The sequence below is a fragment of the Oncorhynchus clarkii genome, chromosome 7 (genome assembly GCF_045791955.1).
Source record: "Oncorhynchus clarkii lewisi isolate Uvic-CL-2024 chromosome 7, UVic_Ocla_1.0, whole genome shotgun sequence".
Classification (NCBI taxonomy): Eukaryota; Metazoa; Chordata; class Actinopteri; order Salmoniformes; family Salmonidae; genus Oncorhynchus; species Oncorhynchus clarkii.
Genome location: NC_092153.1, coordinates 970,281 through 1,077,780, shown reverse-complemented (window position 1 = coordinate 1,077,780; position 107,500 = coordinate 970,281). Strand labels below are relative to the sequence as shown.

The 107,500-nt window shown below is 46.6% G+C and overlaps 1 protein-coding gene across 5 annotated transcripts; it reads left to right on the top strand.

The window, feature by feature from the left end:
• Positions 1-26,835: 26,835 nt before the first annotated feature.
• Positions 26,836-77,011, top strand: LOC139412709 (tudor domain-containing protein 3-like). 5 transcript variants are annotated; one of them, XM_071159372.1, is made up of 15 exons: positions 26,836-27,069; positions 28,642-28,726; positions 30,358-30,423; positions 37,178-37,338; positions 48,069-48,210; positions 51,580-51,651; positions 52,397-52,546; positions 52,838-53,059; positions 56,226-56,397; positions 57,726-57,872; positions 67,995-68,796; positions 69,787-70,312; positions 71,302-71,427; positions 72,422-72,551; positions 76,544-77,011. In XM_071159372.1, the coding sequence occupies exons 1-14, from the start codon at positions 27,032-27,034 to the stop codon at positions 72,530-72,532; spliced, it is 2,820 nt and encodes a 939-aa protein (XP_071015473.1). In that variant the 5' UTR covers positions 26,836-27,031; the 3' UTR covers positions 72,533-72,551; positions 76,544-77,011. The 5 variants fall into 5 exon arrangements, with proteins under 5 accessions (XP_071015473.1, XP_071015472.1, XP_071015469.1 ...); XM_071159371.1 differs by having other exon boundaries at positions 72,422-72,557; XM_071159368.1 differs by having other exon boundaries at positions 57,723-57,872; positions 72,422-72,557.
• Positions 77,012-107,500: the final 30,489 nt, after the last annotated feature.

Genomic DNA, 107,500 nt, shown 5'->3' with positions numbered 1-107,500 from the left:
AATATGTAGAATATGTAGAATTTGTAGAATATGTAGAATATGTAGGTTATGAGAATATGTAGAATATGTAGAATATGTAGAATATGTAGAATATGTAGAATATGTAGGTTATGAGAATATGTAGAATATGTAGAATATGTAGAATATGTAGGCTATGAGAATATGTAGAATATGTAGAATATGTAGAATATGTAGAATATGTAGAATATGTAGAATATGTAGGATATGTAGAATATGTAGAATATGTAGAATATGTAGAATATGTAGAATATGTAGAATATGTAGGCTATGAGAATATGTAGAATATGTAGGCTATGAGAATATGTAGAATATGTAGAATATGTAGGATATGTAGAATATGTAGAATATGTAGAATATGTAGAATATGTAGAATATGTAGAATATGTAGAATATGTAGGTTATGAGAATATGTAGAATATGTAGAATATGTAGAATATGTAGAATATGTAGAATATGTAGAATATGTAGAATATGAGAATATGTAGGCTATGAGAATATGTAGAATATGTAGAATATGTAGAATATGTAGAATATGTAGGCTATGAGAATATGTAGAATATGTAGAATATGTAGAATATGTCAAATATGTAGAATATGTAGAATATGTAGGCTATGAGAATATGTAGAATATGTAGAATATGTAGAATATGTAGAATATGTAGAATATGTAGGATATGTAGAATATGTAGAATTTGTAGAATATGTAGAATATGTAGGCTATGAGAATATGTAGAATATGTATAATATGTAGAATATGTAGAATATGTAGAATATGTAGAATATGTAGGCTATGTAGAATATGTAGGCTATGAGAATATGTAGAATATGTAGAATATGTAGAATATGTAGAATATGTAGAATATGTAGAATATGTAGGCTATGAGAATATGTAGAATATGTAGAATATGTAGAATATGTAGAATATGTAGAATATGTAGAATATGTAGGCTATGAGAATATGTAGAATATGTAGAATATGTAGAATATGTAGAATATGTAGGCTATGAGAATATGTAGAATATGTAGAATATGAGAATATGTAGGTTATGAGAATATGTAGAATATGTAGAATATGTAGAATATGTAGAATATGTAGAATATGTAGGCTATGAGAATATGTAGAATATGTAGGCTATTAGAATATGTAGGCTATAAGAATATGTAGAATATGTAGAATATGTAGAATATGTAGAATATGTAGAATATGTAGAATATGTAGAATATGTAGGCTATGAGAATATGTAGAATATGTAGAATATGTAGAATATGTAGAATATGTAGGCTATGAGAATATGTAGAATATGTAGAATATGTAGAATATGAGAATATGTAGGTTATGTAGAATATGTAGAATATGAGAATATGTAGGTTATTAGAATATGTAGAATATGTAGAATATGTAGAATATGTAGAATATGTAGAATATGTAGAATATGTAGAATATGTAGAATATGTAGGCTATAAGAATATGTAGAATATGAGAATATGCCTTAGGCTGTATTGGATACAGATGACTGAACGGATCACTTGTATGCCTGTGTCTGCAGGTATACAGACGAGGTATGTCCACAAAGTCGAGCCCCTGGTATAATTAGTAAATACTATTTTTTATTGTTGGATTCACAGACTTTACCCTCCCTACACCTCTGATGAATGTAACAGGAAACCCGTTCCGTCACCATGCTCGGGCAAAATCATTCTGGTTATGGACACGGAGAAGACGAACGCTCTAACATCAACAAGCCAGAGGATTTATCGAATGGACTTGGGGCTCTGCTGGGAGACATAAACATTGACAACTAAAATGTTGTGTAATTGTTATTTATATTATTATTAATAAAATAACAGGGGGGGGGGGGTAGTTAAAAAATGAACCCCAAAAGGTCAAAGGTCCTTCGAGGATCCATTAAAACGGGTTCTTTGAATAACTACTTGTATTTATTGTATTTATCCTTGATTTAAACTAGGCAAGTCAGTTTAAGAACAAAATCTTATTTACAATAAATGTCGGCCTACTTTTAAAGGGTCCTTCGAAGAATTTATAGAGGTTCCCTCATAGTTTCAGTTTGAAGGACCCCTAAAGGATACTCCAGGAACCGTTTATTTTCAGAGCGTATATATTGTATCTGTTCACTATCTGTTCACTGCTCTGTTCACTAGCTGGTGATGGCCGGTGCTCTGTTCACTAGCTGGTGATGGTCGGTGCTCTGTATACTAGCTGGTGATGGCCGGTGCTCTGTTCACTAGCTGGTGATGGCCGGTGCTCTGTTCACTAGCTGGTGATGGACGGTCCTCTGTTTGCTAGCTGGTCATGGCCGATGCTCTGTATACTAGCTGGTGATGGCCGATGCTCTGTTCACTAGCTGGTGATGGCCGGTGCTCTGTTCACTAGCTGGTGATGGCCGGTGCTCTGTTCACTAGCTGGTGATGGTCGATGCTCCGTTCACTAGCTGGTGATGGCCGGTGCTCTGTTCACTAGCTGGTGATGGCCGGTCCTCTGTTCGCTAGCTGGTCATGGCCGATGCTCTGTATACTAGCTGGTGATGGCCGATGCTCTGTTCACTAGCTGGTGATGGCCGGTGCTCTGTTCACTAGCTGGTGATGGCCGGTGCTCTGTTCACTAGCTGGTGATGGCCGGTGCTCTGTTCACTAGCTGGTGATTGCCGATGCTCTGTTCACTAGCTGGTGATGGCCGATGCTCTGTTCACTAGCTGGTGATGGCCGATGCTCCGTTCACTAGCTGGTGATGGCCGATGCTCCGTTCACTAGCTGGTGATGGCCGATGCTCCGTTCACTAGCTGGTGATGGCCGATGCTCTGTTCACTAGCTGGTGATGGCTGGTGCTCCGTTCACTAGCTGGTGATGGCCGGTGCTCTGTTCACTAGCTGGTGATGGCCGGTGCTCTGTTCACCAGCTGGTGATGGCCGGTGCTCTGTTCACTAGCTGGTGATGGCCGATGCTCTGTTCACTAGCTGGTGATGGCCGATGCTCTGTTCACCAGCTGGTGATGGCCGGTGCTCTGTTCACTAGCTGGTGATGGCCGGTGCTCTGTTCACTAGCTGGTGATGGCCGGTGCTCTGTATACTAGCTGGTGATGGCCGGTGGTCTGTTCACTAGCTGGTGATGGCCGATGCTCTGTTCACTAGCTGGTGATGGCCGGTGCTCTGTATACTAGCTGGTGATGGCCGATTCTCTGTTCATCAGCTGGTGACGGCCGGTGCTCTGTTCACTAGCTGGTGATGGCCGGTGCTCTGTTCACTAGCTGGTGATGGCCGGTGCTCTGTTCACTAGCTGGTGATGGCCGGTGCTCTGTTCACTAGCTGGTGATGGCCGGTGCTCTGTTCACTAGCTGGTGATGGCCGGTGCTCTGTTCACTAGCTGGTGATGGCCGATGCTCTGTTCACTAGCTGGTGATGGCCGGTGCTCTGTTCACTAGCTGGTGATGGCCGGTGCTCTGTATACTAGCTGGTGATGGCCGGTGCTCTGTTCACTAGCTGGTGATGGCCGGTGCTCTGTTCACTAGCTGGTGATGGCCGGTGCTCTGTTCACTAGCTGGTGATGGCCGGTGCTCTGTTCACTAGTTGGTGATGGCCGGTGCTCTGTTCACTAGCTGGTGATGGCCGGTGCTCTGTTCACTAGCTGGTGATGGCCGGTGCTCTGTTCACTAGCTGGTGATGGCCGGTGCTCTGTTCACTAGCTGGTGATGGCCGATGCTCTGTTCACTAGCTGGTGATGGCCGGTGCTCTGTTCACTAGCTGGTGATGGCCGGTGCTCTGTATACTAGCTGGTGATGGCCGGTGCTCTGTTCACTAGCTGGTGATGGCCGATGCTCCGTTCACTAGCTGGTGATGGCCGGTGCTCCGTTCACTAGCTGGTGATGGCCGGTGCTCTGTTCACTAGCTGGTGATGGCCGGTGCTCTGTTCACTAGCTGGTGATGGCCGGTGCTCTGTATACTAGCTGGTGATGGCCGCTGCTCTGTTCACTAGCTGGTGATGGCCGATGCTCTGTTCACTAGCTGGTGATTGCCGGTGCTCTGTTCACTAGCTGGTGATGGCCGGTGCTTTGTTCACTAGCTGGTGATGGCCGGTGCTCTGTTCACTAGCTGGTGATGGCCGGTGCTCTGTATACTAGCTGGTGATGGCCGGTGCTCTGTTCACTAGCTGGTGATGGCCGATGCTCCGTTCACTAGCTGGTGATGGCCGGTGCTCTGTTCACTAGCTGGTGATGGCCGGTGCTCTGTTCACTAGCTGGTGATGGCCGGTGCGCTGTTCACTAGCTGGTGATGTCCGGTGCTCTGTTCACTAGCTGGTGATGGCCGGTGCTCTGTTCACTAGCTGGTGATGGCCGGTGCTCTGTTCACTAGCTGGTGATGGCCGGTGCTCTGTATACTAGCTGGTGATGGCCGGTGCTCTGTTCACTAGCTGGTGATGGCCGGTGCTCTGTTCACTAGCTGGTGATGGCCGGTGCTCTGTTCACTAGCTGGTGATGGCCGATGCTCTGTTCACCAGCTGGTGATGGCCGGTGCTCTGTTCACTAGCTGGTGATGGCCGGTGCTCTGTTCACTAGCTGGTGATGGCCGGTGCTCTGTATACTAGCTGGTGATGGCCGATGCTCTGTTCACTAGCTGGTGATGGCCGGTGCTCTGTTCACTAGCTGGTGATGGCCGGTGCTCTGTTCACTAGCTGGTGATGGCCGGTGCTCTGTTCACTAGCTGGTGATGGCCGGTGCTCTGTTCACTAGCTGGTGATGGCCGTTGCTCTGTTCACTAGCTGGTGATGGCCGGTGCTCTGTTCACTAGCTGGTGATGGCCGATGCTCTGTTCACTAGCTGGTGATGGCCGGTGCTCTGTTCACTAGCTGGTGATGGCCGGTGCTCTGTTCACTAGCTGGTGATGGCCGGTGCTCTGTTCACTAGCTGGTGATGGCCGGTGCTCTGTTCACTAGCTGGTGATGGCCGGTGCTCTGTTCACTAGCTGGTGATGGCCGGTGCTCTGTATACTAGCTGGTGATGGCCGGTGCTCTGTTCACTAGCTGGTGATGGCCGGTGCTCTGTTCACTAGCTGGTGATGGCCGGTGCTCTGTATACTAGCTGGTGATGGCCGATGCTCCGTTCACTAGCTGCTGATGGCCGATGCTCCGTTCACTAGCTGGTGATGGCCGATGCTCCGTTCACTAGCTGGTGATGGCCGATGATCTGTTCACTAGCTGGTGATGGCCGGTGCTCTGTTCACTAGCTGGTGATGGCCGGTGCTCTGTTCACTAGCTGGTGATGGCCGATGCTCTGTTCACTAGCTGGTGATGGCCGGTGCTCTGTATACTAGCTGGTGATGGCCGGTGCTCTGTTCACTAGCTGGTGATGGCCGATGCTCCGTTCACTAGCTGGTGATGGCCGGTGCTCTGTTCACTAGCTGGTGATGGCCGGTGCTCTGTTCACTAGCTGGTGATGGCCGGTGCGCTGTTCACTAGCTGGTGATGTCCGGTGCTCTGTTCACTAGCTGGTGATGGCCGGTGCTCTGTTCACTAGCTGGTGATGGCCGGTGCTCTGTTCACTAGCTGGTGATGGCCGGTGCTCTGTATACTAGCTGGTGATGGCCGGTGCTCTGTTCTCTAGCTGGTGATGGCCGGTGCTCTGTTCACTAGCTGGTGATGGCCGGTGCTCTGTTCACTAGCTGGTGATGGCCGATGCTGTGTTCACCAGCTGGTGATGGCCGGTGCTCTGTTCACTAGCTGGTGATGGCCGGTGCTCTGTTCACTAGCTGGTGATGGCCGGTGCTCTGTATACTAGCTGGTGATGGCCGATGCTCTGTTCACTAGCTGGTGATGGCCGGTGCTCTGTTCACTAGCTGGTGATGGCCGGTGCTCTGTTCACTAGCTGGTGATGGCCGGTGCTCTGTTCACTAGCTGGTGATGGCCGGTGCTCTGTTCACTAGCTGGTGATGGCCGTTGCTCTGTTCACGAGCTGGTGATGGCCGGTGCTCTGTTCACTAGCTGGTGATGGCCGATGCTCTGTTCACTAGCTGGTGATGGCCGGTGCTCTGTATACTAGCTGGTGATGGCCGGTGCTCTGTTCACTAGCTGGTGATGGCCGATGCTCCGTTCACTAGCTGGTGATGGCCGGTGCTCTGTTCACTAGCTGGTGATGGCCGGTGCTCTGTTCACTAGCTGGTGATGGCCGGTGCGCTGTTCACTAGCTGGTGATGTCCGGTGCTCTGTTCACTAGCTGGTGATGGCCGGTGCTCTGTTCACTAGCTGGTGATGGCCGGTGCTCTGTTCACTAGCTGGTGATGGCCGGTGCTCTGTATACTAGCTGGTGATGGCCGGTGCTCTGTTCACTAGCTGGTGATGGCCGGTGCTCTGTTCACTAGCTGGTGATGGCCGGTGCTCTGTTCACTAGCTGGTGATGGCCGATGCTCTGTTCACCAGCTGGTGATGGCCGGTGCTCTGTTCACTAGCTGGTGATGGCCGGTGCTCTGTTCACTAGCTGGTGATGGCCGGTGCTCTGTATACTAGCTGGTGATGGCCGATGCTCTGTTCACTAGCTGGTGATGGCCGGTGCTCTGTTCACTAGCTGGTGATGGCCGGTGCTCTGTTCACTAGCTGGTGATGGCCGGTGCTCTGTTCACTAGCTGGTGATGGCCGGTGCTCTGTTCACTAGCTGGTGATGGCCGTTGCTCTGTTCACTAGCTGGTGATGGCCGGTGCTCTGTTCACTAGCTGGTGATGGCCGATGCTCTGTTCACTAGCTGGTGATGGCCGGTGCTCTGTTCACTAGCTGGTGATGGCCGGTGCTCTGTTCACTAGCTGGTGATGGCCGGTGCTCTGTTCACTAGCTGGTGATGGCCGGTGCTCTGTTCACTAGCTGGTGATGGCCGGTGCTCTGTTCACTAGCTGGTGATGGCCGGTGCTCTGTATACTAGCTGGTGATGGCCGGTGCCCTGTTCACTAGCTGGTGATGGCCGGTGCTCTGTTCACTAGCTGGTGATGGCCGGTGCTCTGTTCACTAGCTGGTGATGGCCGGTGCTCTGTTCACTAGCTGGTGATGGCCGGTGCTCTGTATACTAGCTGGTGATGGCCGATGCTCTGTTCACTAGCTGCTGATGGCCGATGCTCCGTTCACTAGCTGGTGATGGCCGATGCTCCGTTCACTAGCTGGTGATGGCCGATGATCTGTTCACTAGCTGGTGATGGCCGGTGCTCTGTTCACTAGCTGGTGATGGCCGGTGCTCTGTTCACTAGCTGGTGATGGCCGATGCTCTGTTCACTAGCTGGTGATGGCCGGTGCTCTGTTCACTAGCTGGTTTTGGCCGGTGCTCTGTTCACTAGCTGGTGATGGCCGGTGCTCTGTTCACTAGCTGGTGATGGCCGGTGCTCTGTATACTAGCTGGTGATGGCCGATGCTCTGTTCATTAGCTGGTGATGGCCGGTGCTCTGTTCACTAGCTGGTGATGGCCGGTGCTCTGTTCACTAGTTGGTGATGGCCGGTGCTCTGTTCACTAGCTGGTGATGGCCGGTGCTCTGTTCACTAGCTGGTGATGGCCGGTGCTCTGTTCACTAGCTGGTGATGGCCGGTGCTCTGTTCACTAGCTGGTGATTGCCGATGCTCTGTTCACTAGCTGGTGATGGCCGATGCTCTGTTCACTAGCTGGTGATGGCCGGTGCTTTGTTCACTAGCTGGTGATGGCCGGTGCTCTGTTCACCAGCTGGTGATGGCCGGTGCTCTGTTCACTAGCTGGTGATGGCCGGTGCTCTGTTCACTAGCTGGTGATGGCCGATGCTCCGTTCACTAGCTGGTGATGGCCGATGCTCCGTTCACTAGCTGGTGATGGCCGATGCTCCGTTCACTAGCTGGTGATGGCCGATGCTCCGTTCACTAGCTGGTGATGGCCGATGCTCTGTTCACTAGCTGGTGATGGCTGGTGCTCCGTTCACTAGCTGGTGATGGCCGGTGCTCTGTTCACTAGCTGGTGATGGCCGGTGCTCTGTTCACAAGCTGGTGATGGCCGGTGCTCTGTTCACTAGCTGGTGATGGCCGATGCTCTGTTCACCAGCTGGTGATGGCCGGTGCTCTGTTCACTAGCTGGTGATGGCCGGTGCTCTGTTCACTAGCTGGTGATGGCCGGTGCTCTGTATACTAGCTGGTGATGGCCGGTGGTCTGTTCACTAGCTGGTGATGGCCGATGCTCTGTTCACTAGCTGGTGATGGCCGGTGCTCTGTAAACTAGCTGGTGATGGCCGATTCTCTGTTCATAAGCTGGTGATGGCCGGTGCTCTGTTCACTAGCTGGTGATGGCCGGTGCTCTGTTCACTAGCTGGTGATGGCCGGTGCTCTGTTCACTAGCTGGTGATGGCCGGTGCTCTGTTCACTAGCTGGTGATGGCCGGTGCTCTGTTCACTAGCTGGTGATGGCCGGTGCTCTGTTCACTAGCTGGTGATGGCCGATGCTCTGTTCACTAGCTGGTGATGGCCGGTGCTCTGTATACTAGCTGGTGATGGCCGGTGGTCTGTTCACTAGCTGGTGATGGCCGATGCTCTGTTCACTAGCTGGTGATGGCCGGTGCTCTGTATACTAGCTGGTGATGGCCGATTCTCTGTTCATCAGCTGGTGATGGCCGGTGCTCTGTTCACTAGCTGGTGATGGCCGGTGCTCTGTTCACTAGCTGGTGATGGCCGGTGCTCTGTTCACTAGCTGGTGATGGCCGGTGCTCTGTTCACTAGCTGGTGATGGCCGGTGCTCTGTTCACTAGCTGGTGATGGCCGATGCTCTGTTCATTAGCTGGTGATGGCCGGTGCTCTGTTCACTAGCTGGTGATGGCCGGTGCTCTGTTCACTAGCTGGTGATTGCCGATGCTCTGTTCACTAGCTGGTGATGGCCGATGCTCTGTTCACTAGCTGGTGATGGCCGGTGCTTTGTTCACTAGCTGGTGATGGCCGGTGCTCTGTTCACCAGCTGGTGATGGCCGGTGCTCTGTTCACTAGCTGGTGATGGCCGGTGCTCTGTTCACTAGCTGGTGATGGCCGATGCTCCGTTCACTAGCTGGTGATGGCCGATGCTCCGTTCACTAGCTGGTGATGGCCGATGCTCCGTTCACTAGCTGGTGATGGCCGATGCTCCGTTCACTAGCTGGTGATGGCCGATGCTCTGTTCACTAGCTGGTGATGGCTGGTGCTCCGTTCACTAGCTGGTGATGGCCGGTGCTCTGTTCACTAGCTGGTGATGGCCGGTGCTCTGTTCACCAGCTGGTGATGGCCGGTGCTCTGTTCACTAGCTGGTGATGGCCGATGCTCTGTTCACTAGCTGGTGATGGCCGGTGCTCTGTTCACTAGCTGGTGATGGCCGGTGCTCTGTTCACTAGCTGGTGATGGCCGGTGCTCTGTATACTAGCTGGTGATGGCCGGTGGTCTGTTCACTAGCTGGTGATGGCCGATGCTCTGTTCACTAGCTGGTGATGGCCGGTGCTCTGTATACTAGCTGGTGATGGCCGATTCTCTGTTCATCAGCTGGTGATGGCCGGTGCTCTGTTCACTAGCTGGTGATGGCCGTTGCTCTGTTCACTAGCTGGTGATGGCCGGTGCTCTGTTCACTAGTTGGTGATGGCCGGTGCTCTGTTCACTAGCTGGTGATGGCCGGTGCTCTGTTCACTAGCTGGTGATGGCCGGTGCTCTGTTCACTAGCTGGTGATGGCCGATGCTCTGTTCACTAGCTGGTGATGGCCGGTGCTCTGTATACTAGCTGGTGATGGCCGGTGGTCTGTTCACTAGCTGGTGATGGCCGATGCTCTGTTCACTAGCTGGTGATGGCCGGTGCTCTGTATACTAGCTGGTGATGGCCGATTCTCTGTTCATCAGCTGGTGATGGCCGGTGCTCTGTTCACTAGCTGGTGATGGCCGGTGCTCTGTTCACTAGCTGGTGATGGCCGGTGCTCTGTTCACTAGCTGGTGATGGCCGGTGCTCTGTTCACTAGCTGGTGATGGCCGGTGCTCTGTTCACTAGCTGGTGATGGCCGATGCTCTGTTCATTAGCTGGTGATGGCCGGTGCTCTGTTCACTAGCTGGTGATGGCCGGTGCTCTGTTCACTAGTTGGTGATGGCCGGTGCTCTGTTCACTAGCTGGTGATGGCCGGTGCTCTGTTCACTAGCTGGTGATGGCCGGTGCTCTGTTCACTAGCTGGTGATGGCCGGTGCTCTGTTCACTAGCTGGTGATGGCCGATGCTCTGTTCACTAGCTGGTGATGGCCGGTGCTCTGTTCACTAGCTGGTGATGGCCGGTGCTCTGTATACTAGCTGGTGATGGCCGGTGCTCTGTTCACTAGCTGGTGATGGCCGATGCTCCGTTCACTAGCTGGTGATGGCCGGTGCTCCGTTCACTAGCTGGTGATGGCCGGTGCTCTGTTCACTAGCTGGTGATGGCCGGTGCTCTGTTCACTAGCTGGTGATGGCCGGTGCTCTGTATACTAGCTGGTGATGGCCGATGCTCTGTTCACTAGCTGGTGATGGCCGATGCTCTGTTCACTAGCTGGTGATTGCCGGTGCTCTGTTCACTAGCTGGTGATGGCCGGTGCTCTGTTCACTAGCTGGTGATGGCCGGTGCTCTGTTCACTAGCTGGTGATGGCCGGTGCTCTGTATACTAGCTGGTGATGGCCGGTGCTCTGTTCACTAGCTGGTGATGGCCGATGCTCCGTTCACTAGCTGGTGATGGCCGGTGCTCTGTTCACTAGCTGGTGATGGCCGGTGCTCTGTTCACTAGCTGGTGATGGCCGGTGCGCTGTTCACTAGCTGGTGATGTCCGGTGCTCTGTTCACTAGCTGGTGATGGCCGGTGCTCTGTTCACTAGCTGGTGATGGCTGGTGCTCTGCTCACTAGCTGGTGATGGCCGGTGCTCTGTATACTAGCTGGTGATGGCCGGTGCTCTGTTCACTAGCTGGTGATGGCCGGTGCTCTGTTCACTAGCTGGTGATGGCCGGTGCTCTGTTCACTAGCTGGTGATGGCCGGTGCTCTGTTCACGAGCTGGTGATGGCCGGTGCTCTGTTCACTAGCTGGTGATGGCCGGTGCTCTGTTCACTAGCTGGTGATGGCCGGTGCTCTGTATACTAGCTGGTGATGGCCGATGCTCTGTTCACTAGCTGGTGATGGCCGGTGCTCTGTTCACTAGCTGGTGATGGCCGGTGCTCTGTTCACTAGCTGGTGATGGCCGGTGCTCTGTTCACTAGCTGGTGATGGCCGGTGCTCTGTTCACTAGCTGGTGATGGCCGTTGCTCTGTTCACTAGCTGGTGATGGCCGGTGCTCTGTTCACTAGCTGGTGATGGCCGATGCTCTGTTCACTAGCTGGTGATGGCCGGTGCTCTGTTCACTAGCTGGTGATGGCCGGTGCTCTGTTCACTAGCTGGTGATGGCCGGTGCTCTGTTCACTAGCTGGTGATGGCCGGTGCTCTGTTCACTAGCTGGTGATGGCCGGTGCTCTGTTCACTAGCTGGTGATGGCCGGTGCTCTGTATACTAGCTGGTGATGGCCGGTGCCCTGTTCACTAGCTGGTGATGGCCGGTGCTCTGTTCACTAGCTGGTGATGGCCGGTGCTCTGTTCACTAGCTGGTGATGGCCGGTGCTCTGTTCACTAGCTGGTGATGGCCGGTGCTCTGTATACTAGCTGGTGATGGCCGATGCTCTGTTCACTAGCTGCTGATGGCCGATGCTCCGTTCACTAGCTGGTGATGGCCGATGCTCCGTTCACTAGCTGGTGATGGCCGATGATCTGTTCACTAGCTGGTGATGGCCGGTGCTCTGTTCACTAGCTGGTGATGGCCGGTGCTCTGTTCACTAGCTGGTGATGGCCGATGCTCTGTTCACTAGCTGGTGATGGCCGGTGCTCTGTTCACTAGCTGGTTTTGGCCGGTGCTCTGTTCACTAGCTGGTGATGGCCGGTGCTCTGTTCACTAGCTGGTGATGGCCGGTGCTCTGTTCACTAGTTGGTGATGGCCGGTGCTCTGTTCACTAGCTGGTGATGGCCGGTGCTCTGTTCACTAGCTGGTGATGGCCGGTGCTCTGTTCACTAGCTGGTGATGGCCGGTGCTCTGTATACTAGCTGGTGATGGCCGGTGCTCTGTTCACTAGCTGGTGATGGCCGGTGCTCTGTATACTAGCTGGTGATGGCCGGTGCTCTGTTCACTAGCTGGTGATGGCCGGTGCTCTGTTCACTAGCTGGTGATGGCCGATGCTCTGTTCACCAGCTGGTGATGGCCGGTGCTCTGTTCACTAGCTGGTGATGGCCGGTGCTCTGTTCACTAGCTGGTGATGGCCGGTGCTCTGTATACTAGCTGGTGATGGCCGATGCTCTGTTCACTAGCTGCTGATGGCCGATGCTCTGTTCACTAGCTGGTGATGGCCGATGCTCCGTTCACTAGCTGGTGATGGCCGATGCTCCGTTCACTAGCTGGTGATTGCCGGTGCTCCGTTCACTAGCTGGTGATGGCCGGTGCTCTGTTCACTAGCTGGTGATGGCCGGTGCTCTGTTCACTAGCTGGTGATGGCCGGTGCTCTGTTCACTAGCTGGTGATGGCCGGTGCTCTGTTCACTAGCTGGTGATAGCCGGTGCTCTGTTCACTAGCTGGTTTTGGCCGGTGCTCTGTTCACTAGCTGGTGATGGCCGGTGCTCTGTTCATTAGCTGGTGATGGCCGGTGCTCTGTATACTAGCTGGTGATGGCCGATGCTCTGTTCATTAGCTGGTGATGGCCGGTGCTCTGTTCACTAGCTGGTGATGGCCGATGCTCTGTTCATTAGCTGGTGATGGCCGGTGCTCTGTTCACTAGCTGGTGATGGCCGGTGCTCTGTTCACTAGCTGGTGATGGCCGGTGCTCTGTTCACTAGCTGGTGATGGCCGGTGCTCTGTTCACTAGCTGGTGATGGCCGATGCTCTGTTCACTAGCTGGTGATGGCCGGTGCTCTGTTCACTAGCTGGTGATGGCCGGTGCTCTGTTCACTAGCTGGTGATGGCCGATGCTCTGTTCACCAGCTGGTGATGGCCGGTGCTCTGTTCACTAGCTGGTGATGGCCGGTGCTCTGTTCACTAGCTGGTGATGGCCGGTGCTCTGTTCACTAGCTGGTGATGGCCGATGCTCTGTTCACTAGCTGGTGATGGCCGATGCTCTGTTCACTAGCTGGTGATGGCCGGTGCTCTGGTGCCAAAAAAAAAACGTTCTCTCTCTTGTTTAACTTTGTAAAATAAAATATTTGGAAGTTGATTAAATGTTTTTGTAGCCTACAGCAGATAGATACCAGTTGTGTCTTTTCAGCAGGAGTTATGTCCTTTCCAACCTGTGTTTTCTGGCGATTATATCTGAAATATTGCAAAAAGCTCTGTTTTGTCTGCATGCTGTTTGTTCGCTGACAGATTTGCTCCTGTGTTCCCGACTGTAAATTGACTGTGAGAAAGTTCTGGACTGTAGGCTATGCTTTGTCATTTGGCTACAGCCACAGCTAGGATATATATATATATATATATATATATATATATATAAAATTAGAAGAAGCCATTGATCTTCTGTGGCTAAATTATAGGCCTTATCTTGGTGTATTAGGCTATTCTGAGTTATTTCTTTCTTTCTGAACAAACAGCAGTAACTCTATAATTTTGGAAAATGTCTTTCAATTTATCAGTGGTGCTGCGGCTCCTCCAGAACCCTGCGCACGGCCATGATTCTATAAATAAACTAAGTATTAAGTGCAACGTTGGAGAGATGAGAGTTGCAGGTTCACGTCTATCAGAGAAGAGAGCGGGAGAGAGATTATGATAAGTGAATACAGGCGTGCTTCTCACACAACCACTGCCAGGTGTTGGTCTCAAACAGGTTCGTTACCATGGTAAGGGAGCAAAAATATTGTTATCAAATTACAGATCCTTTTGAAAAACGAGATGATTACTTCGAGGATTAGGCCTACTTTTAAATTCAGAAAGGATGTTTTCTCGATGACATTCAAATCAGCATTGTAAAAAAAAGCACAAGTTTAAGTTTGTTCCACCTGAGCGAGTCTGACCACCAATGACACACCACTTGAATGACACACCAAATGATAACCACCAATCAGAGACAATCAGAGACACAACCCAACCAGCCGTACTGCTTCTTAGCACAGTGCGCATCCAACCCGGAAGCCAGCCGCACCAATGTGTTGGAGGCTACACCGTGCACCTGGCAGCCTTGGCTAGCGCGCATTGCGCCCGGTCCCTACCGACCAAGCCCTCCCTAACACGGACCACGCTAGGCCAATTGTGCGTCGCCCCACGGACCTCCCGGTCGCGGCCGGTTACGACAGAGCCTGGGCGCGAACCCAGGGACTCTGATGGCACAGCTGGCGCTGCAGTACAGCGCCCTTAACCACTGCGCCCTCAAAATAGAGTTTCAATGGGACCAGGTTCTATGTTCAGATGAGACCAACATAGAGTTTCAATGGGACCGGGTTCTATGGTCAGATGAGACCAAAATGGAGTTTCAATGGGACCAGGTTCTATGGTCAGATGAAACCAACATAGAGTTTCAATGGGACCGGGTTCTATGGTCAGATGAAACCAACATAGAGTTTCAATGGGACCCGGTTCTATGGTCAGATGAGACCAAAATGGAGTTTCAATGGGACTGGGTTCTATGGTCAGATGAGACCAACATAGAGTTTCAATGGGACTGGGTTCTATGGTCAGATGAGACCAACATAGAGTTTCAATGGGACCCGGTTCTATGGTCAGATGAGACCAACATAGAGTTTCAATGGGACCGGGTTCTATGGTCAGATGAGACCAAAATGGAGTTTCAATGGGACCGGGTTCTATGGTCAGATGAAACCAACATAGAGTTTCAATGGGACCGGGTTCTATGGTCAGATGAAACCAACATAGAGTTTCAATGGGACCCGGTTCTATGGTCAGATGAGACCAAAATGGAGTTTCAATGGGACCGGGTTCTATGGTCAGTACAGCGCCCTTAACCACTGCGCCCTCAAAATAGAGTTTCAATGGGACCAGGTTCTATGTTCAGATGAGACCAACATAGAGTTTCAATGGGACCGGGTTCTATGGTCAGATGAGACCAAAATGGAGTTTCAATGGGACCGGGTTCTATGATCAGATGAAACCAACATAGAGTTTCAATGGGACCGGGTTCTATGGTCAGATGAAACCAACATAGAGTTTCAATGGGACCCGGTTCTATGGTCAGATGAGACCAAAATGGAGTTTCAATGGGACTGGGTTCTATGGTCAGATGAGACCAACATAGAGTTTCAATGGGACTGGGTTCTATGGTCAGATGAGACCAACATAGAGTTTCAATGGGACCCGGTTCTATGGTCAGATGAGACCAACATAGAGTTTCAATGGGACCGGGTTCTATGGTCAGATGAGACCAAAATGGAGTTTCAATGGGACCAGGTTCTATGGTCAGATGAAACCAACATAGAGTTTCAATGGGACCGGGTTCTATGGTCAGATGAAACCAACATAGAGTTTCAATGGGACCCGGTTCTATGGTCAGATGAGACCAAAATGGAGTTTCAATGGGACTGGGTTCTATGGTCAGATGAGACCAACATAGAGTTTCAATGGGACTGGGTTCTATGGTCAGATGAGACCAACATAGAGTTTCAATGGGACCCGGTTCTATGGTCAGATGAGACCAACATAGAGTTTCAATGGGACCGGGTTCTATGGTCAGATGAGACCAAAATGGAGTTTCAATGGGACCAGGTTCTATGGTCAGATGAAACCAACATAGAGTTTCAATGGGACCGGGTTCTATGATCAGACGAGACCAATATAGAGTTTCAATGGGACTGGGTTCTATGGTCAGATGAAACCAACATAGAGTTTCAATGGGACCGGGTTCTATGGTCAGATGAGACCAAAATGGAGTTTCAATGGGACCAGGTTCTATGGTCAGATGAAACCAACATAGAGTTTCAATGGGACTGGGTTCTATGGTCAGATGAGACCAACATAGAGTTTCAATGGGACTGGGTTCTATGGTCAGATGAAACCAACATAGAGTTTCAATGGGACCGGGTTCTATGGTCAGATGAGACCAACATAGAGTTTCAATGGGACCGGGTTCTATGGTCAGATGAGACCAAAATGGAGTTTCAATGGGACCAGGTTCTATGGTCAGATGAAACCAACATAGAGTTTCAATGGGACCGGGTTCTATGATCAGACGAGACCAATATAGAGTTTCAATGGGACTGGGTTCTATGGTCAGATGAAACCAACATAGAGTTTCAATGGGACCGGGTTCTATGGTCAGATGAGACCAAAATGGAGTTTAAATGGGACCAGGTACTATGGTCAGATGAAACCAACATAGAGTTTCAATGGGACTGGGTTCTATGGTCAGATGAGACCAACATAGAGTTTCAATGGGACTGGGTTCTATGGTCAGATGAAACCAACATAGAGTTTCAATGGGACCGGGTTCTATGGTCAGATGAGACCAAAATGGAGTTTCAATGGGACCAGGTTCTATGGTCAGATGAAACCAACATAGAGTTTCAATGGGACCGGGTTCTATGGTCAGATGAGACCAAAATGGAGTTTCAATGGGACCAGGTTCTATGGTCAGATGAAACCAACATAGAGTTTCAATGGGACTGGGTTCTATGGTCAGATGAGACCAACATAGAGTTTCAATGGGACTGGGTTCTATGGTCAGATGAAACCAACATAGAGTTTCAATGGGACCGGGTTCTATGGTCAGATGAGACCAACATAGAGTTTCAATGGGACCGGGTTCTATGGTCAGATGAGACCAAAATGGAGTTTCAATGGGACCAGGTTCTATGGTCAGATGAAACCAACATAGAGTTTCAATGGGACCGGGTTCTATGATCAGACGAGACCAATATAGAGTTTCAATGGGACTGGGTTCTATGGTCAGATGAAACCAACATAGAGTTTCAATGGGACCGGGTTCTATGGTCAGATGAGACCAAAATGGAGTTTCAATGGGACCAGGTTCTATGGTCAGATGAAACCAACATAGAGTTTCAATGGGACTGGGTTCTATGGTCAGATGAGACCAACATAGAGTTTCAATGGGACTGGGTTCTATGGTCAGATGAAACCAACATAGAGTTTCAATGGGACCGGGTTCTATGGTCAGATGAGACCAAAATGGAGTTTCAATGGGACCAGGTTCTATGGTCAGATGAAACCAACATAGAGTTTCAATGGGACTGGGTTCTATGGTCAGATGAGACCAACATAGAGTTTCAATGGGACCGGGTTCTATGGTCAGATGAAACCAAAATTGAGCTTTTTGTAAACAAACACCAGAGGTCGGTTTGGCGGAGACAGAAAGAAAGATAGCCTTGTAGAAAAGTACCTCATCCCCACTGTGAAGTATGGGCGGTGGATCTTTGATGTTGTGGGGCTGTTTTTTCTTCCAAAAACCCTGGACAACTTGTTAGGATACATGTCATCGGGGACTATCATCAAGTACCAGCAGATATTACATCAAAACCTGACTGCCTCTGCTAGGAAGCTTAAACTGGGCCGTGGTTGGATCTTCCAGCAGGACAACGATCCAAAACACACCTCTAAATCAACACAAAAATGATTCACTGACCACAGAATCAAGGTGTTACCATGGCCTTCCTAGTCCCCTGACCCAAACCCCATAGAAAACCTATCGGATGAGCTGAAGAGGAGAGTCCACAAGCGTGGACCTGGGAATCTGAAGGATCTGGAGGGATTCTGTATGGAGGAATGGTCTCAGATCCCTTGCCATGTGCTCTCCAACCCCATTACTCATTATAGGAGAAGACTCAGAGCTGTTATCTTGGCAAAGGGAGGTTGCACAAAGTATTGAATGAAGGGGTGCCAATAATTGTGGCACACATACATTTGAGAAAAATATTTGTTTTAGGATAAGGATTAATTTTTTTCTTACAATTATTTTACTTTAATTAAAGGTTAGATTTTTGTAATTATTTGGAATGAAAGACCAAGAGAACAAACAATAAATAACAAACATTTACAGCTCATATTTACCAAGGGTGCCAATATTAATGGAGGGCACTGTACATGTCACTGGGTGCCAATATTAGTGGAGAGCACTGTACATGTCACCGGGTGCCAATATTAGTGCAGAGCACTGTACATGTCACTGGGTGCCAATATTAGTGGAGGGCACTGTACATGTCACTGGGTGCCAATATTAGTGGAGGGCACTGTACATGTCACTGGGTGCCAATATTAGTGGAGGGCACTGTACATGTCACTGGGTGCCAATATTAGTGGAAGGCACTGTACATGTCACTGGGTGCCAATATTAGTAGAGAGCACTGTACATGTCACTGGGTGCCAATATTAGTGGAGGGCACTGTACATGTCACTGGGTGCCAATATTAGTGGAGGGCACTGTTACATGTCACTGGGTGCCAATATTAGTGGAGGGCACTGTACATGTCACTGGGTGCCAATATTAATGGAGGGCACTGTACATGTCACTGGGTGCCAATATTAGTGGAGGGCACTGTTACATGTCACTGGGTGCCAATATTAGTGGAGGGCACTGTTACATGTCACTGGGTGCCAATATTAGTGGAGGGCACTGTACATGTCACTGGGTGCCAATATTAGTGGAGCGCACTGTACATGTCAAATCAAATCAAATTTTATTTGTCACATACACATGGTTAGCAGATGTTAATGCAAGTGTAGCGAAATGCTTGTGCTTCTAGTTCCGACAATGCAGTAATAACCAACAAGTAATCTAACTAACAATTCCAAAGCTACTGTCTTGTACACAGTGTGAGGGGATAAAGAATATGTACATAAGGATATATGAATGAGTGATGGTACAGAGCAGCATAGGCAGATACAGTAGATTGTATCGAGTACAGTATATACATATGAGATGAGTATGTAAACAAAGTGGCATAGTTAAAGTGGCTAGTGATACATGTATTACATAAGGATACAGTCGATGATATAGAGTACAGTATATACGTATGCCTATGAGATGAATAATGTAGGGTAAGTAACATTATATAAGGTAGCATTGTTTAAAGTGGCTAGTGATATATTTACATCATTTCCCATCAATTCCCATTATCACTGGGTGCCAATATTAGTGGAGGGCACTGTACATGTCACTGGGTGCCAATATTAGTAGAGAGCACTGTACATGTCACTGGGTGCCAATATTAGTGGAGGGCACTGTACATGTCACTGGGTGCCAATATTAGTGGAGGGCACTGTACATGTCACTGGGTGCCAATATTAATGGAGGGCACTGTGCATGTCACTGGGTGCCAATATTAGTGGAGGGCACTGTACATGTCACTGGGTGCCAATATTAGTGGAGGGCACTGTACATGTCACTGGGTGCCAATATTAATGGAGGGCACTGTGCATGTCACTGGGTGCCAATATTAATGGAGGGCACTGTACATGTCACTGGGTGCCAATATTAATGGAGGGCACTGTACATGTCACTGGGTGCCAATATTAGTGGAGGGTACTGTACATGTCACTGGGTGCCAATATTAGTGGAGGGTACTGTACATGTCACTGGGTGCCAATATTAGTGGAGGGTACTGTACATGTCACTGGGTGCCAATATTAGTGGAGGGCACTGTACATGTCACTGGGTGCCAATATTAGTGGAGGGCACTGTTACATGTCACTGGGTGCCAATATTAGTGGAGGGTACTGTACATGTCACTGGGTGCCAATATTAGTGGAGGGCACTGTACATGTCACTATTTCTCATGGAATTTATTCAAACAGGGCGCCTTCCCTTTGCCAGGACGAATGGTTTTATTAGTTTGAAAAACGATGGCAAAGTCACACACACACACACACACACACACACACACACACACACACACACACACACACACACACACACTCCAGGTATCCCCAAAGCAATGCTATAGTCCTAGGACTAACATTCTAATTGGCCATATGATGTGTTGCCTGGATACCGAATGGAGTTTATCCTCTTGCTACTGTCGCTGAATGTGAACACATGGAGTTTATCCTCTTGGTACGGTCGCTGAATGTGAACACATGGAGTTTACTCTCTTGGTACTGTCGCTGAATGTGAACACATGGAGTTTATCCTCTTGGTACTGTCGCTGAATGTGAACACATGGAGTTTATCCTCTTGGTACTGTCGCTGAATGTGAACACATGGAGTTTATCCTCTTGGTACTGTCGCTGAATGTGAACACATGGAGTTTATCCTCTTGGTACTGTCGCTGAATGTGAACACATGGAGTTTATCCTCTTGGTACTGTCGCTGAATGTGAACATATGGAGTTTATCCTCTTGGTACGGTCGCTGAATGTGAACACATGGAGTTTATCCTCTTGGTACGGTCGCTGAATGTGAACACATGGAGTTTACTCTCTTGGTACTGTCGCTGAATGTGAACACATGGAGTTTATCCTCTTGGTACTGTCGCTGAATGTGAACACATGGAGTTTATCCTCTTGGTACTGTCGCTGAATGTGAACACATGGAGTTTATCCTCTTGGTACTGTCGCTGAATGTGAACACATGGAGTTTATCCTCTTGGTACTGTCGCTGAATGTGAACACATGGAGTTTATCCTCTTGGTACTGTCGCTGAATGTGAACACATGGAGTTTATCCTCTTGGTACTGTCGCTGAATGTGAACATATGGAGTTTATCCTCTTGGTACGGTCGCTGAATGTGAACACATGGAGTTTATCCTCTTGGTACGGTCGCTGAATGTGAACACATGGAGTTTACTCTCTTGGTACTGTCGCTGAATGTGAACACATGGAGTTTATCCTCTTGGTACTGTCGCTGAATGTGAACACATGGAGTTTATCCTCTTGGTACTGTCGCTGAATGTGAACACATGGAGTTTATCCTCTTGGTACGTTCGCTGAATGTGAACACATGGAGTTTATCCTCTTGGTACTGTCGCTGAATGTGAACACATGGAGTTTATCCTCTTGGTACTTTCGCTGAATGTGAACACATGGAGTTTATCCTCTTGGTACTGTCGCTGAATGGGAAGACATGGAGTTGCATACATCATCTCTGTCAGGCTGCCCTCCAAATGCGCTACGATGTTATATCCCCAATTCCCTGCGTATGCCAACACCTTGCATGTTATAAAGAGTCCACAGCTGGGCCTCTATGTCCAAACGGAAGGCTCATTTACAAATCTGTGTGTAGCGGCATGGTGTTTTCACTTCCATTCACTTCCCACACTTCCTACACTTCCTACACTTCCTACACTTCCTAAACTTCCATACACTTCCTACACTTCCTACACTTCCTAAACTTCCATATACTTCCTACACTTCCTACACTTCCTTCACTTCCATACACTTCCTTCACTTCCAAACACTTCCTTCACTTCCTACTCTTCCCACACTTCCATACACTTCCTACACTTCATATACTTCCTACACTTCCATACACTTCCATACACTTCCTACACTTCCTTCACTTCCTACTCTTCCCACACTTCCATACACTTCCTACACTTCATATACTTCCTACACTTCCATACACTTCCATACACTTCCTACACTTCCTTCACTTCAATACACTTCCTTCACTTCCTACTCTTCCCACACTTCCATACACTTCCATACACTTCCTTCACTTCCTACTCTTCCCACACTTCCATACACTTCCTACACTTCATATACTTCCTACACTTCCATACACTTCCTACACTTCCTACTCTTCCCACACTTCCATACACTTCCTACACTTCATATACTTCCTACACTTCCATACACTTCCTACACTTCCTACACTTCCTACACTTCCATACACTTCCTACACTTCCTACTCTTCCCACACTTCCATACACTTCCTACACTTCATATACTTCCTACACTTCCATACACTTCCTACACTTCCTTCACTTCCTACACTTCCTTCACTTCCATACACTTCCCACACTTCCATACACTTCCCACACTTCCATACACTTCCCACACTTCCATACACTTCCCACACTTCCATACACTTCCTACTCTTCCTTCACTTCCTACACTTCCTTCACTTCCCACTCTTCCTTCATTTCCTACTCTTCCTATACATCCATACACTTCCTAAACTTCCATACACTTCCTACTCTTCCTACACTTCCATCACTTCCCACTCTTCCTTCATTTCCTACTCTTCCTACACTTCCATACACTTCCTACACTTCCTACACTTCCATACACTTCCTACACTTCCTACACTTCCTACACGCCCTACACTTCCTACTCTTCCATATGCCTAGCATTATTAGTGCGTGAATGTAGCCTAATGCACGGATTGAGTCGAGGAGGCTGTCGGGCTCACCGGCTGCCCCCCGAACCCCTGTGATTGACACCTTGCATAGCCACGGGGCAGGGAGCGTGTGTTCGGGTAAAGCCCCCATCTGAGACAGCAATGTTACGTCCATTGTTAACCTGTTACAGGTCTAACCACAAGCCTCAGTCTATAGATGATGAAGGTCATTATACAAGAATGGTGTCTTTCCTGTCCCACCTTAACTACCAGGAGAAAACGCCTAGAAATATTAAATAATGACACAATATATGTTTTACTTTTAATATAAGTGTTTTATTGTTCATAAAACATATTTGTAAGACAGTTATATTGCAATTTTTAAAAAAAAATTATTATTATTTTTATTATGATTATTTTTTATATTATTTTTATTTTATTTTAATTATTATTATTTTTTATATATCTGTTTTGAAAAGCACATCGTGAGTCTGCACTTTTCGTCACATGTTAAGCAATTTGACTACTAATTTGGTAATTTCATGCGAAGCTTTAAGATGTGTCTCTGGTGTTACACAGTTTATAGTAAAAGGTGAAAAGGAAATTTGATTAAAATAATTGATCCAATCACGTGATTTTCATTCATTTACAACTTAAGAAGTGCTGTTTGAGCTACTGTTGGCCTCCATTTTAGATATTCTATATTCTCTGAAGATTTGTCACTGGTGTTACCGGTACTGGTGTTATTATAGAAAAACATGTTCAAAGTCAATTATTACTAATGAATACAAATATGCAAAGTAAAGAGTAAAATTACATTCTGGAATGCCTGAATTGTCACTAACAGGTTATAGAGGCATATGATCTAACAGGTTATAGAGGTATATGATCTAACAGGTTATAGAGGTATATGAACTAACAGGTTATAGAGGTACATGATCTAACAGGTTATAGAGGTATATGATCTAACAGGTTATAGAGGTATATGAACTAACAGGTTATAGAGGTACATGATCTAACAGGTTATAGAGGTATATGAACTAACAGGTTATAGAGGCATATGAACTAACAGGTTATAGAGGCATATGAACTAACAGGTTATAGAGGCATATGAACTAACAGGTTATAGAGGCATATGAACTAACAGGTTATAGAGGCATATGAACTAACAGGTTATAGAGGCATATGAACTAACAGGTTATAGAGGCATATGAACTAACAGGTTATAGAAGCATATGATCTAACAGGTTATAGAGGCATATGAACTAACAGGTTATAGAGGCATATGAACTAACAGGTTATAGAGGCATATGAACTAACAGGTTACAGAGGCATATGAATTAACAGGTTATAGAGGCATATGATCTAACAGGTTATAGAGGTAAGGCATATGAACTAACAGGTTATAGAGGTAAGGCATATGAACTAACAGGTTATAGATGCATATGAACTAACAGGAGGCTGAAGAAATTTGGTTTGTCACCAAAAGCACTCACAAACTTCTACAGATGCACAATCGAGAGCATCCTGGCGGGCTGTATCACCGCCTGGTATGGCAACTGCTCCGCCCACAACTGTAAGGCTCTCCAGAGGGTAGTGAGGTCTGCACAACGCATCACCGGGGGCAAACTACCTGCCCTCCAGGACACCTACACCACCCGATGTTACAGGAAGGCCATAAAGATCATCAAGGACATCAACCACCCGAGCCACTGCCTGTTGACCCTGCTATCATCCAGAAGGCGAGGTCAGTACAGGTGCATCAAAGCTGGGACCGAGAGACTGAAAAACAGCTTCTATCTCAAGGCCATCAGACTGTTAAACAGCCACCACTAACATTGAGTGGCTGCTGCCAACACACTGACAAGTACTCAACTCCAGCCACTTTAATAATGGGAATTGATGGGAAATGATGTAAATATATCACTAGCCACTTTAAACAAAGCTACCTTATATAATGTTACTTACCCTACATTATTCATCTCATATGCATACGTATATACTGTACTCTATATCATCGACTGCATCCTTATGTAATACATGTATCACTAGCCACTTTAACTGTGCCACTTTGTTTACATACTCACCTCATGTATATACTGTACTCGATACCATCTACTGTATCCTGCCTATGCTGCTCTGTACCATCACTCATTCATATATCCTTATGTACATATTCTTTATCCCCTTACACTGTGTATAAGACAGTAGTTTTGGAATTGTTAGTTAGATTACTTGTTATTACTGCATTGTCAGAACTAGAAGCACAAGCATTTCGCTACACTCGCATTAACATTTTTTTTTATTATTTTTTTTTTATTTCACCTTTATTTAACCAGGTAGGCTAGTTGAGAACAAGTTCTCATTTGCAACTGCGACCTGGCCAAGATAAAGCATAGCAGTGTGAGCAGACAACACAGAGTTACACATGGAGTAAACAATTAACAAGTCAATAACACAGTAGAAAAACAAAGGGGGAGTCTATATATACATTGTGTGCAAAAAGCACGAGGAGGTAGGCGAATAATTACAATTTTGCAGATTAACACTGGAGTGATAAATGATCAGATGGTCATGTACAGGTAGAGATATTGGTGTGCAAAAGAGCAGAAAAGTAAATAAATAAAAACAGTATGGGGATGAGGTAGGTGAAAATGGGTGGGCTATTTACCAATAGACTACGTACAGCTGCAGCGATCGGTTAGCTGCTCAGATAGCTGATGTTTGAAGTTGGTGAGGGAGATAAAAGTCTCCAACTTCAGCGATTTTTGCAATTCGTTCCAGTCACAGGCAGCAGAGTACTGGAACGAAAGGCGGCCAAATGAGGTGTTGGCTTTAGGGATGATCAGTGAGATACACCTGCTGGAGCGCGTGCTACGGATGGGTGTTGCCATCGTGACCAGTGAGCTGAGATAAGGCGAAGCTTTACCTAGCATGGACTTGTAGATGACCTGGAGCCAGTGGGTCTGGCGACGGATATGTAGCGAGGGCCAGCCGACTAGAGCATACAAGTCGCAGTGGTGGGTGGTATAAGGTGCTTTAGTGACAAAACGGATGGCACTGTGATAGACTGCATCCAGTTTGCTGAGTAGAGTGTTGGAAGCCATTTTGTAGATGACATCGCCGAAGTCGAGGATCGGTAGGATAGTCTGCTAACCATGTGTATGTGACAAATAAAATGTGATTTGATTTGATTTGATTTGATTTGAGGTTATAGAGGTAAGGCATATGAACTAACAGGTTATAGAGGTATATGAACTAACAGGTTATAGAGGCATATGAACTAACAGGTTATAGAGGCATATGAACTAACAGGTTATAGAGGCATATGAACTAACAGGTTATAGAGGCATATGAACTAACAGGTTATAGAGGCATATGAACTAACAGGTTATAGAGGCATATGAACTAACAGGTTATAGAGGCATATGAACTAACAGGTTATAGAGGCATATGAACTAACAGGTTATAGAGGCATATGAACTAACAGGTTATAGAGGCAAGGCATATGAACTAACAGGTTATAGAGGCATATGAACTAACAGGTTATAGAGGTATATGAACTAACAGGTTATAGAGGCAAGGCATATGAACTAACAGGTTATAGAGGCATATGAACTAACAGGTTACAGAGGCATATGAACTAACAGGTTATAGAGGCATATGATCTAACAGGTTATAGAGGCAAATGAACTAACAGGTTATAGAGGCATATGAACTAACAGGTTATAGAGGCATATGAACTAACAGATTATAGAGGAAACAACACAATTATCACAACACACAGGTTGTAATGTGTCTTTTTTTCTGGCTTGGCTTCCCCAGTGATTTTACCCATGCATTCTACTGGATTTTTAGTTACCCCCTAATTCTAAAATTATCTTTTGTTATATAGGCCTAGCTGTTAGACTTCCTAAACTAGGCTATGCAAGGTGTTCGACCTAAATTATGCAGAAGAACGTTGTAGCTAATTCTGGGTGCAGACCGACCCGGGACTCAACCCCAGGCCTCTTTGCAGTCAGTGACCATAGACATTAAAACCAGTCTTATTGACTTGGATGTTTGTATTAGTAACTCTGTGTTGTTGTATACGTCGAACTGCTTTGCTTTATCTTGGCCAGGTCGCAATTGTAAATGAGAACTTGTTCTCAACTTGCCTCCCTGGTTAAATAAAGGTGAATTGAAACTAATATTATTATATTTCACAGAGTGTAGTAGATAGATCATTGGATTGTTAGGACATTGCACAGAGTGTAGTAGATAGATCATTGGATTGTTAGGACATTGCACAGAGTGTAGTAGATAGATCATTGGATTGTTAGGACATTGCACAGAGTGTAGTAGATAGATCATTGGATTGTTAGGACATTGCACAGAGTGTAGTAGATAGATCATTGGATTGTTAGGACATTGCACAGAGTGTAGTAGATAGATCATTGGATTGTTAGGACATTGCACAGAGTGTAGTAGATAGATCATTGGATTGATAAAAGCACCGTAGATGTAGTGACTGTCTTTGCCACCGGGGCTGCTGTTTTTCTTCCTTCGCTCTTTGTATCAGATTCAACTTTGACGTCTCTTCCAACGGGAGGTCATTTGTTTTTAGTCCGGCAAAACGCTAAAAATATCCGGCTAAACTTCATTGATTATCGGATTAATTATTAAAGATTTTAAAAAACAATGGATAATCCACAAATTAAATAGTTCATCTACTATATTTGCATTTGATACTTTATTTTTTTTATTTGAAAGAAAATGGCTGAAATCAACTTAGCCCTCACTAAAGAAGGCTGGTGGGTAGCTTGTGGCTAATGTGCTAGCTAGCTAGCTACATTACACGTTCACTTTGCTTGCATAGCTTTAGCTTTTCTAGTTAACACCTCATTTAGGATCTCACATACTGTGATGCCTGTGATAATGTAGATAGATATATGAAATTTCTGGCCTACGGACTGGTAACAGTAGCTAATAATTATTATTTTGGCTAGCAAATTGCTGTCAATTATTTTAGCATGTTTAGCTTTGATATGCTAACTAACAAGGCCGTGTATGCTCATTTGAAGCTTAGTAGCTACCTAGCAATACATTACTGTACTGTAGCTAGCTAGCAATACATGAATGTACTGTAGCTAGCTAGCTCTACATTACTGTACTGTAGCTAGCTAGCTCTACACTACTGTACTGTAGCTAGCTCTACACTACTGTACTGTAGCTAGCTCTACACTACTGTACTGTAGCTAGCAATACATTACTGTACTGTAGCTAGCTCTACACTACTGTACTGTAGCTAACTCTACATTACTGTACTGTACTCTACACTACTGTACTGTACTGTAGCTCTACACTACTGTACTGTAGCTAGCTCCACTACTGTACTGTAGCTAGCTCCACTACTGTACTGTAGCTAGCTAGCAATACATTACTGTACTGTAGCTAACTAGCAATACATTACATTACTGTAGCTAGCTAGCAATACATTACATTACTGTAGCTAGCTCTACATTACTGTACTGTAGCTAGCTAGCTCTACACTACTGGACTGTAGCTAGCTCTACACTACTGTACTGTAGCTAGCTCCACTACTGTACTGTAGCTAGCTAGCAATACATTACTGTACTGTAGCTAACTAGCAATACATTACATTACTGTAGCTAGCTAGCAATACATTACATTACTGTAGCTAGCTCTACATTACTGTACTGTAGCTAGCTAGCTCTACACTACTGTACTGTAGCTAGCTCTACATTACTGTACTGTAGCTAGCTAGCAATACATTACATTACTTTAGCTAGCTAGCAATACATTACATTACTGTAGCTAGCTAGCAATACATTCGATTACTGTAGCTAGCAATACATTACATTACTGTAGCTAGCTTTACATTACTGTACTGTAGCTAGCTCTACATTACTGCACTGTAGCTAGCTCTACACTACTGTACTGTAGCTAGCTAGCAATACATTACTGAACTGTAGCTAGCTAGCAATACATGAATGTACTGTAGCTAGCTAGCAATACATTACATTACTGTAGCTAGCTCTACATTACTGTAGCTAGCTCTACATTACTATACTGTAGCTAGCTAGCAATACATTACTGTACTGTAGCTAGCTAGCAATACATTACTGTAGCTAGCTAGCTAGCTCTACATTACTGTAGCTAGCTATTAATATATCTTCAAAGTTGATCTGCTAGTCCGTTGTTAGCTATGTTATTTCGAGTGATATGCGAGTTGGCTGGCTAGCTTTTGATTTTCAATGTGTTTGTTCACTGTGGCTAGCTGGAGTGTTGTTGTTTAATAACCACAGTGCATTGGTTACGCCATTGACACGTGAGCCCTTTCTTTTGGTTGACCTCCTACACAGGTACCTTACAGACGAAGGAATAGAGGAGTTGAAAGGCACTTCGGAGAACCCCTCAGCTAATTACCTTATTCGCATTGCACTCAATGTAAGTAGCTAGTATTCTCACATCTCTCTTCTAGTATACCAACAACAAAATAATAAAAATTCACCTTTCACCTGTGTAGATGTACATTTAACTGACCCCAGGGGTTTGAGTAGAAAAGAGACGTGATTTTTAAAAAATCAATCAAGCTTTTTACAAAAACAGGTTTGTGTAAAACAGATTCCTCTACATTGCTTTGAATATTCGTTATTGAATGTTTTGCCGGTATGTCAGATAAATGAAAGTCACACTAATGTGGCTGCGTTCCAATTCTCCACCATTGTTTGTACTTGCACACTTCCCCCTGTCCCTCCAGCCAATGCTTTACGACAATCTAGTCTGAATAATCAGGCTGTAGTACACACTTAATTGGTATAGACAGCCTCTGGGCCATGTGTGAACACAATGGTGTTAATGATCCATTACAAGCCAGAATGTTGATTAAAATGACATGTAAAGTTTGACTCTACCGGTTGGTTTGTCCTTCCGCTGCTCTAAATTTGAGACAAAATCTCCACAGGAAAGTATTGGTTTAAGTGACTTTTTTAGGGTGTTCAAAGCCCAGAATCTCTCGTCAACAGCGATTGAACCAAGTATGCCGTGACAATGAAAATTGCATTTTCTGTCAACAGCTATTGAACCAAGTATGCCGTGACAATGAAAATGGTATATTCTGTCAACAGCTATTGAACCAAGTATGCCGTGACAATGAAAATGGTATATTCTGTCAACAGCTATTGAACCAAGTATGCTGTGACAATGAAAATGGTATATTCTGTCGACAGCTATTGAACCAAGTATGCTGTGACAATGAAAATGGTATATTCTGTCAACAGCTATTGAACCAAGCATGCTGTGACAATGAAAATGGTATATTCTGAATCTTTTTTTTTGTTTGAAGATTGGAATCCAAATATCCAATATAAAACTCACTTTACCTCAGTACCAAACCACATACCCACCGGCTCTCTACGATGTCGGGTAAACAAGACCTTCCTGTGGATATTTAGTCTAAGCAGGGGAAGAGACAAACGGGGAGAGTAAGTTCAAATGTATTAAACATTCTGGCTTGTAAGGAACATTTGTACACGTCTGGCTGTCTATACCAATTAATTGTACAATACAGTTTTATTTTAACCTTTATTTAACTAGGCAAGTCAGTTAAGAACAAATTCTTATTTTCAATGACGGCCTAGGAACAGTGGGCCTGTTCAGGGGCAGAACGACAGATTTGTACCTTGTCAGCTCGCAACCTTCCGGTTACTAGTCCAACACTCTAACCACTAGGCTACCCTGCCGCCTCTACGCTCTAACCACTAGGCTACCCTGCCGCCTCTACACTCTAACCACTAGGCTACCCTGCCGCCTCAATCAGACTAATCAGACTAAAACCAATCCAATAGTTTTTGATGTCCGTGACTAGGGGTGTGCTCTTGCCCACTCTGAGAGACGTGTGGAGAATCAAGATTCAGGCCAATATTTGCCAGTGCTTTCAAAACAGGTTTCTCTACATTGCTTTTCAATGATGCATCTCAAGGTTTACTACAGGGTCATCTCATTGTCGGCCGAATATGTTGGTTGGGATAAGTGTTGCTTATCTCTCCCCCCCCCTGTCTCTGTGACTATCTCTACAGAGTGACCTGAGGCCTATTGGCAGGAAGTTTCTCCCTGCGGACATCAACAGTGGCCGGGTGGAGAAGGTGAGGCTGTGTGTGTGTGTGTGTGTGTGTGTGTGTGTGTGTGTGTGTGTGTGTGTGTGTGTGTGTGTGTGTGTGTGCGTGCGTGCGTGCGTGCGTGCGTGCGTGCGTGCGTGCGTGCGTGCGTGCGTGCGTGCGTGCGTGCGTGCGTGCGTGCGTGCGTGCGTGCGTGCGTGCGTGCGTGCGTGCGTGCGTGCGTGCGTGCGTGCGTGCGTGCGTGCGTGCGTGCGTGCGTGCGTGCGTGCGTGCGTGCGTGCGTGCGTGCGTGCGTGCGTGCGTGCGTGCGTGCGTGCGTGCGTGCGTGCGTGCGTGCGTGCGTGTGTGCGTGCGTGTGTGTGTGTGTTAGCACAGATATGTGTACGCCAAAGGGTCAGAGAAACTGTCAGAGATCCTATCATAATGATTCGACACAGAACAAAAACAAAGTTAGAACCAACAGGATTGTCTAATGGTCTGTGGATATGGGGGTTAGTCAAGCTAGACTGCTGTGGTGAGTAACCATGCTGAAGACACATGGCTACATAGAAAGCGAATTCCTAGGCTTTAGCTCAGTGGGCTATTTATCTCAGCCTTGAAAACAACATGCGGGTTTGATACCCTGTTGGTGACACTTTCCTGTGCACGTTTGAGAAATACAGAAAAATGCACTACTTCCAAAGGCCACTAGATGTCTCTGTCACACCAGCTTTAAAATGAGTTCATTCCTCCCTTCAGCCATGTGGGGAGTTGCACTGAGTTCTACTGAGAAAAAGCCACAGATGATGACGAGGGAGATAATTAATTAATTAATTAATTTGTATGTGAGCAAATAACCCACGGTCCTCCTAAAGCAAAGAGAGCTAATAACCCACGGTCCTCTTAAAGCTCAGAGATCTAATTACCCGCGGTCCTTAGAGAGCTAATAACTTACGGTCCTCAGAGAGCTAATAACCCACGGTCCTCCTAAAGCTCAGAGAGCTAATAACCCACGGTCCTCAGAGAGCTAATAACCCACGGTCCTCCTAAAGCTCAGAGAGCTAATACCCCACGGTCCTCCTAAAGCTCAGAGAGCTAATAACCCACAGTCCTCCTAAAGCTCAGAGAGCTAATAACCCACTGTCATGAAGCTCAGAGAGCTAATAACCCACGGTCATAAAGCTCAGAGAGATAATAACCCACGGTTCTCAGAGAGCTAATAACCCACGGTCCTCCTAAAGCTCAGAGAGCTAATAACCCACAGTCCTCCTAAAGCGCAGAGAGCTAATAACCCACGGTTCTCAGAGAGCTAATAACCCACGGTCCTCCTAAAGCTCAGAGAGTTAATAACCCATTGTCCTCAGAAAGCTAATAACCCGCAGTCCTCCTAAAGCTCAGAGAGCTAATAACCCACGGTCCTCAGAGAGCTAATAACCCACGGTCCTCCTAAAGCTCAGAGAGCTAATAACCCACGGTCCTCCTAAAGCCCAGAGAGCTAATAACCCACAGTCCTCCTAAAGCTCAGAGAGCTAATAAGCCACGGTCCTCCTAAAGCTCAGAGAGATAATAACCCACGGTCCTCCTAAAGCTCAGAGAGATAATAACCCACGGTCCTCCTAAAGCTCAGAGAGCTAATAACCCACTGTCCTCCTAAAGCTCAGAGAGATAATAACCCACGGTCCTCCTAAAGCCCAGAGAGCTAATAACCCGCGGTCCTCCTAAAGCTCAGAGAGGCAATAACCCACGGTCATCAGAGAGCTAATAACCCACGGTCCTCCTAAAGCTCAGAGAGGCAATAACCCACGGTCCTCAGAGAGCTAATAACCCACGGCCCTCAGAGATCTAATAACCCACGGTCCTCCTAAAGCTCAGAGAGATAATAACCCACGGCCCTCCTAAAGCTCAGAGAGATAATAACCCACGGTCCTCTTAAAGCTCAGAGAGCTAATAACCCACGGTCCTCTTAAAGCTCAGAGAGCTAATAACCCACTGTCCTCTTAAAGCTCAGAGATCTAATAACCCACGGTCCTCCTAAAGCTCAGAGAGCTAATAACCCACGGTCCTCAGAGAGCTAATAACCCACAGTCCTCAGAGAGCTAATAACCCACGGTCCTCCTAAAGCTCAGAGAGGCAATAACCCACGGTCCTCAGAGAGCTAATAACCCACGGTCCTCAGAGATCTAATAACCCACGGTCCTACTAAAGCTCAGAGAGGCAATAACCCACGGTCTTCAGAGAACTAATAACCCACGGTCCTCAGAGATCTAATAACCCACGCTCCTCCTAAAGCACAGAGCTAATAACCCACGGTCCTCCTAAAGCTCAGAGAGATAATAACCCACAGTCCTCTTAAAGCTCAGAGATCTAATGACCCACGGTCCTCCTAAAGCACAGAGAGCTAATAACCCACGGTCCTCCTAAAGCTCAGAGAGATAATAACCCACGGTCCTCTTAAAGCTCAGAGAGCTAATAACCCACGGTCCTCTTAAAGCCCAGAGAGCTAATAACCCACGGTCCTCTTAAAGCTCAGAGATCTAATAACCCACGGTCCTCCTAAAGCTCAGAGAGCTAATAACCCACGGTCCTCTTAAAGCTCAGAGAGCTAATAACCCACGGTCCTCCTAAAGCTCAGAGAGCTAATAACCCACGGTCCTCCTAAAGCCCAGAGAGCTAATAACCCACGGTCCTCCTAAAGCTCAGAGAGCTAATGACCCACGGTCCTCCTAAAGCTCAGAGAGCTAATAACCCACGGCCCTCCTAAAGCTCAGAGAGCTAATAACCCAAGGTCCTCAGAGAGCTAATAACCCATGGTCCTCCTAAGGCTCTGATAGCTAATAACCCACGGTCCTCAGAGAGCTAATAACCCACGGTCCTCAGAGAGCTAATAACCCACGGTCCTCCTAAGGCTCTGAGAGCTGATAACCCATGGTCCTCAGAGAGCTAATAACCCACGGTCCTCAGAGATAATGACCCACGGTCCTCAGAGAGCTAATAACCCACGGTCCTCAGAGAGCTAATAACCCACGGTCCTCAGAGAGCTAATAACCCACGGTCCTCAGAGAGCTAATAACCCACGGTCCTCAGAGATAATAACCCACGGTCCTCCTAAGGCTCTGTATAAGATATTGCACTCCTTTCAGGTAAGTACAACTCCCACTCTGCATTAGTCTAACAGGGGAAGCGCCATCAATGCTGGTGATTCAGAATGTCTCAGTCTGTCTGCATTAAGTTATTATTATCTTTGCTTGGCTCTTTTCCCAGAGTTGGTTATCACTAGACTGCAATTAATATGTACTGCATTTACAAAGAGGTGATGTGAATATGCCGTAGAATGCCAGCTCTTGGAGCCCAGAAACTATTTTAATTGGGACGTGTAAACCTCAGTTGAATGTAAACGAGGGAATCAGAACCAGAGCTGTGAAAAGAACCATCTGAGTAGTGTTATTTATTTATGGCTCTTTAGTTGCCACTTCTCTGTTTACAGCATGGACCTGAAGAACAAACACACTCTGTTTAACGGTACATCAGCGTTAAGGAAGGTCAGGTACATGACCGTTAAGGAAAGTCAGGTACATAAGTGTTAAGGGAGGTCAGGTACATGGCCGTTAAGGAAGGCCAGGTACATAAGTGTTAAGGAAGGTCAGGTACATGATCGTTAAGGAAGGTCGGGTACATGGCCGTTAAGGAAGGCCAGGTACATAAGTGTTAAGGAAGGTTAGGTACATGATCGGTAAGGAAGGTCAGGTACTTAAGCGTTAAGGAAGGTCAGGTACATACGCGTTAAGGAAGGTCAGGTACATAAGTGTTAAGGAAGGTCAGGTACATCAGCGTTAAGGAAGGTCAGGTACATAAGTGTTAAGGGAGGTCAGGTACATGGCCGTTAAGGAAGGCCAGGTACATAAGTGTTAAGGAAGGTCAGGTACATGATCGTTAAGGAAGGTTGGGTACATGGCCGTTAAGGAAGGCCAGGTACATAAGTGTTAAGGAAGGTTAGGTACATGATCGGTAAGGAAGCTCAGGTACTTAAGCGTTAAGGAAGGTCAGGTACATACGCGTTAAGGAAGGCCAGGTACATAAGTGTTAAGGAAGGTCAGGTACATCAGCGTTAAGGAAGGTCAGGTACATCAGCGTTAAGGAAGGTCAGGTACATCAGCGTTAAGGAAGGTCAGGTACATAAGTGTTAAGGAAGGTCAGGTACTTAAGCGTTAAGGAAGGTCAGGTACATGGCCGTTAAGGAAGGTCAGGTACATAAGTGTTAAGGAAGGTCAGGTACATCAGTGTTAAGGAAGGTCAGGTACATAAGTGTTAAGGAAGGTCAGGTACATACGTGCTAAGGAAGGTCAGGTACATAAGTGTTAAGGAAGGTCAGGTACTTAAGCGTTAAGGAAGGTCAGGTACATAAGTGTTAAGGGAGGTCAGGTACATAAGTGTTAAGGAAGGTCAGGTACATGGCCGTTAAGGAAGGTTAGGTACTTAAGCGTTAAGGGAGGTCAGGTACATCAGCGTTAAGGAAGGTCAGGTACATAAGCGTTAAGGAAGGTCAGGTACATGGCCGTTAAGGAAGGTCAGGTACTTAAGCGTGAAGGAAGGTCAGGTACATAAGTGTTAAGGGAGGTCAGGTACATAAGTGTTAAGGAAGGTCAGGTACATCAGCGTTAAGGAAGGTCAGGTACATAAGTGTTAAGGAAGGTCAGGTACATCAGCATTAAGGAAGGTCAGGTACATCAGTGTTAAGGGAGGTCAGGTACTTACAGTTGAAGTCAGAAGTCTACATACACCTTAGCCAAATACATTTAAACTCAGTTTTTCACAATTCCTGACATTTCATCCTAGTAAAAAATTCCCAGTCTTAGGTCAGTTAGGATCACCACTTTATTTTAAGAATGTGAAATGTCAGAATAATAGTAGAGAGAGTGATTTATTTCAGGTTTTATTTTTTTCATCATATTCCCAGTGGGTCAGAAGTGTACACTCAATTAGTATTTGGTAGCATTGCCTTTACATTGTTTAACTTGGGTGAAACATTTTGGGTAGCCTTCCACAAGCTTCCCACAATAAGTTGGGTGAATTGTGGCCCATTCCTCCTGACAGAGCTGGTGTAACTGAGTCAGGTTTCTAGGCCTCCTTGCTTGCACACACTTTTTCAGTTCTGCCAACACATTTTCTATAGGATTGAGGTCAGGGCTTTGTGATGGCCACTCCAATTCCTTGATTTTGTTGTCCTTAAGCCATTTTGCCACAACTTTGGAAGTATGCTTGGGGTCATTGTCCATTTTGCAACCAAGCTTTAACTTCCTGACTGATGTCTTGAGATGTTGCTTCAATATATCCACATCATTTTCTTTCCTCATGATGCCATCTATTTTGTAAAGTGCACCAGTCCCTCCTACAGCAAAGCACCCCCACAACATGATGCTGCCACCCCCGTGCTTCACGGTTGGGATGGTGTTCTTCGGCTTGCACACCATCCCAACCGTGAAGCACGGGGGTGGCAGCATCATGTTGTGGGGGTGCTTTGCTGTACTTCCCCTTTTTCCTCCAAACATAACGATGGTCATTATGGCCAAACAGTTCTATTTTTGTTTCATCAGACCAGAGGGAATTTCTCCAAAAAGTACGATCTTTGTCCCCATGTGCAGCTGCAAACCGTAGTCTGGCTTTTTTATGGCGGTTTTGGAGCAGTGGCTTCTTCCTTACTGAGTGGCCTTTCAGGTTATGTCGATATAGGACTTGGACTGTGGATATAGATACTTTTGTACCTGTTTCCTCCGGCATCTTCACAAGGTCCTTTGCTGTTGTTCTGGGATTGATTTGCACTTTTCGCACCAAAGTACCTTCATCTCTAGGAGACAGAATGTGTCTCCTTCCTGAGCGGTATGACGGCTGCGTGGTCCCATGGTGTTTATTCTTGCGTACTATTGTTTGTACAGATTAACGTGGTATCTTTAGGCGTTTGGAAATTGCTCCCAATGATGAACCAGACTTGTGGAGGAATACAATTTTTTTTCTGATTTCTTTTGATTTTCCCATGATGTCAAGCAAAGAGGCACTGGGTTTGAAGGTAGGCCTTGAAATACATCCACAGGTACACCTCCAATTGACTCAAATTATGTCAATTAGCCTATCAGAAGCTTCTAAAGCCATGACATCATTTTCTGGAATTTTCCAATCTGTTTAAAGGCACAGTCAACTTAGTGTATGTAAACTTCTGACCCACTGGAATTGTGATACAGTGAATTATAAGTGAAATGATCTGTCTGTAAACAATTGTTGATAAAATGACTTGTGCCATGCACAAAGTAGATGTCCTAACCGACTTTCCTAAACTATAGTTTGTTAACAAGAAATGTGTGGAGTGGTTGAAAAACGAGTTTTAATGACTCCAACCTAAGTGTATGTAAACATCCCGACTTCGTCTGTAAAAGCAGTAAGGTCCATTTGAGCGAGGAGACGGCGAGGGTAGCTCAATTCAATAAACTTTATTCATCCCAGAGGAGCAGTTATTGAAGCTGGAACCATCTGGTGACGTTGTTTGCCAGTTCGTGGGTTACAAGGCTGATGTCTTTACTGCAACAAACCCTGGCATTAGGACACACTGGAGCGGAAAAATTTTTTTTTTTGCAACGTAAAAACTAAAATTTTAATTTCTTATTGGACAAGTTCAGCTCCCCTCTCGCTTTGTCTGTTTTGATCCGTTTGGTGCCTAATGAATACGGACCCCTAACTCACTCTCTGGCTGTAAAAAACGCTACAGTGTGCCCTAATTAACACGGCCGCTGTCTTTCATCTTTTCCTCCCTCAGTTGGAGGGTCCGTGTGTGCTGCAGGTTCAGAAGGTGAGGAACGTGTCGGCTCCCAAGGACAACGAGGAGTCTCAGGGAGCCCCCAGGATGCTGAGGCTGCAGATGACAGACGGACACACCAACGCTGTGGGCCTCGAGTTCACACACCTGTCCCAGATCAGGTAGAGAACAACTAGTTCAGACACCTGTCCCAGATCAGGTAGAGAACAACTAGTTCACACACCTGTCCCAGATCAGGTAGAGAACAACTAGTTCAGACACCTGTCCCATTTCAGGTAGAGAACAACTAGTTCAGACACCTGTCCCAGATCAGGTAGAGAACAACTAGTTCAGACACCTGTCCCAGATCAGGTAGAGAACAACTAGTTCAGACACCTGTCCCAGATCAGGTAGAGAACAACTAGTTCAGACACCTGTCCCAGATCAGGTAGAGAACAACTAGTTCACACACTTGTCCCAGATCAGGTAGATAACAACTAGTTCACACACCTGTCCCAGATCAGGTAGAGAACAACAAGTTCAGACACCTGTCCCAGATCAGGTAGAGAACAACTACTAGTTCAGACACCTGTCCCAGATCAGGTAGATAACAACTAGTTCAGACACCTGTCCCAGATCAGGTAGATAACAACTAGTTCAGACACCTGTCCCAGATCAGGTAGAGAACAACAAGTTCAAACACCTGTCCCAGATCAGGTAGATAACAACTAGTTCACACACCTGTCCCAGATCAGGTAGAAAACAACAACTAGTTCACACACCTGTCCCAGATCAGGTAGAGAACAACAAGTTCAGACACCTGTCCCAGATCAGGTAGAGAACAACTAGTTCACACACCTGTCCCAGATCAGGTAGATAACAACTAGTTCACACACCTGTCCCAGATCAGGTAGATAACAACTAGTTCAGACACCTGTCCCAGATCAGGTAGAGAACAACTAGTTCAAATACCTGTCCCAGATCAGGTAGAGAACAACTAGTTCAGACACCTGTCCCAGATCAGGTAGAGAACAACTACTAGTTCAAACACCTGTCCCAGATCAGGTAGAGAACAACTACTAGTTCAAATACCTGTCCCAGATCAGGTAGAGAACAACTACTAGTTCAGACACCTGTCCCAGATCAGGTAGAGAACAACTACTAGTTCAAATACCTGTCCCAGATCAGGTAGAGAACAACTAGTTCAGACACCTGTCCCAGATCAGGTAGATAACAACTAGTTCACACACCTGTCCCAGATCAGGTAGGGAACAACTAGTTCACACACCTGTCCCAGATCAGGTAGAGAACAACTGCTAGTTCAAACACCTGTCCCATATCAGGTAGAGAACAACTAGTTCAGACACCTGTCCCAGATCAGGTAGAGAACAACTACTAGTACGATACCTGCCCCAGATCAGGTAGAAAACAACATCTAGTTGACACACCTGTCCCAGATCAGGTAGATAACAACTAGTTCACACACCTGTCCCAGATCAGGTAGAGAACAACTACTAGTTCAGACACCTGTCCCAGATCAGGTAGAGAACAACTAGTTCAAACACCTGTCCCAGATCAGGTAGAGAACAACAAGTTCAAACACCTGTCCCAGATCAGGTAGATAACAACTAGTTCACACACCTGTCCCAGATCAGGTAGAAAACAACAACTAGTTCACACACCTGTCCCAGATCAGGTAGAGAACAACAAGTTCAGACACCTGTCCCAGATCAGGTAGAGAACAACTAGTTCACACACCTGTCCCAGATCAGGTAGATAACAACTAGTTCACACACCTGTCCCAGATCAGGTAGATAACAACTAGTTCAGACACCTGTCCCAGATCAGGTAGAGAACAACTAGTTCAAACACCTGTCCCAGATCAGGTAGAGAACAACTAGTTCAGACACCTGTCCCAGATCAGGTAGAGAACAACTACTAGTTCAAACACCTGTCCCAGATCAGGTAGAGAACAACTACTAGTTCAAATACCTGTCCCAGATCAGGTAGAGAACAACTACTAGTTCAGACACCTGTCCCAGATCAGGTAGAGAACAACTACTAGTTCAAATACCTGTCCCAGATCAGGTAGAGAACAACTAGTTCAGACACCTGTCCCAGATCAGGTAGATAACAACTAGTTCACACACCTGTCCCAGATCAGGTAGGGAACAACTAGTTCACACACCTGTCCCAGATCAGGTAGAGAACAACTGCTAGTTCAAACACCTGTCCCATATCAGGTAGAGAACAACTAGTTCAGACACCTGTCCCAGATCAGGTAGAGAACAACTACTAGTACGATACCTGCCCCAGATCAGGTAGAAAACAACATCTAGTTCACACACCTGTCCCAGATCAGGTAGATAACAACTAGTTCACACACCTGTCCCAGATCAGGTAGAGAACAACTACTAGTTCAGACACCTGTCCCAGATCAGGTAGAGAACAACTAGTTCAAACACCTGTCCCAGATCAGGTAGAGAACAACAAGTTCAAACACCTGTCCCAGATCAGGTAGATAACAACTAGTTCACACACCTGTCCCAGATCAGGTAGAAAACAACAACTAGTTCACACACCTGTCCCAGATCAGGTAGAGAACAACTACTAGTTCAGACACCTGTCCCAGATCAGGTAGAGAACAACTAGTTCACACACCTGTCCCAGATCAGGTAGATAACAACTAGTTCACACACCTGTCCCAGATCAGGTAGATAACAACTAGTTCAGACACCTGTCCCAGATCAGGTAGAGAACAACTAGTTCAAACACCTGTCCCAGATCAGGTAGAGAACAACTAGTTCAGACACCTGTCCCAGATCAGGTAGAGAACAACTACTAGTTCAAACACCTGTCCCAGATCAGGTAGAGAACAACTACTAGTTCAAATACCTGTCCCAGATCAGGTAGAGAACAACTACTAGTTCAGACACCTGTCCCAGATCAGGTAGAGAACAACTACTAGTTCAAATACCTGTCCCAGATCAGGTAGAGAACAACTAGTTCAGACACCTGTCCCAGATCAGGTAGATAACAACTAGTTCACACGCCTGTCCCAGATCAGGTAGGGAACAACTAGTTCACACACCTGTCCCAGATCAGGTAGAGAACAACTGCTAGTTCAAACACCTGTCCCATATCAGGTAGAGAACAACTAGTTCAGACACCTGTCCCAGATCAGGTAGAGAACAACTACTAGTACGATACCTGCCCCAGATCAGGTAGAAAACAACATCTAGTTCACACACCTGTCCCAGATCAGGTAGATAACAACTAGTTCACACACCTGTCCCAGATCAGGTAGAGAACAACTACTAGTTCAGACACCTGTCCCAGATCAGGTAGAGAACAACTAGTTCAAACACCTGTCCCAGATCAGGTAGAGAACAACTAGTTCAGACACCTGTCCCAGATCAGGTAGAGAACAACTACTAGTTCAAACACCTGTCCCAGATCAGGTAGAGAACAACTACTAGTTCAAATACCTGTCCCAGATCAGGTAGAGAACAACTACTAGTTCAGACACCTGTCCCAGATCAGGTAGAGAACAACTACTAGTTCAAATACCTGTCCCAGATCAGGTAGAGAACAACTAGTTCAGACACCTGTCCCAGATCAGGTAGATAACAACTAGTTCAGACACCTGTCCCAGATCAGGTAGAGAACAACTAGTTCAGACACCTGTCCCAGATCAGGTAGATAACAACTAGTTCAGACACCTGTCCCAGATCAGGTAGAGAACAACTACTAGTTCAAACACCTGTCCTAGATCAGGTAGAGAACAACTACTAGTTCAGACAACTGTCCCAGATCAGGTAGAGAACAACAAGTTCATACACCTGTCCCAGATCAGGTAGAGACCAACTACTAGTTCAAACACCTGTCCCAGATCAGGTAGAGAACAACAAGTTCAGACACCTGTCCCAGATCAGGTAGAGAACAACTAGTTCACACACCTGTCCCAGATCAGGTAGATAACAACTAGTTCAGACACCTGTCCCAGATCAGGTAGAGAACAACTAGTTCAGACACCTGTCCCAGATCAGGTAGAGAACAACTACTAGTTTAAACACCTGTCCCAGATCAGGTAGAGAACAACTACTAGTTCAGACACCTGTCCCAGATCAGGTAGAGAACAACTAGTTCACACACCTGTCCCAGATCAGGTAGAGAACAACTGCTAGTTCAAATACCTGTCCCAGATCAGGTAGAGAACAACTAGTTCACACACCTGTCCCAGATCAGGTAGAGAACAACTACTAGTTCAAATACCTGTCCCAGATCAGGTAGAGAACAACAAGTTCAGACACCTGTCCCAGATCAGGTAGATAACAACTAGTTCACACACCTGTCCCAGATCAGGTAGAGAACAACAACTAGTTCAGACACCTGTCCCAGATCAGGTAGATAACAACTAGTTCAGACACCTGTCCCAGATCAGGTAGAGAACAACTACTAGTTCAAACACCTGTCCCAGATCAGGTAGAGAACAACTACTAGTTCAGACACCTGTCCCAAATCAGGTAGAGAACAACTACTAGTTCAAACACCTGTCCCAGATCAGGTAGAGAACAACTACTAGTTCAGACACCTGTCCCAAATCAGGTAGAGAACAACTACTAGTTCAGACACCTGTCCCAAATCAGGTAGGGAACAACTACTAGTTCAAACACCTGTCCCAGATCAGGTAGAGAACAACTACTAGTTCACACACCTGTCCCAGATCAGGTAGAGAACAACTACTAGTTCAGACACCTGTCCCAGATCAGGTAGAGAACAACTACTAGTTCAAACACCTGTCCCAGATCAGGTAGAGAACAACTACTAGTTCATACACCTGTCCCACACCTGTCCCAGATCAATTAATTAATCGGTTTGATTGATTAGCTACTTTAAACACCAGGCTAATCAGTTTGATTGATTAGCTACTTTAAACACCAGGCTAATCGGTTTGATTGATTAGCTACTTTAAACACCAGGCTAATCGGTTTGATTGATTAGCTACTTTAAACACCAGGCTAATCAGTTTGATTGATTAGCTACTTTAAACACCAGGCTAATCGGTTTGATTGATTAGCTACTTTATACACCAGGCTAATCGGTTTGATTGATCAGGTAAGGAACAGCTACTTCTTAAACACCAGGCTTAACTCAGAGGTCGCTTGTATCAATCTTCATAGAGTAGGAGGTGCTGATTTCAGATCAGTTTTTTTTGTCTTTTAAATCTCCATGAATAAGAGTAAATAGACAGGGGTGATCTGACCGTAGATCAGCACTGCTACTCGGAGATACTCGGAGATACTTGATGAGCCACAGGAACAAGATCGATCAGCTACTGAAACTCTCTCTCGATCATCACCGTCGCGACCAGTTGGAACAGAGTAGCGCGTTAGCTCACACACCTGTCCCAGATCAGGTAGATAACAACTAGTTCAGACACATGTCCCAGATCAGGTAGAGAACAACTAGTTCAGACACCTGTCCCAGATCAGGTAGAGAACAACTAGTTCAGACACCTGTCCCAGATCAGGTAGAGAACAACTAGTTCAGACACCTGTCCCAGATCAGGTAGATAACAACTAGTTCAGACACCTGTCCCAGATCAGGTAGATAACAACTAGTTCAGACACCTGTCCCAGATCAGGTAGAGAACAACAAGTTCAGACACCTGTCCCAGATCAGGTAGATAACAACTAGTTCAGACACCTGTCCCAGATCAAGTAGAGAACAACTACTAGTTCATACACCTGTCCCACACCTGTCCCAGATCAGGTAGAGAACAACTACTAGTTCACACACCTGTCCCAGATCAGGTAGAGAACAACTAGTTCAGACACATGTCCCAGATCAGGTAGAGAACAACAAGTTCAGACACCTGTCCCAGATCAGGTAGATAACAACTAGTTCAGACACCTGTCCTACACCTGTCCCAGATCAGGTAGAGAACAACTAGTTCAGACACCTGTCCCAGATCAGGTAGAGAACAACAAGTTCAGACACCTGTCCCAGATCAGGTAGATAACAACTAGTTCAGACACCTGTCCTACATCTGTCCCAGATCAGGTAGATAACAACTAGTTCAGGCACCTGTCACAGATCAGGTAGAGAACAACTAGTTCAGACACCTGAAGGCTATCCGCTTCTCCTCCGAAGGCACAGAACCAACACCTAGTAAATCATTTGGTTTTTCTGGACTCCATTCCAGCGTACAAGGAGTTTTACCACCCAGGAAAAGTACCGTCGTACGGTGCCAGGAACGGAGAAAACAACAACAACGACAACAACAACAAATATATGTACAGTGCATTCAGAAAGTATTCAGACCCCTTGATTTTTTCCCCCACATTTTGTTTTGCGTTACAGCCTCATTCTAAAATGGATTACATCGTCCCCCCCCCCCCCCACACACTGATCAATCTACACACAATACCCTAAGCAAAAACAGGTTTTTTGGACAAAAAATTTAACTCCTAGATAGGGCCTTCCATCTGAATATCTAGTCATCAATGAATTACTCCTAGATAGGGCCATACCATCTGAATATCTAGTCATCAATGAATTACACCTAGATAGGGACTTCATCTGAATATCTAGTCATCAATGAATTACTCCTAGATAGGGCCATACCATCTGAATATCTGGTTATCAATTAATTACTCCTAGATAGGGCCATACCATCTGAATATCTAGTCATCAATGAATTACACCTAGATAGGGACTTCATCTGAATATCTAGTCATCAATGAATTACTCCTAGATAGGGCCATACCATCTGAATATCTAGTCATCAATTAATTACTCCTAGATAGGGACTTCATCTGAATATCTAGTCATCAATTAATTACTCCTAGATAGGGCCATACCATCTGAATATCTAGTCATCAATGAATTACACCTAGATAGGGACTTCATCTGAATATCTAGTCATCAATGAATTACTCCTAGATAGGGCCATACCATCTGAATATCTAGTCATCAATTAATTACTCCTAGATAGGGACTTCATCTGAATATCTAGTCATCAATTAATTACTCCTAGATAGGGCCATACCATCTGAATATCTAATCATCAATTAATTACTCCTAGATAGGGCCTTCCATCTGAATATCTAGTCATCAATGAATTACTCCTAGATAGGGCCATACCATCTGAATATCTAGTCATCAATTAATTACTGACTAAAATGTTAAAATGGTACGTTCCCCTGACAGAGGCCTCATTAGATCCCCATTTCAGATGTCTCTGTTGATGATTCTGTCTATTCCCTACGTAGAGCATTACTTTTGACCAGAGCCCTATGGGCCTCCCTATGGGCCTCCCTATGGGTCTCCCTATGGGCCTCCCTATGGGCCTCCCTATGGGCCTCCCTATGGGTCTCCCTATGGGTCTCCCTATGGGCCTCCCTATGGGTCTCACAATGGGTCTCCCTATGGGCCTCCCTATGGGTCTCACAATGGGTCTCCCTATGGGTCTCCCTATGGATCTCCCTATGGGCCTCCCTATGGGCCTCCCTATGGGCCTCCCTATGGGTCTCCCTATGGGCCTCCCTATGGGCCTCCCTATGGGTCTCCCTATGGGCCTCCCTATGGGTCTCCCTATGGGCCTCCCTATGGGTCTCCCTATGGGCCTCCCTATGGGTCTCCCTATGGTCCTCCCTATGGGCCTCCCTATGGGCCTCCCTATTGGTCTCCCTATGGGTCTCCCTATGGGTCTCACTATGGGTCTCCCTATGGGTCTCCCTATGGGTCTCCCTATGGGTCCTGGTCTAAGGCAATTTGGGATGCAGCTTCCATCTAACAGGCTGATGAAATAACACGTCTCCTGTATAGACCTGTAGACTGACCTGTAGACTGATACTGCTTCACACCAGTCTACAAATCACCTCCTGTTGACTGTATAGACCTGTAGACTGACCTGTAAACTGACCTGTAGACTGATGCTGCTTCACTCCTGTCTACAAATCACCTCCTGTAGACTGACCTGTAGACTGATGCTGCTTCACACCGGTCTACAAATCACCTCCTGTAGACTGACCTGTAGACTGATTCTGTAGACTGACATGTAGACTGACCTGCAGACTGATGCTGCTTCAGTCCTGTCTACAAATCACCTCCTGTTGACTGTATAGACCTGTAGACTGACCTGTAGACTGACCTGCAGACTGATGCTGCTTCACTCCTGTCTACAAATCACCTCCTGTTGACTGTATAGACCTGTAGACTGACCTGTAGACTGACCTGTAGACTGACCTGTAGACTGATGCTGCTTCACTCCTGTCTACAAATCACCTCCTGTTGACTGTATAGACCTGTAGACTGACCTGTAGACTGACCTGCAGATTGATGCTGCTTCACTCCTGTCTACAAATCACCTCCTGTTGACTGTATAGACCTGTAGACTGACCTGTAGACTGATGCTGCTTCACTCCTGTCTACAAATCACCTCCTGTTGACTGTATAGACCTGTAGACTGATGCTGCTTCACTCCTGTCTACAAATCACCTCCTTTTGACTGTATAGACATGTAGACCAACCTGTAGACTGACCTGTAGACTGATACTGCTTCACTCCTGTCTACCAATCAGCCAGTATCGTAGGTCCTCATTTTCAAAACTCTCGTCTTGAATGGAAGCACAGACCGATGTTGGTGACTTTCTGAACTTCCTCAGCCTCTCTCCCTCTCTCCCTCCCTCCCTCCCTGCACTCCCTCCCTCCCTCCCTCCCTCCCTCCCCCGGTCTCCATCTCTCTCGCTTTCTTCTCCTCCCTCTGCAATTTCCACTCGTCAGTGGCTGATCCGCTACCAATCCGTTTCCTTAATTACAACTCCATCCAAGCAGCGTCCGCGGCGACGGCTGCCGTGGCGACCAGCCAGCCCCTACAGGTGGAGTGGCCGGAGAGGAACGCTGAGTCCCACATGGTTCCCTATTATCTATGGACTCAAAACGATGTTAGTGCACTACAAAGGGGATTAGGGTCCCATTTGGGACGGAGAGGAGAGCTTGCCCGGAATCTATCCGCGAGGAGAGAACAGTACAACCCTTTTATTATGACAACACTAACTAGTGTCTGTTCTGTTGATATCAGCTAGCTCTGATAGTGGAGGGAGGGAGGGAGAGAGAGAGAGAGAGAGAGGGAGGGAGGGAGGGAGGGAGGCAGGCAGGCAGAGAGAGAGAGAGAAAAGGAAACAGAACCAGATGGATGAGAGGATGGATAGAAGGAAACAGAAAGAGGTTAGTTTGTAATGGCGTGCAGCTCCGTTCCACAGTGTCATTATGAGGCAGTACCCTGAGAGAGGACCCTGCTCCAGTCCCAGCTAGCTCTGATAGTAGAGGGAGGGAGGGAGAGAGAGAGAGGACCCTGCTCCAGTCCCAGCTAGCTCTGATAGTGGAGGGAGGGAGGGAGAGAGGACCCTGCTCCAGTCCCAGCTAGCTCTGATAGTGGAGGGAGAGAGGGAGGGAGGGAGGGAGAGAGAGAGAGGACCCTGCTCCAGTCCCAGCTAGCTCTGATAGTGGAGGGAGGGAGGGAGGGAGGGAGGGAGAGAGAGAGAGAGAGAGAGGACCCTGCTCCAGTCCCAGCTAGCTCTGATAGTGGAGGGAGAGAGGGAGGGAGGGAGGGAGAGAGAGAGAGGACCCTGCTCCAGTCCCAGCTAGCTCTGATAGTGGCGGGAGGGAGGGAGAGAGGACCCTGCTCCAGTCCCAGCTAGCACCAAGCTGTCCCAAATGGCTTCCTATTCCCTACTACTTGCCCTATTGGGGGGGGGGGCTCTTGTCAAACATGATGTAGGGGGAGTGGCTGCCGTTTGAGACATATTGGGTTGGACGTACTGGGCCATTGGGTTGGAAGTGAAATCCCTAATTGCTGCATCAGCAGCTGGACATCCCTCTAAATCCCTGTGCATTTTAATGAGAGGACTAGGGAGGCTGAATTCCAAATGCCACCTTATTCCCTATAGGGCCCTGGTCAAAAGTAGTGCACTACATAGGGAATAGGATCCCGTTTGGGACGCGGGCCGGGGGCTCAGAGGTGGTGGTGATCAGAACTGGGCTGTTAATTTAAAATGAGAACGGCCTGAACCGGGGAATGGGATTATTCCTAGGCTGTGTCCCAATTTGCCCCCTCCCCCCCCCCCCCCCCCCCCCCCCCTATTCCCTATATAGTGCACTACTTTTGGCCACAGGCCATGCCCTATCCAGACCACTTTTCTAAATGACACATCTGTGTTTCTATAGAGTGCTATTTTAGGACACGATCCCTCAGTCTCACCATCCTACTGCAACACAGCGTGTCATTTAGAAGAGTGGTCTGACAGGACAGAGAGGGGAGAGGTTTGTGGGTAACGTAAGCTAAGCTGTTCTTCTGGCACGGCTAGCCCTCGTTGGACAGTAGCCATCACAGGCACAGCTGACTGGATGAAGAGTTTTAGGAAGGGAAAATTAATCGTGATGATTTGTTGTTTCTCTTTTCTAATTAAAGCTGCCCCCCCCACCCCCCCCCCAAAAAAAATCTGCTTTCATACCAATACACTGTTTGTTCTGTCTGTTGTTTGTGCCGTTGTTACAGAGATAGAAATCTATTGTTCATCAATCTCCTGTTTTTGTTTTTGTCCTATCCAATATGAGGTTAACATATGACCTGTGCTTCCATTCCATTACTGTAGCCAATCTGTATTAAATGTAACTGTAAACATGTTCCATGTAAACCTATTATAGTCAATCTCCTTGTTTGTTTGTTTGTTTGTTTGTTTTGGCATATTGGTTTAAGCTTCCTTTAACCGCTTAATTGATTTGATCTACTGAGAGCTCTCCGTTTAATACAAAATGGGTTCTCTATGGAGCTGTCCTCTGGCCTCCCTAATTCACCCCCCCCCCCCCCCCCCCCCCCCCCCTGTATTTATTTTTTATTTTTTAGCCTGAACACCCCTCCAGGAACCAAGGTGAAGGTCCTTGGTACGGTCCAGGTGAAGAATGGCATTCTGCTTCTGGACGACTCCAAGATTTCCGTCCTCGGAGGGGAGGTCGACCACATGATGGAGAAATGGGAACTGCAAAGGGTGAGGAAGAGGAGGTGTTTTATACCCTTCGTTTTACAGCGGACTGTCTCTGTGAGTGTGTTCCAAACAGTACCTTATTCCCTACATAGGGCGTGCACTTCAAAAGTAGTGCACTAGACTCTTTATACTATACAGGGAATAGAGAGCCTGAACCTCAAATGGTAGTGTTTATTACGCTGTTACTGGACAGTTGTTCGTCCTGTCTGGTTCAAAGGACCATGAAAAAGGTTGTCCTGAAGGGCGTTGTAAAGGGTGTACTAAAGGGCGTACTAAAGGGCGTACTAAAGGGTGTACTAAAGGGCGTACTAAAGGGCGTACTAAAGGGTGTACTAAAGGGTGTACTAAAGGGCGTACTAAAGGGCGTTGTAAAGGGTGTACTAAAGGGCATACTAAAGGGCGTACTAAAGGGCGTTGTAAAGGGTGTACTAAAGGTTGTACTAAAGGGTGTTGTAAAGGGTGTACTAAAGGGTGTACTAAAGGGCGTTGTAAAGGGTGTACTAAAGGTTGTACTAAAGGGCGTTGTAAAGGGTGTACTAAAGGGCGTTGTAAAGGGTGTACTAAAGGGTGTACTAAAGGGCGTTGTAAAGGGTGTACTAAAGGGCGTACTAAAGGGCGTACTAAAGGGCGTTGTAAAGGGTGTACTAAAGGGAGTACTAAAGGGCGTTGTAAAGGGTGTACTAAAGGGCGTACTAAAGGGCGTTGTAAAGGGTGTACTAAAGGGCGTACTAAAGGGCGTTGTAAAGGGTGTACTAAAGGGCGTACTAAAGGGCGTACTAAAGGGCGTTGTAAAGGGTGTACTAAAGGGCGTTCTAAAGGGTGTACTAAAGGGCGTTCTAAAGGGTGTACTAAAGGGTGTACTAAAGGGTGTACTAAAGGGTGTACTAAAGGGTGTACTAAAGGGCGTACTAAAGGGTGTACTAAAGGGCGTTGTAAAGGGTGTACTAAAGGGTGTACTAAAGGGCGTACTAAAGGGCGTACTAAAGGGCGTACTAAAGGGCGTTGTAAAGGGTGTACTAAAGGGCGTACTAAAGGGCGTACTAAAGGGCGTTGTAAAGGGTGTACTAAAGGGCGTACTAAAGGGCGTTGTAAAGGGTGTACTAAAGGGTGTACTAAAGGGCGTTGTAAAGGGTGTACTAAAGGGCGTACTAAAGGGCGTACTAAAGGGCGTACTAAAGGGCGTTGTAAAGGGTGTACTAAAGGGCGTACTAAAGGGCGTTGTAAAGGGTGTACTAAAGGGCGTACTAAAGGGCGTACTAAAGGGCGTACTAAAGGGCGTTGTAAAGGGTGTACTAAAGGGCGTTCTAAAGGGTGTACTAAAGGGCGTACTAAAGGGTGTACTAAAGGGCGTACTAAAGGGTGTACTAAAGGGCGTTGTAAAGGGTGTACTAAAGGGCGTACTAAAGGGCGTTGTAAAGGGTGTACTAAAGGGCGTACTAAAGGGTGTACTAAAGGGCGTACTAAAGGGTGTACTAAAGGGCGTTGTAAAGGGTGTACTAAAGGGCGTACTAAAGGGCGTTGTAAAGGGTGTACTAAAGGGCGTACTAAAGGGCGTTGTAAAGGGTGTACTAAAGGGCGTACTAAAGGGTGTACTAAAGGGTGTACTAAAGGGCGTTGTAAAGGGTGTACTAAAGGGCGTACTAAAGGGCGTACTAAAGGGTGTACTAAAGGGTGTACTAAAGGGTGTACTAAAGGGCGTTGTAAAGGGTGTACTAAAGGGCGTACTAAAGGGCGTACTAAAGGGTGTACTAAAGGGCGTACTAAAGGCCGTAGTGAAGGGTGTACTAAAGGGTGTACTAAAGGGCATACTAAAGGGCGTACTAAAGGGCGTACTAAAGGGTGTACTAAAGGGTGTACTAAAGGGCGTACTAAAGGGCGTACTAAAGGGCGTACTAAAGGGTGTACTAAAGGGCGTTGTAAAGGGCGTACTAAAGGGCGTTGTAAAGGGCTTACTAAAGGGCGTACTAAAGGGTGTACTAAAGGGCGTACTAAAGGGTGTACTAAAGGGCGTACTAAAGGGCGTACTAAAGGGCGTACTAAAGGGCGTACTAAAGGGCGTACTAAAGGGCGTACTAAAGGGCGTACTAAAGGGCGTACTAAAGGGTGTACTAAAGGGCGTACTAAAGGGCGTACTAAAGGGCGTACTAAAGGGCGTACTAAAGGGTGTACTAAAGGGCGTACTAAAGGGCGTACTAAAGGGTGTACTAAAGGGCGTACTAAAGGGTGTACTAAAGGGCGTACTAAAGGGCGTACTAAAGGGCGTACTAAAGGGCGTTGTAAAGGGCGTTGTAAAGGGTGTACTAAAGGGCGTTGTAAAGGGCGTACTAAAGGGCGTTGTAAAGGGCGTTGTAAAGGGCGTACTAAAGGGCGTTGTAAAGGGCGTACTAAAGGGCGTACTAAAGGGCGTTGTAAAGGGTGTACTAAAGGGCGTACTAAAGGGTGTACTAAAGGGCGTAGTGAAGGGTGTACTAAAGGGCGTACTAAAGGGCGTACTAAAGGGCGTAGTGAAGGGTGTACTAAAGGGTGTACTAAAGGGCGTACTAAAGGGCGTTGTAAAGGGTGTACTAAAGGGCGTACTAAAGGGCGTAGTGAAGGGTGTACTAAAGGGTGTACTAAAGGGCGTACTAAAGGGCGTTGTAAAGGGTGTACTAAAGGGCGTACTAAAGGGCGTTGTAAAGGGCGTACTAAAGGGCGTTGTAAAGGGTGTACTAAAGGGCGTTGTAAAGGGTGTACTAAAGGGCGTAGTGAAGGGTGTACTAAAGGGCGTACTAAAGGGCGTACTAAAGGGCGTTGTAAAGGGCGTACTAAAGGGCGTACTAAAGGGCGTTGTAAAGGGTGTACTAAAGGGCGTACTAAAGGGCGTTGTGAAGGGTGTACTAAAGGGTGTACTAAAGGGCGTACTAAAGGGCGTTGTAAAGGGTGTACTAAAGGGCGTACTAAAGGGCGTTGTAAAGGGTGTACTAAAGGGTGTACTAAAGGGCGTTGTAAAGGGTGTACTAAAGGGCGTACTAAAGGGCGTTGTAAAGGGTGTACTAAAGGTTGTACTAAAGGGCGTTGTAAAGGGCGTACGTACTAAAGGGTGTACTAAAGGGCGTACTAAAGGGCGTTGTAAAGGGCGTACGTACTAAAGGGCGTACTAAAGGGCGTACTAAAGGGCGTTGTAAAGGGCGTACTAAAGGGCGTACTAAAGGGCGTTGTAAAGGGCGTACTAAAGGGCGTTGTAAAGGGCGTACTAAAGGGCGTTTTAAAGGGCGTACTAAAGGGCGTACACACATCTACACAACACATACCCAATACACACACATCTAAGTAAAGGAATGTCTAAATATATACTAAAGGGCGTTCTAAATTCTTCTCCCCTTTGACCTCCAGAGCTTGGCCAAACACAGCAGGAGTAACATCGGAAGAGAAGGTGGAGCCCCTCCCTTCGTGCCCTTCGGACAGGTATGACCTGCCAATATTTAACGAGTTCCACGCACAGCCAATCAGACTGATTCCCTCTCCGTTGACTAACCAATTAGGCTGATTCTCTCTCCGTTGACTAACCAATCAGACTGATTTTCTGTTTGTTTACTAACCAATCAGACTGATTCTCTCTGTTGACTAACCAATCAGACTGATTCTCTCTCCGTTGACTAACCAATCAGACTGATTCTCTGTTTGTTGACCAACCAATCAGACTGATTCTCTGTTTGTTGACTAACCAATCAGACTGATTCTCTCTCCGTTGACTAACCAATCAGACTGATTTTCTGTTTGTTTACTAACCAATCAGACTGATTCTCTCTGTTGACTAACCAATCAGACTGATTCTCTCTCCGTTGACTAACCAATCAGACTGATTCTCTCTCCGTTGACTAACCAATCAGACTGATTCTCTCTGTTGACTAACCAATCAGACTGATTCTCTCTCCGTTGACTAACCAATCAGACTGATTCTCTGTTTGTTGACCAACCAATCAGACTGATTCTCTCTCCGTTGACTAACCAATCAGACTGATTCTCTCTCCGTTGACTAACCAATCAGACTGATTCTCTCTCCGTTGACTAACCAATCAGACTGATTCTCTCTCCGTTGACTAACCAATCAGACTGATTCTCTCTCCGTTGACTAACCAATCAGACTGATTCTCTCTCCGTTGACTAACCAATCAGACTGATGAAATTGTCGTCTCTCTGTGCTCCTCAGAAGTGTGTAAGGAATGAGGAAGTGGACTCCAGAGAGCTGGACACCAGGAAGACTCTGGTCAGCACCAGTGTGGTGAAGACGGCTGACGAGAACGAAGAGTTTGAGAAGCAGAGGCTAGCAGCCATCGCTGAGGTGGCCAAGAACAAAGAGGTGTGTGTGTCTGTGTGTGTGTGTGTGTGTGTGTGTGTGTGTGTGGGGGGTTTTATCCCTGTTGTCGTAGCTATAGTAACTGGACCACCCATGTCTGTTAAACTCTGTCCGTGTCCCACTGTGGGAGTTGGTACTGTTTCTACTGGCTTGTTGTATACGAAGGGCCAGTTTCCCAGACACAGACCAAGTCTAGATTCTCCATTGTAAAACAGTTGTTTAGTCCAGGAAGAGACTTTGTCTGTCTGCCCACGGAGGAATCCAGCTCTGAGTGTCTTTTAACCTCTTCTGAAGGGAACTCGGACGTTTGGCGGCGGAGGCAATGCTGGCGGGAACCTCGTTAATACAGGCGGTCGGGACCGACGAGGAGGAGGAGACCGAGGAGACAGGGACTCGTACCGGCAGAGACGAGAGGAGAGGACGGAGGAGTCCAGCCGTCCAGAGGGAAACTACAGAGAGCTCGGGAGTTACCGGGAACAACCAAACTACCGGGAACTAGGAAATTACCGCGAGCTGGTGAGGGCTTTGACCTTTTGACCCAGGTGTTTCCCTTAGCTCTGTGTAGGCGGGTGGGTCTCTTTCCCTCTGTCTAAAAGCCCCCCCCCTCCCCCAACCCTGGCTCCTTTCAGTTTTAATTGAAGATGTTTGAGGTCTTTGTGGTCAGGAGAATAATTCTGGTAAAATATGCCTGGGCTCTCTGGTTTTGGGCTTGACCTGTCTAGGGCTTCACAACAACAACAACAACAACAACAACAAGTCAGCTTAATTCATTTGTTTAATCTAGATTCCTGGTTTATTGAGCGTTTTGGTGTCAGAGTCAGATGATGGTTTAGGGTCCTCTGTGGTCTGATTGTGAAATAATCTCGGGGACCCTCATTGGTTTCAGACGGTGTGGGACTGGGCCTCAACAACAACGAGTCTTTCATTCAGTTGTGTAATGTAGACTCCTCCATTAGGCTTGTCTCCCAAAGGGCACCATATTCCCTCTATAGTTCACTACTTTAGACCCTATTCCCTCTATAGTGCACTACTTTAGACCCTATTCCCTCTATAGTGCACTACTTTAGACCATATTCCCTATATAGTGCACTACTTTAGACCCTATTCCCTATATAGTGCACTACTTTAGACCCTGTTCCCTATATAGTGCACTACTTTAGACCCTATTCCTTATATAGTGCACTACTTTAGACCATATTCCCTATATAGTGCACTACTTTAGACCATATTCCCTATATAGTGCACTACTTTAGACCCTATTCCCTATATAGTGCACTACTTTAGACCCTATTCCCTATATAGTGCACTACTTTAGACCCCATTCCCTATATAGTGCACTACTTTAGACCCTATTCCCTATATAGTGCACTACTTTAGACCCTATTCCCTATATAGTGCACTACTTTAGACCCTATTCCCTCTATAGTGCACTACTTTAGACCCTATTCCCTATATAGTGCACTACTTTAGACCCTATTCCCTCTATAGTGCACTACTTTAGACCCTATTCCCTATATAGGGCACTACTTTAGACCCTATTCCCTCTATAGTGCACTACTTTAGACCCTTTTCCCTCTGTAGTGCACTACTTTAGACCCTATTCCCTCTATAGTGCACTACTTTAGACCCTATTCCCTCTGTAGTGCACTACTTTAGACCCTATTCCCTCTGTAGTGCACTAGTTTTGCAAGTAGGGAATATAATGCCATTTGGGACATGGGCTATGTTTCCTCCTCAGTGCGTCTTGACGGGAGGGGTGGGGAGAGGAGGAGGGGGGAGAGTGGGGAGAGGAGGGGGGAGGGAGAGAGGTGGAGGGGGGGAAGCAGGGGACAGGAGAGGTGGAGGGGGGAGGGTAACAGATTAAGGAGATAATCTGAGGAGTCTCAGTAGAATAGAAAGGCTGTTAATCTGGAGCAGACTACAGTAGAAGTGGTGATGAACTGTGGATGTAGTTTTATGGGGTGAATGAAGACCTGAGAGAGAGAGGGAGGTTCAAATGGGGGGGAGAGGGGGAATTAAGACCAGAGAGAGGGAAGTTCAAATGGGGGGGTTAATGAAGACCAGAGAGGGAAGTTCAAATGGGGGGGGGGGGGGTCAATGAAAACCAGAGAGGGAGAGGGAAGTTCAAAGGGGGGGGGGGGGGGGTTAATGAAGACCAGAGAGAGGGAAGTTCAAATAGGGGGGGGGGGGGGGGTTAATGAAGACCAGAGAGGGAAGATCAAATGGGGGGGGGGGGGGGGGGGGGGGTTAATGAAGACCTGAGAGAGAGCGGGAAGTTCAAATGGGGGGGCGGGGGGGTAATGAAGACCAGAGTACATCGTTACAACACTGTGACATTTGTAATGTCTTTATTCTTTGGGAACTTCTGTATGTGTAATGTTTTGCTGTTCGTTTTTGTTGTTTATTTCACTTCTGTTTATCTATTTCACTTGCTTTGGCAACGTTAACACATGTTTCCCAGGCCAATAAAGCCCTTAAATTGAATTGAGAGAAGTGCGTCACCTCTCCTAAATTCCAAAATAATAAAGACATTTCAAATGTCATATTATGTCTATATACGGTGTTGTAACGATGTGCTCCGGGTCTTCATTAACCCCTCCCCATTTGAACTCTCCTCCCCCATTTGAACTCCCCTCCCCCATTTGAACTCCCCTCCCCCATTTGAACTCCCCTCCCCCATTTGAACTCCCCTCCCCCATTTGAACTCCTCTCCCCCATTTGAACTCCCCTCCCCCATTTGAACTCCCCTCCCCCATTTGAACTCCTCTCCCCCATTTGAACTCTCCTCCCCCATTTGAACTCCTCTCCCCCATTTGAACTCCCCTCCCCCATTTGAACTCCTCTCCCCCATTTGAACTCCCCTCCCCCATTTGAACTCTCCTCCCCCATTTGAACTCTCCTCCCCCATTTGAACTCTCCTCCCCCATTTGAACTCCTCTCCCCCATTTGAACTCCCCTCCCCCATTTGAACTCCTCTCCCCCATTTGAACTCCCCTCCCCCATTTGAACTCTCCTCCCCCATTTGAACTCTCCTCCCCCATTTGAACTCTCCTCCCCCATTTGAACTCTCCTCCCCCATTTGAACTCCTCTCCCCCATTTGAACTCTCCTCCCCCATTTGAACTCTCCTCCCCCATTTGAACTCTCCTCCCCCATTTGAACTCTCCTCCCCCATTTGAACTCTCCTCCCCCATTTGAACTCTCCTCCCCCATTTGAACTCTCCTCCCCCATTTGAACTTCTCCTCTTTATCTCTCCTTTTTCCCTCCTCCCTTCACCCCTGCATTATTTATCTCTGCTACTATCCCCCCTCATCCCATCTCTCCATCCCCCCTCATCCCATCTCTCCATCCCCCCTCCCATCTCTCCATCCCCCCTCATCCCATCTCTCCATCCCCCCTCCTCCCATCTCTCCATCCCCCCTCATCCCATCTCTCCATCCCCCCTCCTCCCATCTCTCCATCCCCCCTCATCCCATCTCTCCATCCCCCCTCCTCCCATCTCTCCATCCCCCCTCATCCCATCTCTCCATCCCCCCTCATCCCATCCCTCCATCCCCCCTCATCCCATCCCTCCATCCTCCCTCCCATCCCTCCATCCTCCCTCCCATCCCTCCATCCCCCCTCGCATCCCTCCATCCCCCCTCCCATCCTTCCATCCCCCCTCCATCCCCCCTCCCTCTAGGTGGATGAGCGGGCCCTAAGGGACATTATGGAGATGGGGTTTGATAAGGAGGATGCTCGTCAGGCCCTGATGGACAACAACAACAACATGGAGGTGGCGCTCAACAGTCTACTGACGGGGACCTTCAAACCCCCCCCACCCCCCGAGGAACCCAGCAGACCCCCACCCAGAGGTAAGCCCTGCTCCCCCCCACCCAGAGGTAAGCCCTGCTCCCCCCCACCCAGAGGTAAGCCCCCCCCCCCCCACCCAGAGGTAAGCCCTGCTCCCCCCCCCACCCAGAGGTAAGCCCTGCTCCCACCCCCCCACCCAGAGGTAAGCCCTGCTCCCACCCCCCCCACCCAGAAGTAAGCCCTGCTCCCACCCCCCCCCCCCCACCCTGAGGTAAGCCCTGCTCCCACCCCCCCCCACCCTGAGGTAAGCCCTGCTCCCCCCACCCAGAGGTAAGCCCTGCTCCCCCTCCCCCACCCAGAGGTAAGCCCTGCTCCCACCCCCCCCACCCAGAGGTAAGCCCTGCTCCCACCCCCCCCACCCAGAGGTAAGCCCTGCTCCCACCCCCCCCACCCAGAGGTAAGCCCTGCTCCCACCCCCCCCACCCAGAGGTAAGCCCTGCTCCCACCCCCCCACCCAAAGGTAAGCCCTGCTCCCACCCCCCCCACCCAGAGGTAAGCCCTGCTCCCACCCCCCCCACCCAGAGGTAAGCCCTGCTCCCACCCCCCCCACCCAGAGGTAAGCCCTGCTCCCACCCCCCCCACCCAGAGGTAAGCCCTGCTCCCACCCCCCCCACCCAGAGGTAAGCCCTGCTCCCACCCCCCCCACCCAGAGGTAAGCCCTGCTCCCACCCCCCCCACCCAAAGGTAAGCCCTGCTCCCACCCCCCCCACCCAGAGGTAAGCCCTGCTCCCACCCCCCCCCACCCAGAGGTAAGCCCTGCTCCCACCCCCCCCACCCAGAGATCAGCCCTGCTCCCACCCCCCCACCCAGAGGTAAGCCCTGCTCCCACCCCCCCACCCAGAGGTAAGCCCTGCTCCCACCCCCCCACCCAGAGGTAAGCCCTGCTCCCACCCCCCCACCCAGAGGTAAGCCCTGCTCCCCCTCCCCCACCCAGAGGTAAGCCCTGCTCCCACCCCCCCCACCCAGAGGTAAGCCCTGCTCCCTCCCCCCCCCCCAGAGGTAAGCCCTGCTTCCTCCCCCCCACCCAGAGGTAAGCCCTGTTCCCACCCCCCCCCCACCCAGAGGTAAGCCCTGCTCCCACCCCCCCCCCACCCAGAGGTAAGCCCTGCCCCCCCCCACCCAGAGGTAAGCCCCCCCCACCCAGAGGTAAGCCCCCACCCAGAGGTAAGCCCCCACCCAGAGGTAAGCCCTGCTCCCCCCACCCCCCACCCAGAGGTAAGCCCCCCCCACCCAGAGGTAAGCCTACAACATGACCTGCGACTTCGTAAAAACTATAGAATCCCATTGATAACGTGACTTTTCTGCTGCGTCTGTTTCCTCCATGCAGCAGACAGGGGAAGGGGTCGTGGCCGGGGTCGGGGTCGGTCCAGTAGGTTTGGGGGTGAGGATGAGGAGGAGGGAGCAGGAGGAAGACCGTCAGGACCCAGCACTCTGTTTGACTTCCTGGAATCCAAGATGGGGAGCTTCTCCCTACAAGGTACAGTCCTGTCCTTTACCAATAGTCTTCTCCCTACAAGGTACAGTTAGGAGTCCTGTCCTTTACCAACTGTCTTCTCCCTACAAGGTACAGTCCTGTCCTTTACCAATAGTCTTCTCCCTACAAGGTTCAGTCCTGTCCTCTACCAATAGTCTTCTCCCTACAAGGTTCAGTTAGGAGTCCTGTCCTTTACCAATAGTCTTCTCCCTACAAGGTACAGTCCTGTCCTCTACCAATAGTCTTCTCCCTACAAGGTTCAGTTAGGAGTCCTGTCCTTTACCAATAGTCTTCTCCCTACAAGGTACAGTCCTTCCTTTACCAATAGTCTTCTCCCTACAAGGTACAGTCCTTCCTTTACCAATAGTCTTCTCCCTACAAGGTACAGTCCTTCCTTTACCAATAGTCTTCTCCCTACAAGGTACAGTCCTGTCCTCTACCAATAGTCTTCTCCCTACAAGGTACAGTTAGGAGTCCTGTCCTCTACCAATAGTCTTCTCCCTACAAGGTTCAGTACTGTCCTTTACCAATAGTCTTCTCCCTACAAGGTACAGTCCTGTCCTTTACCAATAGTCTTCTCCCTACAAGGTACAGTCCTGTCCTTTACCAATAGTCTTCTCCCTACAAGGTACAGTTAGGAGTCCTGTCCTCTACCAATAGTCTTCTCCCTACAAGGTACAGTTAGGAGTCCTGGTGTTTACCAATAGTCTTCTCCCTACAAGGTACAGTTAGGAGTCCTGGTGTTTACCAATAGTCTTCTCCCTACAAGGTACAGACAGTCCTGTCCTCTACCAATAGTCTTCTCCCTACAAGGTACAGTTAGGAGTCCTGGTGTTTACCAAAAGTCTTCTCCCTACAAGGTACAGTTAGGAGTCCTGGTGTTTACCAATAGTCTTCTCCCTACAAGGTACAGTCCTGTCCTTTACCAATAGTCTTCTCCCTACAAGGTACAGTTAGGAGTCCTGGTGTTTACCAATAGTCTTCTCCCTACAAGGTACAGTCCTGTCCTCTACCAATAGTCTTCTCCCTACAAGGTACAGTCCTGTCCTCTACCAATAGTCTTCTCCCTACAAGGTACAGTTAGGAGTCCTGTCCTTTACCAATAGTCTTCTCCCTACAAGGTTCAGTACTGTCCTTTACCAATAGTCTTCAAGGTACAGTCCTTCCTCTACCAATAGTCTTCTCCCTACAAGGTTCAGTCCTGTCCTCTACCAATAGTCTTCTCCCTACAAGGTACAGTTAGGAGTCCTGTCCTTTACCAATAGTCTTCTCCCTACAAGGTTCAGTCCTGTCCTCTACCAATAGTCTTCTCCCTACAAGGTTCAGTCCTGTCCTTTACCAATAGTCTTCTCCCTACAAGGTACAGTTAGGAGTCCTGTCCTTTACCAATAGTCTTCTCCCTACAAGGTTCAGTCCTGTCCTCTACCAATAGTCTTCTCCCTACAAGGTACAGTCCTTCCTCTACCAATAGTCTTCTCCCTACAAGGTACAGTCCTTCCTCTACCAATAGTCTTCTCCCTACAAGGTACAGTCCTGTCCTTTACCAATAGTCTTCTCCCTACAAGGTACAGTCCTTCCTCTACCAATAGTCTTCTCCCTACAAGGTACAGTTAGGAGTCCTGTCCTTTACCAATAGTCTTCATCAGGGTTTTTTGCTACAGTTGAAACTGGTTGGTTTTAACAGTAAAGAAGTGTCTCTACTTCACTTTGCTCCTGAGTTCCTGCACCTTGATGGGAGAGCGAGGTCGCAGCAGAGATCGTTCCCTTCCTCTACCTTTTATCCCGCTGTGATGCCTGCTTTCAACCTGACATTTTGTTTCACAAAGCACATAGCAGTTTGTTACAGCTATTTGTGACATACTTTGAAAAGGGGAATTTTCTCTTCCAGGTAGATAATAAGTTTATTTTTGTTACTGTTTTTCTTTCTGATTCACACTCTTTTTTTTTCCAGCATCAAAGATGAACTGTCATTAAAAATTCCTTCAAGTATTGTACTTTTTTAAAAATAAGAAATAGACTTTTGTGAGAAACGATGTATGGTGTAAATCTGTGTTGGAGTGGCTCCATGAACATGTACCGTTCCCCTCTGGAGACCAGGGTTCATAGTCTCTGGTCCTCTAGTCCTGTCTCTGGTGTTATAGTGTATGGTGTTATAGTGTATGGTGTTATAGTCTCTGGTGTTATAGTCTCTGGTGTTATTGTCTCTGGTGTTATAGTCTCTGGTGTTATAGTCTCTGGTGTTATAGTCTCTGGTGTTATAGTCTCTGGTGTTATAGTCTCTGGTGTTATAGTGTATGGTGTAAATCTGTGTTGGAGTGGCTCCATGAACATGTACCATTCCCCTCTGGAGACCAGGGTTCATAGTCTCTAGTCCTGTAGTCCTGTCTCTGGTGTTATAGTCTCTGGTGTTATAGTCTCTAGTCCTGTCTCTGGTGTTATAGTCTCTGGTGTTATAGTGTATGGTGTAAATCTGTGTTGGAGTGGCTCCATGAACATGTACCATTCCCCTCTGGAGACCAGGGTTCATAGTCTCTAGTCCTGTCTCTGGTGTTATTGTCTCTGGTGTTATAGTCTCTGGTGTTATAGTCTCTGGTGTTATAGTCTCTGGTGTTATAGTCTCTGGTGTTATAGTCTCTGGTGTTATAGTGTATGGTGTAAATCTGTGTTGGAGTGGCTCCATGAACATGTACCATTCCCCTCTGGAGACCAGGGTTCATAGTCTCTAGTCCTGTCTCTGGTGTTATTGTCTCTGGTGTTATAGTCTCTGGTGTTATAGTCTCTGGTGTTATAGTCTCTGGTGTTATAGTCTCTGGTGTTATAGTGTATGGTGTAAATCTGTGTTGGAGTGGCTCCATGAACATGTACCGTTCCCCTCTGGAGACCAGGGTTCATAGTCTCTAGTCCTGTAGTCCTGTCTCTGGTGTTATAGTCTCTGGTGTTATAGTGTATGGTCCTGTCTCTGATGTTATAGTCTCTGGTGTTATAGTCTCTGGTCCTCTAGTCCTGTCTCTGGTGTTATAGTGTATGGTGTTATAGTGTATGGTGTTATAGTCTCTGGTGTTATAGTCTCTGGTGTTATAGTCTCTGGTGTTATAGTCTCTGGTGTTATAGTGTATGGTGTTATAGTCTCGGGTGTTATAGTCTCTGGTGTTATAGTCTCTGGTGTTATAGTGTATGGTGTACATCTGTGTTGGAGTGGCTCCATGAACATGTACCGTTCCCCTCTGGAGACCAGGGTTCATAGTCTCTAGTCCTGTCTCTGGTGTTATAGTCTCTGGCGTTATAGTCTCTAGTCCTGTCTCTGGTGTTATAGTCTCTAGTTCTGTCTCTGGTGTTATAGTCTCTGGTGTTATAGTCTCTGGTCCTGTCTCTGGTGTTATAGTCTTTGGTGCTGTCGTCTCTGGTGCTGTCGTCTCTGGTGCTGTAGTCTCTGGTGCTGTAGTCTCTGGTGCTGTAGTCCTGTCTCTGGTGCTGTAGTCTTTGGTGGTATAGTCTCTGGTGCTGTAGTCCTGTCTCTGGTGCTGTAGTCTCTGGTGCTGTAGTCCTGTCTTTGGTGGTATAGTCTCTGGGGCTGTAGTCTCTGGTGCTGTAGTCTCTGGTGCTGTAGTCTCGGTTGCTGTAGTCCTGTCTCTGGTGCTGTAGTCTCTGGTGCTGTAGTCTCTGGTGCTGTAGTCTCTGGTGCTGTAGTCTCTGGTGCCGTAGTCCTGTCTCTGGTGCTGTAGTCCTGTCTCTGGTGCTGTAGTCTCTGGTGTTATAGTCTCTAGTCCTGTCTCTGGTGTTATAGTCTCTGGTGTTATAGTCTCTGGTGTTATAGTCTCTAGTCCTGTCTCTGGTGTTATAGTCTCTGGTGTTATAGTCTCTAGTCCTGTCTCTGGTGTTATAGTCTCTGGTGTTATAGTCTCTGGTGTTATAGTCTCTAGTCCTGTCTCTGGTGTTATAGTCTCTGGTGTTATAGTCTCTAGTCCTGTCTATGGTTTTATAGTCTTTGGTGTTATAGTCTCTGGTGTTATAGTCTCTGGTGTTATAGTCTCTAGTCCTGTCTCTGGTGTTATAGTCTCTGGTGTTATAGTCTCTAGTCCTCTAGTCCTGTCTCTGGTGTTATAGTCTCTGGTGTTATAGTTTCTGGTCCTGTCTCTGGTGTTATCGTCTCTGGTCCTGTAGTCCTGTCTCTGGTGTTATAGTCTCTGGTCCTGTCTCTGGTGTTATAGTCTTTGGTGTTATAGTCTCTGGTGCTGTCGTCTCTGGTGCTGTAGTCTCTGGTGCTGTAGTCTCTGGTGCTGTAGTCCTGTCTCTGGTGCTGTAGTCTTTGGTGGTATAGTCTCTGGTGCTGTAGTCCTGTCTCTGGTGCTGTAGTCTCTGGTGCTGTAGTCTCTGGTGCCGTAGTCCTGTCTCTGGTTCTGTAGTCTCTGGTGCTGTAGTCCTGTCTCTGGTGCTGTAGTCTCTGGTGCTGTAGTCCTGTCTTTGGTGGTATAGTCTCTGGGGCTGTAGTCTCTGGTGCTGTAGTCTCTGGTGCTGTAGTCTCTGGTGCTGTAGTCCTGTCTCTGGTGCTGTAGTCTCTGGTGCTGTAGTCTCTGGTGCTGTAGTCTCTGGTACCGTAGTCCTGTCTCTGGTGCTGTAGTCTCTGGTGCTGTAGTCCTGTCTCTGGTGCTGTAGTTTCTGGTGCTGTAGTCTCTGGTGCTGTAGTCCTGTCTCTGGTGCTGTAGTCTCTGGTGCTGTAGTCTCTGGTGCGGTAGTCTCTGGTGCCGTCGTCCTGTCCTCTCCTCTGGTGGTCACAGTGAGGAGCCAGGCCAGATGGTCTGTGTCTCTCTACAGAGGGTATTAATCTGTATATATTATAGTCTCTGGTCCTGTCTCTGGTGCTGTAGTCTCTGGTGCTGTAGTCTCTGGTGCTGTAGTCTCTGGTGCCGTCGTCCTGTCCTCTCCTCTGGTGGTCACAGTGAGGAGCCAGGCCAGATGGTCTGTGTCTCTCTACAGAGGGTATTAATCTGTATATATTATAGTCTCTGGTCCTGTCTCTGGTGCTGTAGTCTCTGGTGCTGTAGTCTCTGGTGCTGTAGTCTCTGGTGCCGTCGTCCTGTCCTCTCCTCTGGTGGTCACAGTGAGGAGCCAGGCCAGATGGTCTGTGTCTCTCTACAGAGGGTATTAATCTGTATAAAACAGTGCTGCCGTTAGTTAAGTCTCTGACATCAGTGTGTAGGCATGGCGACAAACTGACATATGGTGCACCTCAGAGGGGAAATGGACACAGTCAACAGAGAGGGATGGGTTTCATTTCCTGCCTTTCATGAGGGGAAGTTACCGTTTGATGTTCGGGCTCATTTCAAGTATTGAGACGTTGGAAACCAGAGTTTGGGATCATTTTTACTGAACTCTGGCAATGACTTTAGTTTCTGCCTTCCTTGTTTAAAAAAATAGTATATAATGACGTTTGTTTTTCGATTCGATTTGTTTCTCAGGTCTCCAATTAAAAGACCGTATGTAGAACGTATTAAGCATGTCTGTGACACGTTAGGGATGTGACCAATGGACAATGTTGCTTAACGTTTAATCTGCATTTTTTTTTACAAATCATTTTCTGTTAAAACTATACAAAAAAAAATCTGAAAATTCCACCTCAATTTACAATTTGCAGAATAATGGTCCTATTAGTTTACAATGCAGAATAATGGTCCTAATAAGGTGAAATCTCCCTCAGTCAGACAGTGAAATCTCCCTCAGTCAGACAGTGAAATCTCCCTCAGTCAGACAGTGAAATCTCCCTCAGTCAGACAGTGAAATCTCCCTCAGTCAGAAAGTGAAATCTCCCTCAGTCAGAAAGTGAAATCTCCCTCAGTCAGACAGTGAAATCTCCCTCAGTCAGACAGTGAAATCTCCCTCAGTCAGACAGTGAAATCTCCCTCAGTCAGACAGTGAAATCTCCCTCAGTCAGACAGTGAAATCTCCCTCAGTCAGACAGTGAAATCTCCCTCAGTCAGACAGTGAAATCTCCCTCAGTCAGACAGTGAAATCTCCCTCAGACAGTGAAATCTCCCTCAGTCAGACAGTGAAATCTCCCTCAGTCAGACAGTGAAATCTCCCTCAGTCAGACAGTGAAATCTCCCTCAGTCAGACAGTGAAATCTCCCTCAGTCAGACAGTGAAATCTCCCTCAGACAGTGAAATCTCCCTCAGACAGACAGTGAAGTTCTATCTCCCTCAGTCAGACAGTGAAATCTCCCTCAGACAGACAGTGGAGTTCTATCTCCCTCAGACAGACAGTGAAATCTCCCTCAGTCAGACAGTGGAGTTCTATCTCCCTCAGTCAGACAGTGAAATCTCCCTCAGTCAGACAGTGAAATCTCCCTCAGTCAGACAGTGGAGTTCTATCTCCCTCAGACAGACAGTGAAATCTCCATCAGACAGACAGTGGAGTTCTATCTCCCTCAGTCAGACAGTGAAATCTCCCTCAGTCAGACAGTGGAGTCCTATCTCCCTCAGACAGACATTGAAATCTCCCTCAGACAGACAGTGGAGTTCTATCTCCCTCAGTCAGACAGTGAAATCTCCCTCAGTCAGACAGTGGAGTCCTATCTCCCTCAGACAGACAGTGAAATCTCCCTCAGACAGACAGTGGAGTTCTATCTCCCTCAGACAGACAGTGAAATCTCCCTCAGACAGACAGTGAAATCTCCCTCAGTCAGACAGTGAAATCTCCCTCAGACAGACAGTGAAATCTCCCTCAGTCAGACAGTGAAATCTCCCTCAGACAGACAGTGAAATCTCCCTCAGTCAGACAGTGAAATCTCCCTCAGTCAGACAGTGAAATCTCCCTCAGACAGACAGTGAAATCTCCCTCAGTCAGACAGTGAAATCTCCCTCAGTCAGACAGTGAAGTTCTATCTCCCTCAGACAGACAGTGAAATCTCCCTCAGTCAGACAGTGAAATCTCCCTCAGTCAGACAGTGAAGTTCTATCTCGCTCAGACAGACAGTGAAGTTCTATCTCCCTCAGTCAGACAGGGAAATCTCCCTCAGTCAGACAGTGAAATCTCCCTCAGTCAGACAGTGAAATCTCCCTCAGACAGACAGTGAAATCTCCCTCAGTCAGACAGTGAAATCTCCCTCAGTCAGACAGTGAAATCTCCCTCAGTCAGACAGTGAAATCTCCCTCAGTCTGACAGTGAAATCTCCCTCAGTCAGACAGTGAAATCTCCCTCAGTCAGACAGTGAAATCTCCCTCAGTCAGACAGTGGAGTTCTATCTCCCTCAGACAGACAGTGAAATCTCCATCAGACAGACAGTGGAGTTCTATCTCCCTCAGTCAGACAGTGAAATCTCCCTCAGTCAGACAGTGGAGTCCTATCTCCCTCAGACAGACATTGAAATCTCCCTCAGACAGACAGTGGAGTTCTATCTCCCTCAGTCAGACAGTTAAATCTCCCTCAGTCAGACAGTGGAGTCCTATCTCCCTCAGACAGACAGTGAAATCTCCCTCAGTCAGACAGTGAAATCTCCCTCAGACAGACAGTGGAGTTCTATCTCCCTCAGACAGACAGTGAAATCTCCCTCAGACAGACAGTGAAATCTCCCTCAGACAGACAGTGAAATCTCCCTCAGTCAGACAGTGAAATCTCCCTCAGTCAGACAGTGAAATCTCCCTCAGACAGATAGTGAAATCTCCCTCAGTCAGACAGTGAAATCTCCCTCAGTCAGACAGTGAAATCTCCCTCAGACAGACAGTGAAATCTCCCTCAGTCAGACAGTGAAATCTCCCTCAGTCAGACAGTGAAGTTCTATCTCCCTCAGACAGACAGTGAAATCTCCCTCAGTCAGACAGTGAAATCTCCCTCAGTCAGACAGTGAAGTTCTATCTCGCTCAGACAGACAGTGAAGTTCTATCTCCCTCAGTCAGACAGGGAAATCTCCCTCAGTCAGACAGTGAAATCTCCCTCAGTCAGACAGTGAAATCTCCCTCAGACAGACAGTGAAATCTCCCTCAGTCAGACAGTGAAATCTCCCTCAGTCAGACAGTGAAATCTCCCTCAGTCAGACAGTGAAATCTCCCTCAGTCTGACAGTGAAATCTCCCTCAGTCTGACAGTGAAATCTCCCTCAGTCAGACAGTGAAATCTCCCTCAGTCAGACAGTGAAATCTCCCTCAGTCAGACAGTGAAGTTCTATCTCCCTCAGACAGACAGTGAAATCTCCCTCAGTCAGACAGTGAAATCTCCCTCAGTCAGACAGTGAAATCTCCCTCAGTCAGACAGTGAAATCTCCCTCAGTCAGACAGTGAAATCTCCCTCAGTCAGACAGTGAAATCTCCCTCAGTCAGACGGTGAAGTTCTATCTCCCTCAGTCAGACAGTGAAATCTCCCTCAGTCAGACAGTGAAATCTCCCTCAGTCAGACAGTGAAATCTCCCTCAGTCAGACAGTGAAATCTCCCTCAGTCAGACAGTGAAATCTCCCTCAGTCAGACAGTGAAATCTCCCTCAGTCAGAAAGTGAAATCTCCCTCAGTCAGAAAGTGAAATCTCCCTCAGTCAGACCAAACGTTCTCTGGAGAGTCGAAGCGCCCGCTGAACGGGTATTCTACTTGTCTGTAAAGGAAGGTCGCTTCTGAAGTGGGACTAACGTCCATCACGAGGCTTCCAGAACTGTCCAATCAAATTCATCTTGAGCTGCCTGTGGGATAAACAATCGTACAGCCTGCCTGCCGCCTGCCGCCTGAGCACAGACCAATCTTTACATCTGGTTAAATACCATGACTTGCCAATTTCATTTATTTTATTTCACCTTTATTTAACCAGGTAGGCTAGTTGAGAACACCTTTATTTAACCAGGTAGGCTAGTTGAGAACACCTTTATTTAACCAGGTAGGCCAGTTGAGAACAAGTTCTCATTTACAATTGCGACCCTGACCAAGATAAAGCTAAGCAGTGCGACACAAACAACAACACAGAGTTACACATGGAGTAAACAAACATAAAAACAACAACACAGAGTTACATATGGAATAAACAAACATAAAAACAACAACACAGACAGAGAGAGAGAGAGAGAGACAGAGAGAGAGAGAGTGAGAGAGTTACATATGGAGTAAACAAACATAAAAACAACAACACAGTTACACATGGAGTAAACAAAACATACAGTCAATAACACAATAGAAACTCTGTTTATTCACTGTGTTCAAATGTAGTAAGGAGACATTTAGTAGTAGACTGAAAATACTTCTTCCTCTAGGAATCGCCTCCTGACATTCAGTATTTTTGAAAACGGAGACAGGATTAGTTGCCGTACTTCCGAGAACACAAACACTCACATCTTTTCACAGCGAGCTAGAGAGGTGGGGAAGAGAGAGGGCAGGGGCACAGAGACAGACAGAACAGCTAGAGAGGTGGGAGGGGCACAGAGACAGACAGAACAGCTAGAGAGGTGGAAGGGGCACAGAGACAGACAGACAGACAGACAGACAAGACAGAACAGCTAGAGAGGTGGGGAAGAGAGAGAGGAGGGGCACAGAGACAGACAGAACAGCTCGAGAGGTGGGAGGGGCACAGAGACAGACAGAACAGCTAGAGAGGTGGGGAAGAGAGGTGGGAGGGGCACAGAGACAGACAGACAGACAGACAGACAGAACAGCTAGCGGGGTGGGGAAGAGAGAGGGGAGGGACACAGAGACAGACAGACAGATAGACAGACAGAACCGTGCACTAGGTCTATCTATCAGTATAGGCAGGTCAGCCACCAGACAGACAGTCAGAACCGTGCACTAGGTCTATCTATCAGTATAGGCAGGTCAGCCACCAGACAGACAGTCAGAACCGTGCACTAGGTCTATCTATCAGTATAGGCAGGTCAGCCACCAGACAGACAGTCAGAACCGTGCACTAGGCCTGTCTATCGGCAAATTGTGTATCCAATTTGGTTAAAATGTTTTAACGTTTAAACATTCACACCTGTGTGTGTGTGTGTGTGTGTGTGTGTGTGTGTGTGCGTGTGTGTGTGTGTGTGTGTGTGTGTGTGTGTGTGTGTGTGTGTGTGTGTGTGTGTGTGTGTGTGTGTGTGTGTGTGTGTGTGTGTGTGTGTGTGTGTGTGTGTGTGTGTGTGTGTGTGTGTGTGTGTGTTCTCTCTGGGTTTCTCCTCCAGAGCCAAAGAGCCAGTCCTCTCAGAGGCATCATGAGGGTAAGATGACGTTCCCTCCTAACAGCCAGTCCCAGGACAGGTACCCCCAACGCAGCGTCAGCCGTAACGACTGGTCAGACGGGAGGAACGACTGGTCCAGGAACGACAGATCACGGAAGGAGAGAAACGAGAGGAACGACAGATCAGACTTCAGGAACGACAGGAACGACAGACCTCCTCGTTTCCAGAGGGATAGTGACAAGGATTTCCCTAAACCTGGCCACGACCCCTCCATCGCCACATCCACCCCAGCCCCAGCTCCAGCAGGGAGCCGGCAGGGCCAGGAGAGAGCCCAGGACAGAGGCCAGGAAAGGGGCCAGACACAGGAGAAGGCCCCTCCTGGAGGTGGAGGAGGGTCAGAGAGGTGGAGAGAGGCCCAGCATGAGAGACAAACAGCCAGGGAGGCCAGAGGACAGACATCAGTGTTCTGCCCTGCTGCTACGTACCCCGCCCCCGGCCAGCGGAACAGAGAACCCAGAGACGGAACCCAGGGGGAATCTTCTGGTTCTAGAACCTTCCAGCAGGGGATCAGAGTAGGTTCTAGTTCTGGTTCCGGAGGGTTCCAGAACCAAAGTCGGAGAGAGCAGCACTCGGTACCCGATCTGTCGTTTAATAAGAGAGGAGGAGGAGGAGGAGGAGGGATGAAGCAGGACAACGGACCTGCACCAGCTGCCTCTAAACCAGGCCAGCACCAGACAGAGTCCAGTTCTAACTGTGTATCAGAACCTAAAGGGGTCCAGAGGTCTGACAGCGGAACAGACAACAGGTATGGATACTGTATTAGACTTGATTGGGAACGTCGTCTCATCAAATCAAATCACATTTTTATTGATCACATACACATGGTTAGCAGATGTTAATGGTCACATACACATGGTTAGCAGATGTTATTGGTCACATACACATGGTTAGCAGATGTTATTGGTCACATACACATGGTTAGCAGATGTTAATGGTCACATACACATGGTTAGCAGATGTTATTGGTCACATACACATGGTTAGCAGATGTTATTGGTCACATACACATGGTTAGCAGATGTTATTGGTCACATACACATGGTTAGCAGATGTTATTGGTCACATACACATGGTTAGCAGATGTTATTGGTCACATACACACGGTTAGCAGATGTTATTGGTCACATACACACGGTTAGCAGATGTTATTGGTCACATACACATGGTTAGCAGATGTTAATGCGAGTGTAGCGAAATGCTTGTGCTTCTAGTTCCGACAATGCAGTAATAACCAACAAGTAATCTAGCTAACAATTCCAAAACTACTACCTTATAGACACAAGTGTAAGAGGATAAAGAATATGTACATAAGGATATATGAATGAGTGATGGTACAGAGCGGCATAGGCAAGATACAGTAGATGGTATCGAGTACAGTATATACATATGAGATGAGTATGTAAACAAAGTGGCATAGTTTAAAGTGGCTAGTGATACATGTATTACATAAAGATGGCAAGATGCAGTAGATGGTATAGAGGACAGTATATACATATGAGATGAGTAATGTAGGGTATGTAAACATTATATTAAGTGGCATTGTTTGTATGGATACTTGATTAGACTTGATTATGAATGTCGTCTCATTGTCAATGTCATCCGTGTTTATGAATACAACGTGCGAGAGTTGACTGTTTTCTAATGTGTGTGCAGTGCTTTTCATTCTCGGGACACGGCGATGCCAATGAAGAAAGGTGCATTCTGGGATGTGCAGTAACGTTGTGTTGTATTGTAGAGCTGAGCCCAACAGCAGACGGAGAGGAGGAGGGGGAAAGTCCCACAGGGAAAGGCCCAACTCTGACAACTTTGACCGTTACCGGGACAACGGACCGTCTAACTCTTCAACGTCGTGGGCGGGGCAGGAGAAGGACTGTAGCGCCGGGATGCAGGACTGGGGCGTGTCCCGTGGCGAGTCTCGTCCAGTGAAAGGCCAAGTGGGTAGCGGCCCAGGCACGGGGCCACACCTCCAAAACGGTGACTCGTCAACGGAACACCGAACAGGGCCAATCAAACAACAGAACTACTCCTCTGGTCCCGCCCCCAGGGAGAGGGAGGAGCCACACAACAGGAACAGCACTAACCCCGCCCATAACAACTCCAACACCGCCCCTAAGAAGAGAACGGGGCAAGTCAAAGGCCAGAGGTCAGACCAGAGGTCAGACCAGGGGCAGGTTGGGACCATGGAGCCTGCAGTGGCTCAAGGCCTGGGGAACTTGAAACCAGGAGACCAGGTTCTAGCGCTCTACTGGGAAGACAACAAGGTACAACTATATTAAAACTGGAGTCATGGTTAGGTAGATGGGAGTCATGGTTAGATAGATGGGAGTCATGGTTAGGTAGATGGGAGTCATGGTTAGATAGATGGGAGTCATGGTTAGATAGATGGGAGTCATGGTTAGGTAGATGGGAGTCATGGTTAGGTAGATGGGAGTCATGGTTAGATAGATGGGAGTCATGGTTAGATAGATGGGAGTCATGGTTAGGTAGATGGGAGTCATGGTTAGATAGATGGGAGTCATGGTTAGATAGATGGGAGTCATGGTTAGATAGATGGGAGTCATGGTTAGATAGATGGGAGTCATGGTTAGATAGATGGGAGTCATGGTTAGGTAGATGGGAGTCATGGTTAGATAGATGGGAGTCATGGTTAGATAGATGGGAGTCATGGCTGTGTATAATGACACCTCTGTGTGTAGTTCTACAGGTCCAGGATAGATGCTGTGTATAATGACACCTCTGTGTGTAGTTCTCACAGGTCCAGGATAGATGCTGTGTGTAATGACACCTCTGTGTGTAGTTCTACAGGTCCAGGATAGATGCTGTGTGTAATGACACCTCTGTGTGTAGTTCTCACAGGTCCAGGATAGATGCTGTGTGTAATGACACCTCTGTGTGTAGTTTTACAGGTCCAGGATAGATGCTGTGTATAATGACACCTCTGTGTGTAGTTCTCACAGGTCCAGGATAGATGCTGTGTGTAATGACACCTCTGTGTGTAGTTTTACAGGTCCAGGATAGATGCTGTGTGTAATGACACCTCTGTGTGTAGTTCTACAGGTCCAGGATAGATGCTGTGTGTAATGACACCTCTGTGTGTAGTTCTACAGGTCCAGGATAGATGCTGTGTATAATGACACCTCTGTGTGTAGTTCTCACAGGTCCAGGATAGATGCTGTGTGTAATGACATCTCTGTGTGTAGTTCTACAGGTCCAGGATAGATGCTGTGTGTAATGACATCTCTGTGTGTAGTTCTACAGGTCCAGAATAGATGCTGTTCATCCCTCTGGTCTCACGGCCGTCGTGGTCTTCACTGAGTATGGAAACTGTGAGGAGGTCCTTCTACACAACATCAGACCGGTCAGCACGGACTTCTGGGTAAGTATCTATGGGACTACAGTTGCTCTGTCTCGACTCACCTTTCCACGATCCCTCACGTCCTCTCTCCTCTCCAGCTTCTCCCCCTCCCCCACCCCCCCCCCACCCCTAGTCCGTCTCCTCTCCAGCTTCTCCCCCTCCCCCACCCCCCCCACCCCTAGTCCGTCTCCTCTCCAGCTTCTCCCCCTCCCCCACCCCCCCCACCCCTAGTCCGTCTCCTCTCCAGCTTCTCCCCCTCCCCCACCCCCCTCACCCCTAGTCCGTCTCCTCTCCAGCTTCTCCCCCACCCCCCCCACCCCTAGTCCGTCTCCTCTCCAGCTTCTCCCCCACCCCCACCCCTAGTCCGTCTCCTCTGATGGGTTTTAGAGAAGGAGGAGAGGAAAAGAGGATGTGAGGAAACGAGGAAAGACTCATTGAGAATGAGCCTTCGTTCTACCTAATAGAAAGGCCTTGGTTGCGTCTAAGATGACGCCTCATATTCAGGTGTGAAGACACACAGACTGATACAACGTGGGTTTAGCCTTCAGGAAGGTCAGCTGCTCTAATATCATCTCATAAACCAGCGCAGTGTATTCTCAGTGTCTTTAGTCCAGAGGGCAGATCTAGGATCAGGTCCTGCCTGTCAGAACGGCGGAGGGAGCGAGGGAGGGAGGGGAGGAGGTAGGGGGACGGAGGTAGGGGGGACGGAGGGAGGAAGGAAGGAAGGAAGGAAGGTGGCAGGGTAGCCTAGTGGTTAGAGCGTTGGGCTAGTAACCGAAAGGTTGCAAGTTCAAATCCCCGAGCTGACAAGGTAAAAAATCTGTCGTTCTGCCACTGAACAAGGCAGTTAAAACCCACTGTTCCTAGGCCATCATTGAAAATAAGAATTTGTTCTTAACTGACTTGCCTGGTTAAATAAAGATAAAAATTAATAAATAAAAAAGAATAGAATCGTATTCAGTATGATTTAATAAATAAACAAACTGATGGTAGGTCTGTGTATGTGTGGTGGCAGAAGGAAGAGGAGGGGCTAGAGTACCGGCGCGGGGGAGACGGGCAGCCTAGGACCACCACGAGGACGCGGCCCACGGTCCAGTATTACCAGCCGCCCAGGGCCAGGGACTGACTGACCACATCATGACTGAGTTACGGTACAGACACACCACCTGGACACTACATGACTGAGTTACGGTACAGACACAACACCTGGACACTACATGACTGAGTTACGGTACAGACAGGTTACACCTGGACACTACATGACTGAGTTACGGTACAGACACAACACCTGGACACTACATGACTGAGTTACGGTACAGACAGGTTACACCTGGACACTACATGACTGAGTTACGGTACAGACACAACACCTGGACACTACATGACTGAGTTACGGTACAGACAGGTTACACCTGGACACTACATGACTGAGTTACGGTACAGACAGGTTACACCTGGACACTACATGACTGAGTTACGGTACAGACACAACACCTGGACACTACATGACTGAGTTACGGTACAGACACAACACCTGGACACTACATGACTGAGTTACGGTACAGACACAACACCTGGACACTACATGACTGAGTTACGGTACAGACAGGTTACACCTGGACACTACATGACTGAGTTACGGTACAGACAGGTTACACCTGGACACTACATGACTGAGTTACGGTACAGACACAACACCTGGACACTACATGACTGAGTTACACTACATACATGACTGAGTTACGGTACAGACAGGTTACACCTGGACACTACATGACTGAGTTACGGTACAGACACAACACCTGGACACTACATGACTGAGTTACGGTACAGACAGGTTACACCTGGACACTACATGACTGAGTTACGGTACAGACACAACACCTGGACACTACATGACTGAGTTACGGTACAGACACAACACCTGGACACTACATGACTGAGTTACGGTACAGACAGGCTACACCTGGACACTACATGACTGAGTTACGGTACAGACACAACACCTGGACACTACATGACTGAGTTACAGTACAGACACAACACCTGGACACTACATGACTGAGTTACGGTACAGACACAACACCTGGACACTACATGACTGAGTTACAGTACAGACACAACACCTGGACACTACATGACTGAGTTACTGTACAGACAGGTTACACCTGGACACTACATGACTGAGTTACGGTACAGACACAACACCTGGACACTACATGACTGAGTTACAGTACAGACACAACACCTGGACACTACATGACTGAGTTACGGTACAGACACAACACTTGGACACTACATGACTGAGTTACGGTACAGACACAACACCTGGACACTACATGACTGAGTTACAGTACAGACACAACACCTGGACACTACATGACTGAGTTACGGTACAGACACAACACTTGGACACTACATCACTGAGTTACGGTACAGACACAACACCTGGACACTACATGACTGAGTTACGGTACAGACACAACACCTGGACACTACATGACTGAGTTACGGTACAGACAGGTTACACCTGGACACTACATGACTGAGTTACGGTACAGACACAACACCTGGACACTACATGACTGAGTTACAGTACAGACAGGTTACACCTGGACACTACATGACTGAGTTACGGTACAGACAGGTTACACCTGGACACTACATGACTGAGTTACGGTACAGACAGGTTACACCTGGACACTACATGACTGAGTTACGGTACAGACAGGTTACACCTGGACACTACATGACTGAGTTATGGTACAGACACAACACCTGGACACTACATGACTGAGTTACGGTACAGACAGGTTACACCTGGACACTACATGACTGAGTTACGGTACAGACACAACACCTGGACACTACATGACTGAGTTACGGTACAGACACAACACCTGGACACTACATGACTGAGTTACGGTACAGACACAACACCTGGACACTACATGACTGAGTTACGGTACAGACAGGTTACACCTGGACACTACATGACTGAGTTACGGTACAGACACAACACCTGGACACTACATGACTGAGTTACGGTACAGACAGGTTACACCTGGACACTACATGACTGAGTTACGGTACAGACAGGTTACACCTGGACACATCATGACTGAGTTACGGTACAGACACAACACCTGGACACTACATGACTGAGTTACGGTACAGACACAACACCTGGACACTACATGACTGAGTTACGGTACAGACACAACACCTGGACACTACATGACTGAGTTATGGTACAGACACAACACCTGGACACTACATGACTGAGTTACGGTACAGACAGGTTACACCTGGACACTACATGACTGAGTTACGGTACAGACACAACACCTGGACACTACATGACTGAGTTACAGTACAGACACAACACCTGGACACTACATGACTGAGTTACGGTACAGACACAACACCTGGACACTACATGACTGAGTTACAGTACAGACACAACACCTGGACACTACATGACTGAGTTACGGTACAGACACAACACCTGGACACTACATGACTGAGTTACAGTACAGACAGGTTACACCTGGACACTACATGACTGAGTTACGGTACAGACAGGTTACACCTGGACACTACATGACTGAGTTACGGTACAGACACAACACCTGGACACTACATGACTGAGTTACAGTACAGACACAACACCTGGACACTACATGACTGAGTTACGGTACAGACAGGTTACACCTGGACACTACATGACTGAGTTACGGTACAGACACAACACCTGGACACTACGTGACTGAGTTACGGTACAGACAGGTTACACCTGGACACTACATGACTGAGTTACGGTACAGACACAACACCTGTCCCCCTGGCCAGGTAAACACTATAGCAGTTTAGTCCCAAATGGCCCTCTGTTCCCTTGATTGTGCGCTACTTTTGACCAGATTGCTATGGGTTAGTCCTACGGGTCCTGGTCTATGGGTTAGTCCTACGGGTCCTGGTCTATGGGTTAGTCCTATCGTTCCTGGTCTATGGGTTAGTCCTACGGGTCCTGGCCTATGGGTTAGTCCTACGGGTCCTGGCCTATGGGTTAGTCCTATGGGTCCTGGCCTATGGGTTAGTCCTACGGGTCCTGGTCTATGGGTTAGTCCTACGGGTCCTGGTCTATGGGTTAGTCCTACGGGTCCTGGTCTATGGGTTAGTCCTACGGTTCCTGGCCTATGGGTTTGTCCTACGGGCCGTGGTCTATGGGTTAGTCCTACGGGTCCTGGTCTATGGGTTAGTCCTACGGGTCCTGGTCTATGGGTTAGTCCTACGGGCCCTGGTCTAAAGTAGTGTACTGTATTGGAAATAGTAGTGCTATTTTGGACGCATGTCCTGTTCTGAGAACCACCCCGCTGACCGTTCACACTAGACCCTCCCTCCCTCCCTCCCTCCCTCCCTCCCTCCCTCCCTCCCTCCCTCCCCCCACTCCACACAGTTAGTCAGTAGCTAGCCTGAGGGCCTTATCGTCAAGTAAACAGCCCCCAGAGAGCAGACAGCAGCCGTTACCGCAGTTACCAGCGCTACGTCACAATAATATGATAGGTAAGGTTTGTGTGTTTTATTGACAGAAAGATTGTTTTACTCCCCAAGGCTGGATTGATCTTGGTTCAAATCGGTGTGAACTGAACACAGGGTTGATGTTGGTTTGATGAGGTGATCTGATGAACTGAACACAGGGTTGATGTTGGTTTGATGAGGTGATCTGATGAACTGAACACAGGGTTGATGGGGGTTTGATGAGGTGATCTGATGAACTGAACACAGGGTTGATGTTGGTTTGATGAACTGAACACAGGGTTGATGTTGGTTTGATGAGGTGATCTGATGAACTGAACACAGGGTTGATGTTGGTTTGATGAGGTGATCTGATGAACTGAACACAGGGTTGATGTTGGTTTGATGAACTGAACACAGGGTTGATGTTGGTTTGATGAGGTCATCTGATGAACTGAACACAGGGTTGATGGTGGTTTGATGAGGTCATCTGATGAACTGAACACAGGGTTGATGGTGGTTTGATGAGGTCATCTGATGAACTGAACACAGGGTTGATGTTGGTTTGATGAGGTGAACTGATGAACTGACAGTCTGTCTGTTTCCTTTTTTCCCCCCTCAGACGGAATCCACAAAGGATCCCAGAGGTCGACGCATCTGACCTCAAAAACCCACATCTTTCTTCTCTCGGGGGTTGCAAAATTCCCGCGACTTTCCCAGGTTTTTTCCCAGAAATCCCTGTTTTGGAGGATTCCACGTCCTTATTGTTCCCTCCTGATTCCACAGAATCTTTCAACTGTGGATTTCTGAAAAACTTGACTTTTGGGAAAGTTAGTGGGATTTTTTTGCAGGCCTTCTCTCCTCTTCACCAAATACACGATGACTGACTCTTCCTCTGTGTCTTCCTCTGTGTTCACTTTGTGTCTCCATATCAAGAAGTGTGAAACATTCAGGAATTGGAATTGTTGCTCAAAAGGAGGCTGACAACGAGGACTCTAGCTAACAGACTTTGTAAAGCGCACAGCCGCTGTACACGGGGAAGATTTGTAAAATAGTTTATTATTAGATGAATAAAAATACTGCTCCTGTATTTCTCTGCTTTTTATTTGTCTGATTTGAAATCTGTTGTCCAATGAACTGTCTCATGTTGCACCCTTAATGGCTCAGTCTGTGTGTTCCTGTCTGACAGCTCAGTCTGTTACTACAGTCCGTGTGTTCCTGTCTGACAGCTCAGTCTGTTACTACAGTCCGTGTGTTCCTGTCTGACAGCTCAGTCTGTTACTACAGTCCGTGTGTTCCTGTCTGACAGCTCAGTCTGTTACTACAGTCCGTGTGTTCCTGTCTGACAGCTCAGTCTGTTACTACAGTCCGTGTGTTCCTGTCTGACAGCTCAGTCTGTTACTACAGTCCGTGTGTTCCTGTCTGACAGCTCAGTCTGTTACTACAGTCCGTGTGTTCCTGTCTGACAGCTCAGTCTGTTACTACAGTCTGTGTGTTCCTGTCTGACAGCTCAGTCTGTTACTACAGTCCGTGTGTTCCTGTCTGACAGCTCAGTCTGTTACTACAGTCCATGTGTTCCTGTCTGACAGCTCAGTCTGTTACTACAGTCCATGTGTTCCTCTCAGCTCAAGCTCATTTGTTGCGTTCAGCGAAGCGGCTCAGAAGAGGAGGTTAATGTTTGTTTCCGTCTGTCTGTCTGTCTGTCTATCTGCCCATCCATCCTGCTAGATAGGTTTCCATATTACTGCCCATCTATTATTAATCTATGCTCTCTGATGGAGCTGCATTGAGCTGGGGAATATAGAATAACAGGTGACCTCTCAAACCTTAACCTTGTCTGTCCAGTGGACCTCTCAAACCCTAACCTCCTCTGTCCAGTGGACCTCTCAAACCCTAACCTCCTCTGACCAGTGGACCTCTCTAACCCTAACCTCCTCTGACCAGTGGACCTCTCAAACCCTTACCTCCTCTGTCCAGGTGGATCTGGTGGGTGACCTCTCAAACCCTAACCTCGTCTGTCCAATGGATCTGGTGGGTGACCTCTCGAACCCTAACCTCCTCTGTACAGTGGACCTCTCAAACCCTAACCTCCTCTGACCAGTGGACCTCTCAAACCCTAACCTCCTCTGTCCAGTGGACCTCTCAAACCTTCACCTCCTCTGTCCAGTGGACCTCTCAAACCCTAACCTCCTCTGACCAGTGGACCTCTCAAACCCTAACCTCCTCTGTCCAGTGGACCTCTCAAACCCTAACCTCCTCTGTCCAGTGGACCTCTCAAACCTTCACCTCCTCTGTCCAGTGGACCTCTCAAACCCTAACCTCCTCTGACCAGTGGACCTCTCAAACCTTCACCTCCTCTGTCCAGTGGACCTCTCAAACCCTAACCTCCTCTGACCAGTGGACCTCTCTAACCCTAACCTCGTCTGTCCAGTGGACCTGTCAAACCCTAACCTCCTCTGTCCAGTGGACCTCTCTAACCCTAACCTCCTCTGACCAGTGGACCTCTCTAACCCTAACCTCCTCTGTCCAGTGGACCTCTCAAACCCTAACCTCCTCTGTCCAGGTGGATCTGGTGGGTGACCTCTCAAACCCTAACCTCGTCTGTCCAATGGATCTGGTGGGTGACCTGTCAAACCCTAATCTCCTCTGTCCAGTGGACCTCTCAAACCTTCACCTCCTCTGTCCAGTGGACCCTGGTGGGGCAAACTTGAAATGAGAGTGGAGGTGAGGAGATTGGGATACAGCCATTGAAACAAATGGCACCCTATTCTTATGGACTCTGGTCAACGGTGTACTTTACAAGGAATACGGTAACATCTTATGGACTCTGGTCGAAGGTGTACTTTACAAGGAATACGGTAACATTTGAGACGCACAAAATCTGTAAAACGCAGGAGGAGTCGTGTCCATAGTGGGGCCCATATAAATAGCCCTGTGTCCAATCATGGCCGAAGAGCTGCGGTGTCCAATCATGGTCAAAGAGCTGTGGTGTCCAATCATGGTCAAAGAGCTGTGGTGTCCAATCATGATCAAAGAGCTGTGGTGTCCAATCATGACTGAAGAGCTGTGGTGTCCAATCATGACTGAAGAGCTGCGGTGTCCAATCATGACTGAAGAGCTGTGGTGTCCAATCATGGTCAAAGAGCTGCGGTGTCCAATCATGACTGAAGAGCTGTGGTGTCCAATCATGGTTGAAGAGCTGCGGTGTCCAATCATGGTTGAAGAGCTGCGGTGTCCAATCATGACTGAAGAGCTGCGGTGTCCAATCATGACTGAAGAGCTGCGGTGTCCAATCATGACTGAAGAGCTGCGGTGTCCAATCATGACTGAAGAGCTGTGGTGTCCAATCATGGTCAAAGAGCTGCGGTGTCCAATCATGACTGAAGAGCTGTGGTGTCCAATCATGGTCAAAGAGCTGCGGTGTCCAATCATGACTGAAGAGCTGTGGTGTCCAATCATGGTTGAAGAGCTGCGGTGTCCAATCATGGTCGAAGAGCTGCGGTGTCCAATCATGACTGAAGAGCTGTGGTGTCCAATCATGGTTGAAGAGCTGCGGTGTCCAATCATGGTTGAAGAGCTGCGGTGTCCAATCATGACTGAAGAGCTGTGGTGTCCAATCATGACTGAAGAGCTGCGGTGTCCAATCATGACTGAAGAGCTGTGGTGTCCAATCATGGTCAAAGAGCTGCGGTGTCCAATCATGACTGAAGAGCTGTGGTGTCCAATCATGGTTGAAGAGCTGCGGTGTCCAATCATGGTTGAAGAGCTGCGGTGTCCAATCATGACTGAAGAGCTGCGGTGTCCAATCATGACTGAAGAGCTGCGGTGTCCAATCATGACTGAAGAGCTGCGGTGTCCAATCATGACTGAAGAGCTGTGGTGTCCAATCATGGTCGAAGAGCTGCGGTGTCCAATCATGACTGAAGAGCTGTGGTGTCCAATCATGGTTGAAGAGCTGCGGTGTCCAATCATGGTTGAAGAGCTGCGGTGTCCAATCATGACTGAAGAGCTGCGGTGTCCAATCATGACTGAAGAGCTGCGGTGTCCAATCATGACTGAAGAGCTGTGGTGTCCAATCATGGTCAAAGAGCTGCGGTGTCCAATCATGACTGAAGAGCTGTGGTGTCCAATCATGGTTGAAGAGCTGCGGTGTCCAATCATGGTCGAAGAGCTGCGGTGTCCAATCATGGTCGAAGAGCTGCCGTGTCCAATCATGACTGAAGAGCTGTGGTGTCCAATCATGACTGAAGAGCTGCGGTGTCCAATCATGACTAAAGAGCTGCGGTGTCCAATCATGACTGAAGAGCTGCGGTGTCCAATCATGACTGAAGAGCTGTGGTGTCCAATCATGACTGAAGAGCTGCGGTGTCCAATCATGGTCAAAGAGCTGCGGTGTCCAATCATGGTCAAAGAGCTGCGGTGTCCAATCATGGTCAAAGAGCTGCGGTGTCCAATCATGGTCAAAGAGCTGCAGTGTCCAATCATGGTTGAAGAGCTGCGGTGACCAATCATTGTTGAAGAGCTGCGGTGACCAATCATTGTTGAAGAGCTGCGGTGTCCAATCATGGTTGAAGAGCTGCGGTGTCCAATCATGGTTGAAGAGCTGCGGTGTCCAATCATGGTTGAAGATCTGCGGTGTCCAATCATGGTTGAAGATCTGCGGCGTCCAATCATGGCTGAAGAGCTGCGGCGTCCAATCATGGTTGAAGAGCTGCGGCGTCCAATCATGGTTGAAGAGCTACGGCGTCCAATCATGGCTGAAGAGCTGCGGTGTCCAATCATGGTTGAAGAGCTGCGGTGTCCAATCATGACTGAAGTGCTGCGGTGTCCAATCATGGTTGAAGAGCTGCGGTGTCCAATCATGGTTGAAGTGCTGCGGTGTCCAATCATGGTTGAAGAGCTGCGGTGTCCAATCATGGGCTGAAGAGCTGCGGTGTCCAATCATGGGCTGAAGAGCTGCGGTGTCCAATCATAGGCTGAAGAGCTGCGGTGTCCAATCATGGTTGAAGAGCTGTGGTGTCCAATCATGGCTGAAGAGCTGTGGTGCAGGTCCACTGGACAGGCGTTCGCTCCCTTTGTAATCTGCAAAATGACATCTCTCCTCCAGCGGTCTCTATTACAGGAGGAAGGATCGTCTTACTCTACTGAGCCGCTTCGCTGAACGCTACAAATGAGCTGTCTGTCTGTCTGGACGGACGGACGGACAGAGATGGACAGAGACATTCTGATGGACAGACAGATAGACAGACAGACAGACAGACAGACAGACAGAGACAGGCAGATAGACAGACAGACAGGCAGAGACAGACAGACAGACAGACAGACAGACAGACAGACAGATAGACAGATAGACAGACAGGCAGAGACAGACAGACAGACAGACAGTGCTGAAAGTGGAGTGGCGTGGTCAGAGCTGGCAGAAAATCCACTGTTACAGATGAGCTGTTTAAAAGGAAGAAGGCTTTGTTGGTTGGAGACTGTATTGAGTTGGGAGGAATTGACTCCTCTTGTTGTTGAACGCAGGGCCCTAGTGACCTACTCTACAAACTTTTTAGAACTTTGGCAGGGCAGGGAGCAGTCGTGTTGTGAAATACAATAGTGAACAGTAGCCTTGCTTGAATTTGATACTATGACTCATAGAATTAGGAATTAGCATACTAGAATGGATTTGAAAGGTACTATGACTCATAGAATTAGGAATTAGCATACTAGAATGGATTTGAAAGGTACTACGACTCATAGAATTAGAATACTAGAATGGATATGAAAGGTACTATGACTCATAGAATTAGAATACTAGAATGGATATGAAAGGTACTATGACTCATAGAATTAGAATACTAGAATGGATATGAACGGTAGGTACTATGACTCATAGAATTAGGAATTAGAATACTAGAATGGACATGAAAGGTACTATGACTCATAGAATTAGAAATTAGAATACTAGAATGGACATGAAAGGTACTATGACTCATAGAATTAGAATACTAGAATGGATATGAAAGGTACTTTGACTCATAGAATTAGAATACTAGAATGGATATGAACGGTAGGTACTATGACTCATAGAATTAGGAATTAGAAAACTAGAATGGACATGAAAGGTACTATGACTCATAGAATTAGAAATTAGAATACTAGAATGGACATGAAAGGTACTATGACTCATGGAATTAGAATACTAGAATACTGGATATGAAAGGTACTATGACTCATAGAATTAGGAATTAGAATACTAGAATGGACATGAAAGGTACTATGACTCATGGAATTAGAATACTAGAATACTGGATATGAAAGGTACTATGACTCATAGAATTAGGAATTAGAATACTAGAATGGACATGAAAGGTACTATGACTCATGGAATTAGAATACTAGAATACTGGATATGAAAGGTACTATGACTCATAGAATTAGGAATTAGAATACTAGAATGGACATGAAAGGTACTATGACTCATGGAATTAGAATACTAGAATACTGGATATGAAAGGCACTATGACTCATAGAATTAGGAATTAGAATACTAGAATGGACATGAAAGGTACTATGACTCATAGAATTAGGAATTAGAATACTAGAATGGATATGAAAGGTACTATGACTCATAGAATTAGGAATTAGAATACTAGAATGGATATGAAAGGTACTATGACTCATAGAATTCGAATACTAGAATGGACATGAAAGGTACTATGACTCATGGAATTAGAATACTAGAATACTGGATATGAAAGGTACTATGACTCATGGAATTAGAATACTAGAATACTGGATATGAAAGGTACTATGACTCATGGAATTAGAATACTAGAATACTGGATATGAAAGGTACTATGACTCATAGAATTAGAATACTGGATATGAAAGGTACTATGACTCATAGAATTAGGAATTAGAATACTAGAATGGACATGAAAGGTACTATGACTCATGGAATTAGAATACTAGAATACTGGATATGAAAGGTACTATGACTCATGGAATTAGAATACTAGAATACTGGATATGAAAGGTACTATGACTCATGGAATTAGAATACTAGAATACTGGATATGAAAGGTACTATGACTCATAGAATTAGAATACTGGATATGAAAGGTACTATGACTCATAGAATTAGGAATTAGAATACTAGAATGGACATGAAAGGTACTATGACTCATGGAATTAGAATACTAGAATACTGGATATGAAAGGTACTATGACTCATAGAATTAGGAATTAGAATACTAGAATGGACATGAAAGGTACTATGACTCATAGAATTAGGAATTAGAATACTAGAATGGATATGAAAGGTACTATGACTCATGGAATTAGAATACTAGAATACTGGATATGAAAGGTACTATGACAGAATAAAAGGTCAGGGAGGTGGTCGACCATAATCAGCCAGAATGAATAAGTCATCGCACACTGGCTGAACAATTTTGTTTAATGTAGAAGTTCGTAAGGTGCACATGAGGCCTGGAAATGCTAAACGTGTTTGTTTATTATCGGTCGATTACAGTTCATTCGGTAAGTGTTCAGACCCCTTCCCTTTTTCCACATTTTGTCACCACAGTTGACAGTGCATGTCAGAGCAAAAACCAAGCCATTAGGTCGAAGGAGTTGTCCGTAGAGCTCCGATACAGGATTGTGTGGATTTCTGTAGCATTGATGGTCCCCAAGAACACAGTGGCCTCCTCCATTCTTAAATGGAAGAAGTTTGGAACCACCAAGACTCTTCCTAGAGCTGGCCGCCTTGCCAAACTGAGCAATCGGGGGAGAAGGGCCTTGAGCAGGGAGGTGACCAAGAACCCAATGGTCACTCTAAAGGAGCTCCAGAGTTCCTCTGTGGAGAAGGAAGGACAACCATCTCTGCAGCATTCCACTAATCAGGCCTTTATGGTAGTGTGGCCAGACGGAAGCCACTCCTTAGTAAAAGACACATGACAGCCCACTTGGAGTTTGCCAAAAGGCACCTAAAGGACTCTCACACAATGAGAAACAAGATTCTCTGGTCTGATGAAACCAAGATTAAACTCTTTGGCCTGAATGCCAAGTGTCACATCTGGAGGAAACCTGGTACCATTAATACGGTGGTAAATAAAAGGTAAATAAACTGATAAACACCTTCACAGTAGAAGGTAAATAAACTGATAAACACCTTCACAGTAGAAGGTAAATAAACTGATAAACACCTTCACAGTAGAAGGTAAATAAACTGATAAACACCTTCACAGTAGAAGGTAAACAAACTGATAAACACCTTCACAGTAGAAGGTAAATAAACTGATAAACACCTTCACAGTAGAAGGTAAATAAACTGATAAACACCTTCACAGTAGAAGGTAAATGAACTGATAAACACCTTCACAGTAGAAGGTAAATAAACTGATAAACACCTTCACAGTAGAAGGTAAACAAACTGATAAACACTGTCACGGTAGAAGGTAAATAAACTGATAAACACCTTCACAGTAGAAGGTAAACAAACTGATAAACACTGTCACGGTAGAAGGTAAATAAACTGATAAACACCTTCACAGTAGAAGGTAAATACACTGAGTAATGTGTTATTGTGGTTGTGGATGCCTGTGTGATCATGACCACAGTTGAGTCATTTGTTGTTTCGCTGTTAGACTCCTGATGGCTTGCAAGCTTTCTGTGTCAATGATTGAGATGGGGTTTTTTTTCTCTCACATTGAGTAAATGAACCCCAGTTTCTGTCCATCATGGTGATGTATGACACGCGGGTGGAAAGAGATCCCCGATGTTAGAGCTCTTGTGTTGATACGAGTTAACGTCTACAGACCCAAACTGAACCTATGAGGAAATAGCTGTCCATAATCCTCACTCAAAAGGGAAAAAATATATATTTTAAAACTGTTTTAACAAACAAACGTTATTTTACTAAATGAAAAATGTAGAACGTTTTTGAGTGTTAGATTGTGTGTGTTGATAGAACCATCTAGTTGTTTTGATCTCATTCTGAGTAATAAGAATATGTGTTTCTGATTCCTGGGAAATGTTCCTGATATCTCCTCTGGGGTGTTATCAATGTGTATCCCAAATGGCACCCTACACAGGGCACTACCACAGTCCCTACCATAGGGCCCTGGTCTAAAGTAGTGCACTATATAGGGAATAGGATTCCATTTGATGTTTCAAAGAACCAGTATGTTCTCAGGGTTAGTTGGGATTTAATTTACTCTGGATGAGAAACAGGAACCAGAATGTTCTCAGGGTTAGTTGGGATTTAATTTACTCTGGATGAGAAACAGGAACCAGTATGTTCTCAGCGTTAGTTTGGATTTCCATCAGATTAAAAAGGGATTTGTTTGCTGCTTTTCCAGGAAGTGTCTATTCTAAAAGATGTCTAATACACCCCCCCCCCCCCCCCCACAAACACACAAACACACTCTCTCTGGGACAATCACACACACACACACACACACACACACACACACACACACACACACACTCTCTCTCTCTCTCTGGGACCATCACACACAAACGCGCACACACACACTCTCTGGGACCATCACACACACACACACATACACACTCTGGGACCATCAAACACACAAACGCACACAATCCGGCCGATCACACATCACACGTGAAGAAATCTGAAAGAGAATCATTGGAGAACCTCCGAGGCCCTTGCCTCTAGTCTGTCTCTGCTCTCGTCTCCCAGCTGGCGACGTCCCAGTCAAGCTTCTGTCTGGCTGCGTCCCAGTCAAGCTTCTGTCTGGCTGCGTCCCAGTCAAGCTTCTGTCTGGCTGCGTCCCAGTCAAGCTTCTGTCTGGCGACGTCCCAGTCAAGCTTCTGTCTGGCTGCGTCCCAGTCAAGCTTCTGTCTTTGTCTGGCGACGTCCCAGTCAAGCTTCTGTCTGTCTGCGTCCCAGTCAAGCTTCTGTCTGGCTGCGTCCCAGTCAAGCTTCTGTCTGGCTGCGTCCCAGTCAAGCTTCTGTCTGGCTGCGTCCCAGTCAAGCTTCTGTCTGGCGACGTCCCAGTCAAGCTTCTGTCTGGCTGCGTCCCAGTCAAGCTTCTGTCTTTGTCTGGCGACGTCCCAGTCAAGCTTCTGTCTGTCTGCGTCCCAGTCAAGCTTCTGTCTGGCTGCGTCCCAGTCAAGCTTCTGTCTTTGTCTGGCGACGTCCCAGTCAAGCTTCTGTCTGTCTGCGTCCCAGTCAAGCTTCTGTCTGGCTGCGTCCCAAGTGGCACCCTATTCCCTATGTAGTTGTCATCGGAATTTAATAATTCCTATATGTGTTCATCAACCAATTCAATTAAAATCACTCTTGTCTGTTTCTACGAATTTGTAAGATCCTTATTTGCATAAAATAGACAGAGACCAGTCTTATCAAAATTAGACAATTAGTATTTTTATTCTCGGAGCGCGCTGCCCATAGAACCAAGTACAACAGTTTATATATAACATATGACGTCATAGGTTATAAAATGTCCTTCCTCCTCTCGATCAGGACAAAGCAGGTTCAAAAGTTCATTCCAACTCACCAGCGCACATTCAAGACACACAATATAACTGGATTAACTCCTGAAGTCTCACCATAGTTTATTACCACTTTAGCAGACAGTTCCAGATCACGGAAAACCCTGGAGGGGCTCTCGTTGTCTTATGTAATCACCACAGAGTTATAGTTGAGTTGGATCAAACATAGGTTAATGACCCTCTTTGTTTACTTAACACACACACAACACATTCCTCTCCAACCTAGTTGGAATGGTATTCATTATGTTTAATTACTCCTTGTTCATGCTACATAATCTCTTTCTTAGGAAATAACATTATTAATCAGATATTTTAAAACAGGGTAGTTGAATTAGTTTAATTAGTTTATCGTTCTATTTAAATGTAGATATTGTTTAGTCATTACAGGAGCCTTATGGACCCTGGTCAACAGTAGTGCACTACATAGTGTAGGTAATGGGGTGCTATTTCAGCCTCACTCTCGGGAAGCTCTGACACTCTTACTCTGCACTGCTGGGTGGTCACTGGTCCCTCTGACTCTCTCTCTCTCTCTCTCTCTCTCTCTCTCTCTCTCTCTCTCTCTCTCTCACACACACACACATACACACACACACACACACACACACACACACACACACACGCACACACACACACACACACGCACACTCACTCACTCACACTCTGAGTGAGTGAACAGAGGTGGGGGGCATCTAAAGAGAGGCCCTTTAGTGTTTCAGTCCTGGGGGTTCCCAGCTAGTCGAGCGTCTCCCACAATCCCTCTCGGAACCCGATCAGCTTTAGTAACAGACGGCGGAATGCTTTCCAGGCTTTGAGAGAAAGAGGGAACCCCCCCCCACCCCTTCCTGGCTTTGAGAGAAAGAGGGAACCCCCCCCCCCCACCCCTTCCTGGCTTTGAGAGAAAGAGGGAAATCCCCCCCACCCCTTGGAACCTCCTCCCTCTCTCTCTCTCTCGCCTCTTACTTTTCACCTGCTTCCTCCCTCCATCCATCCATCGCTCCATCCCTATCCACATCTATTGGACATTATTTCAGCAGCCTGACCTCTCCATCTCTCCTTCTCTCCTCCTCTGATCCCCCTCTCCCTCCTATTCACAGCAGCTCTACAGTAGCAGCACAGTGGAGACCGTGATATCTGACCCTCTAGTGTGGACTAAAGGTGTCCTTTCCCTCCCTCTCTCCCCCTCCCCAGTCCCCTCTCCCACCTTTTCCTCTCCCTCCCCCTCTCTCCCCCTCCGCTGTCCCCTCTACCACCTCCTGCTCTTCCTCCCCTCCCTCCCTCCCCAGTCCCCTCTCCCTCTCGTCCTCTACCTCTCTCCCCTCCCCTGTCCCCTGTCCCCTCTCCCACCTCCTCCTCTCCCTCCCCTCCCTCCCTCCCCTGTCCCCTCTCCCACCTCCTCCTCTCCCTCCCCTGTCTCCTCTCCCACCTCCTCCTCTCCCTCCCCTCCCTTCCCTGTCCCCTCTCCCACCTCACCCTCTCTGCCTCACTCCCTCCCTTTCCCACCTCTCCCTCCCTTTCCCCCCTCCCCCTCCCTTCCCCCCCTCTCCCTCCCTTTCTCCCCTCTCCCTCCCTTTCTCCCCCTCCCTTTCTCCATTTCTCTCCTCTCCCTCCCTTTCTCCCCTCCCCCTCCCTTTCTCCCCCCCTTTCTCCCCTCCCCCTCCCTTTCTCCCCCTCCCTTCTCCCCTCCCCCTCCCTTTCTCCCCTCCCCTCCCCCTCCTTTCCCCCCTCCCCCTCCTTTTCCCCCTCCCCCTCCCTTTCCCCCCTCCCTTTCCCTATCTCTCCCTTTCTCCCCTCCCCCTCCCTTTCTCCCCCCCTCCCCCTCCCTTTCTCCCCTCCTCCTCCCTTTCTCCCCCTCCCTTTCTCCCCTCCACTCCCTCTCCCTTTCTCCCCTCCCCCTCCTTTCCCCCCTCCCCCTCCCTTTCCCCCCTCCCTTTCCCTCTCCCTCCCTTTCTCCCCTCCCTCTCCCTTTCTCCCCTCTCCCTCCCTTTCACCCCTCCCCCTCCCTTTCTCCCCTCCCCCTCCCTTTCTCCTCCCCTCCCCCTCCCTTTCTCCCCCCCTCCCCCTCCCTTTCTCCTCCCCTCCCCCTCCCTTTCTCCCCCCCTCCCCCTCCCTTTCTCCCCATCCCTTTCTCCCCTCCACTCCCCCTCCCTTTCCCCCCTCCCCTCCCCCTCCTTTCCCCCTCCCCCTCCCTTTCCCCCCTCCCCCTCCCTTTCTCCCCTCCCTCTCCCTTTCTCCCCTCTCCCTCCCTTTCTCCCCTCCCCCTCCCTTTCTCCCCTCCCCCTCCATTTCTCCTCCCCTCCCCCTCCCTTTCTCCCCCCCTACCCCTCCCTTTCTCCCCATCCCTTTCTCCCCTCCACTCCCCCTCCCTTTCCCCCCTCCCCTCCCCCTCCTTTCCCCCTCCCCCTCCCTTTCCCCCCTCCCTTTCCTCCCTCTCCCTCCCTTTCTCCCCTCCCCTCCCTTTCCCCCCTCCCCCTCCCCCGCTCCCTCCCTTTCTCCCCTCTCCCTCCCATTCTCCACCTCCCCCTCCCTTTCTCCCCCCCATTCCCTCCCTTTCTCCCCTCCCCCTCCCTTTCTCCCCCCCATTCCCTCCCTTTCTCCCCTCCCCCTCCCTTTCTCCCCCCCATTCCCTCCCTTTCTCCCCTCTCGCTCCCTTTACACATGAAAGCCCTGTCATCTTTAGCCCGAGTCTGTAGAATGAGGCCTTTACAAGTGAAAGCCCTGTTATCTATAGCCTGAGTCTGTAGAATGAGGCCTTTACAAGTGAAAGCCCTGTAATCTATAGCAGCCGCTGAGTATATGACTCCTCACAGAGCCACAGTTCATAATGGGTTACTTTGTGAAGTGTAATGCTTTGTGTTCAGGACAAAAAGTTCATTGCAAACAGGATGCATGATTTTGGAATATTTTAATTCTGTACAGACTTACTTCTTTTCACTCTGTCGTTTAGGTTAGTAACTATAATGTTGTTGATCCATCTCCGGTCACTGCCATTGAACTGCAACAGTTTTAAAGTCACCATTGGCCTCATGGTGAAATCCCTGAGCAGTTTCCTTCCTCTCCGGCAACTGAGTTAGGAAGGACGCCTGTATCTCTGTAGTGACTGGGTGTATTGATACACCATCCAAAGTGTAATTAATAACTTCACCGGGCTCAAATGGATGATCAATGTCTGCTTTCTATCTATCAATACTGGTCCCTTCTTTGCGAGGCGTTGGAAAACCTCCCTGGTCTTTGTGGTTGAGCCTGTGTTTGAAATTCACTGCTCGACTGAGGGACTTATAATTGTATGTGTGGGGGTACAGGGATGGGGTACAGGGATGGGGTACAGGGATGGGGTACAGAGATGGGGTACAGGGATGGGGTACAGGGATGGGGTACAGAGATGGGGTACAGGGATGGGGTACAGAGATGGGGTACAGGGATGGGGTACAGGGATGGGGTACAGAGATGGGGTACAGAGATGGGGTACAGGGATGGGGTACAGGGATGGGGTACAGAGATGGGGTACAGGGATGGGGTACAGAGATGGGGTACAGAGATGGGGTACAGGGATGGGGTACAGGGATGGGGTACAGGGATGGGGTACATAGATGGGGTACAGGGATGGGGTACATAGATGGGGTACAGGGATGGGGTACAGGGATGGGGTACAGAGATGGGGTACAGGGATGGGGTACATAGATGGGGTACAGGGATGGGGTACAGAGATGGGGTACAGGGATGGGGTACAGGGATGGGGTACAGAGATGGAATACAGAGATGGGGTACATTTAGACTCCTGAACTCATTTAGGCCATAACAAAGTGATAGAATACTTATTGATTCAAGACATTTCAGCTTTGAATTTCTTATTAATTTATAAAAACAAAACCTACAGGTTATAGAAAACTATCTGAACTCTCTGTTCAGACCCCAGTCCTTCCTTCCCTCCCTCCCTCCCTCCCTCCCTTCCTTCCTTCCTTCCTTCCTTCCTTCCTTCCTTCCTTCCTTCCTTCCTTCCTTCCTTCCTTCCTGTCTGACTGTTATGGAACATCAGCTCTGTTGTTATTTCTTCTATACGTTTCCATTTCCATGTCAAAGATAATTAAACTTAAACACTATAGTGAATTCTCCAGTAAAAGTCATCAACAACACTACAGTGAATATTATAGTATTTATACCACATGATACTTAAGCAATAAGGCCCGAGGGGGTGTGGTATATGGCCAATATTCCACGGCTAAGGGCTGCTCTTATGCACGATGCAACATGGAGTGCCTGGACAAAGCCCTTAACCGTGCTTTATTGGCCATATACCACAAAACCTCCGAGGTGCCTTACTGCTATTATAAACTAGTTACCAATGTAATTAGAGCAGTAAAGCCAATCAGCATTCAGGTCTCGAACCACCCAGTTTATAATATAATATATTTAATGCCTTCGAGTGGCCTGAGTGCCAGGGAGGGCTTACTGTTGCTAGCTGTGGGAGAGGTGTGTGTGTGTGTGTGTGTGTGTGTGTGTGTGTGTGTGTGTGTGTGTGTGTGTGTGTGTGTGTGTGTGTGTGTGTGTGTGTGTGTGTGTGTGTACTCGGATAAACATGCGAAAGCCATCAGCAACCCTTTAGGCCTTTCTATCACGTTCAAATAAACCTCTATTTTCCAAACTGTTATGATTTCAGAAGAGGAGTCTTTTCCTGAAGGACGCAAGAGAGAAGGAATCGGGAAATGGGGGCTTTGGCTGTTCTTTAAAAAAAAGATGAAGACTTTACATGGAATTATCAGGACAGGAAGTTTATATTTGTATTTATTATGGATTAGTTCCTGCCAAAGCAGCAGCTACTCTTCCTGGGGTTTATTATGGATCCCCATTAGTTCCTGCCAAGGCAGCAGCTACTCTTCCTGGGGTTTATTATGGATCCCCATTAGTTCCTGCCAAGGCAGCAGCTACTCTTCCTGGGGTTTATTATGGATCCCCGTTCGTTCCTACCAAGGCAGCAGCTACTCTTCCTGGGGTTTATTATGGATCCCCATTCGTTCCTGCTAAAGCAGCAGCTACTCTCCCTGGGGTTTATTATGGATCCCCATTAGTTCCTGCCAAAGCAGCAGCTACTCTTCCTGGGGTTTATTATGGATCCCCATTAGTTCCTGTCAAAGCAGCAGCTACTCTTCCTGGGGTTTATTATGGATCCGCATTAGTTCCTGTCAAGGCAGCAGCTACTCTTCCTGGGGTTTATTATGGATCCCCATTAGTTCCTGTCAAGGCAGCAGCTACTCTTCCTGGGGTTTATTAAGGATCCCCAATAGTTCCTGTCAAGGCAGCAGCTACTCTTCCTGGGGTTTATTATGGATCCCCATTAGTTCCTGTCAAGGCAGCAGCTACTCTTCCTGGGGTTTATTATGGATCCCCATTAGTTCCTGCCAAGGCAGCAGCTACTCTTCCTGGGGTTTATTATGGATCCCCATTAGTTCCTGCCAAGGCAGCAGCTACTCTTCCTGGGGTTTATTATGGATCCCCATTAGTTCCTGCCAAGGCAGCAGCTACTCTTCCTGGGGTTTATTATGGATCCCCATTAGTTCCTGCCAAGGCAGCAGCTACTCTTCCTGGGGTTTATTATGGATCCCCATTATTTCCTGCCAAAGCAGCAGCTACTCTTCCTGGGGTTTATTATGGATCCCCATTAGTTCCTGCCAAAGCAGCAGCTACTCTTCCTGGGGTTTATTATGGATCCCCATTAGTTCCTGTCAAGGCAGCAGCTACTCTTCCTGGGGTTTATTAAGGATCCCCAATAGTTCCTGCCAAGGCAGCAGCTACTCTTCCTGGGGTTTATTATGGATCCCTATTAGTTCCTGCCAAAGCAGCAGCTACTCTTCCTGGGGTTTATTATGGATCCCCATTAGTTCCTCACAAGGCAGCAGCTACTCTTCCTGGAGTTTATTATGGATCCCCATTAGTTCCTGCCAAAGCAGCAGCTACTCTTCCTGGTCCAGCAAAATTAAAGCAGATTATACAATTAAAAAAAAAAAACATTACAATACATTCACAGATTTCACAACACACTGTGTGCCCTCAGGCCCCTCCTCCACCACTATCACATATCTACAGTACTAAATCCATGTGTATATATATAATACATATGTTATCGTGTGTGTGTGTGTGTGTATGCCTGTGCCAATGTTTGTGTTGCTTCACAGTCCCCACTGTTGCATAAGGTGTATTTTTATCTGTTTTTTAAAATCTAATTTTACTGCTGCGTCAGTTACCTGATGTAGAATAGAGTTCCATGTAGTCATGGCTCTATGTAGTACTGTGGAATAGAGTTCCATGTAGTCGTGGCTCTATGTAGTACTGTGGAATAGAGTTCCATGTAGTCATGGCTCTATGTAGTACTGTGGAATAGAGTTCCATGTAGTCATGGCTCTATGTAGTACTGTGGAATAGAGTTCCATGTAGTCATTGCTCTATGTAGTACTGTGGAATAGAGTTCCATGTAGTCATGGCTCTATGTAGTACTGTGGAATAGAGTTCCATGTAGTCATGGCTCTATGTAGTACTGTGGAATAGAGTTCCATGTAGTCGTGGCTCTATGTAGTACTGTGGAATAGAGTTCCATGTAGTCGTGGCTCTATGTAGTACTGTGGAATAGAGTTCCATGTAGTCGTGGCTCTATGTAGTACTGTGGAATAGAGTTCCATGTAGTCGTGGCTCTATGTAGTACTGTGGAATAGAGTTCCATGTAGTCATGGCTCTATGTAGTACTGTGGAATAGAGTTCCATGTAGTCATGGCTCTATGTAGTACTGTGGAATAGAGTTCCATGTAGTCATGGCTCTATGTAGTACTGTGGAATAGAGTTCCATGTAGTCATGGCTCTATGTAGTACTGTGGAATAGAGTTCCATGTAGTCATGGCTCTATGTAGTACTGTGGAATAGAGTTCCATGTAGTCAGGGCTCTATGTAGTACTGTGGAATAGAGTTCCATGTAGTCATGGCTCTATGTAGTACTGTGGAATAGAGTTCCATGTAGTCATGGCTCTATGTGGTACTGTGGAATAGAGTTCCATGTAGTCGTGGCTCTATGTAGTACTGTGGAATAGAGTTCCATGTAGTCAGGGCTCTATGTAGTACTGTGGAATAGAGTTCAATGTAGTCATGGCTCTATGTAGTACTGTGGAATAGAGTTCCATGTAGTCGTGGCTCTATGTAGTACTGTGGAATAGAGTTCCATGTAGTCATGGCTCTATGTAGTACTGTGGAATAGAGTTCCATGTAGTCTTGGCTCTATGTAGTACTGTGGAATAGAGTTCCATGTAGTCATGGCTCTATGTAGTACTGTGGAATAGAGTTCCATGTAGTCATGGCTCTATGTGGTACTGTGGAATAGAGTTCCATGTAGTCGTGGCTCTATGTAGTACTGTGGAATAGAGTTCCATGTAGTCAGGGCTCTATGTAGTACTGTGGAATAGAGTTCAATGTAGTCATGGCTCTATGTAGTACTGTGGAATAGAGTTCCATGTAGTCGTGGCTCTATGTAGTACTGTGGAATAGAGTTCCATGTAGTCATGGCTCTATGTAGTACTGTGGAATAGAGTTCCATGTAGTCTTGGCTCTATGTAGTACTGTGGAATAGAGTTCCATGTAGTCATGGCTCTATGTAGTACTGTGGAATAGAGTTCCATGTAGTCATGGCTCTATGTAGTACTGTGGAATAGAGTTCCATGTAGTCATGGCTCTATGTAGTACTGTGGAATAGAGTTCCATGTAGTCAGGGCTCTATGTAGTACTGTGGAATAGAGTTCCATGTAGTCGTGGCTCTATGTAGTACTGTGGAATAGAGTTCCATGTAGTCATGGCTCTATGTAGTACTGTGGAATAGAGTTCCATGTAGTCATGGCTCTATGTAGTACTGTGGAATAGAGTTCCATGTAGTCATGGCTCTATGTAGTACTGTGGAATAGAGTTCCATGTAGTCATGTCTCTATGTAGTACTGTGGAATAGAGTTCCATGTAGTCATGGCAGTGTGTAGTACTGTGGAATAGAGTTCCATGTAGTCGTGGCTCTATGTAGTACTGTGGAATAGAGTTCCATGTAATCATGGCTCTATGTAGTACTGTGGAATAGAGTTCCATGTAGTCAGGGCTCTATGTACTACTGTGGAATAGAGTTCCATGTAGTCATGGCTCTATGTAGTACTGTGGAATAGAGTTCCATGTAGTCATGGCTCTATGTACTACTGTGGAATAGAGTTCCATGTAGTCATGGCTCTATGTAGTACTGTGGAATAGAGTTCCATGTATTCATGGCTCTATGTAGTACTGTGGAATAGAGTTCCATGTAGTCATGGCTCTATGTAGTACTGTGGAATAGAGTTCCATGTAGTCATGGCTCTATGTAGTACTGTGGAATAGAGTTCCATGTAGTCATGGCTCTATGTAGTACTGTGGAATAGAGTTCCATGTAGTCATGGCTCTATGTAGTACTGTGGAATAGAGTTCCATGTAATCATGGCTCTATGTAGTACTGTGGAATAGAGTTCCATGTAATCATGGCTCTATGTAGTACTGTGGAATAGAGTTCCATGTAGTCATGGCTCTATGTAGTACTGTGCACCTCCCATAGTCTGTTCTGGACTTGGGGACTGTGAAGAGACCTCTTGTGGCATGTCTTGTGGGGTATGCATGCGTGTCTGAGCTGTGTGCCAGTAGTTTAGACAGACAGCTCTGTGTATTCAACATGTCAATACCTCTCATAAATACAAGTAGTGATGAAGTCAATCTCTCCTCCACTTTGAGCCAGGAGAGATTGACATTCATCCAAGGGCCAGACGTGCTGCCCTGTTCTGGGTCCTCTGCCCTGTTCCGGGTCCTCTGCCCTGTTCTGGGTCCTCTGCCCTGTTCTGGGTCCTATGCCCTGTTCTGGGTCCTCTGCCCTGTTCTGGGTCCTCTGAGTCCTTTTTTGTGGCACAATCTGTATCATGTCAATTATCAGGACAGGAAGTTGAGAGGCCCTCAACAATCTGTATCATGTGAATTATCAGGACAGGAAGTTGAGAGGCCTGCAACAATCTGTAGCATTGTCAATTATCAGGAAAGGAAGTTGAGAGGCCTGCTACAATCTGTAGCATTGTCAATTATCAGGACAGGAAGTTGAGAGGCCCTCAAAAAACTGTAGCATGGTGAATTATCAGGATAGGAAGTTGAGATGCCTGCAACAATCTGTAGCATGGTGAATTATCAGGACAGGAAGTTGAGATGTCTGCAACAATCTGTAGCATTGTCAATTATCAGGAAAGGAAGTTGAGAGGCCTGCAACAATCTGTAGCATTGTCAATTATCAGGACAGGAAGTTGAGAGGCCCTCAACAATCTGTAGCATGGTGAATTATCGGGACAGGAAGTTGAGATGCCTGCAACAATATGTAGCATTGTCAATCATCAGGACAGGAAGTTGAGAGGCCCTCAACAATCTGTAGCATGGTGAATTATCAGGACAGGAAGTTGAGATGCCTGCAACAATCTGTAGCATGGTGAATTATCAGGACAGGAAGTTGAGAGGCCTGCTACAATCTGTAGCATAGTAAATTATCAAGACAGGAAGTTGAGAAGCCTGCGACAACATGTAACATGATGAATTATCAGGACAGGAAGCTGAGGCCTGCTACAATCTGTATCATGGTGAATTACCAGGACAGGAAGTTGAGAGGCCTGCTGCAATCTGTACCATGGTGAATTATCAGGACAGGAAGTTGAGAGGCCTGCTACAATCTGTATCATGGTGAAATATCAGGACAGGAAGTTGAGAGGCCTGCTACAATCTGTATCATGGTGAATTATCAGGACAGGAAGTTGAGAGGCCTAGCTACAATCTGTATTATGGTGAATTATCAGGACAGGAAGTTGAGAGGCCTGCTGCAATCTGTATCATGGTGAATTATCAGGACAGGAAGTTGAGAGGCCTGGTACAATCTGTAGCATGGTGAATTATAAGGACAGGAAGTTGAGAGGCCTGCTACAATCTGTATCATGGTGAATTATCAGGACAGGAAGTTGAGAGGCCTGCTACAATCTGTATCATGGTGAATTATCAGGACAGGAAGTTGAGAGGCCTAGCTACAATCTGTAGCATGGTGAATTATCAGGACAGGAAGTTGAGAGGCCTGCTGCAATCTGTATCATGGTGAATTATCAGGACAGGAAGTTGAGAGGCCTGCTACAATCTGTATTATAGTGAATTATCAGGACAGGAAGTTGAGAGGCCTGCTACAATCTGTAGCATGGTGAATTATAAGGACAGGAAGTTGAGAGGCCTGCTACAATCTGTATCATGGTGAATTATCTGGACAGGAAGTTGAGAGGCCTGCTACAATCTGTAGCATGGTGAATTATCTGGACAGGAAGTTGAGAGGCCTGCTACAATCTGTATCATGGTGAATTATCTGGACAGGAAGTTGAGAGGCCTGCTACAATCTGTATCATGGTGAATGATCAGGACAGGAAGTTGAGAGGCCTGCTACAATCTGTAGCATGGTGAATTATCAGGACAGGAAGTTGAGAGGCCTGCTACAATCTGTAGCATGGTGAATTATCAGGACAGGAAGTTGAAAGGCCTGCTACAATCTGTAGCATGGTGAATTATAAGGACAGGAAGTTGAGAGGCCTGCTACAATCTGTATCATGATGAATTATCTGGACAGGAAGTTGAGAGGCCTGCTACAATCTGTATCATGGTGAATGATCAGGACAGGAAGTTGAGAGGCCTGCTACAATCTGTAACATGGTGTGTTTGCATAGCCTTTATATGTCCAGGGTCGACCAGTCACACACTCATCCTCATTTGACTAGATCACCCGAGTACAATATCAAAAGCTCTACGGTGCCAGAGCTGTGAGCCAGAAAAGCCAGCCACTCAGCCAGGCACACGTGCATGAACCATCCCAAATTGCACCCTATTCCCATTCATAGTGCACTACGTTCGACCAGGGCCCATAGGGACCCCATAGGGTTCTGGTTAAAAGTAGTGCAGTATAGAGTGAATATGATGGCATTTGGAACATATACATTGTAACCAGGGAAACAACTGATTCCATTTGGAACACATACATTGTAACCAGGGAAACAACTGATTCCATTTGGAACACATACATTGTAACCAGGGAAACAACTGATTCCATTTGGAACACATACATTGTAACCAGGGAAACAACTGATTCCATTTGGAACACATACATTGTAACCAGGGAAACAACTGATTCCATTTGGAACACATACATTGTAACCAGGGAAACAACTGATTCCATTTGGAACACATACATTGTAACCAGGGAAACAACTGATTCCATTTGGAAGACATACATTGTAACCAGGGAAACAACTGATTCCATTTGGAACACATACATTGTAACCAGGGAAACAACTGATTCCATTTGGAACACATACATTGTAACCAGGGAAACAACTGATTCTATTTGGAACACATACATTGTAACCAGGGAAACAACTGATTCCATTTGGAACACATACATTGTAACCAGGGAAACAACTGATTCCATTTGGAACATATACATTGTAACCAGGGAAACAAGTGATTCCATTTGGAACACATACATTGTAACCAGGGAAACAACTGATTCCATTTGGAACACATACATTGTAACCAGGGAAACAACTGATTCCATTTGGAACACATACATTGTAACCAGGGAAACAATTGATTCCATTTGGAACACATGCATTGTAACCAGGGAAACAACTGATTCCATTTGGAACACACAAATTGTAACCAGGGAAACAACTGATTCCATTTGGAACACACATTGTAACCAGGGAAACAACTGATTCCATTTGGAACACACAATTGTAACCAGGGAAACAACTGATTCCATTTGGAACACACGAATTGTAACCAGGGAAACAACTGATTCCATTTGGAACACAGAAATTGTAACCAGGGAAACAACTGATTCCATTTGGAACGCACAAATTGTAACCAGGGAAACAACTGATTCCATTTGGAACACATACATTGTAACCAGGGAAACGACTGATTCCATTTGGAACACACAAATTGTAACCAGGGAAACAACTGATTCCATTCAGAGAGTCTGTTAAATGACTCACTACTGTAAGTCTCTGGATCAGAGAGTCTGTTAAATGACTCCCTACTGTAAGTCTCTGGATCAGAGATTCTGTTAAATGACTCACTGCTGTAAGTGACTCTGGATAAGAGAGTCTGTTAAATGACTCCCTACTGTAAGTCTCTCTGGATAAGAGAGTCTGTTAAATGACTCACTACTGTAAGTGACTCTGGATCAGATAGTCTGTTAAATGACTCACCACTGTAAGTCTCTCTGGATAAGAGAGTCTGTTAAATGACTCCCTACTGCAAGTCTCTGGATAAGAGAGACTGCTAAATGACTCTCTACTGTAAGTCTCTCTGGATCAGAGAGTATGTTAAATGACTCTCTTCTGTAAGTCTCTCTGGATAAGAGAGACTGTTAAATGACTCCCTACTGTAAGTCTCTCTGGATAAGAGAGTCTGTTAAATGACTCACTACTGTAAGTCTCTCTGGATAAGAGAGACTGTTAAATGACTCCTTACTGTAAGTCTCTCTGGATCAGAGAGTCTGTTAAATGACTCCCTACTGTAAGTCTCTATGTATAAGAGAGTCTGTTAAATGACTCACATGCCTACGTGTGATACTCCCTATGGGCCCTTCATAGGAGTTAATGGAACTAACTCTGTCGCAGGTATCAGTTGCATTCCTGTCTGCGCCAATGAAAAACGTATTCATGCTTGTCACTATACGATTACTGTGAAACGTGAAGCCGCAGTTTCCCGTTAAACTGATCAGATGAACCACAAGATCATTACCAATCTTTATTATCTGATTACTGGGAAACGTGAAGCCACGGAGTTCTCAATGATATTGACCAGAACAACCACAGAGAAGCGTGAAATGTCAACTTTGGGGCCAAATAGATGGATGGATGAATACAATTGAGAAGTTGAGAGGCCTGCTACAATCTGTAGCATGGTGAATTATCAGGACAGGAAGTTGAGAGGCCTGCTACAATCTGTATCATGGTGAATTATCTGGACAGGAAGTTGAGAGGCCTGCTACAATCTGTATCATGGTGAATGATCAGGACAGGAAGTTGAGAGGCCTGCTACAATCTGTATCATGGTGAATTATCTGGACAGGAAGTTGAGAGGCCTGCTACAATCTGTATCATGGTGAATGATCAGGACAGGAAGTTGAGAGGCCTGCTACAATCTGTAGCATGGTGAATTATCAGGACAGGAAGTTGAGAGGCCTGCTACAATCTGTAGCATGGTGAATTATCAGGACAGGAAGTTGAGAGGCCTGCTACAATCTGTAGCATGGTGAATTATAAGGACAGGAAGTTGAGAGGCCTGCTACAATCTGTATCATGATGAATTATCTGGACAGGAAGTTGAGAGGCCTGCTACAATCTGTATCATGGTGAATGATCAGGACAGGAAGTTGAGAGGCCTGCTACAATCTGTAACATGGTGTGTTTGCATAGCCTTTATATGTCCAGGGTCGACCAGTCACACACTCATCCTCATTTGACTAGATCACCCGGGTACAATATCAAAAGCTCTACGGTGCCAGAGCTGTGAGCCAGAACAGCCAACCACTCAGCCAGGCACACGTACATGATCCATCCCAAATTGCACCCTATTCCCATTCATAGTGCACTACGTTCGACCAGGGCCCATAGGGACCCCATAGGGTTCTGGTTAAAAGTAGTGCAGTATAGAGTGAATATGATGGCATTTGGAACATATACATTGTAACCAGGGAAATAACTGATTCCATTTGGAACACATACATTGTAACCAGGGAAACAACTGATTCCATTTGGAACACATACATTGTAACCAGGGAAACAACTGATTCCATTTGGAACACATACATTGTAACCAGGGAAACAACTGATTCCATTTGGAACACATACATTGTAACCAGGGAAACAACTGATTCCATTTGGAACACATACATTGTAACCAGGGAAACAACTGATTCCATTTGGAAGACATACATTGTAACCAGGGAAACAACTGATTCCATTTGGAACACATACATTGTAACCAGGGAAACAACTGATTCCATTTGGAACACATACATTGTAACCAGGGAAACAACTGATTCTATTTGGAACACATACATTGTAACCAGGGAAACAACTGATTCCATTTGGAACACATACATTGTAACCAGGGAAACAACTGATTCCATTTGGAACATATACATTGTAACCAGGGAAACAACTGATTCCATTTGGAACACATACATTGTAACCAGGGAAACAACTGATTCCATTTGGAACACATACATTGTAACCAGGGAAACAACTGATTCCATTTGGAACACATACATTGTAACCAGGGAAACAATTGATTCCATTTGGAACACATGCATTGTAACCAGGGAAACAACTGATTCCATTTGGAACACACAAATTGTAACCAGGGAAACAACTGATTCCATTTGGAACACACAATTGTAACCAGGGAAACAACTGATTCCATTTGGAACACACAATTGTAACCAGGGAAACAACTGATTCCATTTGGAACACACGAATTGTAACCAGGGAAACAACTGATTCCATTTGGAACACAGAAATTGTAACCAGGGAAACAACTGATTCCATTTGGAACACACAAATTGTAACCAGGGAAACAACTGATTCCATTTGGAACACACAAATTGTAACCAGGGAAACAACTGATTCCATTTGGAACACACGAATTGTAACCAGGGAAACAACTGATTCCATTTGGAACACAGAAATTGTAACCAGGGAAACAACTGATTCCATTTGGAACACACAAATTGTAACCAGGGAAACGACTGATTCCATTTGGAACACACAAATTGTAACCAGGGAAACAACTGATTCCATTCAGAGAGTCTGTTAAATGACTCCCTACTGTAAGTCTCTGGATCAGAGATTCTGTTAAATGACTCACTGCTGTAAGTGACTCTGGATAAGAGAGTCTGTTAAATGACTCCCTACTGTAAGTCTCTCTGGATAAGAGAGTCTGTTAAATGACTCACTACTGTAAGTGACTCTGGATCAGATAGTCTGTTAAATGACTCACCACTGTAAGTCTCTCTGGATCAGAGAGTCTGTTAAATGACTCCCTACTGTAAGTCTCTCTGGATAAGAGAGTCTGTTAAATGACTCACCACTGTAAGTCTCTCTGGATAAGAGAGTCTGTTAAATGACTCCCTACTGCAAGTCTCTGGATAAGAGAGACTGTTAAATGACTATCTTCTGTAAGTCTCTCTGGATAAGAGAGACTGTTAAATGACTCCCTACTGTAAGTGTCTCTGGATCAGAGAGTCTGTTAAATGACTCCCTACTGTAAGTCTCTATGTATAAGAGAGTCTGTTAAATGACTCACATGCCTACGTGTGATACTCCCTATGGGCCCTTCATAGGAGTTAATGGAACTAACTCTGGCGCAGGTATCAGTTGCATTCCTGTCTGCGCCAATGAAAAACTTATTCATGCTTGTCACTATACGATTACTGTGAAACGTGAAGCCGCAGTTTCCCGTTAAACTGATCAGATGAACCACAAGATCATTACCAATCTTTATTATCTGATTACTGGGAAACGTGAAGCCACGGAGTTCTCAATGATATTGACCAGAACAACCACAGAGAAGCGTGAAATGTCAACTTTGGGGCCAAATAGATGGATGGATGAATACAATTGAGAAGTTGAGAGGCCTACTACAATCTGTAGCATGGTGAATTATCAGGACAGGAAGTTGAGAGGCCTGCTACAATCTGTAGCATGGTGAATTATCTGGACAGGAAGTTGAGAGGCCTGCTACAATCTGTATCATGGTGAATTATCTGGACAGGAAGTTGAGAGGCCTGCTACAATCTGTATCATGGTGAATGATCAGGACAGGAAGTTGAGAGGCCTGCTACAATCTGTAGCATGGTGAATTATCAGGACAGGAAGTTGAGAGGCCTGCTACAATCTGTAACGTGGTGTGTTTGCATAGCCTTTATATGTCCAGGGTCGACCAGTCACACACTCATCCTCATTTGACTAGATCACCCGGGTACAATATCAAAAGCTCTACGGTGCCAGAGCTGTGAGCCAGAACAGCCAACCACTCAGCCAGGCACACGTGCATGAACCATCCCAAATTGCACCCTATTCCCATTCATAGTGCACTACGTTCGACCAGGGCCCATAGGGACCCCATAGGGTTCTGGTTAAAAGTAGTGCAGTATAGAGTGAATATGATGGCATTTGGAACATATACATTGTAACCAGGGAAATAACTGATTCCATTTGGAACACATACATTGTAACCAGGGAAACAACTGATTCCATTTGGAACACATACATTGTAACCAGGGAAACAACTGATTCCATTTGGAACATATACATTGTAACCAGGGAAACAACTGATTCCATTTGGAACACATACATTGTAACCAGGGAAACAACTGATTCCATTTGGAACACATACATTGTAACCAGGGAAACAACTGATTCCATTTGGAACACATACATTGTAACCAGGGAAACAACTGATTCCATTTGGAACACATTCATTGTAAGCAGGGAAACAACTGATTCCATTTGGAACACATACATTGTAACCAGGGAAACAACTGATTCCATTTGGAACACATACATTGTAACCAGGGAAACAACTGATTCCATTTGGAACACATACATTGTAACCAGGGAAACAACTGATTCCATTTGGAACACATACATTGTAACCAGGGAAACAACTGATTCCATTTGGAACACATACATTGTAACCAGGGAAACAACTGATTCCATTTGGAACACATACATTGTAACCAGGGAAACAACTGATTCCATTTGGAACACATACATTGTAACCAGGGAAACAACTGATTCTATTTGGAACACATACATTGTAACCAGGGAAACAACTGATTCCATTTGGAACACATACATTGTAACCAGGGAAACAACTGATTCCATTTGGAACATATACATTGTAACCAGGGAAACAACTGATTCCATTTGGAACACATACATTGTAACCAGGGAAACAACTGATTCCATTTGGAACACATACATTGTAACCAGGGAAACAACTGATTCCATTTGGAACACACAAATTGTAACCAGGGAAACAACTGATTCCATTTGGAACACACAATTGTAACCAGGGAAACAACTGATTCCATTTGGAACACACAATTGTAACCAGGGAAACAACTGATTCCATTTGGAACACACAATTGTAACCAGGGAAACAACTGATTCCATTTGGAACACATACATTGTAACCAGGGAAACAACTGATTCCATTTGGAACACATACATTGTAACCAGGGAAACAACTGATTCCATTTGGAACACATACATTGTAACCAGGGAAACAATTGATTCCATTTGGAACACATGCATTGTAACCAGGGAAACAACTGATTCCATTTGGAACACACAAATTGTAACCAGGGAAACAACTGATTCCATTTGGAACACACAATTGTAACCAGGGAAACAACTGATTCCATTTGGAACACACAATTGTAACCAGGGAAACAACTGATTCCATTTGGAACACACGAATTGTAACCAGGGAAACAACTGATTCCATTTGGAACACAGAAATTGTAACCAGGGAAACAACTGATTCCATTTGGAACACACAAATTGTAACCAGGGAAACAACTGATTCCATTTGGAACACACAAATTGTAACCAGGGAAACAACTGATTCCATTTGGAACACATACATTGTAACCAGGGAAACGACTGATTCCATTTGGAACACACAAATTGTAACCAGGGAAACAACTGATTCCATTCAGAGAGTCTGTTAAATGACTCCCTACTGTAAGTCTCTGGATCAGAGATTCTGTTAAATGACTCACTGCTGTAAGTGACTCTGGATAAGAGAGTCTGTTAAATGACTCCCTACTGTAAGTCTCTCTGGATAAGAGAGTCTGTTAAATGACTCACTACTGTAAGTGACTCTGGATCAGATAGTCTGTTAAATGACTCACCACTGTAAGTCTCTCTGGATCAGAGAGTCTGTTAAATGACTCCCTACTGTAAGTCTCTCTGGATAAGAGAGTCTGTTAAATGACTCACCACTGTAAGTCTCTCTGGATAAGAGAGTCTGTTAAATGACTCCCTACTGCAAGTCTCTGGATAAGAGAGACTGTTAAATGACTATCTTCTGTAAGTCTCTCTGGATAAGAGAGACTGTTAAATGACTCCCTACTGTAAGTGTCTCTGGATCAGAGAGTCTGTTAAATGACTCCCTACTGTAAGTCTCTATGTATAAGAGAGTCTGTTAAATGACTCACATGCCTACGTGTGATACTCCCTATGGGCCCTTCATAGGAGTTAATGGAACTAACTCTGGCGCAGGTATCAGTTGCATTCCTGTCTGCGCCAATGAAAAACTTATTCATGCTTGTCACTATACGATTACTGTGAAACGTGAAGCCGCAGTTTCCCGTTAAACTGATCAGATGAACCACAAGATCATTACCAATCTTTATTATCTGATTACTGGGAAACGTGAAGCCACGGAGTTCTCAATGATATTGACCAGAACAACCACAGAGAAGCGTGAAATGTCAACTTTGGGGCCAAATAGATGGATGGATGAATACAATTGAGAAGTTGAGAGGCCTACTACAATCTGTAGCATGGTGAATTATCAGGACAGGAAGTTGAGAGGCCTGCTACAATCTGTAGCATGGTGAATTATCTGGACAGGAAGTTGAGAGGCCTGCTACAATCTGTATCATGGTGAATTATCTGGACAGGAAGTTGAGAGGCCTGCTACAATCTGTATCATGGTGAATGATCAGGACAGGAAGTTGAGAGGCCTGCTACAATCTGTAGCATGGTGAATTATCAGGACAGGAAGTTGAGAGGCCTGCTACAATCTGTAACGTGGTGTGTTTGCATAGCCTTTATATGTCCAGGGTCGACCAGTCACACACTCATCCTCATTTGACTAGATCACCCGGGTACAATATCAAAAGCTCTACGGTGCCAGAGCTGTGAGCCAGAACAGCCAACCACTCAGCCAGGCACACGTGCATGAACCATCCCAAATTGCACCCTATTCCCATTCATAGTGCACTACGTTCGACCAGGGCCCATAGGGACCCCATAGGGTTCTGGTTAAAAGTAGTGCAGTATAGAGTGAATATGATGGCATTTGGAACATATACATTGTAACCAGGGAAATAACTGATTCCATTTGGAACACATACATTGTAACCAGGGAAACAACTGATTCCATTTGGAACACATACATTGTAACCAGGGAAACAACTGATTCCATTTGGAACATATACATTGTAACCAGGGAAACAACTGATTCCATTTGGAACACATACATTGTAACCAGGGAAACAACTGATTCCATTTGGAACACATACATTGTAACCAGGGAAACAACTGATTCCATTTGGAACACATACATTGTAACCAGGGAAACAACTGATTCCATTTGGAACACATTCATTGTAAGCAGGGAAACAACTGATTCCATTTGGAACACATACATTGTAACCAGGGAAACAACTGATTCCATTTGGAACACATACATTGTAACCAGGGAAACAACTGATTCCATTTGGAACACATACATTGTAACCAGGGAAACAACTGATTCCATTTGGAACACATACATTGTAACCAGGGAAACAACTGATTCCATTTGGAACACATACATTGTAACCAGGGAAACAACTGATTCCATTTGGAACACATACATTGTAACCAGGGAAACAACTGATTCCATTTGGAACACATACATTGTAACCAGGGAAACAACTGATTCTATTTGGAACACATACATTGTAACCAGGGAAACAACTGATTCCATTTGGAACACATACATTGTAACCAGGGAAACAACTGATTCCATTTGGAACATATACATTGTAACCAGGGAAACAACTGATTCCATTTGGAACACATACATTGTAACCAGGGAAACAACTGATTCCATTTGGAACACACAAATTGTAACCAGGGAAACAACTGATTCCATTTGGAACACACAATTGTAACCAGGGAAACAACTGATTCCATTTGGAACACACAATTGTAACCAGGGAAACAACTGATTCCATTTGGAACACACAAATTGTAACCAGGGAAACAACTGATTCCATTTGGAACACAGAATTGTAACCAGGGAAACAACTGATTCCATTTGGAACACACGAATTGTAACCAGGGAAACAACTGATTCCATTTGGAACACATACATTGTAACCAGGGAAACGACTGATTCCATTTGGAACACACAAATTGTAACCAGGGAAACAACTGATTCCATTCAGAGAGTCTGTTAAATGACTCCCTACTGTAAGTCTCTGGATCAGAGAGTCTGTTAAATGACTCACTGCTGTAAGTGACTCTGGATAAGAGAGTCTGTTAAATGACTCCCTACTGTAAGTCTCTCTGGATAAGAGAGTCTGTTAAATGACTCACTACTGTAAGTGACTGGATCAGATAGTCTGTTAAATGACTCACCACTGTAAGTCTCTCTGGATAAGAGAGTCTGTTAAATGACTCCCTACTGCAAGTCTCTGGATAAGAGAGACTGTTAAATGACTCTCTACTGTAAGTCTCTCTGGATCAGAGAGTATGTTAAATGACTCTCTACTGTAAGTCTCTCTGGATAAGAGAGACTGTTAAATGACTCCCTACTGTAAGTCTCTCTAGATAAGAGAGTCTGTTAAATGACTCACTACTGTAAGTCTCTCTGGATAAGAGAGACTGTTAAATGACTCCCTACTGTAAGTCTCTCTGGATCAGAGAGTCTGTTAAATGACTCCCTACTGTAAGTCTCTATGTATAAGAGAGTCTGTTAAATGACTCACATGCCTACGTGTGATACTCCCTATGGGCCCTTCATAGGAGTTAATGGAACTAACTCTGGCGCAGGTATCAGTTGCATTCCTGTCTGCGCCAATTAAAAACTTATTCATGCTTGTCACTATACGATTACTGTGAAACGTGAAGCCGCAGTTTCCCGTTAAACTGATCAGATGAACCACAAGATCATTACCAAT

Excerpts from the sequence above, each read along its gene's own strand:
- LOC139412709 (XM_071159368.1), top strand. The coding sequence starts at position 27,032 with ATGGCTGAAATCAACTTAGCCCTCACTAAAGAAGGCTG. Across the intron at positions 51,652-52,396 it reads CCTTCGTGCCCTTCGGACAG|AAGTGTGTAAGGAATGAGGA; the intron begins GTATGACCTGCC and ends TGTGCTCCTCAG. Across the intron at positions 70,313-71,301 it reads TCTACTGGGAAGACAACAAG|TTCTACAGGTCCAGAATAGA; the intron begins GTACAACTATAT and ends CTCTGTGTGTAG.